Raw genomic sequence first — 144,179 nt, 5'->3', positions numbered from 1 at the left:
ATATACTCGGATTAAAATTAAATTATCTCGGATTACATTAAATAATCTCGGATTAAATTAAATAATCCTGGGCCTTACAATAATAATGTGTACAAGTATACAAAAGAATTAAACAACTAATTTTTTTTTCAAAGGCAAGTGTCTCGCTCGAGCGCGCCTACATGCGCTTGAGCAAGAGTTGCTCTGACCGAACACATGCACACAGAATTTGGAAAAATGCTCAACATAAAAGTTGTAGATCTCTGTCTTGTCTTTTTAATTCCGCCAACCTCACTCTATCGGAATTTTCAGTAAAAATTTGTGCTCATTCTACCAATATGGGTTGGTGTAGAAATTTACAAAAATTACCAAAGATTACAACAAAGTTCAAAGTTACTAGGATGTTAAATAGAGCTGTCCCGTGCATTTCTGATGTGTACCAATATTTAAGCATCTCAAATCCATTCTAAAATGATCTAAACACATGATTCAAGGTAGAACATGAAGCTGAAAGTACAAAATCTCATACATGTTTCCAAGGTGCAATACAATAAACTCAAGTTTAAGTTTTCAGATCTCAAACTAATCTAACACCTTCTAAACAGGGGCGGACCCATTTAGGGTCGCCCCCCCTCAATTTTTTTTTAAAAATTATTAGTGTATACTTATATTAATTTTTTAATAAAATAAAATATGGTACATGTTAATTTTAAATAATATTGATGTATTATATTCCAAAGAAAATATGTTTAATAACTCATCAAATAATTGTATAATGAATTATTATGAATTGATTATAATGTTTTAACTTTTTGGTCGTCTTTTAGTTGATATAAAATGCACATTCATGATTGTTTTATGAATTGTATCCAATAACGGAGCCAGATTTTTATCTCTATCCAAACTAAAATTTTCTAAGCTCTCTATTTTTTATGTGTTGAGATTTTATCTTTTTATTATTAAAATTGTTCACGGGGATATTGACAAAGTTGACTAAATTTAATGTATAAAAAATAGGAAAAAAAATTAGGTCGCCCAACTGACCACCCGGGCGGAACAACACATAGCTCCGTCCGTAATTGTGCCCCCCTGACCAAATTTTCTGGGTTCGCCACTGCTTTTAAACATGCATTTGACAGCAACTTATAAACATCTCTAGCTCTTAACCCGAAATCTCCACGTCTAATCTTTCAATCTCGAGCTATCCCTATCAAGTCTGACCAGCTCTTGCCCAACCTAATGCAATGCACACATACAAACAAAGCAATAGCTGGATAACTCCGGTGAGAATAAATATCAGTATGAACGACATGCATATACATCATTTAAGCATAATTATTCTATATGTCATAATAATATTATTTCACAAACATGTAAGGACATGTAAATCATCAAAGAATATTCGATTCTTAATTTTTAAAGTATAAATGTTCATCCACAGCAATCTCACATACTAATCATATAAACACATTCACATCTTGAATGGAATACAATAACATGCTAGCATTTAAAAACGCATATTCTAAACCACAAAAATCTCTAGGTTAATGCATAAATGCAATGCATGTTTCAAGGAATAGGCTATCACATATGATAAAAATAAATCTTAGTTCTTGAGATCCCGGGAAAATAAAATCTTTAACAGACCACCGACTCTCCCAATCGAGGTGGCGTCAAATAACTTAATTGCCCTAACTTTGGTGCAACTATAGTGAGTCATCTAGCTCTGAAAGTGAATCTACAATCCATGCCACTCAACTATAGCTCTCCAAACGTCATTTTGCAATCTAGGCCAATCAGCCCTCTATGCTTTTCAAGGTAGGGTTCAAGATGAATGCAACATAATCTTGATGCATCAAACCATACAAATACTTTAAAACATCTTGAACACATTATTCAATAATCATTCAAGGCAACAATATCAATTAAATCATATAAAAGCTCATAAACATTTAAGTATGTGATTTTAGGAAACTCGATACTCATAACTGATCTCGAGTTATTATTCTCATCTTATTTAATGTATATTCATACCTTTATTCTGATTCAAATATCTGAACTCGTGAAGTCTTGATCAGTCACAAGCTATCAAAATTCTGCTCTTCACAATCTTGATAACTCGCTCTTTGTTGCTCTCATTTCTGATTCAATATTCAAATGGCTCGAACTCAACAAATCAAATTCTATAACTTCAATTTCCAACTGAAATGAAGTGTACAACATTCATAATATCATTATCAAATTTGCTATGCATTGCTAAGTTCACTCTATATCTGAAATCGGATTAAAATGCAAACCGACGGCATAATAGTTCAAAGTCGGTAATTTCAAATGGTTAAAAATCAATAATACTATCATTTAACCATTATATCATCACCAATTCATAAAGTCATACAGGTGATCAACAGCCCACATTTTCAGAATTGCATAAAATCTTCAAAAATCCGAAAACATGTCCAAACGACGATCTTTTCTCGATCCGTCTTAGATATGCTATCGTCGTATTTACTAGAACATGTTTAAACAATTAAATCTTAATTTTATCATCATCTCAAAATTCAAATATGGTAGAAATTCATAAAACTTACGTCAAAACGTAGCACTCGAATCAGGGATCGCAAATATACGATCAATTGGAAATTCTACCGGGCGGATAACGAATAACGAAGCTTGGAATAAACGAAATCATCCTTGGGGTCCTTTATTCCTCCCTTTCTCGATGCCTAACATATATATATATATATGTGTGATTCCACTTGCCAAGGGAAATTGCACTTTGCCCCCTGAACTTTGGCATAATTGCAAATTAATCTTTGGACAAGCGATTTAATTCAATTTCAATCCTAAAAAATTTAAGAATATTAGAATTTAATTTTAAACTCTAAAAATTTTCAAATTAAATATTCTCGAATTGAATTTAAATAATCTCGGACTTTACCCCTGAAACTTCGATAATTGCAATTGGATTCCTACGCAAGTTTCACCTTCTAATTAAATCTTCTTTAATTTCCGAAACTCTGAATTTAAATATTAAATCCCATAAATAATCAATTCAAATATTCTAATCTTTTAATTTAAAAATTGATATTAAAATCTTAAAATCCGAAAATCCTCAAATTAAATATTTTTGACCCAAAATTTAATTATCTAATTCCATAAATTCTCAAATTCATATTTTCTCATATTAGGAATTTAAATCTTAAATTCCATAATTATTTAGTAAATATTTTCGGGCCTTACATCAAACATCACCTAACATACTCTAAAAGTCTTAACTAAACTATTGCCTACTCCTTAATTACTATAAGGAGCCAGAACCATATTTTCGTCCGTCGTCATCCCGCTGATGTCGCATGCCCCAGAGCTTGGGCACAACCTTGCTACGACTCCTGGACACCTCGCTAGAACTCCACCGACTGGCCACTATTACAGACACTGTCGGTAATATATATAAAAAAATATTATTTCCTACTCCAACTCTTAAAGAAAGAGTATTGAAGCCCTTAGAATAGAGTCATAACGGGAGAAGAGAGGATCTGAATGATTTCAAAATGAGCCATCCTCAGCCCTATTTATAGGCTTCAATTGGATGCTCCGATCCGTGCATGAGTGCCACGTTCTGATCTGGTAAGATCAGACGCTCCAATCTCACTTCGGAGGCTCTGATTCCTTTTCGTGCAGCTACATGTGCAAGCCTTATGGCCACGTGCATGGCATTGAGTTCGGATGCTCCGATATACGTTTAGATGCTCCAATATGCCCCGTAGCTTCCGAACTCCATCGGTGGCTCTGATCCTGTTCGGACCCTCCGAACTTCTCGAGCCCAAATAATCCTATTTATCATTTTTCAGGCATTTTGGACCCAATTCCTTGGTACGTTAGATTATATTAAAATTACTTAATTTGTTTTATTAATTCTAAACATAATTAGCAACTTAATCTTATAAAATAGAACCTGGCTACTACATTCTCCCCCATTTAAGATAATTTTGTCCTTGAAATAAATATTAAGTACCGATATGGATAAGAACAACAAGTTTCTTTGTTCTCTCACATCATTTTACAAGATCCTTTCAAGTTATCTGAAATCATCATGGTCTTTCCACACATGTCAGATCTGTATCCATTGTCCCTTAGAATTAATGTATGATGTAAAACTCATCTATCACAAATTATCTTAACAGTGATACAAAAATCACATTGTGGATTCTCGACCCTATAACAGTAATACTAGTCTGAATATATCTCATGTATTGTCCAATATAACAATTAGACTAATAAATTCCATAGTTATCTTTCCTGATAAATCAATTATATTGACACCCTGTTGACTTAACTCTTGGTTTCTCAGCCTGTTGTTTCCCAAATTCTCCTCAGAACACTGGATTACAACATCATTGTTTGTACAACTTCTCAAATGATGCCATTCCATTATTGTTGTAATAATTTGTATTATACACCCCCTCAATAATTGAAACCTGATCTTGTCAAGCTGACCAAAATTCATAGAACAAGTTCGTAGCATATTCTCAACATTACAAGTAACCTGTTCTGACTGATCACCATTCTCCGAATGATCGACTGTACTCTTATTGAGAATAATCCCTAATATACGCTGAGAACTCCCCCAGAATCTGGAGAAAATTATAAACCCTTAATCATTGTCAAAGCTTACATACAAGACATGAAGATTCACCATCTTCTGAATGTGTAATTAATCACCACTATCAAAAGTGACATCTCTATAACATGAAGAAACATGTTACCTTGGTGAGTCAATACATAACAACCCCTAATGGTATCATAAATTCCTCGGGAATACCGGAAATTGGTTCAAAAATTCATTTTGATAATTCCTATTCCCACTCAAGAATCAATATCCTATGATACAAACCTCTAGATTGTCGATGTTCAGTTTTAATCGGTTGACTTACTCACCATCAAGAAACATTCTAATACTCAAATGCTTCATTCCTTTAACCAGAACCGAGTACTCAAATCCTCGTACACATTGTTGCTTCTTGGATGAATACTCAACTTATAATGGTGAGCCTGAGATAAAATCTCTTTTCTCAAAGTATCATCCTTTGGAGCCCCACCTGACCAGATAACTAAAGAATACCATCTGAATGATAGTAAAATCAAAATGTACTAACATTGGCTAGACGAACCAATTATTGAGTCTTTGGATCAGACATCTGAGCATATCGAATCCGAGAATACAATGCTGACTCAGCTAATTACTATGTCATAATACAAGTGACAATGTCATTGTCCAAAACTCCTAATTCTTCGAACCCTTCAGATTCTCATTGAATTATGACTAACTAATTCTTGAAATCGTAAATCACAAGCAAAGTCACTCAATACTTAAAAATTCCTTCAACTCTGCTCGCAATGATTCTATATAAATTTTATTACTCGATAATCTAGCACATCCAATAGAAAATCTGGAGAATTAGTAACAACAATCATGCCAGACCAAATATGTATATATATATATATATAAGCCTCGGTTGCTGTCTTTCCCTATGTCTAAAACTTGATGCAATCTTGCTTGCTAAATTTCATAGTTACTCAAATATCTCCTCCGATATCCATGTCATTGTTCGCAATAATCATAATAATTCATTCCAGTGTCACCCCACTGATCCAGACACCATTCAGCATCATTGAACATCACTAGGTTACCTCTAATAAAATGCTCATATTCCAAGTCAAATCTCTAAAGATCCGTCCATTGAACTGGTACTCGTATCATCATATCTCATAACTAGAGATATTTCTTAACCATGTTACTAGATTTCAAATACTTGACAACCCAAGTCTATCCATTTATCAGAATAAATTATCCCGATAATCCTGTTGCATCTTAATCATTGTCTCAAAACACATACTTGCTCCACAATATCTGATATCCATCTTGGAATCAATCTCGTTTATCTCTGACTACAGCAGATGATAGTCATGTTTAGTCACGGGGTACTAATCCTTGCACTAGTCTAACTAATCACAATTGTGCTATTCCAATCGAACATGAGCACCTAAGGTTAAACTTGCACAGTCTGAGTGAATTCTCATACTGTCGAATCCTTGCTATAACCTAGTAGGTTCATGACATTTCGTCATCCACTAACTAGATCGATCATCTGGTAAATCCAAAAAACCACTTGGTACAGAATGCTCATAGTTAGGAAACACCTATCCCAACACAATTCTGTCCACCAACAATAAAATCAAGCATTCTGAGATTATATTATACTTTAGCGTAACTGTAGCAATAATCTCTAGACTGGGTAACCTTTCTACAACTCTCTCAAGTACAAAAGACTCCCAGAGCAACATTGGAATCGTACTCTACCATGTCTAGTCCTGATCACAGTCCACATCTCCCAGTATAAGTCATATCGGTGTCCTGATGAAAATTGTCATTACTTGACAACCCAAAAATCATATTCCAATTCTTACAGGGAAATTTACCTAAGTAAATCCATCAACTATAATTCCTAATTCATCAAGTTAATCATGACCCTGATCACTAGCTGTATCTCTGATAAAATCAGACAATAATGGTCAAACCTCTTGGTTCTCTCTCAGTATCACGTGCAAAAATTATCCATCCAGAATATACACTTGTCAAGGAATATCTTTCCAAGACTATTCTATCAATGAAAACTAAAATCTGTATCTCTGACAAAGTCAGACGATAGCTCATCACATCCCTTGACATTAACCCAACATCAAGAATAATCTATATAAGACTCAATTAATAATCTGAATATCCTCTTAGTAGTCATACTCATTGCTATGATTGTGCATACATCGAGACTGAGGTAAGTCTTCCTCTAATGCCAAACTGGAATAGAATAGTATTTCTAGAGTACACCAGCATAAGGTTGCACTTACTATACCATCTCGAAACTCGAAAGTCATTAGCACCTTGGCATAACTCATCCCTGAGTCTCTGAATTCCATCATTACCGAGCTATATTCCTATCCGGACCAAAATCTCATCATTGGTCGAGGAAAACTTTCATAATTTTATAGAAGCATGACTCAAATCCCGAGTTTGCAACATCTGACAACAAACCTGTTGAATTACAAATTCAACTAAAACATTTGGATTTAAATCCCAAACCAAAGACCAAAACTTATCTGCTCAGAATGATTACCTGTCAAGGAAAATCCCTTCCAAGACTGTTCTGACAACAGAAATTCTAGCTATGTATTTCTAAAGACATTAGACGATAACAAATTTTCTTGGATATCAAATCTCTGAATTTTCATGAGATACTTCCAATATCATTATACCTTTACTGTGATTGTTACAAAATACAAAATACTAGACTAAGGTAGCCCCCCCCCCCCCCCCCCCGGAATAACCATCTGGAACATAAGAGATTTCCATAGTAATAAAAGCCTAGGGTCGCGCTCCCTTCTCAGTCAAATTATCTATCCACACAGTCCACAGTACTTAGTATAATTCCTCATTATGCCCCTGATGATACACATCATCTTGGCAATCACTATGACTCACTAGAATATTCTAGATAAAACATCTAGAACTATTCATCTGAAACATACACAATTCAAACTCAATTATACATGTTAAACAATACATTTTAATCAAATATATGATCAATCAATCACTGCCAAACAATCAAGATAGTCCCAAAGATTACAATTACTTGAACCACTAATCCAGGTCTTAATTCAATATTTATTACAATCTGATGTAATACATAACTTAATCAAAAGATTACACTAAAAGATGTATAATACTACAAAATATTAGTACATCAAATAATTTGAAATCTTTTAATACATCTGATTCAACTGCTTACAACTGAAATATTGTTTACATGAAAACTTGATACAATATTTAAATCCTTGCGGAAATTATTTCATTCCATCTACTGATCTTGAACTTGAAGTTTTCCATCTGCCATACACAAAAGCATCGATACGATCATACTCCACGGTATTATTTCTGCCTGATCTCTTGCTATGCCCTGCATCAATGCATGTTAGTAGACCTCTTCTTCCTCTCAAGATCTAAAATAATTTATCCTACAAGATATGCCCAAAGCTTCGTGAGACATTCTCTTGGTAGGATTTTATGGTGTGGATTCCTTGGTCGAAGCAGAATGGATGACTACATGCCATTCATTCCATTTAACCCTGAGAAGCGCCTAGCGTTGAATATTGGAACCTCTCTTCCAGCTCCATCCTACTGGATCCACATAATACAAACTTCTAATGCCAACCTTGGCAATGATGATCTTGGAAAAGCGTAGACATATTGCTATTCCAATTCCTGATACTGATATGGTCATTGAATCCAACTTGTAATCCTACGAAGGATAACCCAAACATCAACACTATGTCCCAAAGAATCTTATTGCATGCTCTGATACAATAAATGTAGTGACCCACACCGTGATCATCTACTAATCAGAAGCTTAGGCATGCAATTAAACAATAATTAAACTTAATCAGAGTAAATGCGGAATACTTAAATAAGCTAATACCAAAAAGTAAATTCTAGTGGTTAACCCTGCCATCCAGCATTGGTCACCACCTAACCTTTTAGTCCTCAGGAGAACTACTTGTATCTACCCCATTGAATTGGGTATCCAGTTAGCAAAAAATAACCGAAAGTGAGTCTGACATGCTCAGTACGAGAGTATGAGTATACACTATTATATGTACATGTATGCAAATGAACTGGGTACCAAGACACTCAGGCCAAGAAACTAGCTCATAAATTGGGCCCAGGATATATAGCATGCTGCGCCGTCGCATCAGGAGGTGGCTCCTATACCCAGTGGATAATGGTGACCTGATACTAGTAAATGTGTCCAACCCTCATGATGACCCGACACAAGACATATGTATCCAACCATACACAAATCATAGGGTGAGCGCCCTACTACAGGATATCTCATGGATATGGGATCAATATGCTCATATATACAACATACAGTGATGACATGTTGTACTGATAAAGCATGTAAAACATGAAATCACATAATACATGCAAACATATAATACATGGATACTCAATCTGGATTTCTCGAATAATACTTTTGTACCTTACTAAGGCGGATCCTAGAAACTCCCCTCTAGGTTTCATGCCTACCATGCGGCACTACAATGCATAATAACCATGCATTGATTACCATGCCAAACATCACCTACCATGGTCTAAAAGTCTTAACTAAACTATAGCCTACTCTTTAATTACTATAAGGAGCCAGAACCAGAGCTTGGGCACAGCCTTGCTACGACTCCTGGACACCTCGCCAGAGCTCCGTTGTCTGGCCACTATACGGACACTGTCCATTATATATAAATAAATATATTATTTTCTACTCCAACTCTTACAGAATGAATCCTGAAGCCCTTAAAATATAAACATAACGGAAGAGGAGAGGACTTGAATGATTTCAAAATGATCCATCCTCGGCCCTATTTATAGGCCTCAATCGGATGCTCTGATCCATGCATGAGTGCCACGTTCCGATCGCGTAAGATCGAACGCTTCGATCCCACTTTGAAGGCTCCGATACCTTTGCATGCAGCTACGTGTGCAAGCCTTATGGCCATGTGCATGGCATTGAGTTTGGACGCTTCCATCTACGCTCGAACGCTCCGATCTGCCCCGTAGCTTCCGAACTTCATTGGTGGCTCCGATCTTGTTCGGACCGTCCGAACTGCCCGAGCCCAAATAAGCCTATTTAGCATTTTTCGGGCATTTTGGACCCAATTCCTTGGTCCGTTAGATTATATTAAATTTCCTTAATTATGTTTTATTAATTCTAAACATGATTAGCAACTTAATCTTATAAAATAGAACCAGTCTACTACAAGAAATGTGAGATGACTATGGGTGTAGACAGCGAGAATGTGATTTTTAATGTGTTGAAGGAGGCTGGAAATCCATCCATGGAGAAAGTGTTCATGATTGAACAAGCAAAGAAGATGAAAAACTGTAGCGAAGTTTTTAATGCAGTAAAATTTCAAAGAGGGACTGATCTACCGGTGCCAAAGAAGAAGAAGAAAAAGAAACCAAAGATCAAGAGGGTCGTTGAATATGTTTGAAGGGTGAAAGAGAAGGAAAAGACCTCCAACAAAGTGGCAACGAGCTAGAATAGGTGATAGTCGGGTTATGGACTATAAACTAAGCGCTTCTTGGGAGGCAACCCAAGTTATTTTTGTGTATTTGCTTTCTTCATATTTCTTTTAGTTATTTTATTTTATTTTATTTTTGTGCAGGAAGAGACTAGACATCAATAATAATTTTAAAATGTGTAGATGAACAATGCGAAGCTGAAAGAGTTTAGACGCCACCCTTGAAGAAGAGTTTTGAATGATTAAGAAGGTGCCGAGTACTAATTTTTGGTGTCCAAAGTGTGTGTCCTTGTTTTTATTTACTTGTACATTAAGGAAAATGCACATATTTAAGTTTGGGGGTGTGTTTAAAAATTTTGATGAGTTAGTTTGAGTTAAAGGCATGATGTTGTAATTGTGTTGGCCTATAATAAAAATAAATTTTTTGTGCTAAAAAGTCACTGTTAGATATATTTAATCTTGAGTTCTCACTCATATGCACAAATGTCATGATTTTTTATACTCCTAGCAATTAGAGAAAAATTATGTGGATTTGTGATGTGGATTAGAGGATTTGATTCTTAACTCTTGTGATTTTTGCTTGAGACTGATGTAGATTTTGTAAACACGAAAGTGATTTAGGCGTCTTTGAATCAATTGAGCCTTGTTAATGATAGCCTTGATTTGGAAAAAAAATTACAAAACTAAATGATAGCTAAAAATTTGATTGAAATCCTAATACACAAAAAAAAAAGGAGAGAAAATAAGGTGAGGGGAAGCCTTTAAAAAAATGGATTTAAATTTGAATCCAAAAATAAGGCCAAAAATAGAGAATGTACGGAGTAGAAGGAAGCCTGGATGGAATTATATTGCATTGAAAATAAATTTTTTTTACAAACTCATACTACTCACTACTGCTAAAATTGAAAATATCAATTCCCTTTGCTTGAATCCTGAGTTTTTGTTTACCATTGATACATATCCAGATACTTATCTCCTATTGAATGTGCTTGAGCCTATTGTTAACCAAAAAAATCCTTTTGATTTGTGCAAATAAAGATTGAACTTGGTTGATTAAATTTTGAAACTTGAGGGCGGAGTTAATAGTTTTTTGAAGCTTATGGATTGCATGATTTAATTGAACGTGTGACGCCTAAGTTCCATAACTTAAATTCATGTCTAATTTAATCTTCATATTTAAATTTTAATTTCTAAAAATTTGATGCTTTAAAATTTCTTTAAGGTTAAATTGCTCAAAATTTAAATTTATTAATTCCAGATACTTGAGTTCAGTGACCTCCGGCTCCAGCACGATGGTGGACTTGGCGGAAAAACCTTGAATTTTATTTAGGAAGCTAAAATTTATGGGAGTTGAGGAAAATAAATTAAATATTTACTTTTAAAAATTTTCAAGTGTCAAAAATCGAGTAGGTGCATTCTTGAGCATAATTTTTAACATTTTTTAAAATTAGCCTTTTTGAACCCGGACTAGTAAATTCTATTCTTATATTCAATTTTATGATTTTAAACTTAGAAATTTAAGATTAGGTGGAAAACTTGTAGAGTAAAAGTTGTAATAGTAAGAATGACACTTTTATAAGTGTAGTAACACTTTTTTAGTACACACCACACACACACCACCTACCTATGTAAGGCCCGGGATTCATTAATATTAATTCAAATTTATTTAATTTTAATCCGAGTATATTTAATTTGGGAATATTTAGAGTTTTGATTTAAATTCTAATATTCTTAAATTATTTAGGATTGAAATTGAATTAAAATAAGGGCCGAGGACCGAATTGCAATTATTGAAGAATTGAGAGACTAAATTGCAATTTATATTGAAGCTATCCGATTTTAGAATTATTACTCAGCATGTGCAACGTGTAAGGATGATATTTTGTTCAGAAACTTTCGAAACCAAGAGCAGAGTCTCGTTCCATTCCTTTTCCTTTGAAACTTTGAGATTCAAAGTCTCGTAACTTTTGAACCGGTTGTTCTATTTCGATTCCGTAAATTGTTCTGAAATCCTTACGACGAGGTCTTCGATCTCGTGTAAGTTTTATGTTATGTTATTTGGATTTCGAAATCAGTATGGACAGATATCAGATGTTGAGTTTTCGATTATGTTTATTGACGTTTATGCAATTCTATATCGAAATTGGTTTGAGAAGTTTGTATTGAATGCATCTAAACATGATTTCCAGCTTATGGTTGTTCATTATAGCTATTGAGATGAAGATTTGAATGATATATCAGCTGGTTATTGATTTGAAATACATGTATGAGTTGGTTAGAAGTTAGAAATGGTTTCGGGATTACGTCGGTTACCGATTTTCAATCGCTATGCCGTTTAATCGAGTTTTTAGACTGTTTTGATATTCGATAGCTAAGCTGAAACACTTATATTGATGATGTGAATGTTTTAGAATTGTATTCTTCAGTTTCAGTTGAGTTTGGAAGGCCAACAACTCGAGACAACGACTTTGAAACGAAGAAAGTGGATTGAGGTTTGAAATGCGATTGATTGACAATCTTATGATGTTTTCGACTCGTTTTTGATACGATAGATTGAAATGAAGTTTGATATATGTGTTATGATTGTATCTTTCAGATTTGAAGAGTTCAGAATCGAGATAAACGAAGGTATAATGACGACATCGCGAAGTAGGGACTTTAAAACTCAACAACGACTAATCTTGAGTTGACCCGCAAAAACCACATACTTGTTTATGTTTTTGATTTGATTGTGATGTTGTCGATCCATCACAGGTAGTGAATCTTTATATTCGAGTTTATATGATGCTATATTGAATTGATTCTATGCCAAGGTTGCTGTTAACCTTATTTGCGAGTCGGTTACGAACTCGTTAGATGGATATCCATGTCAAGATCAGTTATGAATCTTGATGGCTTTGAAGTTATGTGAATCAATTCGTATGTAAAGCGTTTACGTACTCTATTTGTTGAGTCGAGTTTAAATAGAGTCAAGATGATTTATTTAACGCTTTCTATATGTTGGTTATACTGAGAATTGTATCTCACCGGAGTTTATCCAGCTGTTGTCTTGTTTTGTATGTGTGCATGACAACAGATGGGGCAGGAGCTGGTCATCGACGTCATTGACAGCTGGGAGAGAGTCTAGCACGTGAGGACTCGGGTTGTATATGAGGTCTTGAACTTTAGAAGCATGAAACTTTAGTCTAGTTGGTTTTGAACTACATGTATGAAGTATGAAATAATTGATGTCGTTTACCGATCTTTAGCGACTTGTTCGATGTAATAAATGCATGTATAGATGCTTGAGACCTTGGTTATGTTTTATGCATGATTTGGAACTTATATATCATGTTTTGGATCGAGTTTGGTGATTGGATTGGATGACACCAAGTTTTGACAGCAAAATGTGATATGCAGATTTTCTAGAATTTGGAGGCCGCTCGATCCGCAGAAGTTGACGGATCGAGCGAGCCTTGTATTTTGAAAACAGAGGATTTGAGTTTTTGGCTCGCTCGATCCGCAGAAGTTGACGGATCGAGCGAGGCCAAATTATACTTCTATCCGAGAGCTGAGCATCTGTGCTCGCTCGATCGGGTGTTTTTCCTCGATCGAGCGAGACATTGATTTTTTTAAAAAAAAAAAAATTTTTTACTTGGCTCTTGGTTTCTTAATTGATGTTTAATGAATTTTAATAGTTCATTAATTGCCCTAAGATGAGATTAGAAACCCGAGGTTCCCACAACAGGTGGTATCAGAGCATAAGTTTCTTGGACTGAGATTAGATGAGCGGGGTAGATCGAGTCTTCTATTCTGACTTATTTATTGCTTTCATAATTGTATGGTATATGATTAATTGATTACAGATATTAAATTGTCACATGATGCTGTGATAATTTGCGAAGAATATGCTATACAATGGTTTGAATTACATGCTATCTGGTTATTTGATTGAAGTATTAGCATGTATTATGAGGATGAATCGAAACTCGATCTTTTATGAAGGTAATGTGGACTACAACAGACTTGTTGTAATTGAGATTGAACTGTACACTAATCTGTTTGATTATCAGATATGCCTCCCCGACCAGCACCGAGAGTTAGACAGACGTTGGCTACGAATCAGCCTGAACAGACAAATGCTGCACAGGTCCCAGTGACAGTGTCTGAACATGGACAGGATAGTACTTCTACTAATGAGTTCAGTGATGCTAATCCGATGGAGAAACTTCTGAAACGATTCCAGTCATTCCAACCACCGAAGTTGCAAGGAACTGAGAATGCTATAGAGTGCGAGAACTGGTTGGAAGATATTGAGCAGTTATTCGAGTCTATTGATTATTCAGATGATCGTCGTGTGAAACTGGTGATTCATCAACTGCATGGCCTTGCCAAGAGTTGGTGGATAGCAACGAAAAGAGCATTGGAGAACCAAGGTACTGTTATTACCTGGTCTGTATTTAGAACTGCTTTCTATCAGCGTTTCTTTCCTGTGTCTTATCGTAAGAATAAAGGAGCAGAATTTGCAAGTCTGCAACAGGGGCAGTTGAATATCAAAGAATATGTTGCCAAATTCACCAGCTTGTTGAAGTTTGCTCCACATATTGCTGTTAGTGATGAAGCTCAAGCCAATCAATTCATAAATGGCTTGAATCCTGATGTGTTTAAACTTGTGAATTCGGGAAGACCGAACACCTTTGCTGATGCTCTGAATCGAGCAAAGGGTGCAGAAGCAGGGTTACTGAAACAACGAGGAGCACAGTTTGTGCCACAGCCAGTGAGACAGTCCCAAGAGCAGCCTTAGATTCCACCGCCACCTCGATTTGAAGCTGGAGGTAGCAGTAGTGGAAAGAAGAATTTCTTCAAGGGCAAGAGCAAACAGTTCAAGAGATCTGGTGGTAGTAGCTCTTCGAGTTCAGGTAGCTCCCGACAGTCTAGAGCTGGACAGAGGTCTGATGTGTATTGCACCAAGTGTGGTGGTCGCCATACCAATGAACAATGCCGAGGTGTATTTGGAAGCTGCCACATTTGCAATAAGATGGGACACTTTGCAAGGGTGTGTCCACAACGAGGTTCTGAAGGTGCACAGGGTGCGGGATCATCGAGACCGGTAGGTCAATCTACATCTTCTGTTCACTCTTTTCAACCACAGCCTACAACACCGAGTAGAGGAGGAGGTCAGACAGTGAATCAATCTCTGAGGCAACAAGCACGAGTGTTTGCATTGACAGAGAAGCAAACACAAGAAGCACCGGATGATGTGATTGCAGGTAACTATTTTCTTTCTGGTTATCCTGCCTATGTCTTATTTGATACTGGTGCGTCGCATACCTTCATATCTGAACAATTTGTTACGTTGTATTCATTTCCTGTTGAGTCATTAGCTACTGTAGTGTCTATATATTCACCGTTGGGAAAAGGTATAGTATCAGTGAAGTCTGTTAGAAACTGTGTACTACAGTACGAAGGTAATGAAGTTGAGCTTGACTGTATCGTTCTTGGTTTATCTGATTTTGATTGAATAATCGGTATCGATATGCTAACCAAGTACAGAGCAACAGTGGACCGTTTTCAGAAGATTGTGAAGTTCAGACCTGATATGACTGATGAATGGAAATTCTATGGTAAGGGATCACGAGCCAGAATTCCTTTGATATATGTTCTTTCTATGACTGACTTGTTACAGAAAGGGGCGGAAGGATTCCTTATTTATGCAGTCGATATGCTGAAGTCTAGTCCGAAATTGACTGATATACCGGTGGTGAGTGAGTTTGCAGATGTATTCCCTGATGAGATTCCAGGATTGCCACCGTACAGAGAGGTAGATTTCAGTATTGAATTGATGCCAGGTACACAGCCGATATCGAAAGCACCTTACCGAATGGCACCGATTGAACTGAAAGAATTGAAGGACCAACTTGAAGATTTGTTGGCCAAGGGATATATCAGACCGAGTGTATCCCCATGGGGTGCTCCGATATTATTTGTTTGAAAGAAAGACGGATCGATGAGATTGTGTATTGACTACCGGCAATTGAACAAAGCAACGGTAAAGAATCGCTATCCTTTACCTCGTATCGATGATTTATTTGATCAATTGTAGGGATCGTCAGTATATTAGAAGATTGATCTACGATCTGGGTATCATCAACTGAGGGTTAGAGATGAGGACATTCCTAAGACTGCATTTAGAACCAGGTATGGACATTACGAATTCATAGTCATGCCTTTTGGTCTAACGAATGCACCAGCAGTTTTTATGGGATTGATGAATAGAGTATTTCAAAGATATTTAGATGATTTTGTGATTATCGTTATCGATGATATTTTGATATACTCTAAGAATCTGTGTGAACATGCTGATCATCTCCGAACTGTATTGAGAATATTAAGAGAAGAGAAATTGTATGCCAAGTTATCCAAATGTGAGTTTTGGTTGCAGCGAGTTGTTTTTCTTGGTCATGTAATTTCAAGAGATGACATTTCAGTGGATTCGAGTAAGGTTGAAGCTGCGATCAGTTGGCAGAGACCGACATCTGTGCCAGAAATTCTAAGTTTTATGGGCTTGGCAGGTTATTACCGTCGTTTTATTCGAGATTTTTCATCTATAGCAAAGCCTATTATACAGTATACACAGAAGAATGCACCATTTGTTTGGTCTGAGGCTTGTGAAAGGAGTTTTATCGAGCTAAAGAAGAGATTGACTACAACGCCTGTTTTAATAATCCCTACAGGTACTGGTGATTTTGTTGTTTATTGTGATGCTTCTCACCAGGGTTTGGGATTTATTTTAATGCAGAAAGGAAATGTTGTCGCTTATGCTTCTCGAAAACTGAAACCACATGAAGTCAGATATCCGATTCATGATCTTGAATTGGCTGCAATCGTTTTTGCATTGAAAATATGGAGACATTACTTATATGGCGAGAAGTTTGAAATCTTTTCTGATCACAAAAGTCTGAAGTATCTGTTTTCACAATCTGAATTGAACATGAGACAACGACGATGACTTGATTTACTGAAGGATTTTGATTGTGACATCAAATACTATCCGGGAAAATCTAATGCAGCAGCAGATGCCCTGAGTAGAAAAGTATATGCTCTATCTTTATCTACTGTAGGTGTATCTAATTTGATTGAGAATTGTTGTGTTTCTGGGTATGTATTTGAGACAAATAGAAGATCGATGAGAGTGTATGCAATTAGTGCTGAGCCAGAATTGCTGATTCGTATCAAAGAAGCACAGAAAGCTGATCAGAATGTGCAGAAATCGATTGAAATGATCAGATCAAGACATCAGTCTGAGTACAAGGTTAGTGATGATGATATCTTGTATGTGAATAACCGAATAGTTGTTCCCAATATTGCAGACTTGAGACAGAATATTTTGAAAGAGTCCCATTGCAGTCGTTTCAGTGTTCACCCTGGAGGCAGAAAGATGTACAACGACTTGAAGAGTCAGTACTGGTGGAAACAAATGAAGTCTGATGTGACAGAACTTGTGTCAAAATATTTGAATTGCCAACAGGTGAAGGCTGAAATAAAGAAACCGGGTGGCTTATTACAAAGTTTATCGATTCCTGAATGGAAATGGGATCACATTTCCATGGACTTTGTAATGAAGTTGCCATGATCATCTCGAGGATGCGATGCTGTTTGGGTGATCATCGACAGATTGACGAAATCTGCATGCTTTATTCCTTACCGAATGACTTATCGTCATGATCAAATGGCGGATCTCTATATTCGTGAAGTGGTAAGACTACACGGTGTGCCAAATTTGATTGTATCTGACCGAGATCCGAGGTTTACTTCGCACTTTTGGCATAGCCTACAGGAAGCTCTAGGTACGCGTTTACATTTGAGTACCGCTTATCATCCTCAAACTGACGGTCAATCTGAATGAACTATTCAGACGCTTGAGGATATGCTGAGAGCTGTAGTACTTGATTTTGGTGTTACATGGCAAAATTCTATACCACTCGTGGAATTTTCTTATAACAACAGTTATCGGATGTGTATAGAGATGACACATTCGAAGCATTATATGGGAAGAAGTGTCGATCGCCTTTGTATTGGGATGATGTTTCTGAGGTACCTGAGTTAGGGCCAGATATGATCCGACAGATGACTGAAAAAGTAAAATTGATACAGCATAGAATGAGAACAGCACAACACAGACAGACCAGATATGCGAATGTACGACGATGACCGTTATCTTTTGATCAGGGAGATAGAGTGTTTCTGAAGATTTCACCGTTCAGGGGCACAGTTCGATTTGGCAAATGAGGAAAATTATCTCCGAGGTATATTGGGCCGTATGAGATTCTCGAGAAGATAGGCAATCTTGCTTATCGACTCGCTCTTCCTATGTCTTTATCTGGAATACATGATGTCTTTCATGTATCGATGCTGAGGAAATATATATCTGATGAATCTCATGTGATTCGATCTGATGAAACTAAGTTGGATGATACTCTTTGCTACTTTGAGCAACCTATTCAGGTTCTCGATAGAAAGACAAAGCAACTCCGAACGAAGACCATTTCATTGGTGAAGATTCAATGGAATCGACACGGAGTTGAAGAAGGGACTTGGGAAGTCGAAGAAGATATGAAGCAACGATTTCCTTATCTATTTCACTGATGTGAGTTCTTATTCAGTTTTCAGTTATTCTTTATTCTTATGAGCATGCGGACTGCATATCTATACTGTTTATGAATTCGAGGACGAACTCATGTCTTAGTGGGGGAGAAATGTAAGGCCCGTGATTCATTAATATTAATCCAAATTTATTTAATTTTAATCCGAGTATATTTAATTTGGAAATATTTAGAGTTTTGATTTAAATTCTAATATTTTTAAATTATTTAGGATTGAAATTGAATTAAAATAAGGGCCGAGGATCGAATTGAAATTATTGAAGAATTGAGGGACTAAATTGCAATTTCTATTGAAGCTATCCAATTTTAGAATTATTACTCAGCATGTGCAACGTGTAAGGATGATATTTTGTTCAGAAACTTTCGAAACCAAGAGCAGAGTCTCGTTCCATTCCTTTTCCTTTGAAACTTTGAGATTCAAAGTCTCGTAGCTTTTGAACCGGTTGTCCGATTTCGATTCCGTAAATTGTTCTGAAATTCTTACGATGAGGGCTTCGATCTCGTGTAAGTTTTATGTTATGTTATTTGGATTTCAAAATCAGTATGGACAGATATCAGATGTTGAGTTTTCGATTATGTTTATTGACGTTTATGCGATTCTATATCGAAACCGGTTTGAGAAGTTTGTATTGAATGCATCTAAACATGATTTCCAGCTTATGGTTGTTGATTATAGCTATTGAGATGAAGATTTGAATGATATATCAGCTGGTTATTGATTTGAAATACATGTATGAGTTGGTTAGAAGTTAGAAATGGTTTCGGGATTATGCCGGTTACCGATTTTCAATCGCTACGCCGTTTAATCGAGTTTTTGGACTGTTTTCATATTCGATAGCTAAGCTGAAACACTTATCTTGATGATGTGAATGTTATAGAATTTTATTCTTCAGTTTCAGTTGAGTTTGGAAGGCCAACAACTCGAGACAACGACTTTGAACCGAAGAAAGTGGATTGAGGTTTGAAATGCGATTGATTGACGATCTTATGATGTCTTCGACTCGTTTTTGATACGATAGATTGAAATGAAGTTTGATATATGTGTTATGATTATATCTTTTAGATTTGAAGAGTTCAGAATCGAGATAAACGAAGGTATAATGATGACATCGCGAAGTAGGGACTTTGAAACTCAAGAACGACTAATCTTGAGTTGGCCTGCAAAAACCACATACTTGTTTATGTTTTTGATTTGATTGTGATGTTGTCGATCCATCACAGGTAGTGGATCTTTATATTCGAGTTGATATGATGCTATATTGAATTGATTCTATGCCAAAGTTGCTGTTAACCTTATTTGCGAGTCGGTTACGAACTCGTTAGATGGATATCCATGTCAAGATCAGTTATGAATCTTGATGGCTTTGAAGTTATGTGAATCAATTCGTATGTAAAGAGTTTACGTACTCTATTTGTTGAGTCGAGTTTAAATAGAGTCAAGATGATTTATTTAACGCTTTCTATATGTTGGTTATACTGAGAATTGTATCTCACCGGAGTTTATCCAGCTGTTGTCTTGTTTTGTATGTGTGCATGACAACAGATGGGGCAGGAGCTGGTCATCGACGTCATTGACAGCTGGGAGAGAGTCTAGCACGTGAGGACTCGGGTTGTAGATGAGGTCTTGAACTTTAGAAGCATGAAACTTTAGTCTAGTTGGTTTTGAACTACATGTATGAAGTATGAAATAATTGATGTCGTTTACCGATCTTTAGCGACTTGTTCGATGTAATAAATGCATGTATAGATGTTTGAGACCTTGGTTATGTTTATATGCATGATTTGGAACTTATATATCATGTTTTGGATCGAGTTTGGTGATTGGATTGGATGACACCAAGTTTTGACAGCAAAATGTGATCTGCAGATTTTTTGGAATTTGGAGGCCGCTCGATCCGCAGAAGTTGACGGATCGAGCGAGCCCTGTATTTTGCAAACAGAGGATTTGAGTTTTTGGCTCGCTCGATCCGCAGAAGTTGACGGATCGAGCGAGGCCAAATTATACTTCCATCCGAGAGCTGAGCAATTGTGCTCGCTCGATCGGGTGTTTTTCCCCGATCGAGCGAGACATTGATTTTAAAAAAATATATTTTTTTTTACTTGGCTCTTGGTTTCTTAATTGATGTTTAATGAATTTTAATTATTCATTAATTGTCCTAAGATGAGATTAGCAACTCGAGATCCCCACAACCTATACATACACACACTAATACATATACATACAATACACCTAGAATATTCCACACCATTCAAAATCAGACCCTTTCCCAAACCATAGCCCCCAATCTCACGCCCCTCACTCTCTTCTTCACTCCTAGCCGTCAGCCATCATCCATCCTTCACCTCCGGCCACCGGTGATCGCCTCCCATCACCGTGCCGCCTTGGAGCTGCCCCTAGGAAGTCTCTTCAGCTCCTGAACATGAAGAAACATCAGCCCCATGCCCTTCCTTTCCTTGTTCTATTCTAAGTTGAGGCAAGATCTTTGTACTTCTTTGACCACCAAGTATAGGATACTATTTTCTTTGCTCAAATCATGATTAATTTTGAATTTTTCATCAATATATGTGTATGGGAAGATTATTTTGGTGAAAAATCAGTAGGCATGATTTGTATTTTCAAAAATTTGATTTCCTTGTTGCTAGAATGTGTTGTGGATTGAATTGAGCTAGAATCTTGCATAGTATTGAAGCTTTTCGAAAATTTGAATAAAAATCAGATTGTTCATGTGTTATATTTGATCCATTTGCATGTTTTTTTGGTTGGATATGAGTTATGTATCATGTTATGGTATGCCCTTGAGGTTATATATTGAAAAGTTACAAAATCGACATGACATTGTCGGCAATTGAACTTGAATTTTGAAGTAATAGATGAATGTGTGAAGGGGCTGCCCAGGTTCATTTATAAAGCTGTAAATGTGGTCTTGTTAGTGTATTTGATGGATTTTAAGGGCTGGAGTTGGAGGAATTTAGGATAGGAGCTTGGTTGTGGAGATTGGATTGATCGGGTGAAGCTTGTCGGGTTAAAATCTTGACTTGAGCTAACACCGGGCATGTAGTTAGTTCAAGGACACTTTCTGGTTACTAGGGAGGTTTTAGATGGTTTCGTAATGGTTGTATTATGGAGTAGTCATTGGTGAAAGGGTTTTAAAGGTTTTAAGTAATGAAGGGCTAGAGCAGATTTTTCATGTTTCATGCGGTTTTCCTTTAGAAATGGTTTCATATTTTGACTCTTTAGAGACCTGTAAAGGGTTTGTCTTGACCCTACTAAATTTGTATGATGTTGGGGTCATGTCGGTTCAAATTGGGCTTAATTCAGGTAAGTTTCAGGTAGGAATAGGGTGGACTAATTTGAAGTGAAAAGAGCAGTTTTCCGGGAAGTTTAGGGGCTGTCCGGGAACCTAAATTGAATGGGCTGCTCGGGTTTAGATTAAAGATTAAGGACTGATCCTAGGAGTGATTTAGGATGTGTATGAGATGTTGGTTCAAATGGGAGGTCATTCGGATAAGAATGAGCTAGTTTATGGGTCGTTTATCGACTCATTAAGGAGTCAAGTCTAAGTGGTCTTAAGGATGTCTATATGTTTAGTGGTGGTCACCTACATGTCATTCATCCATTATTCAAAGTTTATATTATCATTTTGGTTCGTGTCTTTAAATTTGATGTCCTTATCCTTCGCGTGTGTAAACTTCAAATTATTCCTGTTCTAGTCCCGAAGTATAAATGATGAAAATGTGAAAGATGAAAAGTTAAATGTGAAAATATTAAATTAAATGTAAAGTAAATGAATGAGGTAATTTGGTTGTGACTTAGACGTGCAATGATGGGACGGGGGATGTCCTGGCTCACTTGCCAAAATTAGACGTGTAGTGTGCGGCTAGGAGACATCTCATCTCTCCTACCAAATCAGACGTGTAGTACGGTGTCGGGAGAAATCTTGGTATTCCTACTAACCAGACGTGTAGTACAGTGTCGGGAGAAATCTCGTCATCCCTACCAATTCATAGGGGCAATGTGGTATCTGGAGATATCTCGATATCCTCGCCAGCAAAGTACTGTAGCCATTGATCGATCAAAAACCATAGTCACAATCGAGAATCTAAATTCACAAGATAATTGAAAATGAATTTTTCATGAATGTCATGTTTTCATTTCATATTATGAATGTTCTACTTCGAGCATGTGTTGTGTTTCGTTCGTATGAGTTCATTGTATACTTAGTATTATTTTTTGTTGGTGCATGTATTTTGAACCCTTATTATTTACAGTGCAAATATTGTTGAGTCTTTAGGCTCACTACTATGTTTGGTGCAGGTGAGTTCGTAGATGAGGCTGAGGGACAGGATCCTCAGAATTTGTAGTGTCTAGCGGCATACCTCTCGACCGTTGCCGCTATTATTTCCATTTTCCGCATTATGTTATTTGTAATAATGAACTTGTGATATTTATGATTCTCAGTATTTAGCAGGATGTGTATTCCCTGCACTTTTATTTATTGGCATGTAAACTTTTAACGTTATACGTTGATTTGTGATGGGCACTGCCTACTTATACCCTATTACCTCCTAATTCCTTTCCTATTTGGGGTATTATATGAATTGCCGAGTTGTGACAAGTGGTTTAATGTTGAAACAAACAAGTCATGTCAATTTTTTTTTTAAAATTCGCATTTTTTTATTAATTTATCGCATTAGAGGTTTGAGTCGTCTCAAAACGTTAGGTGGATAGATGAGATTGAAAAATCACAAACACGAGAACTCTTGAGAAAATTAGCGGATGTGTGGATTGAATTGTAAAATATAAAATACGGAGGCCGATTATATTACACATTATTTTTTTGCTCGGGACTAGCAAAAATATAAGTTTGGAGGGATTTGATAGGTGCATTTTATGCACTTAATTTACATATGACTTGACTTTGGTGATGTATCGAGTGAGTTTTATGCATATTTGTTATTGTTTTTGTGAGATGCAAGGATTAGAAAAAAAAGTACCAAAAAGAAGCGGAAAGATGGATTACGGACAGCAAAATTCATAAAACTACTGGGAATTTTTAAGACAATTAATTCCAATTTTCATTGTTCATAATGAAGTTTAAGATGTTCTAAAGTTGCATTCAAAAATTCAGCTTGATCTGACGGTTAGATTGTGAGATATGATTTTTTGAAAATTATCGCGTAGCTAAAATAATAGCAGAAACACACCTGTTCTTGAGAGTAAAGAGGAGAAGCTGCTCTTCATGACTAGAGCATATGTGCTATTGAGAAAGATAAAGAAAACTTAAAGAACAGTTGTGCCATGATTGAAGCAAATCTACGAGTAATTCCAGAAACATGCAATATTGTGAAGCGCGGCTGCGCTTAAGGAGAAGCAAGTCTGCGCAAAAAGATAGAACTTTGAGATTGAAGAAGCGCATCTTCTCTTACAACGTAGCACATCTGCGCTAATTGATGGATGGTGAGAATTTAAGGTATGCGCATCTGCGCTATTTTAAATATATGGAAAGAACAGAATTTTGAAAAGTTTGGAGTCTAGGATTTAGGGATTGATCGTGAGATTTATGACCACGTATATAAAGAGATTTTATGCACAAGTTGGAGGGCAGCAGCCGCACAACAACAATTCAAAAAAATTCAGAGCATGATCGTGACATTTTGAAGAGGAAATCTAGGCAAGACGTGAAGCTACATCAAAGAACAAAGTCAAAGATCAATCGACCGGACACGACATCGAATATTCGGATTTGTTATTATTCCTTTTAAACTTATTATTATTGAATTGATTTCTAGATTTTTGAATATTCTTTGTTTTTATCAATTTTTTTATTATGACCTAAATTTTATTAGTCTAGAGGATGATGGAACCTGGTAGAAACAACTTTTACAACTGTTAATTTTATTGGATTGAATTCTAGTAGATTAATTGTGTTTTCTAGATTTTATTTTTTTTTCAATTACTTGGTCACTAATTTATTTGTCATATTTATTTGAAATCAATGCTCGGGAGAGGGGATTTTGAATAGAACATTATAAAATACACTATTATTGTTTATAGCTCGGGAGAATATATAATGTTAATGAAGCTTTGAAAGAACATCGTTTTTCACATATATTTAAGACTAGATTTTTAATAGGGATATTGAAATCTAATCTTATTTGATATAATTTATTTGTTGCTCGGGAGAGAGAAATAAAACAATTAAGTGTTCTTGACTATTAATTGAATATAATTCATAAAAATAAGTTAATCAGGAGTAGTTTTTTTGTCGAAATCAGGTGAAATCAAATCCTCTAGACATTGTTCTCTCATTGATAATTTCTTAAGTTGTGTGTGTGCTTTGCTATTTTTATTGCTTAATTAATTTTAAAACTCAAAGTTCTCTTATTTTATTTTCTAGATAAAATTTAGTCTATTTTAATTACAATTACTGAATAATTTTCACATTAATCCTCGTGGGATCGACACTCTACTCACTCTTCATTAAAACTTGACAATTGTGCACTTGCGGGCACAAAATTATGCAACAAAATGGCTTCGATTCTCATGATATACGATCGGAGATGGGTTATAAGGAGGATAATTCATTGTCCTCACCCTCTGAAAACCCTTTCCTCTCGATTGTACCTGCTACTCTCCAACCGGAACAACTGGAGATGGTTGCTCCTGGAGAACCCGGGAATGAGATTGACCTTGAAAATTCTCTTGATTTTTTAGTGTTGAGTCGTTTTTTCCTAAGACAGCCAATTGCGCGGAGGTCCAAATGCCAAGCGGGTTACAATCTCGATTTTACTACCACCAAGAAATTTCGAAGAAAGGGGGAGACTTCTCAACCCATTCTAGATGATCCCGATTTTTCATTTGGAGATGATTCTGTGGATCAAAATTTTGAGGTTGTTGCGAGACCTAAAACCTCTATTGATGCTGCTCCAAAATCGAAGGATGAAGATTCCTCTACTGATGGGGATTCTTCTGATGAGGTTTCTACTGGAAAAAATCCATCTAGTTCTCATGTTTCTGCTGTACAATCAACCAAAGAGACTGCTGCTCAATGTGAGCTTACTTTTTCCGATGAGATGAAGCTTCCCTAGCCACATTCATGGAAAACATTTGGAAATCCAAGGCTAAGAAATCTGCATCCTTACATGCTCCTTCTTATGAAGAACCAGATGCAGAGATGATGCAAGAATACAAGGATAATAGGCCCCAGAAGTCTGATAGTTCATATTCTTCGAGTTCTGAGGAATAAGATTATGAAGATGTTGCTTCGGATGATTCTTCCAGTACTAAAGAACAAGTTGCTGATGACAGTATTGCCAACACTGAGGACAACACAGATGTTGAATCTTATACTGAGATTGATCCTAACCAGGCGTACAATCTTCAGTTTTATTTAAAGACTACTGCTGATGAATGGAATGTTCTCTCTGGAAAAAAATGCTGGGAAGAAAGAAATATTGATGAAGAGTCATTTGATAAGCATAATTTGGTGACTTTTTTTTAAACAAGAGGATCTATATTCTACTATCACCACCGTCGTTCCATTTTCAAGAAAGGTCGTGCTTGAGTTCTACAACAATCTCACTTTAAGCACTGGGGATGAAATGTCTGCAAAATTTGGATAGGTCTACCTTCGTGGAAAGGTGTATGATTTCACTCCTGTTCTGATCAATGAGCTCTACAATACTTCTGATGTAGAGAATGATGTGGTTACTGAAGATATTGATCAAATCACAAAATTGATAACTGGAGGAATGGTCAACAAACTTCCAATAAATCCGAACAAGTTATCAGTTGAAAATCTTATTTCCTTCTTTTTTGTGCTACACAAGATCACAATAAGGAATTGGACACCATCAACCAACACCACCATGGTTACCATACCACAAGCCCTAGCCTTGTTTGCTATTGGGGCACAAGATCCTCTTGATTTTGGCAAGATGGTCTTTAAGATAATCACTTCATTTCGAGAAGGTGGTTGGAAGGCATCCAAGTCCCCTTTTCCTTCTTTGATTTATGGGATGCTGGAGTCTCAAGGATTTCAGAAGGACGATGCTGAAGATTTTATTGGACGAGATGGACTATCAAGATTGCTCCTGGTTTGCTGAAGGGAAATAGAAAGATTGATATCCCATGGATTGGTGTTGCTCCCAGTGTTGCCAACACTGAGTATGTTCCTCCAACTACCATTCACAATACTTCTCTGCTTTCTTTGAATGCTACTGCAATTAGATCCCAAATGCATCATGCTGAGCAGAAGATTATCCAATCCAAATCTGACATTGAGTACTATGAAGCTTTATTGGCAGAGTATAGGAATAATCTGGAGAAAAAGGTGGAGTAGGGTCAAGTGCTGAAGAAGCTAAAGAAGAAGATGATCAAAGTTAAGCTCTGATCATAGTTGGTTTTAGGGATTTTCTTATCCTTATATTTTGCTATTTTGTTCTGTTTATTTTTTAATGTTTGTGTTTTTGCTCTACGCTCTTAATATATTCTATGCTTCTTAATATGTTTTGATATGCTAATAAACTAATTGCTACTCTGACCCAGTGAGTGTTGCGACTCCGTGTTGCCAACACGACCACAAAACACATAGTTTTGAAATGATCAAATTCAGGGAGAGCTTTAGTTGTATATCCTAGGGGGAGTTATTTCACTTGTATTTGTTTTGTTCAGAAAAGCAAAAATGGAGAGTTTGAAAAACATGTTATAAATGCCTTTTAAATTGTTTCCTAACTGTGATCAAATTCTTTTTTCAAGAGTTTTGCTTTTCTTAGACTTGTTTTAAAATTAATGATAATTATTATCTCTTGTTTCAAATATTTGATTTCTGACAATATCTTGTTTTCATATTTTGTAGGATTCTATTCAGGAAGAATTCCTTAAGAAATTGAATATCTATTTAAAGGAGAGGATATTGGACTGTTCAAAAGATACGCATGTACGCACGCATGAAGAGAGCAAAAACACAAGAGTTTGAACGATGATTACTGCAGGAATTCACACGTTGAAGCTTTGAAGATCTGAAGAATTTTTGGAGTACTCGTATCCATCATACTATGTTGCCGAGTAGTGTTGAAAACACTAAAGAACACGCGAGTGAAGTGTTGTTTTGAAAATGGTTCTTTGGTTTTTGTTTTGTAGCTTATAAGAACTTCCTATTGATTTTTCTAAACTAGTTCTTACTAGTTTTTAGAAAGTTATTTATTTTTTCAATTTGTTGAGAAAAATAGTTTTTCATATATAATTACTAATTGGTTTTGTAAAATGATTTATTTTCTAGTGATTATTTTATTATAAGGAATTGTGCAAGTACTTAGTACTTATGCATAAATATCTTTGACTTTTTTAATTTATTTAATTAATTCACTGCGTAGTGTGTTTTGAAGTGTTGACAACACTAAGAGATAACACTTACTCAAAAATTTATTTGAATTATTTTTGGTATTTCTGTGATTACAAATTGTCCAAACCTTACATGTTCATTAAAAATAATGAACGTATAGTATGAACTATTAATGAGCCGAATTCGAGCCTTTATATATACCAAACGAACTGACCTCGATCCTGATATTTTTTGGATCGACTTATTTACATCTCTATCATTAATAGTATGATTTTTCAGTAACATTCATTAAAAATATCATGATAATATATCTAATTAAATTTTTATTTAATTAAAAATAAAATATCATGATAATATATCTAATTAAATTTTTATTTAATTAAAAATTTGATTTAATTAAAACCATGCATATGCACAACGGTTGACAAAAACCATTGTCATAGTATCAAAATAGCCGCTTATAGACAACGATTTTGACAAACTGTTGTCTTTTTCCTTAAAAAGACAACGATTTTCAAAACCTGTTTTTAAGAAAGCCCAAGGACAATGTTTTTAATAAAAGCCATTGTTATAAGACAAAAGATAATGGTTTTGACAAAAAAACCAATGTCGTTTCAGTGTTATTAATTAACAAGTTTCTTGTTAGGGTCAGTAAGAAGTCATCTTGCTTTATAGAACAGTAAATATATTCCACTATAATATATGTTTTACTTATTTGACTATTTGTATCAATTAAAAAACATATTTTCTGCTGGTTGGATTTTTATTTAACATAGAAATATATATATATATATATATATATATATATATATATATATAGTTTCTTTCATCTGTCCACCTATTATGTCCACTACCATGCCCACCAATGATGTGGCACTATTCTATTGGACCTACAATTTATCACATCTTTATCACATCCAATAGAATAGTGTCACATCATTGGTGGACATGGTGGTGGGCATGGTAGATGGGCAGCTGAAAGAAACTCTCTCTCTATATATATATATATATATATATATATGAGTCTTTTTATGGTGCCCAACACTATATGTCAACTTCATGCCCACCATGTACAATAGATAAGTTGACCGGTACAATAGATGAGTTGACTTGTACATGGTGAGCATGAAGTGCACATATAGTGTTGGGCAGAACTATATATATATATATATATGTTATATTCGCTGGAAAAAAAGATTAAGAACAAATATATATGGATAGATTCTTTTAAAAAATGAAATAGCCCAATGAGAAACAAATTATTATTTAATTTTTCTTCCAACCACATCCGGATCATCATCGGTGCTATATTATGGCAACAAGTATTTTCCAACTCACTTTTATTGAAATTTGCAAGGACCGCGAGCTGCAAAATATTAAAATAAAAATAAAATTATGTCGTCTGGAAAATTCATAATATATATAATATAACTAAAAAAATTGTGTTATTCATGATGCAAATACTATATACGCTAATTTACACAACAGGATTTATAATATACACTAAATCCCATAAATTTTATTAAATTATTCGAATGAAATTCCCAGTTGAGATACTTGTACAAATACCATACATAATTATATACTAATTCGAACAAAAAATTAACATATACTAAATTATAATTTAACCATAAAACTATTCAAATCAAGATTTTGCGAACTTGCATATATTTAAAAAAAATTAACGACATAAAATGTATGCAATATATATATATATATATATATATATATATATATATATATATATATATATATATATATATATATATATATATATATATATAATTCGCACAAAAAATTAACATATACTAAATTATAATTTAACCATAAAACTATTCAAATCAAGATTTTGCGAACTTGCATATATTTAAAAAAAATTAACGACATAAAATGTATGCAATATATATATATATATATACATATACATACATATATATATATATATATGTATATATATATGTATGTATATGTATATATATATATATTATACAATAATAAAATAGGGAAAAAATAATTTTCTTACATGGATTTGATACAAAAAGAGTACCGAGATCCCACCAACAATAACCTGTCTCACGATAGTAGGAATTGAGAACGAATGATGCATGGTAACTCGTGGTGTTTGGATAGTAGCAGAAACCCCCTCGTTTAATCGGCCTACAATCCACGATCGAGGCACATGCGAATTTCATAAATGCTTTCAAATAACTCTCTCTAGCATGTTCAAACGTGATGCACCATATATTTGACTGAAATAAAAATTCAAAATAATTATTCTATCACTACCATATATATATATATATATATATATATATATATATATATACAATATTATATAAAGCATGTACTAGCAGAAAGATAGAAAGAAAGAAAATCATAAAACAAGGTTTTGCTCTTATTTCTTGGCGTTAGAAGAATTTTATAACATGTCTATGAGCTAGTTTCTGGGTTAGATAGATTCAATTTATTGAATTAAGAAATCGTCTTTAAACAATGATAACTTACGTCTTGTGCATAACATCTCTGCACAGCTATTGAGAAAAAGATCGAGACAAAGAGCAAAGAGATATTTTTCTTTGTCATTTTATTTATATACGACTTCGTTGTGCTTAGTATTGCAAGTTACGTTATATAACTTTAAAATTGCTTTAAAATTAACGACTTGAATATTTTCCAATATTTGAATCTGGAATAAATGATATTATATTGTAATGAATAAATTTCTAATTTAAACCAACTATTTGCAAATATATAATTATCATCCGGGAATATATTTGCAAATAGTTAGTTTAAATTAGAAATTTATTCGTTACAATATACTATCATTATTCCGGATTCAAATATTCGAAATATATATATATATATATATATATATATATATATATATATATATATATATGGTAGTGTTATTTACACTCAACTGTTTGTTAAACACACTCCACATTTAAGTTTTGTGCTCAATATTGAAAATGATACCCTTAATTGATTATATTTATTTTTTGGTAAAATTTGTATTTCTTAAATTTGTTACAAAACACATAGTTAAATTTGTAATTGTTTTTCAAATTATAGAAAGATACCCAGATAAATATTAAAAATTAACTTATACTTTTTTTCATCTTAATTTAGGCTTGATTTCCCTTTTTTAAATCTTTTCGTTAAATGTATTCTTAATTTTATTATCATAACTAGCTTCAAAAAAATAATATGACACAAAATATTTGTAGATCGTAAACTCATAAAAAAAATGTAAAATATTGGCACACAAAACATTTTAATTTACCAAAAACTTATTAAAATTTAAAACTTAGAAAAATACAAATTATGTTGCAATTTGAGATTAAAAATAATACTGTATGTATATTATTTTTTAATAATATTTAATGAATCTATCAAGTGATTATCAACATTATATTTATAGCATAATTTATTATTTTAACTCTATATGTAAATAAATAATAATTATTTAATCAAATTATATATATATATATTTTAATGAAGAGTTTTATTTGAAAAATATTTCAATTATAACTTTTATCAATAATATATTATTTTATATTTTATTAGCAATATATTATTTATAAGATATTACGATTATAACATATTAAAACATCAGAATCTAAGCAACATTACTTGTTTCAAATTTTCATAAATAAATAAAATAACATGTTAATTAAAATTTTTTAAAAAACAATAATTAGTTAAGTGAATCATTCTTTTAATTTTTTTTTCATGAATTTTTCTTTTTTTGACGATTTTGTCATGAGTTTTTATTTATTTAAGGAAATATACAAATTACACGATAGTTTTGAATTGTTAATATTTTAGGTAACTTAGTTTAGGAATTAAGACTATTGATTATTTTCTAAAAATGAGAGCAATCAAATAAAGGGTACAACTGTCAACTAATATACAAAAATTGAAAATGGAGTTTATTTAATAAAAAATGGAGTGTGAATAACACTCTCCATATATATATCAATAATTTTTTTTTTACTTATTTAAGCTTGATTTCGGAATCTTATTGACATTTGCACAAATCTTATTAAAATAGTGTTTGTAACCTCTAAAACTAAATAATTGATTATGATTTTTTTTTTTAAACAAACATTATCTAAATAAACTATATCCGATTACATTAAAGGCATGAGTAGTACATTTGGAAATAATAAGATACAGATGTAATCAATTTTGAAATGGAATTAGAATGAAAATGAAAAGGAAAATGAAACGATAGTTATGTTTCATTCTAATGATTGATATTGGAAGAAATGAAAAAAAAATTGAATAAAGTTATTTTTAATAATAAAATCATTTTTAAATATAAATAATAAAATAATATCGTGAGATTTTGCTATAATATCGTGAGATTTTGTATTCAATGTATCATGAAATTTGATATATTTAATTTTTAATGGCGTAAAAATTTTTGTACATATAACATTACTAAATAAAAATTTCTATCTTGAATTTTTTATGGTGTAAAAATTGTTGTGCATTTAGAATACTAATAGTTTTAAAACTAATTTATTTTTTTCAAAATAAAATTATAGTTCAAAGTTTTAAAATCTTAAAATTAAATTTAAAAATAAAAAGGTGCCCTTTGTTGAGGGCCTCGTGGAACCAATCGTAATTTGAATAAAAATAGGTTAGATAATTGGATTGGTGTGCCTCACAAATAAGCGGGTTGGCTAAACCAATGGCAAGTGATCTTGCCAAATTAGACCAAATCCATTACTGATTCCATCACTATATCATCGAGTGTGCGAATCGTTTTTCATATTTGTGCAACTTTTACTATCAATAATAAGGCTACGCACCTTTTTATTCACAAAACATCGAGTGTGAAAAAAATTCTCTCTTTGGCTACTTCCTCCTTATGTTGAGCATTCAAAATCCTCATAGTCACCAACAATTTTTCAACAACCGCACCATATCCCTCAACATCGAAATCCTCCAACGCAGGCATGCCATCATAATTCTCAACATCCTCCTCATTTTCAGATTCAATTTCATCACAAGCATTCACAATCATCAACTTTTTATTTGGGCATTGACTAGAAATATGACCACACCTTGACATCTAAAGCGTTTAATATCTCTAGGACGATTATTAGGATTTTATATTTTTACCTTGCACTTCTTGCTTTGATGTCTCTTGCTTAATGTCAGTTTTTGGTTTGGAAACCGTTTTGTCATCCTCTCATTTTACAACGTTTGGACGCCAAAAAGTTGACGAACGTCAAACTGCAACCAGTCGACCAGCCCTTTTTCTTTTGAGTTGTTGCTTCACTTTCATGTCTGTTTGCACCACTTCAAGGTCAAAACATTGTCAAAAATCCACTCGATCTTGAATCTCCCGATTCAAGACACACAAGAAACGTGACATGGTAGCCTCACCATCTTCTTCAATATTGGTTCGAATCATGGTAGTCTCTAAGGGGGGTGTTCAATCTTGGACTTTTAATTACTTTTATTGAATTTTGTGGAGTTTAAAAGTCTAGTGGTATTCAACCTAGACTTTTATAAACTCCATAAAAATATAGTGATATCCAAATTAGATTTTCATAGACTTTTAAAAAGTCACGGGGTATCCAAAATTTCAATAGATTTTCATATATTCTTTTCAAATTCCTTTGGTACAAAACTTAAAACACTTAGTACAACTTTTAAAAGTAAAAAAACTCATCTGCTGACAGTAGAGATTTCTATAGACTTTTAACCTTCATACGTCTCTGTAGCGACCCAACCCGGATCCCATACCTAATCAGAGTTAAGAGCATAATTAAACATGCATTAAAATAAATCGCTGCGGAAGACTTAAATAAAAGCAGACCGGCAGAATACAACCGATTAAACAAATTCGATTATACAAACCAATCGAATGAATAAGCCTAAAAACCTACAGCTCATCCTGCTGTCATCACTGGTCACTGGCTACTCCAAGCTCCTGGTGCTCAATCCTGCACCTACACCTGCCCCGTGGAATGGGGTGTCCAGATACACAGAAAAGACTGGACGTGAGCTCTAAGCTCAATACGAAAGCACGTGTAAAACATACAAATATGATGCATGCAAATGACAGGGTATCCATATCTGGGATAACTGTATACAACTGCTCAGTAATGGCGCCTAGGACATGAGTGGTACAACCCGGGGAGCAAACCCTGCGTACACTGCTCATTCCTACCGGACGTGGACCGCTAGACATCAACCCTCCAAACAAGGCTAAGCGACCCTACATGGCTCATCTCAAAAGATGGACAGACACAATATGATATGCACATGCTGCATAATAATATGACACACAAATGCAACATATAAGCATGCAAAACCCGCTGGCTATCTCAGTCATTACTTGCGTACCTTATTACAGGCAGTCCTAGCAGTCCCACTCTAGGTTCCAAGCCTATCATCAAATCTACAATGCAATTACTCATGCATCATTAATTAAGCTCTAAAAGCCTTAACTAAGCTATTGCATACTCCTAAATAATTTAAGGAGACCATAGCTATACCTGCGTCCGTCGTCAGCCCTCTGATGGAGACTATCCTGCAACTAGGGGAACACCCCTACTGCAGCTCCACAGCCTCGAGCACGGCTCCACTACACGAGCACTGCTCCGCTACTATGTCAGACACTGTCTGACTATGCTAGAATATATTCCCTACTCCAACTCTAAAATAAGAGTACCCAAAGCCCTAAAATAGAGCCACGTGGGCGAAGGAGAGGATTTCGGAATTTGCACGAATGAGAAGCTCGGACCTCATATTTATAGAACACGTTCGGATCGTCCGAACTAGTCTTCGGATCGTCCGAACCCGATCGGATACTCCAATCTCTTCTTCGGGTCGTCCAAAGCCTGCCACGTGTCAACACTCACACATGCAACCATACACCTGTTCGGGACTACAGATCGGAGCCTCCGTTCTGCACCTTCGGATCGTCCGAACTCTATCCGAATGACGTCACCAATGACATAATATTTTGGGAAAGCTGGCCGCATGGGTTCGGGTCGTCCGAACTCACTTCGGACCATCCGAAGTCTTCAGAGCCTCCAAAGCCTGGCTCCGTCCATGTTCGGATCCTCCGAACTCAAGTTCGGAGCGTCCGAACCTCCCAACCTTATCCACCATTTTTGAGTGATCTGAATCCATTTATGAACTTCGTTAATCCATTTGAAATTTCCTTAATCATGTTTTACTTAATCAAAACACGGATACACGATTAATTACTCATTAACCATTAATTCTGGATACGGGTCACTACATTCTCCCCTCCTTAAAAGATTTCGTCCTCGAAATCTAGGGTATAACCTCGAGAAAGCATTAAAAACTTTTGCTCGAGTGTCTGGTCGAAATAGCTTCCGATGCACTCGGACTCTTGTCGAATACCTTGCAAGATCCATTAATGCTGAACCACATTAACATCCTCCCAACTGAAGATTACTGCGCTGCTACTTGACATTCAAACTTCCTTGGCACTAATGTATCACAACACTGATACGTCTTCCATACTGACCACGATCTCTCTGATCACAAAAGATACGAACACCCACTTGATCGAGATCATCGTCGTAAGGAAAAGTCTTAAACTGACGAAGAACAAGTAAAAATCCGACTGGTTTACTGCATCCGTCGAATCACTAATTGAACCTAACCATCTAATGGTTCCAAAAGTTCTCCGTGCTCAACACCTCTTAGTCAGGAAACACCAATCCCAACACTGTGCTGACACAAAAATTCCCGAATTTCTTCTCAAGAGAATCTTGTTGACCCAAAGCTATACTCCAACATAACTGCTTAACATGATTTCAAACTGGTCATCCATCCCATGCTCCACCGAAGCGAACGAGCTTCCCAATCAATTACTGGGAACTCAGACCATCTAGTCTAGTACCAATCACAGTTCATGTTTCTTAGTATAACTCAACATTGTGCCTTGATGAAAACTATCATCGCTCACCGATAATGACACTAAATCTTCTAACCATCGGCCTGTGAAGTCATGCATACATTGCAATAGAAGTTATCACACCTCTGATGATCTACATCATCTCGACCATAGGTTATTCACCCACGAATTCAATCGATAGACATCCTCCTGATTGTTATACATACTTGCAATCACTGTGCACACATCAAGACTAAGGCAAGCTCTTACCAATCTGCTCGACTGGGACATTCCACAGTACACAGACATATGGAAACTCTTCCTGTTTCGTCTCGAAACTCGACAATTACATGCGCCTGATATAACTGAACTCGGATTATCTGGTGATACCATCATCGCTCGTCCCAACTTCCCAAGGTTGAACATAAAGATCCTAGAAACTAAATCCCAATGGATCCTCCAGAGTCAAATCATTCCTTTTTGCTGAAGGCATCATCCTTAGCGCTGAAAATACTAATTCATCTATTCCCTAGTCACTCCGGGAAAACATTTATGCTCGAAGTAACTTGTCACACAAAACGTCTCTGATTGTCGTTCATTGCTAAAACACAATATCTTTGACAAACAGTCTGCATGGATGTGACTCACTGACTCGAAACAACAAATTCGATCCATCACGATCTTGAGAAATCTTCGATCCCAAAGGCAAACCTCGTTGGCTACTAAGTCGATCCTTGACTATCTCAGTCACTTCAGAGATATCGCACATCACTCGCTGAAAGATTAATGACACCACCTGCTGGATCTCGAGAACTAGATCCCAGCTAATGTCACATCTCATGATCATCCACTGATGTTCATACGAGTACACAATTCTCGTTCGATCTCAAACACAACGGTATACTAAGACATCATCACAAGAACACTGTCCTGGGAACTACCAATTTACTTGCTTGTTTCTCCTGTCAAGTTAACACCTAACTTGACCATACAAGTCAATTGAAATCTTCCGGTATATTCATCTCTGGCAAACCTAGAGACTCTAAATCATCCAAATTTCCGAATGCTCTGAGACTGTACCCAGTACTCATCTCCTAAGTGCTAAGCGACAAAATATTATCCTAAGTATTTCTCGATTGCTCTATCCAAATATCATCACTGATTGGATTTACCCTATCTATCTCATCGAACTACTTCGGCTCACACTCATCCGATCAGACAACCACTGATCATCTAAACCTACATCCCTCAATCAATAACCATGACTCAGATTCCATGAAGAACTATTTTCAAACACTTAGAATACTCAGTTTGCTCTGGTTTCAACACACCCATAATTGATAATCCATACAATAGCTATTAGTAGCCTATCGACACAATCTCGTGCCTTATTACTGACAGCTGCCTCATACACTAAACTTAATCAACCTAACTTCGACAGAGTTAGCCAATAACCACTAGTAGTCATTAGCACAAATCCCGTGCCACCTTAGCACTACCAATCATTGTCTTGTTCACCCAAGTCAAACATCAAGATAAACAAAGCCAATTTCCATCCCATGGAAAATCCTACGCTCAATCTCTGAAAATATCAGACAGTACTTAGCGCAAACACTGGACTCACTATCCTTGCCTCGTTCATCATAATGAACACCACGGCTCGTCAAGTCCTAAAATAATAATAACTAACGAATCCCAAAGATTTCCACAATCTTCGAACACTCTCCTGATTATATCCCTCGCTAAGATTGTACAACAATTCAAGACTAAGGTAGCTTACCATGATAACCCACCTGGACAACCACCAAGGCTTTACGGGTATAGGCCACGCTTCCCTCATATCTCAGATAGCTCTGTACAATTCTTAGCGTCTGACATAATCTATCACAGATGAAGTCAATCATCATGGAGTAGTCCTCGTATTCGAGTCGAAATTTTAAAATAGTATCCCATCCAATTTCTTGGATGACTCCTATCACAGGAAAACTCTAACCACAACTCTGATGAAAACCTCTAGTCATCGCTGGTAGGAATCCGTCCACCTACTAGATCTACACGTCTAGCAGTAACTCAAATGTTAAAACCTATCTGCTTAGAGTACACACTTGTCAAAAAAATCCTCCAAGACTGGTTCTCATAGCAGAATACTCAACCTATCTCTCTGGCAAAATCAGACGATATCTAGCCAATGATATCAAACCTGATATCCAATCCAAGGTCATACCTTGTTGTGACTGCTACCAAATCCCTTGACTGAGTAGCCTTCTCACCGCCAATCCTGAAGCACGAAGGCTCCCAGGTACCCTTTGAAGTACAAGGACTCTCAGAGTAACACTGGCATAGGGTCGCGCTCCATTACGTCTAGTCATGGTCATAGACCACAACTCTCGGCATATACTGGACCTGGCATCTCGATGAAAACCCATCATCACAAGTATCAACCTAACGAAGGTCAGATAGCCTACTGTTCTAAGGAAACAACCTAGAACAAAGCACAATGTTCTAAATCGAACAATACTCTTAATGCCTCTGGATGAGTCCACTCATTGCTGACACTATCTTAGTCCACTGACTAACTAGGTCAATCCTAGGAAAATGCCTAGACTAACCACAAGTCAAACAGTCACAGTCAGCCCACTCAAATCCCATGAGCTGCAATAATTGAACACTAATCAACTAAACCAAATCCAAACTTCCGCACAATCATGCAATCATTCACGAATTGCCGGATAAAAAGTACATGTATCACAATTATGTACAATTCTCTTTATTACAATCTCATGTAATACATATAGTATTCAAAATATAATGAAATGTACAATCGAAATTGAAATGATACAACCAAACTATGATGATTCATTACAACTGAATACTGCTTACAAATTACATCAATACAGTATTTAAATCATCGTACTAGTCTTCGTTTCTTGAGCATGAAGCTTCTAATCGACACACGCATCAATGCAAGCGTACTCCCCTCCAAGTCTCTCTAACTGTCCTCCTACAAAGAACTCTGGAGAAATGGCACGTGATAGCTAACCAGCTATGCTCTGCATCAATGCATGTCAGTCGACCTCTTCTACTCACGATCTACCGTCAGCCTTCTTCTTGTAAACAAATCATGCTTTTGAACATGAAGTTTTCCGTTTTCCTACCGAACACATCGATACAAGAATACCGGCAAAACTATGTTATGCATGAGTTTAAAGACCTTACGCTCGAAACCTGTCATGTCTTAGGCATACGAGGCATTCCTTGGTGAAGGTAAATCTGACAATCTCTCCAACTACGACTGGAGAATCTTCAGAGTAGTGTTATCATGGTAATGACTATATAGACGCAAGCATCAAGTAAGTCCCCACCAATCATCTGCCACTGCCTCTGGCATCTGGTACTCGATCCAAAGCTAGGATCCACGTGAGTAGAAGTTTTGAAAACTCGAACACGATCCATCACTCCTGTCCGCACTTGCTGGAATCTCATAAGTCAAATCTTTAGAATTCCTACCGATGATGATAATCTTCGGGCAATCGTCGCATCATCACCTCTTCAAAGGTCTCATCAATCCTATAAGGATAATCCAAAGTCTCATTACTATATCCCAAGTCTCTTGCATGCATGCGCTCTGATATCAATAAATGTAGCGACCCAACCTAGATCCCCTACCTAATCAGAGTTAAGAGCATAATTAAACATGCATTAAAATAAATCGCTGCGGAAGACTTAAATAAAAGCAGACCGGCAGAATACAACCGGTTAAACAAATTCGATTATACAACCCAATCGAATGAATAAGCCTAAAAACCTACAGCTCATCCTGCTGTCATCACTGGTCACTGGCTACTCCAAGCTCCTGGTGCTCAATCCTGCACCTACACCTGCCCCATCGAATGGGGTGTCCAGATACACAGAAAAGACTGGATGTGAGCTCTAAGTTCAATACGAAAGCACGGATGAAACATACAAATATGATGCATGCAAATGACAAGGTATCCATATCTGGGATAACTGTATACAACTGCTCAGTAATGGCGCCTAGGACATGAGTGGTTGTTGTGAAAAATGCTCGCAAGCGTACGAGTGTCAAGTTTTAATATAGTGATTTAAATCAGATATCGATCCCACAGGGAGTAAAATGAAAATATTTAGTGCTTGTAATTAAAATAGTCCAGACTTTATCTAGAAAATCAAAATCTCAGAATTTTGCAGAAAAATAAAATAGCAATGAAGATTTTATAGCACGCACACAACTTTCAGATAATATCAATCAGAGAAAAATGGTCTAGAGGTATAGATTTTACCTGATTTCAACAACAATCAATCCTAATTAATTAATCTTCATGAATTCCAATCAATTAATAGCCAAGAACACTTACGTGTATTATTTTCCTCTCCCGAGCAACAAATAATGTTTATCAACTACAATTCAATTCCAATATCCCTATTAAGAATTTATCACAGTGATCTATCACAAAACAATGTTCTTTTTAAAAGCTCTGTTAAAATTATACACTCTCCCGAGCTGTATAAATAATTAACAGTGTATTTTCTAATGTCCTATTCAAAATCCTCTCTCCCGAGCAATGATTTCAATTAAATATAACAAATCAATTATTGATCAGATAATTGAAAAGACAATCAACTCTAGAAAAAAACAATTAATCTAGAAGAAACTTAATTCAATAAAATCAAAAATTCATGAAAGTGTCTACACCAGATTAAAACCGACCTCTAGACTCTAAAAAATTTAGTTCATAATAAAATTCTGAATAAAACAAAACATGTTCAGAAAATTCAACATATTCAGAATAAAATAAAAAGATAAGATAAGAATCAAATCCGTCATCGACGCCGTGTCCGGTCTATCGATCTCCGTCTTCGTTCTTTAATTAAAACTCCAGATTCTTCCCAGAAATCTCACGATCAAACTCTCTATCTGATATGTGTGTGTGATTGTGGCGGCTCCTTCTCCGTTCAAGTCAGATGAAAAATTTCCTTTTATATCGCTCAAGAAAAAGCCCACTCAAAAGCCCATTAAAATACTTGCCCGAAATAATTAAAACATTCCAAACAGCGATCGGGGCGGGCGCGCTAAGTAAAGGCGCGGGCGCGCCTTAATCTCGAAATTCCAATCTTCAGAAAAATAGCAGCATCGCGATAGCACTTCTTGAAGCGCTAAAGGGAAGCGCTAATCTCTAGGCCCAATTGTGAAAGCCCAACTCTGTTCCAATTCTTTTCTTCTCTTCTCTGTACGTTTTTTCCCTTATTTTTTTTTTCCTTTCTTTTATTCTTTCCTCTTCTAAATTCCAAATAAATTCAATAATTCTTCTTTTCTCCACAAAATTCCATAATTCATTGTAAACACAAATACAACAAAATACCACATAAATATGCTCGAAACAAATAATTAATAATTAAAATCATATATAAATTAAGTGTATAAAATACACTTATCAAATACCCCCAAACTTAGACTTTTGCTAGTCCCGAGAAAAACTATTCAAAACAATAAATTCTAAAAACTCAATCTATCTAAAACCAACAAAAATAGTCAAGAAATATTATGGAGCAATGGCCTCAGCAATGATTTCAAAGAATTTTCAAATCCAATCATATCACACCCAACTAACACTTGAAAATTTCAGCCAATAACAAAATAACCGCATAAACTCACAATCTCCGCAACTCACGTTTCAAAACACCATTGTCCAAATTCAATTCAAACATTCATAGATCATGAGGACTTTTCAAGGTAGCATAGGATCAAATTATAGGATATTGAATCAAAAACACTCACAATAAGGTAAATGCAACGAATAAGCGTGTGTGCGTGTTTCGATCAAAATTCATAATCATTAAAAGCATCAATCAATAGTCCATAAGCTAAATTCTCGCAACTCTTCTCCACTAGTATATTGGGCAACTGAGACTCGGTCAATAGGACTTAATCAGCTTATAATGTAAGGCCTGACTTATGGCTACAAATGAAGGATAAGAATTCAAATAAGGAGTAATTTATATTTATGCTTAATCTAACTTCAATCTCAACTCATTTTCATTCACAACTTCACACTTTTTTTTTCAATTCACTTCATTGTTTTTTTTCAACTTTTCACTTCTTCTTTCACAAATTTTTTTTCTTTCTTTCACAACTTTTTCAACCACATTTTTCAACTCTTTTTTTTTCTACTACCTCTTTTCATCATTTTCAATTCATCCATCACACCATTCCATTTTTCACAAATAAAACTAGGAGAATATAACATTTTAGCATTCAAATTACTCCTTTAAAGGTAGGAATTAGTGTATAGGCTATTCAGGTAGTCAATGTAGGACCTTGAAAAAATGACGAATGAGAGTTTAATCACACGTTTACACGCATGCCATTTGATTTTCAATAAGCTCAAATAAGGTACTAGGGATAACAAATAATTAGATAGCTTGAAAGGCTCAAACGAATTCAGAAAAATCGCCTAAATCATTCCTAATCACAGTATTGCCCGTATTTCGCCTCGAAGAGTGTTTGAACTAGTTCTAGACAAGTCTCAATCCACAATTAAATCATTCAAATTTCCAATAAGTGCAAAAAAAATAATCATCAGCAGTTAACGATGATTTTCACAAAAAAATCAGATTTTCGCATCTCAATGTACTAATATACGTGTAAGCTCAAATGTGCAACTAGGAATAAATTAATTCAATGAAAATCAGGCCCAAAAAATCCAAACAATGCCTCAATCATATCTATGTCTGTATGTCTCAAAAAATCATATTCAAGTATTAATCACAGAGTATATAGAAAATTATTCATTCAATTGGTTCCATTTTTTCTCAAAAATATTTGTCAGATAGGCAGACAATCATGGATTTCAGTTATAGCACAAAACAAAAAAATTTCATCATTGGCCATGCATCCATTTCTTTCTCAACATCATTTAAAAACTCAACTCACTCACTTAAACAACAAATAAACTCAAACAAAAAATTTTATCTATGAAGCACAATAAAGCTCAACTACTCAACTATCAACCAAACAACTAAATCAAACATTGATTCATCCCCCCAAACTTAATGTAATCATTGTCCCTAATGATTAAAAAAACAATAAAAAGAACAAGGAACTCATACCTTCGACACCGAGCATCAGGACTCGGCGTCATCATCATCATCTCCATGGAAAGAAGGTGCAGCATCAGCAGTATCATCAGGAGACCACTGCGGAGGAGGTGGATAAGGCACAACTGTGGGAGGATAATTCTGGGCGAGAGCGGTAGTGAAGTCATGCATATATGTCATATGTGCTTGCATCATCTTCCACTGCTTCTTCATCTGAGCAAGCACGGCCGTAGACTCATCACGAGTAGAATACTCAGTGGCCGGATGCGTTGGTAGTGACATAGGTCCTTCCAAATGGGAAGGTGCTGGCTCAAAGTATGGTAGTGGCTCAGAGTGCTGCGGTGGTTCAGCTGCCTGTTCAGAAGTACCGGTCGCTTTCTTCTTCTTGTCCCATCTCAGTACACCAGTAATTCTTATAGGACCTCGAATTGGAAGAATCTGCTCCGTATCATCCCACACAACACCAGCTAACCGGCAAAGTTGAGTAATCAAAGACGAGTGGGGTAAACTGATAGTCGAAGAACCCCTAACTGCAGCAATAATAGATTCCTGAATCACCCTCCCAGCATCAACAGATTTTCCAGTGACAATGCAGTACACAAGACCAGCTCTAACCTTAGTCACATCGGATGTATGCCCAGATGGCAACATCCTGGCAGCCACAAACTCATGCCAATTATTCGCTTCTCTTCTAAGAAAGATGGATGGAAATGTAACAGCTTCATCCTTCGCATTCCTATTCCATTCCGCCCTATCCTGACACAAAGTCTGAAGTACTAGATTATCTGGAAATGACTCATTCTTGAATACCTCATACTCATCATCTGCAATGTCCAAATCCGGCATGTCATAGAGACTGTTAATTGTACTCTTATCAGAAGGCACAAATTTTCCTCGAACTCGAACTTTCAGATTCATGTCTTTGACCATCAAATTTTCATAAAACTCATGAATCAATGATATAACAGCATTTGGTGGACTCCTCACAAATGTCTCCCAACCTCTTCTATCAGCTTCAATTAACGCCGGCGCATTACACTCTCTCAAGCTCATTCCCCTTTCTTTGTGCATCCCTCTCTCCATTACATCAAAACAATACTCCTCTGCTGTGGAGTTCCAAAATCTGTGTCTATCATATGGAGCAGCAGAGGACGAAGAAAGTGCTCCCTTTCCTTTGGTTTTCGGTGGCATTATAACACAATAATTCAACTCAAATCAAATGCCTCAAACAATACACTAAACTCTAAACAATTCCAGCAACGTTCAAACACAACTTTAACCCAAGCAATTCAACAAACACGTGGTATGCATGAAGAAAATGATATCGAAATTCACTGCAGCAAACGTACTTTACACCACAGCTCAGACACGGCTCAAATGTAATAGATAAAATTTCAGCTTTTGTACCGTTCAAGAAGACAATTTTCCAAATCCTCCAAACTTTACCTTTCTGGACGAGCGTAGAAGGAGCAAGACAAATTCTGGGAATCTCAGCCTTGACATGAAGATCAAAATCCTAGAGATGGTGATATTTTGTTGAGTGGAAAATTTACAATGATCGTGACAGAATGTGAGATTTAGAGAGGGACTCGAAAGAGGGATCGTGATTTCTGAAGTCTGGGAGGAGCAGACTGTAGTATGGGCTTTTAAATCTCATATGTTGTGCGATAGTGCTAAGTAGTGCGCCGTTGAGATACGCGATAGCGCTCGGGTTTGCGCGGTTGACGTAGCGCGATAGCGCTTGTGGGAGATGCGCGTTAGCGCTTGCTTAGGCGCAGTTGAGAGAGCGCGTTAGCGCTGATGGGCGCGCGTTTGGGGTGCGCGATAGCGCAAGGGATGACGCTCTTTGTTGGCGCGTTAACGCATGGATGGCACAGCTCGGAAGCGCCATAGCGCTTGGTATTGCGCACTTGACGATTGCTGTTGGCGTAGAGAGAGCGCGGATGCTCGAGAGAAGTGGTGCGGGCGCGCCTCTAGTTCGCAAATCAATACCATTTTCTTCCAGGGTATGGCACGGGCGCGCCGCTTGCTCGAATTTAAGATTTTTGGAGCCTGAAAAAAAATAGAAAATTAAGAAAAATTAAGCTCAAAAAATTAAAATAAAAAAATACTTAAAAAAATTAAATAACAAAAATTAAATAACTGAAAATAAAAGCAAATAAAATAAAATAAAATAAAATAAAATGCTCGGGTTGCCTCCCGAGTAGCGCTTGGTTTAGAGTCGTCAGCCCGACTTTCACCGGTGTTAGATTTTTCCTTTCTCTTTTACTCGCCAAATAAATTCCACGAACCGCCTTTTAAATTTTACTTTCTTGTTCTTTGTGGCCTTCTTCGTTGATAAAATTGGCGCTTTACTCTTTGATTCAACCTCAACATTAGCTCTTGGACAGCTCTCCAACTTCACAACCGGTTCAATTAAGCACAATTCTTCAATGGGTGGAGTTGGTGCTTTCGTGAATAAGTTGAAGACCACTCGTTCGTACTCCATACCCATCGATAATTCACCCTTCTTGACATCTATTTTTGCATCAGCAGTAGCCAAAAACGGGCGTCCAAAAATCAGCGGAGCACCATGATCCGCTTCAATATCCAAGATCACGAAATTTTTTGGGAAGATAAATTTATCCACCTTGACTAGAACATTTTCAACAATTCCTAGTGGATATGTAATGCTCCGATCCGCCAATTGCAATGAAATCTTAGTCGATTTCATGTCTCCCAACTCCAAGGCCCTGTAAATAGATAATGACATTAAGTTAATACTATACCCTAAATCACAAAGTGCATTATTAAAATGAGAACCACCAATAGAACAAGGAATAGTAAAACTCCCTGGATCTTTAAGCTTTTATGGCATCTTCTTTTGAAGCACCGCACTATACTCTTCATTCAAATTCATCACCTCGTTCTCTAGCAGTCTCCTTTTCTTGGACATCATCTCCTTGATGAATTTTGCATAATTTGGCATTTGCTCCAAAGCATCAGCAAAGGGGATGTTGATGTGAATTTTCTTGAAAATCTCCAAAAATTTGGAGAACTGCTCATCCAATGTTTTTTTCTTGAACCTCTGCGAGTATGGAAGAGGAGGCTTGTACATCGGTTTTGGCTCAGGTTTAGACTCCTTCTCTTCGACTTTTTCCTCAGATTTCTCCTCTTCAAGAGCAGGTTCTTGGACTCCAACTTCTTTTCCACTTCTCAACTCTATGGCATTGCACTGTTCCTTAGGATTCATGTAACGCCCCGTTTTTATCTTAAATGGTTTATTTGAGTTAATCGGAGATTACAGAGTTCACAAGCCGACTTGTTTTTGATCAGGTTCCTTTTGGCAAATTTTGGAAATTTCAGGGACTAAAACGCAAATATTTAATTTTATATATTATCTACACTTGTATTGACTTTTCAAGCATCCCTCATCTTCCTCCCAACCGAGAAGACTCCATTGAAGCGCCCCTTTTGGGTTTTCAAGCTTTGGGATTTCAGTCCGAGCTCGATCCGTCCGTTGGAAATTATTTCTGAAGGCAGTTTAGCGATCACGGCTGCGAGAGCTTCGTTCTATCGTAAGTTTTTCTACGATCAGATACATTCTAGTTTTTGGATTTTGTTAGAATCGTTTGAGATTCGAGTATGTTGTTCTTGACAGAGTTCTGATCGTTTATTATCTGTCGGTTTTGAATTAGAGCGACGTTCGGATTTGTTATGATTTTTTGAAGCCATTTTCGAAAATGTGGATTTTTAGATTGATGGGTTTTCTTTGTTATTGTTGTTTTGGGCATTGATATGAGTTGATATCGGTATTGAACAGCTGTCTGCATTTCCGGTTTGTTCAGTTTGTAGTCGTTATGCCGTCGTTTGAGTTTTTGGGAATTTCGAACCGTTTCGGGTTGTTGAACTTTGGTTGGTGAGTTGATCGTTGTTGTTGATCATCTCTTGTCTTCGTACAGATTCGTTGGAGTTTGTCGAGCCCTGTATTAGCAGCATTTGGTCGTCGAGTGATGGGACGAAGAACGGTAAAGAGATTTTCTTTGAGCCGTTGATTGTTGTTTAGGTTGTATAGTTGTTGATACAATCTTTTGTTGTAGCTTTTCCATAGTGGGAACTACTGCATTGAAAGGTAAAAGCAGTCATCGTAGCGGGATAGCATACTCGGGACAGTTGGTTCTCGAGTTTCCCTTTCAAATCACATATTGCATCTACACTTGTTCTAGCATGAGGAACTTGTGTCTTGTTGATTGATTTTGCTTTTGACTATGTGGCTTATGTTTTATGTTTCTGTTATGCATTCATCTTGAGCCTACGTTGATTTCAGCAGGCAGAACCGCCCTTTTTGTTTGGACATTTGGGAACTATGATTGAGTGGCCTAGGTCGTAGTCGTATCGCCTAGTGCTAGCATACTCATTATGGTTGCTCAAAGTCTAGAGGAGTGAGATATGTGGCACCACCTCGATTGGGAGAGTCGGTGAGTCGTCACATGATCTCATCCTCGGGATCCCAAAAGCACAGCAGTAATCCCTCGTTTATCAGCTTTGATATCCCGATTTAAAGACATGCATTTCATTATGTTATTATTGATTTCGTTGATGTCTTGAAAGCATGTGTATTGTTGTATTACTTGTTATGTTGTTTTTACTGGGAATATCGTTCTCACCGGTTTATCCGGCTGTTTCTTTGTTTTGTATGTGTACTTGGCAACAGGTGGGGGCAGGAACAAGTCAAAAGAGGCATGGTTAGCTTCGAGGGCAAGAAGTAGAAGTGGGACTCGGTTTAGAAGTCGAATCAGCATGCCAATATAGTTTATGTTTCATAGCATGTTTAGTTTCGAACTCGTTGTTTTGTCGTATCAAATATGCTAGTATCGTGGATTGCTGGTGGTTGTCATATGTATTATGAACCATGTATGTTTGAATGTTGTTTTGGGCATGAATACTTGATGAAAAATGGATTGGTTTCATTACACAGAACTGGTCTCGCTCGAGCGGCAGTTGGTGCTCGCTCGAGCGAGCGTTCTTTTGTGTTGATCCAGAGCGTTGCTCGCTCAAGCGAGGGTGCCTTTCTGCTCGAGCGAGCTTTTTATTGATTGTCGGACAGAAACTTTCTCGCTCGAGCGAGGCCTTTTAAAAAAAAAAATTTATTTGTGTTTGTTGCTTTACTTTCAAGTCTTGGATCTTGTATGCTTATTGTTTTTCAATCCGAGTTTAGTAGATGTTTAGAACTGAGGTCTCACATTAAGTGGGGTAGATCGAGTCTGCGTGTATTGGCTCCTCGCATGTGTTTGAATTATTTAACTGTATACTTAATTCCATGCGAGCATGCTTTATTGTTGAGAGTTATTGAATTACATGGTTTTGTGATTTAATTTATAAAGCATGATCTACTTGAGATATAACTGTTTCTGTTATCGACTGATATCCGGTTTTTCAGGCGGTTGTAAGGCACTGATTGTAGCGATTGAGATATCTCGTGTCCTAACCTTTGATTATCAGATGGGTCCTCGTCGAGTGATAAACAGAAACACACCGCCAGTTATTCCTACAACTGAGCAAGCTAGTACTGAAACAGTTGAGATGGATGCTACAGCGACGCCTATGGAAACCTTGCTGAAGAGGTTTCAGTAGTTCAATCCGCCGTTGTTGATGGGTTCAGAAAATCCAGTTGACTGCGAGAGTTGGTTGGATGATATTGATCAGTTGTTCGATTCCATTGACTACACTGATGACCGCCGAATCAGGTTAGTCATTCATCAGCTTCGTGGGGTTGCTAAGAGCTGGTGGATCATGACGAAGAAAGCAATGGAGAGTAGAGGTATGGAAGTTACTTGGACTCTTTTTAAATCTGAGTTTTATAAGCGTTTTTTCCCTATCTCGTATCGCAAAGATAAGTGAGCAGAGTTTGCCAATCTGAGGCAAGGGAATCTGAACATTGAAGAATACGTGGCTAAGTTTGATAGTCTGTTGCGTTTTGCACCGCTAATTGCCGGAGATGAGGAAGCAAAGGCCGATCAGTTCATCAATGGTTTGAACCCCGACGTCTTCACATTGGTAAACACCAATAGACCTAACAAATTTGCGGATGCCATGAATCACGCAAAGGGAGCAGAAGCAGGCTTGTGGAGGCAAAGAGGTAACCAGGTAGAACCTCAGCAGCAGAGGCAGTATCAGAATCAACCATCTCAGTATCAGAATCCGCACCTCAGCATCAGAACCAGCAGCAGAGATATGAAGGTGGAAGCAGTGGGGGAAACAGAAAGGATCAGTATAAAGCAAGAGGTAAACAGTTCAAGAGGCAGGGGAACAGTTCTTCTAGTTCCAGTGGTTCCAAACAGTTCAGTTCAGGACAGAGTTCTGGATCATCATCTTTGTATTGCAGCAAGTGTGGAGGTACACACTCACCAGATCAGTGTGTGGGAGTCTTTGGGAACTGTAACACCTGTCAGCAACCGGGACACTTCTCTAAGGTGTGCCCTCAGCGTAACAGAGATCGAGCTCAGGGTGGGAGTTCATCTCGACCTGCAGCTCAGCCTGAGAGGTAGTCTTCTGCAGTTCACTCTTTCCAGCCTCAGCAGCAGAACAGAAAGGGAGGTAACTCTAGTGCGAACCGGCCTCCGAGACAGTAGGCAAGAGTCTTTGCATTGACAGAGGATCAGGCTCAGGCAGCACCAGACGATGTTATAGCAGGTAACTGTTTGATTTTTGGTTATTCTGCTCATGTCTTGATAGATACAGGTGCTTCCCATTCCTTTATCTCTGAGAAATTTGTGTTATTGCATGCTTTGTCTACTGAGATGTTGCCTTCGGTAGTAGCTGTTACTTCACCTTTGGGTGGAGGAATTGTTTCTGTCAGATTAGTCAGAAACTGTGAACTGTGTTTTGAAGGAAATCTGTTAAAATTCGACTGTATTATACTTGGACTGTCAGATTTTGATTGCATTGTCGGTATAGATGCTTTAACCAAGTACATGGCAACAGTCGATTGTTTTCAGAAAGTTGTCAGGTTCAGACCTGAAATGGCAGACGAGTGGAAATTCTTTGGTAAGGGTTCTCAATCTAGAATTCCTTTGATTTCAGTGTTATCTATGACTCGTTTGTTACAGAGAGGTGCAAAAGGATTTTTGGTGTATGCAGTTGATGTACTGAAATCTAGCCCAGCTTTGGTAGATTTACCAGTGTTTAGAGATTTTGCTGATGTGTTCCCGGAAGATGTTCCTGGATTGCCACATATTCGAGAAGTCGAATTCAGTATTGACTTAGTGCCAGGAACTAAACCTATTTCAAAAGCTCCTTATCGTATGGCACTTATTGAACTGAGAGAGTTGAAGGAACAACTTGAGGATTTGATTGCCAAGGGATACATCAGACCTAGTGTATCGCCTTGGGGTGCTCCTGTTTTATTTGTGCGGAAGAAGGATGGTTATATGCGGCTCTGTATTGACTACCGTCAACTGAATCAGGCTACAGTTAAGAACAGGTATCCTTTACCCAGAATAGATGACCTTTTTGATCAGCTGCAGGGTTCTTCTGTCTATTCTAAGATTGATTTGAGGTCAGGTTATCACCAGCTGAGAGTGCGAGAGGAAGATGTCCCTAAGACCGCATTCAGAACAAGGTATAGTCATTTTGAGTTTATAGTCATGTCGTTCGGTTTGACTAATACTCCCGCGGTTTTTATGGGTTTGATGAACCGTATCTTTCAGCGTTATTTAGATGAGTTCGTCATTATCTTTATCGATAATATTCTTATCTACTCGAAGAACCGCACTGACCATGCAGAGCACTTGAGGACCGTATTGCAGATTTTGCGAGATGAGCAGTTGTTTGCCAAGTTGTCTAAGTGTGAATTCTGGTTGGATCGAGTTGTCTTTCTCGGTCATATTATTTCAGGAGATGGGATTTCTGTCGATCCCAGCAAGATCGAAGTGGTTATGAATTGGCCTAGATCGACATCAGTACCTGAGATCTGAAGCTTCATGGGTTTAGCTGGTTATTATCGCAGATTCATCGAGGGTTTCTCATCTATTTCCAAGCCAATTACCCAGCTGACTCAGAAGAATGCGCCTTTTGTCTGGACTTCAGATTGTGAGGCTAGCTTTGTTGATCTGAAGAGAAGACTGACCAGTGCTCCGATTCTTTCTATTTCGAAGGGTACTGGAGGTTTCACAGTCTATTGTGATGCTTCTAACCGAGGCTTGGGTTGCGTTCTTATGCAGCATAAGCATGTGATAGCGTATGCATCGAGGCAGCTGAAACCGCACGAGACTCGTTATCCGGTTCATGATCTGAAACTAGCTGCGATTGTATTTGCTCTGAAGATCTGGCGTCACTATCTTTATGGTGAGTCTTTCGAGATCTTTTCTGATCATAAGAGTCTTAAGTACTTTTTTTCTCAGGCAGGGCTGAATATGAGACAGAGAAGATGGTTAGATCTGTTAAAGGATTTCGACTGCGAAATCAAGTACTATCCGGGGAAGTCTAATGCAGTTGCAAATGCCTTGAGCCAAAAGCTATGTTCTTTATCTCTTTCTACTATTGGTGTTTCTCAGTTGATCGATGATTGTTGCACTTCTGGTTTAGAGTTTGAAACGGATAGGGAGACTATCAGAGTGTTTGTTATTCAAGCCGAGCCAAAATTGTTTGTTGCGATCAGAGAAGCACAGAAGTCTGAGCCGAGCATTCAGATTTCAGTAGAGAAAGTCAGATCGGGACATCAGTCTGAATTCCAGGTTAGAGATGATGTTTGTTTGTGAATAATTCGAAGTTGAGACAGCGTATTCTCCGAGAGGCTCATTGCAGTCGGTTTAGTATTCACCCTGGAGGTCGTAAGATGTACAACGACCTGAAGAACCAGTTCTGGTGGAAAAGAATGAAGAGCGACGTAGCGAGTTTTGTATCTCGGTGTTTGAATTGTCAGCAAGTGAAAGCAGAGCGGAAGCGACCAGGTGGTCTATTGCACAGTCTATCTGTTCCTGAATGGAAATGGGATCACATTTCTATGGATTTCGTCACGAAGCTACCATAATCCGTGCGAGGATGCGATGCTATTTGGGTAGTGATCGACCGATTGATGAAGTCTGCGTGTTTTATTCCGTACAGAATGACGTATCGTCATGATCAGATGGCTGAGTTGTATGTTAGCAATGTTGTGAGATTGCATGGTGTGCCGAAGTCGATCGTTTCAGACAGAGACCCTAGATTCACTTCTCACTTTTGGCACAGTCTTCAGGGGGCACTTGGTACTCGATTGCATCTGAGTACAGCTTATCATCCTCAGACAGATGGACAGTCAGAGCGGACTATCCAGACGTTAGAGGATATGCTGCGAGCGGTAGTGCTAGACTTTGGCACTAGTTGGCAGGATTCCTTGCCTCTTGTTGAGTTTTCTTACAACAACAGCTTCCAAGCGAGTATCGATATGGCGCCTTTTGAGGCATTGTACGGTAAGAAATGCCGATCTCCGCTGTCTTGGGATGACTTGTCCGAGTCACCAGATCTGGGACCGGAGATGCTTAGAGATATGGCATAGCAGGTTAAGATCATTCAGACCAGAATGAAGTCAGCTCAAGATAGACAGGCAAAGTATGCGAATGTCAGACGTAGACCTCTGAGTTTCGAGCAGGGAGACCGTGTTTTCCTTAAGATTTCTTCTTTCAGAGGCACTATCAGATTCGGTAAGAGAGGGAAGTTATCTCCGAGATTCATCGGGTCGTACGAGATTCTCGAGAAGATAGGCGATCTTGCCTACAGACTTGCACTTCCTCCGTCTTTATCTGGTATTCACGACGTTTTTCACGTCTCTATGCTGCGAAAGTATCATCCAGATCCTTCTCATATCCTTCAGCCTGACGAAGCCGATTTAGAAGAGTCTCTGAGCTACTTTGAGCGATCGATTCAGATCCTTGATCGGAAGGAGAAACAACTCAGAACCAAGTTGATCCCATTAGTGAAAGTGCAGTGGAGCCGTCACGGAGTCGAGAAAGCGACTTGGGAGATAGAATCTGACATGAGACAGCGATTTTCGGAGTTATTCGGATGACGTGAGTTCTTCTTACTGTCTTTAGTTCTTTATTCTATCTTATGAGTTGTGGTTCTCGTTGATTTCGAGGACGAAATCTCTTCTTAGTGGGGGAGAATTGTAACGCCCCATTTTTATCTTAAATGAGTTTATTTGTGTTAATCGGAGATTACAGAGTTCACAAGCCGACATGTTTTTGATCAGGGTCCTTTTTGCAAATTTTGGAAATTTCAGGGACTAAAACGCAAATATTGGATTTTATATATTATCTACACTTGTATTGACTTTTCAAGCATCCCTCATCTTCATTATTTCTGAAGGCAGTTTAGCGATCACGGCTGCGAGAGCTTCGTTCTATCGTAAGTTTTTCTACGATCAGATACATTCTAGTTTTTGGATGTTGTTAGAATCGTTTGAGATTCGAGTATGTTGTTCTTGACAGAGTTCTGATCGTTTATTATCTGTCGGTTTTGAATGAGAGCGACGTTCGGATTTGTTATGATTTCTGGAAGCCATTTTCGAAAATGTGGATTTTTAGATTGATGGGTTTGCTTAGTTATTGTTGTTTTGGGCATTGATATGAGTTGATATCGGTATTGAACTGCTGTCTGCGTTTCCGGTTTGTTCAGTTTATAGCCGTTATGCCGTCGTTTGAGTTTTTGGGAATTTCGAACCGTTTCGGGTTGTTGAACTTTGGTTGGTGAGTTGATCGTTGTTGTTGATCATCTCTTGTCTTCGTACAGATTCGTTGGAGATTGTTGAGCCCTGTATTAGCAGCATTTGGTCGTCGAGTGATGGGACGAAGAACGGTAAAGAGATTTTCTTTGAGCCGTTGATTGTTGTTTAGGTTGTATAGTTGTTGATACAATCTTTTGTTGTAGCTTTTCCAGAGTGGGAACTATTGCATTGAAAGGTAAAAGCAGTCATCGTAGCGGGATAGCATACTCGGGACAGTTGGTTCTCGAGTTTCCCTTTCAAATCACATATTGCATCTACACTTGTTCTAGCATGAGGAACTTGTGTCTTGTTGATTGATTTTTCTTTTGACTATGTGGCTTATGTTTTATGTTTCTGTTATGCATTCATCTTGAGCCTACGTTGATTTCAGCGGGCAAAACCGCCCTTTTTGTTTGGACATTTGGGAACTATGATTGAGTGGCCTAGGTCTTAGTCGTATCACCTAGTGCTAGAATACTCATTATGGTTGCTAAAAGTCTAGAGGAGTGAGATATGTGGCACCACCTCGATTGGGAGAGTCGGTGAGTCATCACATGATCTCATCCTCGGGATCCCAAAAGCACAGCAGTAATCCCTCGTTTATCAGCTTTGATATCCCGATTTAAAGGCATGCATTTTATTATGTTGTTATTGATTTCGTTGATGTCTTGAATGCATGTGTATTGTTGTATTACTTGTTATGTTGTTTTTACTGGGAATATAGTTCTCACCGGTTTATCCGTTTGTTGCTTTGTTTTGTATGTGTACTTGGCAACAGGTGGGGCAGGAACAAGTCAAAAGAGGCATGGTTAGCTTCGAGGGCAAGAAGTAGAAGTGGGACTCGGTTTAGAAGTCGAATCAGCATGCCAATCTAGTTTATGTTTCATAGCATGTTTAGTTTTGAACTCGTTGTTTTGTCGTATCAAATATGCTAGTATCGTGGATTGCAGGTGGTTGTCATATGTATTATGAACCATGTATGTTTGAATGTTGTTTTGGGCATGAATACTTGATGAAAAATGGATTGGTTTCATTATGTAAAGTTGAAAAAATGCTGGTTTATTTTTGACACAGAACTGGTCTCGCTCGAGCGGCAGTTGGTGCTCGCTCGAGCGAGCGTTCTTTTGTGTGCGAGTCAGAGCGTTGCTCGCTCGAGCGAGGGTGCCTTTCCGCTCAAGCGAGCTTTTTATTGATTGTCGGACAGAAACTTTCTCGCTCGAGCAAGCGTGCCTTGCCGCTCGAGCGAGGCCTTTTAAAAAAAAAATTTATTTGTGTTTGTTGCTTTACTTTTAGGTCTTGGATCTTGTATGCTTATTGTTGTTCAATCCGAGTTTAGTAGATGTTTAGAATTGAGGTCTCACAATTCACCTCAGTATTGCTAGGGAACTGGCCGCGGTTGTTGTCTTTCAGTGCGTTTGACAACTGCCCAATGCTAGTCTCCATGGATTGCCACACCGCGCCCATGTTGGTCATGTGCGTCTCCAAGCTGTCAAGGCGAGACTCAGTTCTGGCCATCCTCTTACATGATTTCTGCACAAAAGTACTAACCACATCCTCCAAAGACGGCTTACCCTCACTCTTATTTGTTATGAACCCCGAAGGATTCAACACATTATTATTGTTAGCATAAGAAAAATTTTCATGATTTCGCAAGCTAGGATGGTAAGTATTAGGGACAGGGTTACCTTTGTAAGCTCCATAACCTCGGTAGCCATTAGGAGTGATATAATTAACTTCCTCTAGGGCGTGTGATCCTTCAACTCCAGTTGAATCTGCAACATTAATCTTATTCAAAGAAGCTACCTGTATAGTGAGTGCAGATAATTGAGCGGTGATGGATGTGAGAGGATCCACTACATACACTACAGCCAGCTTCTTGACTCCCATAAGCTCAGATGGCCATTGAAAACTATTAATCGTCATCTGTTCCAGCATATCGTAGGCCTGTACGGGGTCCTTTGCAAAAATAGTTCCTCCAGAAGTAGAATCTATGTTCATCCTTGTAGGCGCATTCAGTCCGTTGTAAAACCACTCGATCTGTTCCCAATCTGCAAAATTGTGGTTAGGACAATGTCTAAGTAATTCTTTGTACCTTTACCACGCCTCGTATAGCTGTTCAGTGTCCAACTGCCGGAATGTGCTGATCTCTATCTTCAGTTGGGTGGATTTGGCAGGTGGAAAATATTTCGCAAGAAATTTTTTTGCCATTCTCTCCCAAGTAGTGATGCTTCCTAGCGGCAGTGATTGCAACCAACTTCTGGCTTGATCCCTGAGAGAAAAAGGAAACAAGCGTAAGCTATCACAAAACAATGTTCTTTTTAAAAGCTCTGTTAAAATTATACACTCTCCAGAGCTGTATAAATAATTAACAGTGTATTTTCTAATGTCCTATTCAAAATCCCCTCTCCCGAGCAATGATTTCAATTAAATATAACAAATCAATTATTGATCAGATAATTGAAAAGACAATCAATTCTAGAAAAAACAATTAATCTAGAAGAAACTCAATTCAATAAAATCAAAAATTCATGAAAGTGTCTACACCAGGTTCCATCCGACCTCTAGACTCTAAAAATTTAGTTCATAATAAAATTCTGAATAAAACAAAACATGTTCAGAAAATTCAACATATTCAGAATAAAATAAAAAGAAAATATAAGAATCAAATCCGTCGTCGACACCGTGTCCGGTCTATCAATATCCGTCTTCGTTCTTTAAGTAAAACTCCAGATTCTTCCCAGAAATCTCACGATCAAAATCTCTCTCTGATATGTGTGTGTGATTGTGGCGGCTCCTCCTCCCTTCAAGTCAGATGAAAAATTCCCTTTTATATCGCTCAAGAAAAAGCCCACTCAAAAGCCCATTAAAATACTTGCCCAAAATAATTAAAACATTTCAAACAGCGATCGGGGCGGGCACGCTAAGTGAAGGCGCGGGCGCGCCTTAATCTCGAAATTCCAATCTTCAAAAAAATAGCAGCAGCGCGATAGCACTTCTTGAAGCGCTAAAGGGAAGCGCTAATATCTAGGCCCAATTGTGAAAGCCCAACTCTGTTCCTATTCTTTTCTTCTCTTCTCTGTATGTTTCTTTCCTTCTTTTCTTTTTCCTTTCTTTTATTCTTTCCTCTTTTAAATTCCAAATAAATTCAATAATTCTTCTTTTCTCCACAAAATTTCATAATTCACCGTAAACAAAAATACAACAAAATACCTACATAAATCTGCTCGAAACAAACAATTAATAATTAAAATCATATATAAATTAAGTGTATAAAATACACTTATCAGTGGTACAATCCGGGGAGCAAACTCTGCGTACACTGCTCATTCCTACCGAACGTGGACCATGTCCCCTAGATGCTAGTACCAGCCCATACCCATCGGTAGAAAAGCACTAGACATCAACCGTCCAAACAAGGCTGAGCGATCCTACATGGCTCATCTCAAAAGATGTACATGCACAATATGATATGCACATGCTGTATAATAATATGACACACAAATGCAACATATAAGCATGCAAAACCCGCTGGCTATCTCAATCAGTAATTACGTACCTTATTACAGGTAGTCCTAGCAGTCCCACTCTAGGTTCCAAGCCTATCATCAACTTTACAATGCAATTACCCATGCATCATTAATTAAGCTCTAAAAGCCTTAACTAAGCTATTGCATACTCCTAAATAATTTAAGAAGACCATAGCTATACCTGCGTCCGTCGTCAGCACTTTGATGGAGACTATCCTGCAACTAGGGGCACACCCCTGCTGCAGCTCCACAGCCTCGAGCACGGCTCCACTACACGAGCACTGCTCCGCTACTATGTCAGACACTGTCTTACTATGCTAGAATATATTCCCTACTCCAACTCTAAAATAAGAGTACCCAAAGCCCTAAAATAGAGCCACGTGGGCGAAGGAGAGGATTTCAGAATTTGCACGAATGAGGAGCTCGGACCTCATATTTATAGAACATGTTTGGATCGTTCGAACTAGTCTTCGGATCGTCCGAACCCGATCGGCTCCTCCGATCTCTTCTTCGGGCCGTCCGAAGCCTGCCACGTGTCAACAATCACACATGCAACCATACACCTGTCCGGGACTACAGATCAGAGCCTCCGTTCTGCACCTTCGGATCGTCCGAACTCTATTCGGATGATGTCACCAATGACATAATATTTTGGGACAGCTGGCCGCATAGGTTCGGGTCGTCCGAACTCACTTCGGACCATCCGAAGTCTTCAGAGCCTCCGAAGCCTGGCTCTGTCCATGTTCGGATCCTCCGAACTCAAGTTCGGAGCGTCCGAACCTTCCGAACCTTATCCACCATTTTTGAGTGATCTGAATCCATTTATGAACTCCGTTAATCCATTTGAAATTTTTTTAATCATGTTTTACTTAATTAAAACATGAATACATGATTAATTACTCATTAACCGTTAATTATGGATACGGGTCACTACAGTCTCCTTCTTTTCGCAAGCCCAAACGTTTCTCTCCAGAAAAAATAGCACGAGGGTTCTCATTGTTCTCTATTTCAAAGGTATGTTTTTCATTAATTTGAATCCCTTCGTCTCTTTTATGATTTTTTTTCAATATGTTTATTATGTTCTTGTTTTTATATATGTATATGTTTTTATGCAGATGTTTCTTTTTTTTCATAAATTGTTGATTGCTTCATTTTTCATAAATTCTCGTGAACTCGGTGATTATTATTCTCGTGAAGTCGTGATGGGCTATTGGGAGTGAAAAACATGCCTTTTATTTGTTTTACATGTAATCACCGTAATTGAAATAATTTTGGGCATTGAAATTATGTTTAAATGAGGGAAATTAACTGCACACATACGTACATTCAAGCGGTTGTATATATAACATAACTTTTTTAAATAAAAAAAATTTGTGTAGATCAATTTATCTTATATCCTTAAAAAAACTTGTTACTTTAATTTTATCATCTTCTGTGGTCGGTGAATGAAAACTTGTACGAGTTAGTTCTCGTACTCAAGCTGTGTAAATATGCGATGGAACAAAAAGTATTGATGAATTGGTTTCTGGATTAATTGAAATAAAATATTAATAAATTTTTTGCAATTTTGGTTATGTTTCCATACCACCTCATCAGTTTCCAATTGCCATGATATTGCATTGAATATATAGACGGTGTCCGATTGTCGTGCAAGTTGTCGTGATCTGGTTTTAAAGTATTTGGCACCAATCCATAATTTCTAATTTAATTGCAATTGTTGTCGTTTCTTCATCTAATGTCGAAAATTGACAAATGGATATTTATTTGTTATGTTTGATAAGTTTTGGAATTCTCATTAGATAATTTTTCATTTACTTGTGTTCCTAGTTGGTAGAATTTTATGCATGCTTATATATTTCTTATTTTCATCTTATGTATATTTAAGTGATATTATCAATGGGAGAATCGCAAGCTAAATATAATGTATGGACGACTGAAGAGACTAACGAATTGTTAAAACTCATGGTTGAGGCTGCTATCCAAGGATGGCGTGATAGGAGTGGAGTCTTTAGCAAAAAAATCATAGAAACAAAAATATTACCAGCTCTAAACAATAAAATTTTGTGTGAAAAGACATTCACACAATATCAAAGTTGTTTGAAGTGGTTCAAACAGAGATATAGCAGCTATTGTAAGCTTATGCGTCATAACTCTGGTTTTGGATGGGATCCTGAGACGAAGAAATTCACGGCTCCTGAAGAAGTCTGGAATGATTATTTTAAGGTTTGTATTTATTAGTTGAAATAAAGTTTTCATTTATGATTAGAATTATAACTAGTTTTAATATTTTTTGTCTTTATTATTTGCAGTCTCACAAGAAACATGAACATTATCGAACAGATACTTTTGAGGATTATGACTATTTGAGAATTGCAGTTGGCAATGGAATTGCTACTGGGAAATACTCCAAGGGGCTAGGAGAAGACAATGATGCTAGAACATCAGAGCTTGAAGGAAATAAAATTACTAATTTGCTAGATGATTACGTGTTTGATGAAAATACTGGTGAATTCGTGCAAAGTGATAGACAAGAATTTTCAAACGAGCCTTCATTTTTTGAGGATTCTGCTCCACCATTACCGTCTCAACCCAAAATTTCAGAGGTTCCTCCAACCACTAGAAAACGAGATAGGACCGAGCTTGAAGCAAAATCCAGCACATCCAAGAATACCGATGCAGATGTCATGTATAGGCTCTCTCACACTCTTGAGAAAGTGGCTTCTAAAATAGAATCAATAGGGAATGCAGGAGAAGGCAGTTGGGATGCTATCAAAAAAACAAGTCCATGAAAGTCATTAAATCTCTACATTGAATATACCCCCTAACTCTTTGAAATAATCTTCCAACCTTGCTTCAAATTCTACAATCGCCTAAACATCTCACAATAATAGTGATTAGGCACAAATCTCTTTCTCATAACTCGCTTCATCTCATCTCACGTCTCAATAGCTCGCTCACCACATCTCCTCCTAGTGGTAACCAACTGATCTCACTAAATTAAAGCATAATCTACAAACTCCACCACTGCCAACCTTACCTTTTTAAGTTCAGAATAGTGATGGCAATAAAAAAACGAACTCTACTCGCTTCTCCCACTCTAAATATGCCTCCGAATCAGATTTTCCATGAAACGAAGGAATCTTTCTCTTAATACTACTAATGTTTCCATCCTCTCTACCTCCATTAATGTTTCTCCCGCGCATCGCTCCCCTTCTATTTTTTTTCACCCTCTTGACCTCTCCTATTTCCCCAATTTTCACCAAGACTCTTGATAAGTGCAATTTATGCACTTAATTTATATATCATTTGACTTGACTTTTGTGAGGTATTGAGTGGATTTTATGCATACGTGTTGTTGTTTTTTTGAGTTTCAAGGATCGGAAGAAAAGTAGAGAGAAGAAGCGAAAAGACGAATTTCAGACAGCAAAATTCAGAAAATTACTGGGAATGTTTGAGACATCCAAATCCAATCCCACCTTTCATAATCAATTTTAAGATGTTTTAAAGTTTCTGTCAAAATTTCAGATCAATCCGACGGTTATATTGTGAAATATGAATTTTTGAAAACTGTCGCTCATCTGAAAAAAATGAAGTAGCGCAGCTGCGCGAGAAACAAGCGCATCTGTGCAATTTGGATGAGAATGGATTGAGCTCTACACCAATTTGAGCGCATCTGCGCCTAAAATCAGTACTTGTACGTGAAGAGTTCATCCTCTGTGCAAGAATTAAGAGCAGCTGCGCCTGATGGAAGGAAAGAAGAGAAGACGCGCCAAAAGCCTGAAACTTGAAGAAACGTTAAGCGCTTCTACGTTAGGACGAAGAGCAGCTGATCAAAATTCCAGAAACATGAAGAAATCAATGGCGCATCTGCTCTATGAAAGAAAAGCATCTGCGCTTAAGCCTATGCGGAAAAGAATTGAGAACAAGCGCATCTGCGCTTATCTGAGGAGCATCTGCGCTACTTCACAGATTAGGGAAAAAAATCAAATTTTTGAAAATTTTAAACTCTAGATTATTGGGCTTGATCTTGGGCTTTCAAGAAACATATAAAAAAAATTGAGAATATCAAAATTAGGGGGAGCATCTGCCCACAACTTCAGAACAATTGAGAGAGCTTGAACGAGAATTTGAAGGCGAGAGAAATCTGAAGACGTGAAGAACAAAAGGAACAGGGACGAAGATCGATCGACCGGACACAGCATCGAATATTAGGATTTGTTTTCATCCTTTTGAACTTATTATTATTGAATTAATGTCTAGATTTGTGAACATGAATTATTTTTGCAATATTTTGATCATGAACTAAATTTCATTAGTCTAAAGGGACGATGAAACCTGGTGTAGACACTTTTACAAGTTTTTGATTTTATTGGATTGAATTCTCCTAGATTAATTATTTTTTATAGATTTGATTTTCTTTTCAATTAATTGATCACTAATTGATTTGTTATATTTATTTGAAATCATTGCTCGGGAGAGGAGATTTTGAATAGGACCAATAGAAATTAGACTGTTAATTGTTTATATTACTCGGGAGAGTATATAACGTTAACAGAGTTTTTGAAAAGAACATTGTTTTACACATATCACTAAGACTAAATTTTTAATACGGATATTGGGATTGAATCTTAGTTGATAAACATTATTTGTTGCTCGGGAGAGGAAAATAATATAATTAACTGTTTTTGGCTATTAATTGAATGGAATTCATGAAGATAAATTAATTAGGAGTAGTTGTTGTCGAAACCAGGTGAAATCAGAACCTCTAGACCATTTTATCTCATTGATATTTTTATGAAGTTGTGTGCTTGCTTTGCTATAATTTTTTGAATTTATTTTAAGTTGAAAACAAAAAATTCTCATATTTAATTTTCTAGATAAATTTAGACTATTTTAATTAAAAGTACTAAATAATTTTTACATTACTCCTCGTGGGATCGACACTCTACTCACTTTATATTAAAACTTGACACCGTGCACTTGCGGGCACAAAAATACGCAACAAGTATTTGGCGCCGTTGCCGGGGGAGTACATTTTGATTTTATTTTAGTTTTGTTACCAATTAGTCTAGATTTTAATTTAGAGTTTTTTTATTTTATTTTAAGTTACTAATTGAGTTCTTTTTGTTTTTCATTGCAGTTCATGCGAAGATCTCAAAGTGCAAATTCTCTTCTTTTTGATCCTGAGATCGAACAAGCTGTACGTGCTTTGAGGAGAGCAAGGAGAGAAGAATAACAACAGAATATGGCTGAAGAAAATCCGGCTCCCTTGTGCCAATCAGAGATCATTTCAGGCCGACGATCCAAGCTCAATATTCTGGAATCGCTCGAGGGACGATAAATGCCAACAACTCGAATTAAATCCGGCTCTGATCAACATGGTTCAACAGAACAAGTTCAATGGGAGCGCCACAGCTGATCCTCATCTGCACCTACAAACTTTCTTGGAAATCACTGATACGGTAAAGATGAACGGTGTTTCTTAGGATATTATACGTTTACGCTTGTTTCTTTTTTTCTCTCAGGGATCAGGCTAGAAGTTGGCTAAAATCACTGCCGTTGGGAAATATAACTACATGGGAGGACATGAAAGTGAAGTTTCTTGAAAAATATTTTCCACCTACTAAATCCACCCAACTGAAGATTGAAATCATCACCTTCAGGCAGATGGATTCTGAACAGCTCTACGAGGCTTGGGAAAGGTACAAAGATTTACTTAGACGTTTTCATAACCATAATTTTGCATATTGGGAGCAAACTGAGTGGTTCTACAATGGACTGAACGCATCTACAAGGATGTCTGTGGACTCTGCTGCTAGAGGAACCATCTTTGCAAAGGATCCCACTCAGGCCTATGATATGCTGGAACAATGACCATCAACAGTTTTCAATGGCCATCTGAGCGTATGGGAGTCAAGAAACCTGTTGGAGTGTACATCGTTGATCCTCTTACATCTATCACTGCTCAATTATCTGCATTGTCTACGCAAGTAGGTTCTTTGAATAAGGTGAATGTTGCAGATTCAGCTGGAGTTTCAATTGTTATTGAAGGATCCAGTCCCCCAGATGAAGTGAACTATCTCAATCCTAATGGCTACAGAGGTTATGGAGGCTATAGAGGTAATCCTGTTCCCAATACTTATCACCCAGGTTTGCGAAATCATGAAAATATCTCTTATGCTAACAATAAAAATGTGTTGAATCCTCCTCCAAGGCACAATACAAATAAGGGTGAAGGTATAATCCATCTTTGGATGATGTTGTTAGTAATTTTGTGTAGGAATCGAGCAAGAGGATGGCGAGGACTGAGACTAAACTTGACAGCTTGGAGACGCATGTGACCAATATGGTCGTTGTGCTGCAATCTATGGAGACTAGTATTGGGCAACTGGCGAATGCATTGAAAGATAACAACAGAGGTCAGTTCCCAAGCAATACTGAGGTGAATCCCATAGAACACTGCAAAGCCCTATATAGAGGTGAGGAATGAAAAATAAGTTGGAGACCAAGAACCTGCAGTTGAAGAGAAGAAATTTGAAGAGAAGAAAGTTGAGGAGAAGGAGATTGAACCTGAGCCAAACCCGATGTACAAACCAACTACTATATCCGCGGAGATTCAAGAAGAAGACATTGGATGAGCAGTTCTCAAAATTTCTTGAGATCTTCAAGAAACTTCACATCAATATTCCATTCGCCGATGTTTTGCTGCAAATGCCAAATTATGCCAAATTCTTGAGGAAGTGATGTCTAAGAAGCGTAAGTTGGAGGAGTTCAAGACTGTGAACTGGACTGAAGAGTGCAGTGCTATCCTGCAATAGAAGCCACCACAGAAATTAAAATATCAAGGGATTTTTACGATTTCTTGCATTATTGGTTCTTCTAATTTTAATAAAGCACTTTGTGATTTAGAATCTAGCATTCACTTAATGCCTTTTTCTGTTTTCAGGAGTTTAGGACTTGGAGACGTGAAGCCCAAGACGATTGCATTGCAGCTAACTGATAGATTTATCACATATCCACGTGGAATCATCGAGGATGTTCTGGTAAAAATAGATAAATTTATCCTTCCTGTGGATTTTGTTGTGCTAGATATGGAGGAGGATGCAAATATGCCGTTGATTTTGGGAAGACCGTTCTTGGCTACTGCTGAATCCAAGATTGATGTTAAGAAAGGAGAGTTGTCGATGGGAGTTGATGATGAGAAAGTGATTTTTAATGTGTTCAAAGAGGCTAACAATCATCCACGGAGAAGGTGTTCATGATTGAAGAATCAAAGAAGATGGAAAGTTGTCGTTCAGATGTTAGTGCTATAGCTTGTTGACACTCTAGTGATTAGAGAAACTTTGTGATTTTGTGAGTGGATTTGATGATTTGATTCTTAACTTTGGTGATTTTTACTCAAAACCGAGGTATACTTTTACGAGCATAGAAATGATTTAGGCAATAAATTAATAACAACTTCATCCGGGTCATTGAGGAGGAATTGAAATCCCAATTTCGTTGTCCTTGGCTAAGTATGCGGAATAAATGGGGTTGCTAATTTATAAAAAGTAAAAAAAAATTATATTTTTAAAAAATTTTACAACTTCATCCGGGCCTGGAAAGGGATTGAAATTCTAATCACCGATCCATGGCTAAGTATGCGGGATAAAATGGGGTTGATGCTCCATCCGAGCTATAGACGATGAGATTGAAATTCGAATCCTATCTTTAGTAATACTTAATTTTGCGGGTAATTATTGGGGCTAAAATAAAAACGGAGTGCAAAATCCGGTGATTTTAAAAAAAATAATAAAAACTATGATATAACTTGAAAAGTCCTTTTGATCTTAGTGAGTAGAAGTTGAACTTGGTAGAGAGTGTTTTGAAACTAGAGTGCAGAATTGATGAATCTATAAAACAAACTTGTTGCATTAATGTATCGAAAGCGAGGATGATAGAAAAGATTGGCAAATCACACACACACAAGAACTTTTGAGAAAATTAGCTTACACGTAGATTGAATTTTGAAATAGAAAAATTTGGAGGTCGATTATATTACATATTACTGTTTTGCTCGGGACTAGCAAAAGTCTAAGTTTGGTGGGATTTGATAAGTGAAATTTATGCACTTAATTTATATATGATTTGACTTGACTTTTGTGATGTATTGAGTGGATTTTATGCACATGTGTTGTTGTTTTTGTGAGTTGCAAGGGTCGGAAGAAAAGTAGCGAGAAGAAGCAAAAAGATGAATTTCGGACAGAAAACTTCAGAAAATTACTGGGAATGTTTGAGATATCCAAATCCAATCTCCACTATTCATAATAAAGTTTAAGATGTTTTGAAGCTGCTGTCAAAATTTCAGCTCAATCCAATAGATATATTATGAAATATGAATTTTCGAAAACTGTCGCTCATCTGAAAAAATGAAGTAGCGCAGCTGCGCGATAAACACGTGCATCTGCGCAATTTGGACGATAATGGATTGAGCTTTTGCGCAAATTTGAGCGATCTGCGCCTAAAATCAGTACTTGTACATGAAGAGTTCAGCCTCTGCAGAGCAGCTGCCCCTGATGGAAGGAAAGAAGCGCATATGCGCTAAAGAGAAGAGAAGATGCACCAAAAGCCAGAAACTTGAAGAAACGTTAAGCGCTTCTGCGTGAGGACGAAGAGCAGCTGCGCAAAATTCCAAAAACATGAAGAAATCAATGGCGCATCTGCTCTATGAAATAAGAGCATCTGCGCTTAAGCCTATGCGGAAAATAATTGAGAACAGGCGCATCTGCGCTTATCCGAGGATCATCTGCGCTACTTCGCAGATTAGAGAAAAAATCAGATTTTTGGAAATTTTAAAATCTAGATTCTTGTGCTTGATCTTGGGCTTTCAAGAAACATATAAAAGAGATTAAAAATATCAAAATTAGGGGGAGCAGCCGCCCACAACTTCAGAACAATTGAGAGAGCTTGAACGAGAATTTGAATGCGAGAAAAATCTGAAGACGTGAAGAACAAAAGAAACAGAGACGAAGATCGATCGACCGGACACGGCATCGAATATTCGGATTTGTTTTCATCCTTTTGAACTTATTATTATTAAATTAATGTCTAGATTTGTGAACATGAATTATTTTTGCAATATTTTGATCATGAACTAAATTTCATTAGTCTAGAGGGACGATGGAACCTGGTATAGATACTTTTACGAGTTTTTGATTTTATTGGATTGAATTCTCCTAGATTAATTTTTTTTTCTAGATTTGATTGTCTTTTCAATTAATTTATCACTAATTGATTTATTATATTTATTTGAAATCATTTTTCGGGAGAGGGGATTTTGAATAGGATCAATAGAAATTATACTGTTAATTGTTTATATAACTCGGGAGAGTATATAACGTTAACGGAGCTTTTGAAAAGAACATTGTTTTACACATATCACTAAGACTAAATTTTTAATAGGGATATTGGAATTGAATCTTAGTTGATACACATTATTTGTTGCTCGGGAGAGGGAAATAATATAATTAAGTGTTCTTGGCTATTAATTGAATGAAATTCATGAAGATAAATTAATTAGGAGTAATTGTTGTTGAAACCAGGTAAAAATCAGAACCTCTAGACCATTTTATCTCATTGATATTTTTATGAAGTTGTGTGCTTGCTTTGCTATAATTTTTTGAATTTATTTTAAGTTGAAAACCAAAAATTCTCATATTTAATTTTCTAGATAAAGTTTAGACTATTTTAATTACAAGTACTAAATAATTTTCACAATTATCCTCGTGGGATCGACACTCTAATCACTTTATATTAAAACTTGATTCCGTGTACTTGCGGGCACAAAAATACGCAACAACTCTCATCATCTTCAACATCATCATCCTCTTCCTCAAAGATTTTATTTTTATTTTTACCTCCACTAACACTAAATTCAAGCCTACTTATTCTTTCATTCACGGACTACAATTCGGCTCTCATCGCGGCCCTCATCATTCTAGGCAACTCCTCCGCTTGAGTCTTTGAAAATACTTGGCTCGAGCTATCCTCACCTTCTTTACTAGAACTCATTGTACCTGCAAGAAACAGTTAGTAATAAAAAAAATTTCTCACCCAAAATCTTACAAGTCACTCCAAAGAAGATCACTCAACACTTTTTTTACTCAAAATATGTAGAAGGATTATGCTTTGTGAATGAATTATCAAAATCTCAAGTTTAAAAACTTGTAGACCTCTCAAGTTTAAAAACTTGTAGACACTTGAAAATTGATTCACGTACACCACACAAAAACAAGAATAAGAAATTTTAGACAATTTTGAATTTTGACTTGTACCCAAATATTGATCAAAGACAGAAGAATTGACACAAAGGTCATCTTGCTTCTTCTATTTTCTTGAATTTTTAGGTCTTTTCTATTTTTTTTGATCGTTTTCTCTATTTCTTTGAATTTTTGATTTTTTTTTATAACTTGTAGTATAAGAAAAGAAACTTGAGTAACAAGATTGACGCAGAAACGACTCTGAAATTTGAAAAAGAATAAACGCAAACGAAGAACGAAGAACACGAAGAATAGTTAGAAACAAAGATATTGAAAACTTACTTATTCAAATCTTTGCTCTGATACCAACTGATATGATTCTAACTAACTACGAAGAACAAACACGATTATTGTAGGAGTCGGACCCTTAATTCAATAACAAGAAAGAATTCAATGATTATGTCCCGACCTTGAAACAAGTAAAAATAAACAAAGATAATTGAATGTTAACATCTAATTGATGAATAATTAGTAATAAATAATCACAAAATCAATTGAGATTCAAAGTGATTTTTAAATAACTTGTATTTGACAATCTACGATGAAGAACAACCGACAAACGCCACAATGTCTATGAAACTTTGATAAGTTTGATTTGAATAAATCACAAAGCTTCAAATAAAATTTTAGAAAGAATTTTAGATTTGATATTAATAAAAAAAACTGAATTGTATTGTGTATCCAATAATGAATTTATATGTTATATTTATAATACAACTACAAAATAATAAAAGATAATGCAAAATAATGCAAAAGATATTATCTAAAAGTTTTTTAGTAGACTCGGAAGACTCAAAATAGGAAAAATAATATCAAAATATATAAATTCCGCACACACACAAACACAACGAAGTGTGTGTAAGAGAAGGTAGCACGGGCGCGCTCTAGCTACATCTTTCCCATCTTCAGAAACCACTCGATAGATCGGGCGCACTATTCCAGCAGCGCGGGAGCGCGGCTCGTTCGCAGACCATAGCGCAGGCGCGCTGTACGTAGCTTCGACACTGTTGACTTATTTTTGTATTTTCTTCAAGGTTTTCTTCACTTTCTTGATCTTTTTGAACTTTGATGAAGTCGATTTTTTACCTCGGGTTCGGTCTAGCAGAATGGATCCTCCAATTCCTCTATTGAAGCAAGTCGGGTTGGGTCGGGTACCAGTGTTTTCTGCACGAGCAACAACTAGGTCAGGGGGGCGAGGAAGGTGTTTTCGGCATGATCCCACTGATGCCTAAGTCAGTGTCTTGAAGGCAGAGAGTATGATGAATGCGAAACAAAAGAATATCAGTGCGTGAATGTAAAAGTGAGAGTGAGTGTTGATAAATGAATAAAACAATAACAGTACCTATATTTATAGGAATATGAGAAGCAAGTTACCTAATCGAAGTAGAACTAGTCCTGAGGTAGGACTTCTCATTCATTGAACCACCCTTAAAACTTATCCTTATCTCGTGAATATCTGTAAATGATCAAGCTTATCTTATATGCATCTGAGTCCTACTTGCACTAGAAAAGGCCACATGCGGCTCATCAGGCCCAGATCGGGTCGGCCCATGAAGACCAGCCCTGGTTATAACAAAGCCCCAATGTATTTCGGACCGGGCTGTATCTTGACATTTTGGGCCACAACGGGTAGACCCATTATAAACAGGCTCGGGTTGAAATATTTTCTCGGGATAACAATAGTACCTCTCCCTTCTGGTCTAAAAGAAGTATGAAGTTTAGACCATGTGGTCTGGTCAGATCTCGAGCCCATGTAAGAACTCTAAATTAACCAAATGCCCATAATATTCCCGAACCGGATGGTGACCACTTTGGTCTTACGTGAAAACTATGAAGACCGAGCATAAGTAACAATCCTGAACTGTGTGATGATAGGACCATACACTTTCCAACAATAGTCAAACAAGATTATTTTTTGGAGAATTTTGAGACAATTACATCGTGCCGAGATGGTCGGGCTTTTGAGTTTTACCATGAATTGTGTGATATATGTCGAGCTTGGTCGGGCTTTTGAGTTTGACCACGAATTGCGTAGTAGGAGCCGAGCTGGTCGGGCTTTGTATTTGACCACTAAGTGCGTGGTGAGTGCCGAGCTTTGTCTGGCTTTTGAGTGTGATCACGAATTGTGTGATATATGCTAAGCTTGGTCGGGCTTTTGAGAACACCACTGACGTGGATTTATGATGTCACTGATGTGAACTTTTGATGTCACTGATGTGGGCTTTTGAAGTGGACTTTGATTGTCAGACCTGCTTGGGCTTTGGATATAACTGATATGGGCCACTGAAATGGACTTTTGAGTGCCAGATCTGCATGGGCTTTGGATACCACTGAAGTGGACTTTGAGTGCCAGACCTGCCTGGGCTTTGGATACCACTGATGTGGGTCACTGAGGTGGTCTTTGAGTGCCAGACTTGTCTGGGCTTTGGATACCATTGATGTGGGCCACTGAAGTGAACTTTGAGTGTCAGACCTACCTGGACTTTGGATACCACTGATGTGGGCCACTTAAGTAGACTTTGAGTGCCAGACCTGTTTGGGCTTTGGATACTACTGATGTGGGCCACTTAAGTGGACTTTGAGTGTCAGACCTGTCTGGGCTTTGGATACCACTGATGTGGGCCACTGAAGTGAACTTTGAGTGTCAGACCTGTCTGGGCTTTGGATACCACTGATGTGGGCCACTGAAGTGGAATTTGAGTGCCAGACCTATCTGGGCTTTGGATACCACTGATGTGGGCCACTGAAATGAACTTTAAGTGCCAGACCTGCCTGGGTTTTTGAAGTGTTGAACCACAGATTGGGCCTTATTGCATGCCTAATGACGTAAAAAAGGGTCTTACAGCGAGATTGTACGCCCGATATGATAAGGTCTTATTGCGAGATTGCATGCCCGATATAATAGATTAGAGCCTTACTGCGAGATTACATGCCCGATATCTGTAAAAAGACCCAAACAAAAAATACAAGGCAATAGAAGTCCAACAAATCTGATCACAAGAAGACAAGCACATAATTTTGATAGTAGGAAATGCCTCAGAATATTATTTAAAAAATAATAATAAATTTCAAAAATAAAAATTTAATAATTTAATTCCAACATAAAGATAATTGAAATACTTATCTCGTTAATGTGTTGTCGATGACATGTCTTTGGATGTATTGTAAGATAACATCTTCTATTATTTGACCAAAGAACCGACTTGATGTAGCAAGCGAAAATTGATCTCCACTGTCCAGAATGTGTATCAAGATGTTCTGAACTCATGATAAAAATTTCAAATAATTTCAACGGTTAGATTTTTTGGAATGATATTTTCAAGAACACGCCTAAAACATTATGCGAGCAGATTATGTTGCATCTCGGCGGTCCGAGCCACCTTTCCCCAAGCCCCAAAACTTAGATCAAGATCTTCACAGTTGAGATACTTGATAACATGATCATAAATATGCATTCCAAATTTTAACTTTATCCGACGGTTCAATTAATTCCTATGATTTTTGCAAGATTCTGATATGCAAGCCCTGCGAATAACACATAGAAGCTGCGCAAGCGAGCAACGTTTGTTTGGCGGTCTAGATCTGATTCTACAAGTCACCAATCACGATCTCCACTGTTCATATTTTTTATAACATTTATTGAATATGCATACAAACTTTTAACACGATCCGATGGTTCAATTATTTTATATGATTTTTTAAGATTCTGATATGCAAGCTCTGCGAAGAACACATAGAAGCTGTGCGAGCAAGCAACGCCTGTTCGGTGGTCCAGATCTGATTCTACAAATCACCAATCATGATCTCCACCGTTCATATCTTTTATAACATGTTATTGAATATTCATACAAAATTTTAACCCGATCCTACTGTTAAATTAATTTATATGATTTTTTCAAGATTCAGATATGCAAGCCATGCGAAGAACACATAGAAGCTGTGCGAGCGAGCAACGTCTGTTCGGTGATCTAGATCTGATTCTAAAAGCCACCAATCGTAATCTCGACTGTTCAGATCCTAGAAAACATATTAATGAATATTCATACAAAATTTTAACCTGATCCGACGGTTTTATTAATTTATATGATTTTTTCAAGATTCAGATATGCAAGCCATGCGAAGAACACATAGAAGCTGTGTGAGCGAGCAGCGTCTGTTCGGCAGTCTAGATCTGATTCTACAAGCCACCAATCACAATCTCCATTGTTCAGATCCTAGAAAACATATTAATGAATATGCTTACAAAATTTGAACCCGATCCGGCAGTTCAATTAATTTAAATGATCTTCAAGTATTCAAACGCCTTATTGATAATTTATCATCAAATATTAAAGTGTATATTTGAATTTCTTGCTACACCCTCTCGTCATGGGACATCGCGACATCTCTAATAGATCCTTAGCTACTTGATCAATTCATGATTCATCCATGATCACATCATCAGGAAACTTCAACCTAACCGATGCTTAATCAAACTTTTTTAAATATTGGTTTTATCAAAATAATAATCATCTTCAAGTTTGCTTCATAATAGATTTGGTGACGATAATGAGTTTGGTTTGCCAGGATCCAAGATAAAATAGGTAAAATTATTAATAGTCGATAAATAATAATTTAATATTTAAATTATTGTTTAATAATTAAATATTAATCAAAAAAATTATTATAATAATTCATTTAATTTAATATTTATTTATTTAAAATATATTGAATAATAATAATTAATATATGTAAAATAAAAGAAATATTACGAAAATATTCTTTTTAGTGCAAGATTTGGTGTAAATGAGTTGAAGATGAATGTTGTATTTGGTGAAAAAATTGTACTATTTTAGTGTAAAACTTGCACCAAAATGGTGTTTGTGATTGGAGATGGCCTAAAATTTCGGTCATGGGTAGCTTGTTTAGTTGTCTACAATTTTCATTCATGTTATGTTTTGACCAAATTTTAATGAATGAATTAAAAGGTATAAAAGGAGATATAAATTCTCTCTCTTCGCTCTCGAGCTCGAGTTTTGAGATGTGAGTTGACATATATAAACATAAAACCAGATACAAAGCAAAACAAAGGAGGAAGGGAACCAACTTAACCCATATCTGTATATATAAACATAAAAACAGATACAAAACAACCCAAAAGAGGAAAGAAACTAGACCAAGATCTTTCCAAAGTATATATAAACATAAAACCAGATACAAAGCAAATCAAAAGAGGAAAGAAACTAGACCAAGACCTCTCTAAAATCAACAAAATACACATAAATACATAAAGCATAAACAACTGAAAAACATAAAATAAAATAAAAAAAAAAAAAAAACAACAACAACAACAACAGAGATTGCTCGGATTTTTGTTGTGAGATATTTACTAATGAAATAAATGGTGGTATTATTTTTATTTGGTATTTGAAAGTTGAATATATAGTTTTGGGATGTTCAATTACTGAGTTTATATTTTTTAGTTGCTAGGTTTTTCGTTTTTATTATTTATGAAATAAATCATTCATCTGGATTAATTTATAGATATTCATATATTGTATGATTTAATTCATTATATCTTTAACAAGCTCGAATAAAACCTAAACTCGAATTCGGATGTATGTTTGATGAGCTCGTTTAAATGTTTACTGGGCATGCTTAATGAGTTTTTGAGCTTGCTTAATGATCCGACTCCTGAGCTCGAGTTATGTTCATTAAAAAATATAAACGAACTTTTAATGAACCGAATTCGAGCCTTTAAATATATCAAAAGAGTTGAGCTCGATCCTGATATCGTTTGGCTTGAATTTTTACATCTCTATCAGAAACAGTACGGCTTTCTGGTAGCATTCATTAAAAATGTCATGATAATATACCTAATTAAATTTTTATTTAATTAAAAATTTGATTTATTTAAAAACATGCTCATGCACAATGATTGACAAAAACCATTGTCGTAGTCCTAAAATAGCGGCTTATAGACAAAGATTTTGAAGAACTGTTTTTAAGAAAGCGCTCAAGGACAACAGATTTAATTAAAACCACTTTTATAAGGTAAAAATAATGTTTTTTTTTTAAAAAAAAAAACATTGTAATTTCAGTGTTGTTAATGAACAAATTTCTTCTTGTGGTCAGTAAGAAGTCCTCTTGCTTTATATAATGGTAAATATATTCCACTATCATATATGTTTACTCGATCGGTTGACTATTTGTATCAATTAAAAACAAAAACCTTGATTCACATTTTCTGCTGGTTGGATTTTTTATTTAACATAGAAATATATAAATATATATATATATATATGATATATTCGGTGGAAAAAAAAAGATTAAGAACAAATATATATGGATAGATTCTTACAAAAAAAAAAAGAAAAAAAAAAGAAATGGAGAAACAAATTATTATTTAATTGCTCTTCCAACCACATTCCGATCATCATCGGTGCTATATTATGGCAGCAACTATTTTCCATCTCACTTTTATGGATAATTAATGCAACCGCGAGCTGCAAAATATAAAAATTAAAAAAAAAATTAGGTTATCTGAAAATTAATTCATAATATATATATATATATATATATATATATATATATATATAATATAACTAAAAAAATTTGTGTTATTCATGATCCAAATACTAATACGCTAATTTACACAAAAGAATTTAATATACACTAAATCTCATATTTGTCTCTCGATTTTTCTTGGGTTTCTTGCATTCTGAAGCCTTGTGACCTGGACCGCCAAAATTATAACATTTTCCAAAGAATTTTCTCTTGAAAGTATCTTTCTTAGGTCCTAACTTGGAACCTCTTCCAAATGGTCCAATATTTTTCTTGGTCTTCGAGCTCTGACCATGCTCGATCACATTTGGTTTAGCCACATCAAGATTAAAAAATATTTTCTCAGAACCCTTGTTGTCTTCTTCAATACGTAGCCTAACAACAAGTTCCTCCACATTCATTTCTTTTCGTTTGTGTTTCAAATAATTTTTAAAATCTTTCCAACCCGGAGGCAGTTTTTCAATAATAGCTGCAACTTGGAAAGATTCACTTAGCACCATACCTTCGGCATGAATCTCGTGCAAAATAACTTGGAGCTCTTGAACTTGACTGATCACAGTCTTGGAGTCCACCATCTTATAATCCAAGAACCGACCAACAATAAATTTCTTGGCTCCGGCATCCTTGGATTTATATTTTTGGTCCAAAGACTCCCATAACTCCTTAGCTGTCTTTTTATCTTTATAGACATTATACAGCGAGTCAGCCAAACCATTCATTATATAATTTCTACACAAAAAATCAGAATGGTGTCATGCATCAACCGCACTAACAGCCTGCATATCTCCTTCACCCTCAGCTGATTTGGGAGATCCTCAGTCAAAAACCTTGCCAAACTCAAGGTGGTGAGATAAAAGAACATCTTTTACTGTCACCTCTTAAAATTCGATCCATCGAATTTTTCCGATTTATCATCATGGTTAATCGGCACTGTAGAAGCATGAACATTAACTGGTGTTGGTGACACCTTGGAAACAGGGGGACTCACCTTTGGTACCGATACAATTGAATCAGTGTCCATGTATGAAAACACAACACAAACGATCAAATGTTTGGGAAAAAATATTTTTTAAGATTGTTAGTTGGATATGAAAGGAGGAACAAATATATTAGAAATAATATATTTAATTTCAACAATTAAATAAAATTATATATTTAACTTCATAAATATAAAATAATAAGAAGAACAAGAAATGTGGTAGGCTCTAGCGAATTAAACAAATAGGTGACCGAGGCCTGTGAAGAATACAGTTATTTTAAAACAGATTCGCCTCCTCACCGATGGTTTTTTGAGGATCGTATAGACGTCTGTCTCTCAGGATACAACGATAGTACCAGTATCAAATAAACACAAACTTGCTACTCCGATGAACATAAAGTATACCTGATTGTAATCACCTTTTGACACAAAATAAAGGAAACAATATACTGAAATATATAACTTTTGTTTGTCTATATGTTTTTTTTCTTTAACATCAAAATGAGTATAAATAGACATGTGGCCCTTCATGCCTACTTTCATCCCATTTACGCATGTGCTAGGTTGAAGTCTACCCCATTTTCATGATTTCAAAAGTTGAACAAATGAATGCATTTAGTTTAATTAATGAAGCAAGTTAATGAATCAACTTCATTAATATGTGTATCAGTTTTAATTCAAAACGTAAGAATATTCTAACATTACGTTTCTTCCAACAAAATTTTATATTCGATGTATCATAAGATTTGATAAATTGAATTTTTGTATAGAAATTTTTAATGGCGTAAGAATTGTTGTATATATAGCATTCTCAATAAAAATTTTATAAAAATTATTGTATTGTACTTGTAGAATACTAATAGTTTTAAAATTAATTTATTTTTTCAAATAAAAATATAGTTCAAAGTTTTAAAGTCTTAAAATTAAATTTAAAAATAAAAAGGTGTCCCTTGTTGAGGGCCTCGTGAAACCTTTCATAATTTGAATCAAATTTTGTTAAGTAAAACTGTCAAAATAGAACTTGTCAAATTAGATAATTGGATTGGTGTGCCTCACAAATAAGCGGGTTGGCTCAACCAAGGGTAACCGATCCTGCCAAATTAGACCAAATCCATCTTTATATCATCGAGTCCTCTCCCACTGACCATGAGTCATGCTAAACTATACACAAATTCAATGTATAGGTCTGTGGGGGAATTGTTGCTGATTAAAGTTCGCAGATTGGAAAAATCAGTGCCGTGTAGCGCTTGTTCACTACCTTTCGGATCACCGCCATTATTCAAAAGGGGCCTTGAAAAATCCAATCTTTGCATGTGATTAGTGCCGTATAACTTTCATCATCATTATTAGAAAGATCCCAGAAGAAGCAGAGGAAGGTGGTATGGAGACACTGAAGGAAGAGGAAGAGTACAACTGGAAAGAAGTGGTTCTGCCATTGTTGATACCGATTGTTCCTGAGCCGGAGCTGGAGAGGGAAAGCGGAGAGCGTAGAAGGGGGCGAGATATAATAATCGCCGTTGATCATGGTCCAAATAGCAAGCACGCCTTTGATTGGGCAATCACCCATTTTTGCCGCCTCTCCGATACAATACACCTCGTGCACGCCATCTCCAGTATGCTTCGGTTCTTGTTTTCCTTAGAAATTGTTTGAATTTCAGTGTATTGTAGTATTCATTTCGGTGAGATGCTGTAGGTGTTTAATTTTTTATTTTATTTTTTTTTGCCTGTGGCTTAATGGGTTCCTTTATTTCGATTTGTTTTGAGTAAGGTTTTAAGAACCAGATGGTATATGAGATGACGCAGAACCTAATGGAGAAACTTGCATTGGAGGCACTCGAGGTGGCTATGGTGAGTTTTTTTTTTTTTGCCTGGTTCTCAATGTTTTGATTTCTTGATATTTGAGAGGCATATATATATGGGTTTCAAGGGAATAGATGGTTTAGCTGATAAAGGTTTGGGCTTATTGAAATTTGACTGGAGAATGGAGATTTGTAATTTGTGGTTGATTAGTCTGTGGTGGATAGGAAACACGAAGATATATAGTTGATTATTTTCGTTTATCAAAGCTTGCCGTGCTTGTGTTTCTATTTCCCCTTCTCTGTTTTGGTAGTTTCTTGGTTGATTCTTAAAATGGATAGAGGGATAAAATTCTAAACAAAGTATCATATTAATTTTAGTTAATGGAAACGTTACTGGACGAAACTTGTGTTCATTTATTGTGCATTTGCAATCTTTATTCTTAATAGCCTGATTGATTCTGTATAATGGTAACTTGCTGAAATTGAATTTTAAACAAGAAACACCATGAATTTGCTGAAATGAATGACATTTAGATATTGGTTTATCTATGTGACAAGCCAATGGTTTTAAAATTTTTGGTTGAATAGGTTAAAACGAAAGCTAGGATAGTAGAAGGAGATGCAGGAAAGATTATATGCAAGGAAGCGGAAAGGTTGAAGCCTGCTGCCGTGGTGATAGGCACCAGGGGCCGAAGTTTGATTCAAAGGTCTTTCTCAGCCACTGCTTCTCATCACTTGCAAAATCACATGCTTATCATATATAATATACATGACCAAATTCTTGTTGTTTCCTTCATCTTGTTCTTTGCAGCGTGCTGCAGGGTAGCGTTAGTGAATATTGCTTCCATAATTGTAAAATAGCGCCAATCATTGTTGTCCCTGGGAAAGGTAAAATCCTGCAACCATTTTTGGGTTCTTTTTTTATTGTCGCTGATGTAGTAGTCGTAAATGTAAAAGTTTATTTGATAAACAGAGGCAGGGGAAGAATCTGCATTATGATAGGAGATGGCAAAGGCAGAAGGATGGACATTTCAACAATTAGTCGTGACCGAATAGGATGATGCATTTCTTGAAGTAACCCCTGATTTCTTTGAATTAGATGTGAATTAAATATTCTTCATGTTTTATCGTTAAGAGTGGTGGATTTAATAAATTGCCTTGTTTGTTGTCACCCCATGTTTGCTTGCACTGCAATCTATGGTTTTATCCAAGGTTCTTAAAAACATGGAATGCATTTAAGCGTGGAAACCGAGCTTTTTAATTAAACTATAATTTTAGTTATCTTCAACAAACTAATGGAGTGAATAATGCATATAATTATCTTCAACAAACTAATTTTAAGTGTAATAGGGATTGGTCGAGTTTAGTGCTAAACCTGCCCCGACGGGCAGGTTTAGGACCTAGCCAGATAGTTTCACAAGCGAGTTTTTTTCTTATATTAAATAATTAATACATTATCTATAATTTGAGTTTGTATATTTTTGGATTAAAATCATTTTATTTTATTATGATGTGTTAATAGGAAAATATAATTTATATTTTTTATTAATTATTAATTGAATACAAGTTGATAAATTTTAATTTATTTTCATGATTTGTTACTTTTTAAAATTTTAAACTTTTTTCTTTAATAAATTTAAAATTATATAATTCTGACTGCCGGTCCAATTTGGATTGGATCCTCCGAGTCTTGGGTTTGGTCAAACTCATCTCATTGTCATCCCTATACACACAAATAACGGGCAACCACTAATTAAACATAGCAGTAGCACCGAGTGAAAAAAATATTTAGAATGACCACTATATGGGAATAAACCAAAACTTCTGTAAGTTATATAACCATTATTAATTGTAATATTCCTGCATGAACATGGTAACATAAAATTACAAGAAAAAGTTGAGAACCCAGCCATTTCTAAAGACTAACAATGCATCAACATATTACGTATATATAGTAGCACACAAGAACCTGAGAAGATGTCTGTAGTGTGCTACTCATGTGAGAAACTTTTTTCCCTCCAACATGTCGACTACATCGGACATCGTCGGTCGTTCATGTGCTTCTCGAGTACACAGAATGCCGACTTGGATGCAACGCAGTGCTTCGTCCACGTCAACGTGGATCGATTTATCAGCCAAATCCAATATTTTCCCGTCCTCCCACGGCCTCCATCCCTGTACAAAAAATGTCCATTAGACTCAACTTCTAGGCTTCTTTGTTAGATATCTTACTCAAAACTGGCTTTAAGCAGCCTATGATCTGATTTTTGGGGAGGAACAATTATTATTCTGCTGCATAGGAAATTCTATATAATGTCTTAAATAACCCGATGCACGATACAAAAAAAAAAAAAGCAAAAAACAAAATCTGATGCTTACAAAGCCAAACATAGGTGTGTCCTCTCCATCTTGACGACGAAGATCACGGTTTCGCTTGCCGCTCACAATCTCCAAGACAGCAATTCCAAAGGTATACACGTCTGTTCTAGTTGAGAATTTACTATCCATGTACTCTGGGGCAATGTAACCACTGCATATTTATAACGCACATCACAAAAAAGCCCAAACAAACTTTAAGCAGTGTTTGAGAAAGTTTTTAAGAAGTATTTCTCAGCTTTTCCATCACAAAATTTCACAAATTTAGCGATGAGAAAGTTGAGAAATGCTTCTTAGAAGCTCTCACAAATATTGCCTTAATATTGATACCATGGTTTGACCGACGGAAACATGGTAGAAAGTGGGGAGGGGGTGTTGGATGAAGTATTAGATTACATTGTCCCAGCTATCATCGTTGTCAAATAGGATTGATCTTCTTCCAAAGATCTAGCCATGCCAAAGTCGGAAATTTTAGGATTCATCTGGCTGTCTAGCAAAATATTGGGTGGCTTGGGATCTCTATGGATTATCTGTGATCCTAAATCTTGATGAAGATACAGAAGTCCTCGAGCAATTCCCACGATGATCTTGAACCTGTGATTCCAGTGAAGTTGGATTCGTCGTGCTTCATCTGTACATGCGTAGAAATCATTTCAAAACAGAGTGGATCATACCAAAGAGAGTACTGAATGGCCAAAAGGAACATGAGATCACCAACCAAAAATAAAATTATCCAGCCCACCATTTTCCATGAACTCATATACCAAAATCCTCTCTTCACCATCTTGGCAATATCCAAGAAGTTTAATAATGTTACGGTGATTGAGATTATGAAGTAAATGAATCTCATTTTCGAATTCATCGTGGCCCCGTGCAGAATAGTTTGAAAGCCTTTTAACTGCAACTGTCTCTCCTGAAAGCAGTACAGCCTACAAATGCATGGCAATAACTATGAAGCTCAGTAGAAACATTCAGAAATTTTACTTAACCTGAAAAATGGAGCAAAAACAATTAGATGGCTTGTCTAGAAATGATCACCTTGTAAACTGAACCGAATCCACCTTCTCCGATCTTAGACGATGGGGCGAACTGATTGGTTGCAGCTGCGATGGTGCTCCAATCAAAAATTTGCAGTCCGGCTCCGCCTATCACTAAATAAATCTAATTAGTATGAATGAGCAGAATCACCGGCAATGTTTATCATGGTTTGGGTGTATAGTGAGTCTGAGCTATGCTCCATTCACACTCAACCTTGTGTTCCTTTAAAGCCATTCTCAAATATATATTTCACATAAAGAATGAACGCTTTCAACTATCAGAATGTTAGGGGCAAGTAATAAATCATGAGCATTTTTTATTCTTTTCTAATTTACTGCTTCATAGTGTACCTGTTATTGGCAATTTTTTTTTCTTCGGGGACTTAAATTTGTTCATAAATGCATTCCACGACCGACGAATGGATGGCCTATATGCCGGGGTGTTCCTCTGGTTTTCTTCCGATGAATGGTAACCGTTATCCATGTTACGGGACCGGGTAGATAGGGCTGTTGAAGGAGGTATGGATACTGTACCTGGGGAGGACCATGTTGGTTGCCTACTGCGTAAGACATTTGGTTCATCATTGTGGGTAGTTCGTACTCTTCCACGAGACTTCATAGTTTGCTCACTAGAGGAGGTCGATGTTTGTGGCCCACTGGCTAATACATTGGCTCTATCATTGCCGCGAGTTTGTTCTCTGGGATGAGAAGTTATAGTTTGCCTATCAGAGGAGTACGATGTTCGTTGCCCACTAACTAATATGTTGGCTTCGCCATTATGAGTAGAAACACTTGTTATCTCATTCGATGTCACAGATCTTGGGTTCTCCTGCTGCTCAAGTGCCAACTCTAGTTGCGCCACAACTTGAGCTATTGTCGGCCGCTTCTTTGGCTCATCATCCAAGCATCTTTCAACAACCTGCACAAACGTTTTCAAGCTATCTGGTAAAATTTCGCCCCTCAGACTTGAAGCTACAATCAGATAAACTTCTCCTTTACTGATCTTGTGTCGAGCCCACTTTGTTAGATTATGCTCATCCATTGAAACACTATGGTCTATTGCTGGTCGCCCACACAATACTTCCAATAACACCACACCAAAGGCATATACATCACTTTTTCTTGTAAGCTTACCCGTGCTAAAGTAACTCGGGTCAAGATATCCAAATGTCCCCTTAACTTTCGTGCTAGCATGGCTCTTTACATTGCTTTTGTCTTCATGTTTGACCAAACCCAAATCTGAAATCTTAGCCGTGAAGTTGCCATCCAGCAAAATGTTTGAAACCTTGACATCACGGTGTATGATTGCGTGTCCGGTGTGAAGATAATCTAGTCCTCGACCAGTTCCAATGCATATGTCAAGACGTTGCTTCCAGGTAAGAGAAGAAGAGTTATTTCCAATTCTTTTAAGCTTGTAGAGGTGGTCTGCCAAATTTCCATGGGGCATATAGCTGTAAACTAGAATCATTTCCCCGTGATCGGTGCAGTAGCCAATCAAAGAGACCACATTAACATGTCGGAGCTCAGAAAGTGTTTCGACCTCTGCCAAAAACTCATGTGCCCCTTGCCTGGAGTTTGATTTTAACCGCTTTATGGCGACAGTGTCTCTCCCACCATCGATCAGGCATTTGTAAACTTTCCCGTATCCACCCTTTCCAATTACAAGTGCATCACTGAAATTGTTGGTACCCAACTGTATCTCGTCCAATGAAAAACAACGACAACTTCGTCTGCCCAGGTCTGATGGCTTGTTTTCCTCCTTCGTGTTGTTAGATTGCAAAATTCTTCTCAGCTTATGAGAAGTGATATTTGCCAAAAAAACCAGAGCTATTATAACAGTTGGAATAATACTTATAGGAGCAATGATTGCGAGCAAAGATTGGATAGTCCAGGATGGTGAGACCCTTGCAAAAGGCAGGGGATTTGGGCAATCAAGACTATTATCGAGGTTGCTCAGTTTGAATATTTCGAATCCCGTAAAGGATCCACTCCCATCAAAGGATTCATCATATGATTGGAGGGAGATATCGCGTTTACCTTCTTCTTTTCGTCCTCTCATTATAACTATAAAGTCCCTATGATCATACTTGAGGAAAGCTATGTTATCCGTTTCTTGGAATATGTCAATATTCGTGCAAGCAACTATTTCATTGATGAGTACTTTGAAATTCAGTTTGCTACTCTCAATCATCTCGAGTCCTCCTCCTTTGTAGAATTGAAGCCTGACCAAATACCTGAATCCCACATGTACTGGTATTTTCCAGTTCAGAACTCTGGCCTTTTCTTTCAGAACCGTCCCAAATACTTCGCTGAAATCGTAATCTTCCGGTGAGAAAGAATCCCCGCTGACCCTTTCTCGGTGAACCATTTCTAGTGCAGTGCCATTATCAATATAAAACAGCTGAGACTCGTGCCCAAGCACTCGTGCTCCGGTACCCCCACCATGAAAGTAAGATTGCTCCGGAGTGACTGGGATTATCTCAATCCCATTAACGAAAGCATAAGCATTTCGCAACAGAGTCGTGGCAGGGGAGAAACTAATGTTCAGCAGTTGATTTTCTTCAACGTTTAAAAAATATTCCTTAGTAAAGTAACTCAGGCCAAGAGCATCACTGGTCAGCGAAGCACTGAAGTTACCAAGTAAGACGAAAGGTCCGGCTACGACGTGGAACAAGTCCGCCGCCGCCCGTGTTTCGAACCCTTTATACGCGGTGGGATTAAAGTGAAGGCGGATAAACTTGTGACCTGGGCTGAGAAGAAACGCGTAGGAGAAAGGTGAAGCGGAGATTCTTGCGGTTTCATACGGAGATCGATGATCGGAAATCGAGTCACTTGAGATGGTCGATGTGCCCTTTAAATGCAGGGAGGAGCTGAACTTGGGGTGCATATCTCCTATCCATTTCCTGCCATTAATAGGGGTGGCGGAAACGCCGTTGGAGCCACAGTTTATCGAAACATCACCCTTGATGTACACCGCTGCTGCCGGATCATCGATACACTCCGTGGAACCGATGAACAAGTGCATAAACAGCAGCAGGTAAATACAACAAAAACGGACATTATTCATGTTTTGGTTTATGTTTAGGAATCTGCAAAATGAGTGACAATTAAACCAACTTCATTATAATGTTCTCGCATTGGTTATTCGTCTTATTTGGGTAATTTCATCTCATTTTCGGGTCAAGCGTTGACCTGTTGAAAAGGCCACGCGATTTATGTTTGTGAATCCTTGAAAATTAATTATGAGAATTTCGGAATAAAATATGAACAAACTTTGATCGATAACTTTCCATTGTTTACTTCCCCACACGCTTTTGTATAAAAATACTAATAATAGGTTGGAGGTGGTGTTGGAGTTAATGGAGCATCGTGTAGGTGAGTGTTTTAATAATGGTTAGGAGCTAGCTTCATTTTCCTTACCGACAATTTTTTGAGTGAGCTTTCGTACCAAGTTTTTCCGACACGGATTATCTAACTAGCGTGATTTGAAAAAAAATTGACAACTCAAAAATTGTGTTACATATTTATTGTAATTATTTCAATTGTCATAATATTTTTCTAAATATAATTTTTATAATATTGACTAATGACGTATATGGATTTGGTTTTTTATCCTAAAAATATATTGCTGCGAATTTTGTCAAAAATAACCAATCCGTTGAAATATTTTAGAATTATTGATGCTGCAATTATTATGTTCTTTTATTGCTACTTTTTAATTTAGAATAACCAAAAATTAAATAATTATAAGATTGTTATTTTCTTCATTCCCTACATTAGCTAACTAGAAATCTAATCCTCTAAAAAAATTTCCAACAAAGAATTATATTCCAATTATTAAGTTATTTTTTAACCCATATCTAGCAGAAATTTAGTACAATATAGAGGTGAGCAAAATTTTCGTTTGAACCGAAATAAGCAAACGAATTGAGTTAATTTGAAAACTGATTCGTGTTTATTCGAAATTTTGGTTTTAAAATATCGATTATTTCAGTTCAGTTTCGGTTTTTAACATAAAACTTTAATTTGGTTAACCGATAAATCGAACTTTTATTTTAAAAAAATTTGATATTATTTAATAAAGTTTATTACGATATAAATATTATGATTTTTGATAAAATTTTATTTGACAATAGATCTAGACTAAAAAATATATTATTTTAAAAAAATAAAATTTAAAGTTATTTAGTTCAGTTTTTATATTAATTTTGTTAGTTAAACTTGATTTTTTTAAAAAAAAAATTCTATAAGTTCGGTTTTCGACTCCAATATTTCGGTTTTTTCGTTCCGTTTTGTAGTAAAATTCGGTGTATTCGGTTTAATTTGTTTAGATTTCACTAAGTTAATTTAAAGTTAGTATAATATACAATTTTTAAATGAATAGCAAGCTAGTAATAGTATAAATATATATACAAATAACTTCCTAATAAAAGTTTGGATTCAATTTATAATTAAATAAGTATATTTCTGAAAAATATGGTTTTCAAAGGGACTAGAATAATTAAATTATCATAATATATATTACTAGTTTTAGTGGGACTCTTATTGTAACGCGTCTTCAAGACATAAAACAAAAAGTCCACAATGGAAATCATTGCACTTGAACTTCGAGGAACGTGCATAATATACCCCATATAAATAAAATACATACAAAGCAAGTATAAAAAAAAAGGTCAAGCGTATCAAAGCGTGGGAATCGAGATATAAGCTTTTTAAGTTTAAGCAATATTAATACGAGTTTAAGCATAAAAAATCGTTTTTAATTTAAATAATAATTTTAGTTATCTTAAACAAATTAATGGAGTAAATAATTCACAAAATAATAAGTTCAAGTGTACTACATTAATTTTTTGTGAGATTTTAATTCAATTTATTTCCTCATTTATTTCATCTCCCGTGTCATCAAACACAAAATAAATTAACTAATTTACTTTATAACATTAGTTTTAATATCTCTCATTATGTACTATATTCTCATCATCGTTACATTTAACCATCCAAGATTATACATTTCTAAGATTGATAACATCATATACTAGTAAAATCGCTAATTTGTGCTCCTTTTTTGTATTATTAATCAATTTTATTTTATAAAAATCACATTTAAGCGTATTAAATGAGACTTAATATGGCTATCTTATGTTTAACCGTTTGTGTTACCGCTTTAGGTCGAAGAGAAGCGTTTTGAAGAAGCTTCAAACTTAAAAGAAATTAAACATCAAGCTTTTTGAACACTGCATACAAGGTGCGAAAACGAAGTTCGTAAAATAATATTACATACCAAAGAATATAAATAAATATTTTTGTAATTGACATGAACACAAAAAATATAGTATTTCTTATATTTACAATCTAACAAAAAGTTTCTTATAAAAAAAATTAATATTGTGGTTTTAAAATAAGTTATCATAAAATTGAGAGTAGCGTCGTACAAAGGCAAAGTTCTCAATCTTTTTGTTTGATGATGATGAAATTCGCAGTCACTAGCTTTTGAATTTTGATATGCATTAGGTAAACATTTGGCGTAATACAATAATAGTGTTCGAACTACAATAACTAGGTAAACCACACTGAAATAACCTTGTGTGAAATGCTCGTCCGATAAAGTTTTTGTTGGATCGGGTTTGGTGGAAAAATACAGAAGTTTAAAAAATATTTTGAGCTACAATAGTTCGATTCTTGAAATATTGAGCACCGATGAATTAAATCGAGTTTGATTTTCAAACCAAGCGAATAAACTCAAAATAATATTTCGTAGAAACCGATTTACATTTTGTAAATCATTTGAAAAATATGCAACTTGAAATAATGAAAACAGTTTGCTTGAAGCATTTTATCAAACAAGTTTAATGTATAATATTTTATATGAAGAACACATAAAATTCTTCAACAATGCATCTTAAAAACAGTAGCAAAAGTAAAGTAAATACGATAAATAAATAGACACGAATTTGTTTATGGATGTTCGGAGCTCAATCTCCTACGTCACCCCTTCTTCCTCCTTGGAAGGATAGCACTAGAAGACTTTGATTTATACAACGCATTTGTACAAACCCACTCCAAGACAAGGACTTACCCACTGCCTATCTTAGAACTCCTAGCCACTCGATTGCAGGTCGCTTAAGTTAGCTGATAATCAGCTTAGTTGCCCTCTGCCTTTGAATTCCCCTTCAGAAGCTTGTACTTGATATTCAAGATCTTGTATTTATAGGCTCCAAATGTGATATAGCTGATAGAGACAGAAACAGAGCCGTTGGAGACTTTTTTATACTGTTGGAACTAAACTGATCTTGGAGCTCAACTGAACTTTAGTACGAAACTGGTACTGTAGTAGTTGAGCAACTCAGTTTTGTAGAAATTGAGCAAGCTTCATTTAGGTAGGAGTTTAGCAAACTTCACTTTGGATATGTGGATCCGTTGATATATGGGTAAAGTGATGAACATGAAAGTTGTAGCCCTTTGTTTTGTATTTCCAACGCGTCAAGAATCACTCCATTTGGATTTCATATGAGAGATTTAATCTCTAACGAATGCTGAATCATTCCATTTGGATAACCGAGATGCAAGATATGACCAAAATACCAGAACTGCTCGAGGTCAACTACTTCTGTTTTCTTGCTCGATTGATCCAATTCAGTTTGGTCTTGAGACGCCAGTTTGATCTAGATAACGTAACATCCGTTTTTCCCCACAGACGTGAAATACAATATGTACGAAATTGAGTCTTCTATGCAGTCATCTTGACGAATAATCATTTTCATCATTCAGATGTGAGATATAATCAAAAAAACTAGAGCTCGCCAGAAATTCAGTTTGGCCAAATTTTAATTTTGGCTTCCATCTTGAGCTTAACAACTTCACACTTGAGTAAATATATTAGAAACACAATAACAATTTTTGTTGAATTTAAAATCAAGATTGATTGTGTTTCACAGCCCAACAGTTTTGGTGTGGGAAATCAAACTCTGATCATTTGTCAAACGCTTGCTTCACCAACTCGGACATCCTTAGGAACAAAATTATCCATATTTCACACACTATGTTTAATAATATTTAAGTTTTAAAAAACAAAAAATAATATTTTAGTCATACAATTCGATTAGTTATGTATATATATATATATATATATATATAGTTTCTTTCAAGTGCCCACCTACCATGCCCACCAATGATGTGGTACTATTCTATTGGATGTGATAAAGATGTGATAAATTGTAGGTCCAATAGAATAGTGCGACATCATTGGTGGGCATGGTGGTGGGCATTATAGGTGGGCACTTGAAAGAAACTCTATATATATATTTTTTATTTTCATTTTCGATCACCGCCTGTTGTGGCGGGGGTTAGGCAGACCCCTACCCGTTTATTGCATAAAAAAGGAAATACAAGAGAGAGGGGCAAGACCAAACCTCTCAAATAACAAGAGCTCAAAAAAAATAATTAAGGCAAAAACCGAAAATTACAACCATTAAAATTTAGAATTAACTCTAATATAAGGCAATCCTGATCTCTCTAGCATGTAGATCCCTCTGAGGTGGTGATGAAAGTCTTCAGGATATAAAACAGCTGCTCCCTTGATCACTCCCAAGTTAGCCAAAAAATCTGCTGCAGAATTAGCTTCTCTATAAATATGCGGCATCCTGACATTACTCGAATAGATGATCCGTTTAATTTGAGTTTGAATAACCGTGAATTTCTAACTCGTATGTTCCGCCTTAATAAATGATATAGCTACCATGGAATCTACTTCCAACCACAAAGGGAACAAATTAAACTGCACACATAACTGCAAGCCCTTCAGAATGGCACAGAGTCGGGCTTGTTGTTAGTAGCAACACCAATCGCATCATGGTAAGCTAGAATAGGACAGCCCAAATGATCCCGAATGATGCCCCCAATCCCTGAATCACCATTCCCTTTCGAGCAACCACCTGAATTTAATTTGAATTGCCAAACAGCTGGGCGCACCTACCTAATGACCCGAATTTGAACAGACTTGTATCTTTGACATTGGAAACCCAACGATTCAACCACTTCCTCACAACCCCTCCAATTCCTGTGTTTCAGCAATCCAGCTCGACCAAGGCCTTTAATAAAATCGTGAATACACCCAATTATTCTAGTCGATTGGATACGAGCACCCCTGTGTTTATGATCGTTCCTTGCTTTACAAAGGAACCAGATAATCAAAAACGGCAGTAGTTCTTTAATATGACCTTGATGACACCAATATTCAAACACCTTCCAACTCAAAAAATTATGGCAATTCTGAACGTCAATCAGTAGCAGAAAATTTTCAAACACTCATCGCAATGTTACTAGAGAAGAATATATGCTCAAAAGTTTTTCGATCGTGGCAGCACTGACACAAGGAAGCCAAGGAAATTCCTCTAGACTGAAAAATATCATCAACTGACAGACTCTTGAAATACCATCTCCAACAAAAAATGGACATAGATGTTCGAAGAAGCCTAGACCAACATCCTTGAAACCAACCAATTACATTGTGTCTGTTCTGCACCAACTCCCAGGCCGATTTAACAGAGAACCCTGCCCGTAATCGATAATTTCCAAATAGCAAAATATTTCGATGATGGGTGGATAGGCACCTCCAAAATGCGCAAAGCTACTTCTTGCAAAACCACCAAGAGTAAACGATCCAAGTTCCAGGCACGATCAGTCAAGTACCAACTAAATAATTTGGACGATTGGCCCTGAACCTGTAATGAGGCGGATAGGGGGCCATCCAGGACCCAAGAATCAAACCAGAAACTGACATTACCATCCCCAATACGCCACCCAATCTCCGGTTCAGCCCTACTCCTAACCTTCAACATTCTCCACCAAAAAGATGACATGTTCTTCACAAGTTTTACCGCTGCAGGAAAGTCTGTCCAGCAATATTTCAAGAGCAGGAAGTCCCTACAAAGAGAATCCACCATGCAAAATTGAACCCAAAGTTTAATTGAGAAAGAAGTAACCATATCTTTGAATCTCTGAATCCTCAAACCTCCTTCAGTAGTCGGAAGACAAATCTTCGCCCAAGATATCCAATGAATGGAACGTCTCCCTAGATTCGAGCCCCATAAAAAATTATCACACAACATTTCAAATCGATGAAGAATTGTTCCTGGGGGTTGCAGCACCTGGAATAAAAATATTGGCATAGAACACAGGACACTTTTGATTAACACCAGCCAACTACCAAAATAGAGAGATTTTGACTGCCACCCTTGAAGCTTCCTAGAATCGTTTGCAAAAATGTGATTGAAATATGAACTCTTTCGATGCCCCACAAACATTGTAGCTCCCAGATATCGAAAATGCAGCACACCTTCTCCAAAACCAGTAATATAATAATATCTCCCTTTATTTTCCTGCGAACACTCTTTGATGTAAAGATGAAACTCTTGGCATTACTAATGAGTTGACCGGAACACTGCTAATAGTGATAAAAAAATCTTGAATAAGTCGTATGCCAGGAATCGAGCCATTGGAGAATAGAATAATTTCATCAGCATAACCCAGATGAGACAATCTAAAAGGTCTTCCTGTTCGAAACTGAAGGCTCTTGTTCCGCTCAAATAACGAGTCCAACCCCCTGGAAAGATATTCTACAGCAATAATAAACAACAAAGGAGATAAAGGGTCTTTTTTTCTAATCCCTCTCTGAGACTGGAAATACCTAAAAGAGAGCCATTGATATTGATAGAGAACCAACAGTTATTCACACATCTTAAGACAATATGACAGAACAACTATGAGAAACCAAAAGCCCTAAGCATTTGGAATAAGAAGTCTCACTGCACTCGATCATACGCATTGTCCATATCCAGCTTCATAATGACATTACCCCCTCTTATCGGATGGTCTAGGTGGTGAACCATTTCTTGAGCTAGCAATATGTTATCCGAGATGAGCCTGCCTGCAACAAAACCACTCTGAGAAGAAGAAATAATCCTTGAAAGAACCCGCCGAATCCGATTAGTGATAAGCTTTGTGATAATCTTATTGACCACATTACATAAGCTGATAGGTCTAAAGTCAGACCACCTGTAATGGACTGGGTGCATCCCTCTGCTTCTGGCTCATCTGGCCTTCTGCTCTGGGGGCCCAGGCCCATTTCTCATGGTCTTCTCCCCACCTGGAAAGGGGAGTTTTTGCCCTCCCAAGGATTCGAACTTGCACCACCAGGCTTTAAGTGCAAACTCTTCTGAATCCTGATACCATTGAGCAGGATTCAGAAGATTTTGCACTTAAAGCCTGGTGGTACAAGTTCGAATCCTGGGGAGGGCTCAATGGTACCAGGATTCAGAAGAGTTTGCACTTAAAGCCTGGTGGTGCAAGTTCGAATCTTGGGGAGGGAAAAAACTCCCCTTTCCAGGTTGGGAGAAGACCATGAGAAATGGTCCTGGGCCCCCAGAGCAGAAGGCCAGATGGGCCAGAAGCAGAGGGACGCACCCAGTCCATTACATAAAAGGGCGCCCTTTTATGTAATGGACTGGGTGCGTCCCTCTGCTTCTGGCCCATCTGGCCTTCTGCTCTGGGGGCCCAGGCCCATTTCTCATGGTCTTCTCCCCACCTAGAAAGGGGAGTTTTACCAGGCTTTAAGTGCAAACTCTTCTGAATCCTGGTACCATTGAGAATGGTACCAGGATTCAGAAGAGTTTGCATTTAAAGCCTGGTGGTGCAAGTTCGAATCATGGGGAGGGCAAAAACTCCCCTTTCCAGGTGGGAAGAAGACCATGAGAAATGGGCCTGGGCCCCCAGAGCAGAAGGCCAGATGGGCCAGAAGCAGATGGACGCACCCAGTCCATTACACCACCGTTGAGCATAATCTATCTTAGGAATCAAGATAATAGTTGTAGCAGTGACACTCCTGGGAAGAGAGTAACCCGACCAAAAGTCACTAACAGCAGCAACGAGAACGACTTTAATAATATCCCAACATCTCCTAGAAAACCCCGCAGAGAAACCATCCAGGCCAGCAGCACTTTCCTCATTTAAGGAGACCACTCTCTCATAAACCTCTTTCTTTGAAATAGGCTCCTCCAACATCAAGTTATCTGCATCCGCTAACAATCCAGGGATATGATCAAAATTTGCTCTATTAAAAGCAATAGGCTTTCCAATCAACAATTGCTAAAAAAAATGAACTCCAGAGTCTTGTATAAGCTCGAGCGATTCAATTGCCATGCTATCCTCCCAAATCCGATATATATTATTATGAGTACTCCGCCGATTCACCATATTGTGGAAAAATCTAGTATATTTTTTCACCATCAACACACCACTTATCCGAAGCTTTCTGTTTCCAAAACGCTTCTTTCATAGACAGAAAAAAAGCCAGATTAGCTTGAGCCAAAGATAAAGCCAATCGGTTCTCCTCCGAGGGGTTCAAATCAAATATCTCCTCAGCCTGGGTAACCGCTGCATCCACCACCTGAACTGTATCAAGGATATTACCAAACACCTCCTTGTTCCACCATTTGAGGTGCCCTTTTAACCTCTTTATCTTGACAATAAGACGAGATAAACCTCTCTCAAAACAAGGATTATTCTAGTTTAATCGCACTGTCTACAAAAAATTAGGGTGGAGTACCACATACTTTGAAACCTGAAAGATCCCTTAGGTTTAGGCAAAAAAGGCGCCGAGATAAGAAGTGGGCAGTGGTCAGAGGATCCTCTGTGCAGATGCTCCACCTTAAGAGAATTCTAATAATTAGCCCAGGAAGGAGAAATCAGAACTCTATCGAGGTGCTTCCAGATTCTTTTTTTTTTTTCAGGTGAATCTGGACCCAACAAAACCTGCATCAACCAAACCCGCCGCAACAATAAACTCGGAGAACTCATGCATGCCACCCGGTTGATTAAAAAAACCAAAAATTCCAACGGATCCTCAATAATATTAAAATCACCCCCAACCATAAAAGGTCAATCGTCCGGAGGTTTAACCAGTAGAACTTTATCAGTAGAACAAAAACAACATAACACAAATTCATCAGAACCAGTAGAACAGAACTGGTAGACAAGCAAGGTTCAGTACAACGTATATTAAATAGTCATTTTGATATGATAAGACATCGCATTTAATGCATCGTACTGAGCATTTATTGTACATCTCTTTTAGAACACATAAATCTGATACATGTATTCTGTGTTTCACGGGCAATCATAAAAGAGTAAATAGAGCAGTTTATGGACGTTGGAACCAACAGCTATATAAAGCTGATCGGCCACTTCGAGATGAAGAGAGAGAGATGAAGAGAAAAATTCATCAAAAGAACCCTACTGCTTTCAAGCCAAACATTCAAGTACCCATTCAAAATATACTATTGCACACACGCATCGATATATCAGATCTTTAAAGATAAATATTGTGCGTTAATATTTGTTATTGTTTGTTGAGTATCAAGTACTGAGATTTGTAAACTTTTGAACGAAGTCGTTTCAAAAGTTAGATTGTGAGAATACTAGGAGTTTCAGTAGGCAGTAGATAAGCCCTATTGAAATGGGTTTGTACTAGAGAGTGTACCAATCAAAACTTCTAATGAATACCTTTTAAAAACAGAAAAAGAAGAGACGTAGAAGGTTTTATCCTTCGAAATTTCCATAAACAAATTTGGTGTCACCGTTCTTTTCGTTGAGCTTCAGTAGACGTCCAGTAGTCTGTTTCTGTACTAATTTAGTAGGATGATGCTTCTACTTCAACCGACAAGATGAGCTTGAATTGTTGCTAACTCCAGCTCCCTGCAAAATAGAATATATTTTTGGAGTGTTCATTCACCCCTTTTTTTTCTAAACACTCCATCGATCCTAACATCATTGATACAAAAAAATTAATTGAAATTGAAAAATAGTGATATCCGATCAAATTGCCAATCAAAATTGATACATTAACATATATATCAATTATGAAAATTTTTATATCACAAAAAATTAACGAAAATTAAGAAGCAGTGATAACATTCTATCAAATTTCAAATTTTGAAACAAAAATTTGATACATTATAATATAACATTTATGAAAATTTTCATACATACATTGATAAACTAAACAAAAATATTAAATAAAACTAAAAAGTATTGATACTATCCTATAAATTTCAAATTTGAACAAAAAATTGGTACAGTATCGTATATAGAATTTTTAAATTTTTAACATATATATATATACACAAAAATTTAACTGAAATTAAAAATTAGCGATAACATTCGATCAAATTTTTAATTTTAAATCGAAAATTGGTATATTGTCATATATATTATTTTTCAAGATTTACACATATACATCAACGAAAAAAATTAGCGAAATTAAAAATTATCATTATCATCCAATCAAATTTAAAAATTTAAACCAAAAAATTGGCAAATTATTATTTATTATTTGAAGAAATTTTTACATATATGGACAAAAAAAATTAATTGAAATTAAAAAATACTGATAACATCTAGTTAATTTCAATATTTGAACCGAAAATTGGTATATTATCATATATAAAATTTATAAAAAATTTCACATATATATAAATAAATATGTACACAAAAAAATTAACTAAAATCTAAGAATATTGATCACATTAGATATATATTGACACAACAAATTAACTGAAATTAAAAAATTAGTGATATATCAATTAAATTTTAAATTTGAACCGAAAATTGATATATTATCATATATAATATTTATGAAAATTCCACACACACACATATATAACACAATAAAGTAACTGAAATTAAAATTTAGTGATAATATCCAATCAAATTTTAAATTTTAAACCATATATTGGTACATTATCATTTATAACATTATTTACTATTTTCTATTTAGCATTAATTTTATAAAGGAACCTACTATATATAGTTCACAACTTTGATTTTATATAAACTAGTTTTTCACCCGTGCGATGCACGGTGTGTTATTTTATATATTTAACGATTAAATATATTGGTAATAAGTATAATCGTTTGAATATCTTTAAAAATATTGATAAAATATAATGAATATATTTAAAATTTAATAATATCATATATTTATAACTTTTAAAAAATATAAAGTTTTTTTTGTATAAAGTTGAATATATATACCGATCAATACGTATCGAAATCTCTGTATATCATAAAATTTTGGTATAATCGTTATGATAATTATATGTATCAAAATTTTCGGTACACCGATTTCGGTATATATCAAAATTTTTGGTGCGGTATCGGTACAAAATATTTTTATTCAATATTTTTCGATATGACATATATTTTTTGTACGATACGGTTTGTTGTCCTTAAGTATATATAGATCATTTTGGCGACCAAATTATGGTATCTTCAATATAATTTTGGATTTTTTATTTCTCTCTAGTATTATTATATACTACAACTCTTTAGGATTTTAAAACGTAATGTCCCACAAAATCTTATAATTCTAAAAAATATTGTTTCATACTTTAATTAACCCATTTTTAACAATGTATAAAAGGAAACTATTTAAATTTATTTTTTAATAGACCAAAATAACAATATACAAATCATATTTAAAATTTTTTATTATTTTAATTTAATATAGTGGGTAAAATTTTCATATAGATAAATTTATTTAATTTGGTAAGATTATAAAAATTGTTAAGTGTATATACACAAAAACCAAATATAAAAGTTTTTTAACAATAACCTTTTTGCAAAAAAAAAAAATAAAATTACAATTTGTTCGGAGTTTAAAAATTATAAATGGTTTAAAATTATAAATTTTAACTAATAAGATAGAATATTATACTTTTCTTCAAATTTAAAGACCAAAAATATGTTCATTAATAAATTATCTTTGTTTAATCTATCATATTTTTCTTTTATATGTGTTTTTAATTGCAAATATTTTTTATTATATTTGTTTTTAGTTTTCTTAAAGAGCGAAATTAGATAATTGATAGGAAAAAATTTTATAATGAATATTAAAATTAAAAAAAATAATTATCTTGTTAAAAAAATCTATGGTAAAAAATTATGGACTATATTTTATTATTTTTTTTTTAGTGTTTTGTGTAGTTATCTTTCAAAAGTATATACTCTCATAAAACCAGATAAATATTATTTCTATTATAATAAAAAATAATGTAAATTTATTTTTAAGTTTTCTTCTTCTATTATTTTTATTTTCAATGCAGACAAAATTAAAAATATTTTCTTTTACCATAAAAAAACTAATAAGAAAACAAATGTATTTTATGTGTGTTATATAAATATTTTTAATTTAATAAATTATTTGATGAAATATTTTTTAAAAGCTAAATTACAACATGCGACTTCTCTTGTTGAAAAAAGCTAAATTACAATATATGATCTACATCGTATATTTTTATGTGTATATAAATATTTTTAAATTTATGTGATTGATCACCAATTATTTTCAATACAGGATCATCACCAATTGTAATAAAAAAAATATCATCATTTTATCCATAAAATTTTCCCACAAAGTGCATGCTAACTTGTGGTGCCTAAAAAATTATAAATATATATGGAATATATAAGAATTAAAATTCATAATCACCACAAAAATAAGATATTAAAATAACAATATTTACCCCAATCACATCTAGAAAAATAAAGTGATAAATTAACACAAATTAAAATATAATAATAAATGCATGCTAAGATCATTTAATTACACGACACTTCAAGATTAAACATGACAAAAAATTTTGATTCGTCGATGACTTCTGCGTTCGTCAAATATTTAAATTTCTTGAATTCAAATATATTTGATGGAAAATTATGATTTTTTTTATTTCGAAAACATTTGTTTTATAAAATATTACATTTTCAGAATTTTTAAAAGAGCGTCGTCTATAATATTTGGTATATTGACTTTCCATAAATCTATATTGTATCTTAATTAGAACCTTGATATAAATTTACTTAACATATTCTAAAAAATAATTATCATTTTTAATCAAATTTATTAATCGACAAAAAATTTGAATTTTTTGAAAAATATTTATTTTTAAAAATTCTGATAGAAAAATAATATATGATTTTTTATAATATCTTTTTATATTATTTCTATTAATAAGAGTTATATCAACCAAGATAAAGAATTTAATGTAATCACACAAAATTGGTATGTCCATTTAAAGATTATCTCAAATGATATAAGTATTTCTCATAAATATGGTAAATATTTTAAAACGAATTAAATTTTTCTGCGAATAATATTATCTTCTGTATTCTAACATAAACTTTTTTAAAAAGAAAAATGAACCTCCTTATTTCTGTAAAATTTCTAAATTTTAATTCTAAATTAGGTAAATTGTATTATTTATGGAACATTTTATATGTAATTGAGAAATATTCTAAATTCGTTGTATTATTATAGAAATTTAGAATTTATTAAAATTTCACATATATGCGGTAATTTGTTTCAAAATTTGATTTGGTAATTTGTTTCAAAATTTGATTTGAAGCAAATTTTCAAACGAATTTTGACCCATATAAATTTTAATTCTAAATTACAAAAATTTTATCATTTATTGAAAATTTTATATATAATTGGGAAGTCTGCAAAATTTTGTTGTATTATTATTATTATTATTATTATTATTATTATTATTATTATTATTATTATTATTATTATTATTATTATTATTGTTATTGTTGTTGTTGTTGTTGTTATTGTTATTATTATATAATATATATATATAGCATTTATTGAAGATTTCATATATATATGATAATTGTTTGAAAAGTTTGTTCGTTGGCATTGGAAGCATGTTTTCAGATGAATTTAGTTCCGTATAAAATTGTTTATGAAGCAAATTCGAAATACTAAATGAAATAAATTGTTATATAATACATTTGTACATTATTATTTATAGTATTGTAAGATATTTTGAAATATATATGGACTCAAATAATTAATTATTTTTTATAAAGTGATTAAGAAAATTTTAAATTGAAAATTGATTTATTATTATATTTATAGTATTAATTAATATCTACCAATTTAAGCGTAAGTTTTTGGCAAATAAAATTATTATAAAGTAAGTTAATTTGAATCAATTATATTTGTGCATTATATATATAGATATATATGAAAATGACAACTATTTCTAAGTAATATTTAAAATAAATTTCGGTGCATAAAACATATAAATAGAATTAAATAAAGTTTGTTTCCTATTTTAGCTTAAAGTTTTTGGCGGGATTTTACTATATTTGGCAAAAACTCAGTTATTATATATATATAGATTTGAAGCCGAAAGTATTAAAACATTCAATCAAATTTTAAAATTTGAAATATCCAATCAAATATGATATTTTGAACCAAATTATCATATATATGCCATTAATGAAAATTTTCACATACACATATATATATATATAATTAACTGAAATTAAATTAATAATATTTTAAATAATTATTTTAAATTTTATTTATAATATTTATTTATTTATTTAATTATTAAAATTCGTAACAATTAATCTAATTATGTATTACATATTTTGTTATTATTTGTTCAAATTTATATTCTTTATTATATATATATAGTTGATAATTATCTATTCATAGTATTTATTATGTTGATCACGTGTGCAAATATATTAATATTATTATTTTTAATATTATTTCAAAATCAATATATTCACATAAATATATGATAAATAATTATGTATGTTATTATTTTTAAAAATATCAATTATTGATAAATAATAAGGAGACAATTGATAATTAACAAAAAATAAAAAAAATGTAATGAAATGTCAGAATCGATTCAGATATTTTAAGTTATTTTATATTATTAAGATTCATAATTTAAATTTTAATATGATTTTGAAAAGTTTTGAATTTAATTTTAGAATTGGTAGATGGATATAATTAATGTGCACATGTTTTATATGTTTTGACGGGAACTGCTATTTCTTGCAAAAAAAAGAATCTGTTTATATATAGATTGTTCATTATTCACTGAGCAATCTACTGATTTGTTGTTGGGCCGGGAATAAAACATATTGAGCTTCTTGAGGACCTCAGATAAGTTGGGGCTATAAGTAATATTAAAAAATGTGGTACGGATAAAAGGAAAATAGGCACACCGCACACTTTAATTAATTTAAACGAGTTTAAAATTGATTAGATCAATTACAAAAATAACGCCGATTAATTAATTTCTAGATTTGTATTTTTTCTTTTAATTTTCTTAAATTATAAGCTTCCCATTTGCGAAAATTCTATAGTCCTACGTGCGGGAATATTATGATTATTTTTTTTAATAACATCGGGAGATCATACTTGAGATGAAAAATTTCAGAAAGCATCCTATAAAGTGGTTTAAATGTGGTTTCGATATTCTTATTAGTCAAAATCTAGTCTTAGAGCAATAAGTTGTTGTTTTTTTCACTTTTCATTTTACGCTAAAATAATGATATCACGTAGATATTTACTCATATAATTCTTAATATTGTTTGATGTTTGTTTGTTTGTTTTTTTTTTTTTTTTTGAATAAATTGTTTGGTGTTTGTTGCTATGTCATCAATCCGACCAAAAGAAAAAAAATAAATATAAAAGGAAAAACAAATTTATTACTCCATTTGTCCCATTAATTTATGTTATTATTTTTTTTCATCTGTCTCAATTATATTACTACTTTCCACATTTAAGGTTATATTTCCTAATTTTTTTAAATCAATTTACCCATATTAAATTAACATCATTAAATATTTATATAATTATTTTATTCTATTAAAATATTCCTTAAATAAGAGTAAAATGATAAATTACTTTACAAAATTTACTTTTTCAAACAATTTCTACATTTGTGTGAAAATACCCGTAACCCTAAATTAGTAAAACAGATGGAGTAATATCCAAATACTTGAGTAACTGTAGGACCAAAAATATATATATGATGATGATATTTCGAATTTTTCCCAAGTTTTACGAATGAAAGAACCATGGGTACAACAAGTTACAAATTAAACATTAACAAAACCACATTGAATCTTTAATATTTTTTTTTTAAAAAAAAAATCTAAGTTGAATGACATTATAAAATGTGATAAACCCTAAAACCAATGATTGGGAAGATGATTCTATTTGCATGGCTTGGAGAACACTTACGTATATCGACTTATCCTCGAACGTGCGACATTCGTTTTTTCCCTTTTGTTCACATTAAATTAATCCGAATAATCCGACGAATTTGTTCTTTTAAAATCGGGAGGGACCAATTACGAGTGGGTCGGATTCCAAAAGGTCCAAATCTCGAGTTATTGCCCAATAACAAGTGATCAAGTGATTCAAAAATCTTGGGGCTTGATTCTTGAAAACGAGACCTTATCATCGTAATTAATGATCTTTTTTTTTTGCTTATAAATTTGTGCAATGAATTTCGTTCATTGAATCATTAGATGATTTTGATTTGGACCACAAGTGTTCGATCGATTTGTATCATGAATTGTTAGTTGAAGAAACATTTGAGACGTGTTCTTTAATTGCTTCTAGTACGATTTTAAATTCCATTTTTAATTATTAATACAGATGATATATTTTAGTAAAACAACGGCCATTCTGGATTTGTACATATAACAACTACGAAAATAATGTGGTAATTATTCACATTTTGTATGATAAAAATATCTCTTCCTTTCATCGTCACTTCTACATGTTGGATACCCACTCATTTACGTATTTTTTCCACTCAGAATCGAACTTGGTCTTTTTCCAATTTTTCCACATTCCAAACTCCAAATATTTTTAGGGTAAACTGCATTCGTAATCCTCGTCAAAAAGTAATAAATCATTTTACACAGTCATTCAGTAATTTCTTTTCTGAAACGGTTTCACAAATCTTTATCCGAAAGACGAATCAATCATGTTCATATTTACAATAAATAATAATATTTTTAGCATCAAAATTACTTTATCATGAGTAACTCAATTACAAGATCTGTATTACAAAATTTATTTATGAGACCGTTTCATATGAGATTTTGTGAATATATAAATGGAGCCAATTTCAAAATTAACTTGTTGATTTTATACAGAAGATTTAGGTGCTCATTTGACATTGACTTCTCTAAAAGTTGTAAATGCAATTTGTGTAGTCTTATTTTAGAGTAGGTCTTTTATGAGATTGTTTCGCAATTATATTTCTGTGAAACAGATATATATCCGGTTTATTTACATCCAATAAAAATATTTATATTTCATATAAAAAATCATACTTTTTATTGGTTGGATCGAGTCGGATATCTGTTTCTTAAAATTAATCAATGACAAAATCTCACATGAGTTTCCGCCATATTTTTACTATTAAATACCTTTTTGAAAATATATATTGTACAATTACAAGATCTGTATTACAAAATTTATTTATGAGACCGTTTCATATGAGATTTTGTGAATATATAAATGGAGCCAATTTCAAAATTAACTTGTTGATTTTATACAGAAGATTTAGGTGCTCATTTGACATTGACTTCTCTAAAAGTTGTAAATGCAATTTGTGTAGTCTTATTTTAAAGTAGGTCTTTTATGAGATGGTTTCGCAATTATATTTCTGTGAAACAGATATATATCCGGTTTATTTACATCCAATAAAAATATAATATTTGATATAAAAAATCATACTTTTTATTGGTTGGATCGAGTCGGATATCTGTTTTTTAAAATTAATCAATGACACAATCTCACATGAGTTTCCGCCATATTTTTACTATTAAATACCTTTTTGAAAATATATATTGTAATGATGGGCATAAAGTGGGCATATAGTGTTGGGCACCATAAAAGAACTCATATATATATATATATATATATATATATATATATATATATATATGACTCTCATCTATACTATCTACATTATTATATACTTAGGGCCCGTTTGGTAGGTGTGATAGGATAAGTAAAGAACATGATATGTGGTGGATTATGAAGCCAAGTTGTATAGATAATTATATATGATGATAAAAATTAAATATGTTTGATAGGTTTTTTATTTGATGGATAAAAAAGTGTGTATGTTATGAAATGACAAAAATACCCCTGCCTTCAATTAAAAAATATAACGTGAAATACCTTCTTCCTACTTTCAGATCTCTATCCTCATTCGTATGCTGTAGCTTCTTCCTTGTGCTGGTCTAGGTGAAATCGTTGATCCGAGAGAGGTAATACGTTTCTTGTAACTAATTATTTTCTTTGCCAGATCTGATATGGGTTCCCTCCTTCACTTTTTGTTAATTTGCTGGAACCAATTACAGTATTTTGGTAATGTAATCTTCAAATTCTTGAATTGATTTTTCGTTTACTCTTCAGCCCTTCAACTTCAGAATACAAGTGCCGTTCAAATTTCGTTGTCCGACGCGAAGTGAAATTTCCATTTCAAAGGCGCACGATAAGTTTCACACTCCGTTATGGTGAAGTATTCCCATTTTTTTTATGCCTTGAAAATATGATATTTGGTTTTTCGGAATTTGACTATGCATTTGGTATAATTTGATATAATTTAGATCAAAAAACATGTGAATTAAAATAATTGCTCGTATGAAAATATTCATTTAGGCAGTCAATTATAAATGGAAAAAGGGTTCTCTTCAATCATGTTATTCATTATTCTGTTGATCACAAAGTAATATATTTGGAAATGTAGCCTAAAGCATATGTTGTTTTCGCGGGACTGAAACCGGGAGTGTACGAAAAATGGTCCGATGCAAGTGCACAAGTTACTGGCGTCCCGTTCTCTTGTCACAAATGACACGACAGTAATAGAGAGACGGAGGCTGCGTTTGCCTCTTTTCGCAAGCTTCAGGTTGATGATCCTCCTCCTCAACAACATCAAAGTTTCACGTCGACTACATCTGCAGTTTCTACTCATGAAGTGCTCAGAAGTAGGAAATTAGCTCAATTACTTCCGGAGCAATCTGATCTAGCTCGAGTAATTGCAAGTAACTCATTCAAAATGGAGAAGTTATGCGCCGAGATAAGAGCAATATTGCAAGAAATGCAGGAAACTTATACGAATTATATTCCTGCAGTGCTTGGCTCTTGTTATATTGTATTTTTCACTTTCTAAGTATTAGTTTCGTATGTCATGTATCATGTCAAGCACAATGTAAGAATATCATCTTTTATATATTTATTCCGCGTGTTATTACCAAATTAAGTATCAACTCTTTTATAATGGTCATTTTAGTGAGCTTAAGTTTGCAGGTTGCGATTCGTGCTTCCGTCTTAGTATACTGAAAATTGTTTCCTCGAGCAAGTTCATGCCCGATGTTATGACGAGGGGTATTACTGGAGAAGGTGAAGTTTACAGGTTAAGGTAATTCAAAATTATATCCCATTTTTTATGTACAATATTTTCACGGTGACAAAGAATGTTTATTTGTTTGTTATTATTATAATTTAGATTCATTCAATTCCTTACAACCACCACCTTTAGTACGTGTCTGAGTCAAAGTAGATTTACATATCTTATTTACCTGCTCATCCTGCTCAATTTATTTTTGGACACTGTTTGAAAGACTTGTATTAAATGTTAGTAGTTGGGCTGTAAAAAATTAGTATTTAATCGTCTATAAAAACTCTGTGCTTCTAGCCAACCGTGTGCTTCTAATTATTCTTCAGGTTTCATTAACATGTCTGTGAGTTTGAAGATGGGTTCGGAAGAAACTGTCACAAGCCAATATCATGTACCAGTAGTTGATCTTTGCTCCGATGATGAAGTCGAGGTGCTTGAAGTTGCTGGAAACTCCAGCAAACAAGTCTTCTCTGTAAGCATGTTGAAATCTCCATCAAGCGAACAAAAATGTGTTAAGAAACTTAAACTTGCTCATCCTAACAAGCCTGCGTCTGACAAAGTGAAGAAAGGGATTATCAGTTGCAAACGCAGACTTGAATGTGATGGAATGGAGAAGCCAGTGAAGCAGGAGAGTGGTGAAGATTCATCATTGACTGTGATTTTGCTTGACAGTAGCAAAGAAAATAGTGGCTAACTGTTATTATTGTTATGCATGAAATACTCTTGCCCCACCCTTTTGCACTTGTCAGTATACTAGTCATGACACAAACTATTTGGATATATTAGGTGGGGAGGAGTTGTGTGTTCGTACTTACGTCCTGAAAATGTGTACGAATCTGTTATGTGTCTGTATGTACAAGTTATGTGTGAGTGTGTAAAAAATGATGTGTTATGAAAATGGTGATGTTATAAAAAGTTATGAGTTTGTTTTACTAAATGTGCAAGGCAAAGTATGTGTTATTAATATATCATCTAGTATTTTCAAATATGTGTGCATGTAGAAGCTGTTATAGCATTTACTACCAAAGAAATTTGTGGCAAAAGAAAAATATATCAATCCACATAGCTCTTTGATCAGAAGAAGTATCAGATTTTGTATATAATTGAATACCACTCAAACCACTGATTATGTATGAGAAGTAATAACACGTTAATGAAAGAGGAATAAAACTCCATGATTGGTATTTCAAGTATGAAATACAGTGCTTGAGGTCGCAAAATGTTCGACTCACTTGCAACTCTAGCATCAATATTATGGTGTGCCACATGTTTCTCATCAACATGAAGGTACGCACACTTGCGTCACTGTCCATCATTATTATTGTGTGGTTCTCATCACATTGAAAAAAACTCGATTGTACATGACCTTCACTCACACCTTCGTGAGTACCCATACATCTCAACTTAAAACACAAACATACAAGGCTTGAAGTGTACTAACATGAATAAGACAACAATAATAGTGCTACAGCTGGCTTCATTATATTAACAAGCATTCATTTAGCATTGCATTGTCATGCAATTACAGACCATTTGTAAATACAAGTCGCAAAAGTACTTACAAGATATTTGCACCAATATCATTGCAAAATAGGACAAAATACAATGGGTGCAACTCCTATATGCATCAAGTAACCTGGAGCCAACAAAGTAGAGTTGACATATGCCTTTCAAAAAACACCTCCTGACACTTGCTTGTACACGAGCAGGCAGTACAAAAAAACATCACGTGTAACCATTATTCCAAACGCCTACTCGCCCCCTAGCAAGCGTTTCAGTAAACATATCCTACCTTTCTCTCCTAGACGCTTGAATAGCGCCAAGTCGTCGTGACTGTGGAACAAAAGTTGTGCAGCCCGCACTTGCTCGTCATCCGACAATTCTGAAATTTGTTGAATACTTTCCAATACCACGTCTTGTGCATCCGATATCTTGTCCTCGGCTGCCATTTGCTTCACCAAGTCTGCCATTGTGATCTTCGTAACATGAGCCAAGTTGTTGATTGCTCCAACAATAGAGTCGTCAAGTTCTTCTACTTTCTTTCTTTTTTTGGTCTTAGAGGATGCACCTGGAAATGTTTTAGATGATGGAGTATGAGTATCGGAGATCGATTCCGATGCAGCTTCTACTCCTGGAAATGTGGGAGTGTGGACTTCGTAATTGAACGAATCCAAAGGTGAGCTGTTGTCAAGGTTGAGGACATCTTGCAGCACGTCTCTGAAATTATTTGTCTTCACCCCGGCTGCCCGATCGTTGCCAAATATCTCACACCAATCGTTGTAATGCGTCCATTGTTTGTGTCTCATGGACCGTACACTTGCATCACCCTACAATTATAAGTACATGTCCCCATTTAGTTTCTGGTTCAAGATCTCTAAAGCTGTTATTCACAAAAAAAACGCCTGCCTAAAACAATTAAACAAGAAACAGTAGCCATCTTTTATCATTTTATTTGAATCAAAATCACGACCATGGTAATACCTTAATGAGTGCATCCCATGTCTCATCTGTTGCCTCGATCGTCTTAGTAATATCATTCCAACCAGTACCACTTTTGCTCAAAATAGTGACCAAACAGCTATAAGTTTTCTTCCACACATGTACTTTCGAGTTAATATGGGGATTCCCGCGTAAATCACAACCTGGAAGTGCTTCCTTCATTGAAGATTCCAACAAATTCAAATACCCAGATTTGAATCCATTTTCACTTCTCCATCCCTTAGTAATCACGTCTTTAAGCGAGTGGATTAGAACTTCCTCCTCACGTGCGGTCCAACTTCTTCTACTTTTATCTGCCTTTTTTGACTTACCAATAAAACTCCCAGAAGTTGCGCCACTTTCCATGTTATGCAACACCTGCACTCATTATCAAGAAAACAGGTGAATAATGACAGAATAATGTACTATCATTAATAGGATATGAAATTATAATATGATTCACGTGGAATGAAGTACTTAAAAAGAACATTCGCATAAACATGCACATAAATAATATTAAAGGTTCAAAATACAGACAGTAAACGACAAATACGAATCAAAGTGTCAAACAAAGAAAGCCCTAAAACAAGTGCCACCGTACAAGATTGAAAACTGAAATACAAAGAAATAATATTCATCCATTTGTGTTCCACATGTTCAAGGCAAACTCGTCTCTCCAAGCATCCCACACGTCGGACGACTCAAAACTACTTATGAAATCAATTTCCTGGTTCTCCCCTGGGCTGATCACATCTTGTTCTATGTCTTCAACTGGATCGTCTGGCATTTGCGAGCGAATAAAATTATGAAGTAGTATACAACCTAGTATGATCCTGTTCTGGACTTCTATCGGGTAAAACGAGGGACTTCGAAGGATTGCCCATCTCTTTTTTAGCAATCCAAAGGCTCGTTCGATGACGTTTCGAGCTTGAGAGTGCCTCCAATTGAATAGCTCCTTGTAATTTTCAGGACGTGTAGCACGATTTCCCCAGGCATCCCTGTGGTACCTTACTCTGCGATAAGGAGTCAAGAAACCTTCTATATTTGCATATCCATTGTCGCATATGTAATAACATCCTGAAAAATATCTAGAAATTGTTATTATCAAACAATCTGGTGATGCAATTGTGAGATAAATACATTGAAAATAAACGACTGAGCGAAAAGCTAACCTCTAGGAACCCTGAAAGAGTCATCTCGGGTCAATGCATCTCTTAACACGCGTGCATCTGCTGCTGATCCCTCCCACCCAGTTAGAGCATATATGAAGTTCATTTCTCGGTCACATACAGCCAGTACGTTAACTGCAACAGTTCCCTTTCTAGTTCGGTATCTCGCCCTGTCTCGAGCAGGGACGTGTACTGATATATGTGTTCCATCTAACGCCCCTAGACAACCCTGATATGCTCATACAAAATATGTCAGTTATGATGAAGAAATAGTAAAATTTGAACATACTACGCAAAGAAAAAATTCAATTATGCTAATGTTCAAATAAAATTACAGTACCTTGAACGATTTCCAATTCTCATTTGTGCAACTCTCATCAACAGGGGAAGGTTTAACTAGTAGTAACGGATGTAACTTCAAAAGTGCTCGCATAACTTCATGGAAATGTGCGCTAATGGTCTGCCCACTACGAATGTAGTCATGTCCAGCGACACGGTTCTTTTTATGATGAGCCAAAATTGACAAGAACATTGCCACTTTCTCTTCTACCCGTACATATCTCGAATCAACTAGCCCTCCTACGTTAACTAGAAGATAACACAATCGTCCAAATGCATTGCGGTTCATTCGTAAGTTAACCACACATTTAATATCTCCTGCGTCAATTATCCTATGCAGGTGGTTGAGTTGGGCATTTAATCTCCCGGTCATAGTGTACGCTGAAGCTGCTCGACGAGGGAAACGTCGCGGATTCTCGAGTAATCTCATACGTTGTCGTATTAAAAGACTTACCATAACGAAATTTCGCAACAACATTTGGTACACCATGAGAACGAGGATAATTTTTTTATGTTTTTTGTCCATCTTTCTAAAAAAAAATATATGAAATGAATTAAAGTATGCTCTTAGACTAAGAATTAGGCCAGATTGCAAAATAAACTTTGCCTAGTTACTACTGTGATTGCATTTCATTAAACACATTCTAAAAGATTCAAAATTTTCAGAACACCATTCCATAAAAATCCAATCTTTGAGTAACTTTCATTAAAGTAAGAAAAACCCACGTCATAGCAACAATGAATTAAAAGATTTGACATACAAATACGAAAACAAACATGCTTAAAATGCAAACAAAGATCCATAAACATATAAATTGAAAGAGGACTTGGCATAAATTACCCAGAAAACTACAACAAAATCAAATAATTCATCTTGGTATTGAATTGGACCTTTTTTAAATTAGTGTGGACAAGAAAACCACGCCGCTGTAAGGTACTAGACTCCATTAGAATGACACTATTTTCAACCTTCATAAAGGTGTCTAATATATTGAAAACTCAATGAAATACATAGATGGGTGTAGAACACTACATTGTATCATATCCATCTTCATTATTACTTTGGAAAGTAGTCATAAATGTTACCCACGAGAAGACAATAAAATGTGAAATAATGAAGAATCGAGTGTTCGATCATGAATCGTGTACATACTCAAGGAAAGAACGAACGACAGTAAATCCAGAAAGCTTTTCATGTTTCATTCCAGAAAAAATCGATTGCTCGAGATCATTGATTGTATAGAAATTAGGGATGAAGCAAAAATCACCGAATCTGTAAATAATTTGTGAAGTTGCAACAGTTTTGTCGAACTTAGAACAATCGTCGTAAATCAGCCTGTTTAACACTCGATTTACCTTACAAGAGATGAAAATATCAGGCCAGATTTGAAGTAGGAGATCACGTACTACGTTCTTCGTTCGTCGCCGCACATATTCTTCTTGTATTTTGGCGGTGAGAATCGAGAACCTCATGCATTAGGGCAAGGGACAAATCGGTAAAAACTCTTTCTTTTCCCATCTACTGTAGCATTTGGGCTTCACAATACCTGCTCTCACTTGGGTTACTTTATCCAACTTTTTCCAGCGATTTCTCCAAAATATTCCCGGGCCCGTTGTTATCCTCCCATTTGCTAAAAACCAGACAAACAAAAGATTGAATGCCTAATGCTTAGGATATCCGGCACACCAAACACAGCCTTACTATATTTTACAGTAAGAAATTCTTAGACTAACTACATTCGATGTTTTTGGAGTAACATATCTTATCCACATTTAAAAAAAATTGAATTTATAAAATTATTTATTTATATTTATCTATCATCTATATCATTAAATTTTTAGATATCATTCATGAATATTAAAAAAATATTCAAAAATAAATTATAATTATTCCATATATATATATTTAATTGTGTGTAAAAACATATCGCGTGTAATATTGGACATTAGTTTTAATAAACGCCCAACATTTTTCATATTTTACATGTACATAAATACCCATATTTGATTTATTTAAAGTTTGACCACAAGAATTACATGAACCTCATAAACTTATATATGGTAGTTTGTGTAGACAAGAAGAGAGTTTGAAAACCATATGAATTTGGGCCAACATTCTACTTTATTTCCTTTGATCTTTTTCAACTTTATGAAGCTTTATCATGATTTAATTGGACCACTTCAACTTGAAGTGCAATTATATACCATTTGAAATCTTTTATATATATTCACCAAATATTGATGGCATGGATTAAAGGCATTTTTGAAAACCACGTACAACTCTTAATACTCATCACATGTTGATAATGTATTCAAGAAGAAACTGAATAAAATCTTCATATATCAAAGTTGGCTTATTTAGTGCATGTTTTGGTAATCTAGTTATTGAAAATTTTGTTTTTAGTTTTTTTTTCTTCATTTTTTCCGGTTTGATTAAAATATTGGAATTTAAATCGCATGTAAACAAAGTATTTTTTTGTCACTGAAAGACATACTTAAACTACTCAACGGACCAAATCGAAACGATTGCATAAAGATTCTTGTGAATTTCCCATAAGCCGAGCATGAAAATCACAACTATTTATAGCCTCATAAGTTATATATAAGCAATATCCTCCGTCTATATAAACAAAAATAGAATCATGAGTGCGGTTTATTTGTGTAGTGTGGTCTGCAAGTGCGGTTATTTGAGTAGCGTCTATATTGTATTAATCCGATGTTTGCCCACTACATATCGAAAGATAGCAGTTGTAATGACTCGTCCCGAATCACCAACTAAGCAGAAGTTAATGACATGCAATTAATTAAATAAAACATAAATAGATAACAGGGAAAACTAAAAAATAATACAACCTCATCGAGATTGAAACCGTAAATAACCAAATTTTATACAACCAGGTCGAAATCAGTGTACCCAAACCCAAATAAGTCATAAACTTGAAAAGTCACTCCTGACACCGTCACTCCTTCCAGCTCATCAACGTACGTAGCGTGGTTTGCAAGTGCGGTTATTTGAGTTGCGTCTGTATTAGTCCGATGTTTACCCACTACACTACAAAAGGCAACGGCTGAAGCTTTCATATATCTTCATAAAATAAATCAAATCAGTTGCAATGACTCATCCCGAATCATCAGCTAAGCAGAACTTAATGACATGCAATTAATTAAATAAATAAATAGATAACAACAAAAACTAAAACATAATACAACCTCATCTAGATTGAAACTGTAAATAACCAAATGTTATACAACCAGGTTGAAATCAGTGTACTCAAAGCCAAATAAATCATAAACTAGGAAAGTCACTCCTGACACCGCCACTCCTTCCAGCTCAACAACCGCTCCTGCCAGGTCCATCCAATATAAGGTCTGTCCAGTGAAATAGGGTGTCCAAGAAATAAAACTGAGGAAGTGAGCAATAATAGAGCCCTGTACGAGAGTATGAGCATACATGTTTTATATGGTGCATGTATGCAAATGTACTAGACACCAGGATAAAGATATATTCAACATGCTTAGTCAAGAGGTGTATTGGTGTTTAGCACTTTGTGTCATCGCATCAGGAGGTGCCTCCCACACTGAGTCTAAATCATAGCTCACTAGTAGAAAAGTCGCAAAAGACTTCGGTTATTAACTGAAGTCGTAGATAGATAATTACCGAAGTAGTGTCACGTGAAGTAATAGGTATTGTTTTACTTCGCGTTATAACTGAAGTCGTAGCTCTGAAATTACCGAAGTCTTTGGTTGGTTCATGGAGCCAAAACCGGTTCAGGATTGGGCCGATTCCGAAGTAAAAACATATCTTTTACTTCGGCAATTTCATTAATTAACGAAGTAAAAGAAAGTCGTTTACTTCGTTAATTTCATAAATTTTCGAAGTAAAACATATGCTTGTACTTCGTCGATTAATGAAATTGCCGAAGTAAAAGATATGCTTATACTTCGGCAATGATAGTAATTGATGAAGTAGAAAAAAGTCTTTTACTTCGACAATTTAACTAATCGACGAAGCAAAATAATGTCTTATACTTCGGCAATTTCACTAATTGACGAAGTAAAAAACATTATTTTGCTTCATCGATTAGTGAAATTGTCGTTCCACTACATTAAAATTTAGATACAATAATTACACAATATAAATATATTTTTAAAACTTAAAATAGACTAATAAGGTTCATAAATTATTCATCTCAAAACAACAAACATCCATAAATTCACAAGTATATCCACCAAAATAACTCAAAAATATGCATGTATCCACAAGTATTTCCGCAAAACTAAAAGTGCATCTATAAAAAATAATCAAATTCTAACTTTATAAACACTATGGAAAAAAAAACTATACATTAATACATCTTTCAACATAGGATCTATCATATTTGCAGGAAGTGTAGTTAGCAGTTTCCAAATGCACTATGGCATGTGACATTTGATTTCAGATTTAATTTCTGGACGATGCAATATACATGATTTCTTTGCTAATCCGTACCCTTGCCAACGATAGTTATGACATGCTGGACTGGTAGCTTCTAACAAGTTATCCTGTATGTGATCAATTTACAAATAATTTAACTAAAACCAGTACCAAACCAGAGTCAATAAGTGGAAACGCCGGGATGAAAATAAAACACACACAGACAATAATTGAAAATGCTAGCAAGCTATAACTCATAAAACATTGTTCCAGTCTCAAAATTAAAGAAAAAAATCCTTATGAAAATGGCGTAAATTTCTCTAAAACTCGTGGAGGCAGTGGCAAAAACAAGTCGAAAAAGCTTAGGAAGTGGCGTAAATTTCTCTAAAACTCAAACCCAAGATAGTTACAACCAAGAGAAAACCCAATATAGTTACAACCATAAAACACCAATATTAACCGAGAAACTGATGGAAAACCACAAATAACTCCAATTCACACGTGTCCACTCTGTTTTTTTTAAAGGATCAGACACTTTTTTCATCACTATTTGAAAAAAGACCGATCGACAGAAACTTGATGTTAAAAAAAGATATTTGAAAGGTAAATGCCTCCAACATGCATAGATTAGAAACATAAATAAAATTTATTATGCAAAAGAAATAAAAACCAGGTTGTCACTAATGTTTCATACTTGTACGCATAAATTCAACTCTTGCAAAATAATTTTACTCACAGTTGGAATTTTGATGCAGTTAGACGATGCCAAATGTACCTACAATGACACAAAGCTGAGATTATTCAAAACGATGTAGATTCCCATGACGTATATAGTAAAATCAAGAAAATAAATGTTGCAAGTTCAGAAACTAAAAATATGGGGTTTGAAAATTTTAAAATGCAATGACATGTTGAATGATTTCCAAAACTGAACAAAGTCGGTATAAACTACCAACTCTATCGAAGAAACAACAATTCCAATTTATTTTCCTCTGCCTTCGCAGCAATACGTGCCCTTAGAGTTTAAAATAACACAGGCAATAGAGAAAATAAAAGTGCTACTATTTTGAAGAATAACATAAATTTTCAGTATACATACAGATAATATCAAGATTAACATCGAAACAGGTCTATTTTCTGGTTTTCTGCAATTTTCTCACGCTCTTGCTGCCTCAACTTTTCACTTTCTTCACGTGCTCGTTGTTCAACCTACATAAACACGTGATATTTCAAGTTAAGTGGCATGGAAAGAATGACGATCGTGGAAGCAGCTTATGGAACTAAAAATAGCAAAGGAAAAGGTTGTGTTGGGATAAAAGTTAAAGGAAGAAACAATGATTTACTTGATTTTTTATGAGATGAAAAAAAAATACATTTTAAATTTAAATATATTATCGAATATATTTTATGCCCAATTTTCACTTTTTCAATATGCATGCGCTAAAAACAATTATTGGCCAATTTATTTATTTAAAAAAATACATGAAAATAAGAGGATGCACAAAATTTTGAGCTGCAAATTTTTCTCAATTAATTATAAGCAAATTGTTATTAACTCTATTCAATTTATAAAAATAATCATGAAATGCTATTTTTATGAAAGGAATTTTTTTTTGTAAGTAATTGTATCACTTTCAGAAGATATTATTATTAATGTGGTATTGTCTATTAAGACATAATAAATACATACTATTTTTTATCCCTGTGTACCGCATTTACAAAAATAAAGATTTTGTTCCATTTTTTGCTTTAATTTATGGAACATATTATATAGCCTCTGTGAAAAAGAGGGAGAACTCAAAAAACTCACTGACGAAAAACAGAAAATCTGAACGAAAAACCGATAGCGTTCAGGCAACCCCGAGAAGCAGTACAATGTTCGGCAGTCAATGATGGTAACAAATAAAAGAAAATCAACAGCAACCACATCACAAGTGAGTGCAGGAAAGCACGTAAAAGAATCTGGGCAGCACTATGAATAAAAAATGAAACATAACAAGTGAATGTACCCACTCGAAGCTTTCCAATCCCTTGCAGAAGCAACACCTTGCAAAACGATCAAGAGGCCAATAAATTGTGAACAGCTGAGACCTAACATGCAGAGACAACACAACAGAGGAAAAATCAAGCAAAAACGCTTACAACTGATCGGACAAACATTAAAGAAATCAGCAAATTCACAACAAAGATTTCCAGATCTATGCAAAGCCAATGACACCCACAATTTACTACAACACATATCTAAGTGCACACACCTATCAAAACAGTCTTGCAGCCTCTGTACAAGAAGCATATGAATCAGAAACCCATAGGCGAGACATTCAAGATATATCCAATAACAACAAGAACAACGATTTACTAGAACTAGAGTCTAAGTAAAACCAATAAATTTACAACCGTTATCAAAAAATCTTAGAACCTCTGTCAGTCTATGCAAAGCCAGCGGGAAGCGACACCCACAATTTACTACAGCACATATCTAAAAACAACTGACTATAAACAACCATCACAATAAGGAATATTAACACAATGAAGGATATGAATTGAAAGCCAACTTACATTTCTCCGTACAACAGTTTCTCGTATTCGCCGAACAAGACCACTGATGGGATCATTGAAGATTTTTGTCTCTAGATTCCCTTCCACATACAAGGTAGAACTACAATGGGTAAAACTCAAATAAAATAATAGAAAAATAAGTTGAGAAATATTATAGTGCTCAAGTTGATCCAGGGGTTCCCAGCGTCATGTGTTCAATCATTTCAAATAAATAAAAAAACCAATTAATTAGAGTAAAACTCATCTGAGAAAAAAAGACAAATTGAGTATGTCAGATGTCAAACAACCAAAATCTATGAGATCAAATTGCGCTCATTAATCATGGAGTTGAGAGTCAATAACCTCAAATCAATAATAAAGTGATTATGTAGGCTCAATAAAAAATCTCAAACAATGTAGGGTGTACAGTACATGAACTTCGTGATTATAATATATTATTCAACAGGAAATTAGAACATAAAATAGATTAATTTCAGTTGACACCATCGAGTAATTAATAAGAAACTGATGTGAAATTCTATGTTGTAAGTGAGATATGAACTTGAATTAAAACTCTTTTAGTAATTTAAGATGATTTTAAAACATGAGTAGAGGTGATTGAGTAAACTTCTAAAAAAAATATGATGTCGGTCAATAAGAAGACAAAAAAATGAACATTCGTTAGGCCGCCATCAAATTATATTATGCAGTTCGTACACAAAAGCACTTGGTATTAGAAGAGGATATATTAATGCAGGGTACAATAAGTGCTTCTCTGGAAGAAAAAGAAACACCATCTTTTGTTGACAAAAGTATTGGTCAGATTAGAAGCTTTTAGAAAAAGAACTTGATGAACAAGATAGAAAACACTTTTTTTAAGTAGGAAATTCGACATCCAAATAAATTTAACAGAGGTAAATAGTCTTGGCAGCTAGAGAAATATATTACTCCGGACAATTCTAATCATTTCATAAGTTTCAAAAGACCATAATTTTGTGTGAATTACATTACTCGGGAAACTCTAAAATTCAAAACAAAGATGTAGAATTCACAATTTTAAGAAAATATACACACGTTCTCAACACTTTTTTTTAAATTTAAAACAACTTAGCTCGATTTTTTTGAGAAAAAGAAATTGTGAAAAATTTTCATTCCGTATATGTAGTCTCAAGAATAGAAATTATATTTATGTTGGAAAATAATATTAAAAAAAAACAAACTCTAAATCTTACAACTACAATTTAAGCAATGACCAAACATCTATATCAACTATTGATGAGGCCACAAACGAACCACGTAAAACACATCGAGAGGAGGCCACAAACGCCGCCTTGTCCTGGTCGTTTCGGAAACCCTAAACTAGTATTTGGGAGAGGATGAGGAAACCCTAAATGGATTTGCACTCTGGCCGCATCACACCAATGGACGCAACCCAACACCGCTCTTCGTCGTGTCATACGTGGTTCACGTTCCTGCAGGGAGAGAGTTGAAATAATCAAAACAAAAGTTTAGATCTGAAAAAATTCAAGGGATCGGGAAGCTTAAAAGAAGGGGAAAAGATGGGCAAACCCATCAAATTTGGAAGGATCTCGAGGCTTGAGGCTTTTGGATCTCAGAACCATCGAGAAACAGAATTGAGATTTTGAGAAATCTGAGGAGATCGAGAGAAAGTGAGTGACAAAGATCGTAAGTTAATAGAGAAAATAGACACCTATTACTTCACCAGACAGAAATTAAAAATTTTATTTTAACCTTTCTACTTCATCAAATTAAATTTGACGAAGTAAAAGGTCACTTAAAAATTTAAGTGAAGCCCGTTTTTTAAAATAATGAAGTCTAAAGTTCATTTTACTTCGTTAGTTTTATAGCCGCAGTAAATAACTATGTATTACTTCGATAATAGTGATCGCCGAAGTAAAAAATAGCGAAGTAAAATGCAGATTTTCTACTAGTGTATAGGCAAGAAACTCCTGGCCTCTGTAGTCAACGATAGCAGCTCCTGGAGTCTAATCATAAGGAGAGGGCTGGGCGACTCTCACTAACTGTGTATCTCAAGGATATAGGTTCAATTAGTACGTGAAATATATGGATCATAAAGGTCATGACATAAAATATGCACGTTAGATCCCTTAGTTTTAGAGATAACAAAAAATATTTCATTTTTATAGATCTAGTTGTCTTGCTTTGTAATAAGGTACTCGATTGCTCTCTTTGAATACTTTATAAGACCCCTCGCCTAGTGTCAAGCAGTAAACTACTCACCTCTTCTTGCTAGGCAAAGAATTCACCCGGTATCTCAAAATATAGCAGTCACCCGATTACAAGCAGTCGACTAGTCAAAGTTTACCAGAAGATCTACTCACCCGATTTCATGACAGACATTACTCGATCGTTAACTCTACCAAGAATATTTGAAAATGATCTTAAGGAATATCTTATGATTCAAGCGTCACAACTTAAAAAGTGTCCAATACACTCTATCAGAAAACTTGGTTGTCAAGACATGCACAACCAACAAAGCATCAGAAGTTGAGAATTTTTTCCCGAAATTCTTCTGCAACATTTGTGCACAGGAGTTGTCTGCGACTGTTGTCTCCTATATTTGGAAAGATCCAAAACTCTCATTTATTGAAGTGAACTTTATATAAAGAAACGACGACAACAACAGTGTTTTTGCATTAATGAGCTTACCATTGAATGTTGACTTGTCCCATGCAAAAGTAACTATAAATAGAAATTGCTTGAAGAGAGAAGATAACAAGAGATCTTATCATCATGAAACTTGATCAATTTCTGAATTCAAACTCTCACTTACAAGACTACAATCTCATCCTTTTAGCGCTCAAGAAATCTTTATCTTAATATGCTCAAATCAACCCTCACTCATTTTGAAATACATCATATCTTCAAGGATCAATCAAGGTTTTATAAAAAATTCTCGACCGCTTCAGACGAAAGGCTTTGAAGTATTATCTTTGTAGTGTATCACGAGTTCCGAATGAGGCAATGTATAAGTCCTAAGTTTGGAGTGGGTTGTTACAAAGAAGTTGTAAAACCAAATTTTTATAGTAAATTCCTTTCTTTATTTCTTTAAGGAAGAAGGGGCGACGTAGAATGATATTATCTTAGAACTTCCATATCTCTTGTGTTATTTGCTTTTTGCACCTTATTTTATCTTGTTGATATCCACTTGAGTTGAGTATAGATCTTCCTCGAAAACTATCGAGTTGTTTCTACACTTTTTGTTTTTTGAGTATTTTCAAAAGTTGAGATTTTAGGTCACGCTGATTAACACTAGAGGTGTCAAAACTCAACCCAACCTATCAACCCGACACGAATCGAATTGATTCGAATTCTAACTCGAAAAAATTAATCGGATTTGGGTTGGGTAGTTGACCCGAAATGACCCAAAACTTTTATTTATTATTATTTTATCTAAAATTAAGATAGATTTACTACATTTTTATACGTTGTATGTTTGAAAAAAAAAATTATATATTAATATAATATTTTTTTTTCATTTAATGTTTATTTTGTACAATTTTTATTTTTTAAAATATTTTTTTTATTTTTTTTAATAAGTATACTTTAAATTTTCTATAGCTAAAAGTTCAAATTTAAATTATATATAAGCTTAGATTTTATTATTATGTGATTAAATTAAATATTATTATTATTATTGTGTGTTTTGAATTTTTATTTAATAATTTTTTTAAAAAATAAAAAAATAAAGGGTTGGTTCGGGTTGATCGGGTTAGCCGGGTTTGAGTTAGGGTTGAGCATTTTCGGGTTGATTCGGTTTCGGGTCGGGTTCGGGTTGAAAAAAATTTTAGAATTATTTTCGTCAACCCGACCCAAACTCACGTGACTCACCCGAATTGACACCCCTAATTAACACCTACTCGACCAGTAAAGTCATTTTTTATTTTAAAAAAATTTGTATGTATTCACCTTCTCCTCTACACACATCTTCGATCTAAAAAATGCACATAAAAATATTTCATGTAAATGCAACTCATATAAAATGCATACTCAACCAGAATATCTCAGATAATAATTTCGTACCTCTACGTAGCAATCCTAGAAGCACCGAGTATATAAGGTCCAAGCCTATAAACCAAGCGAACATCATATCACTATTACTTGTCTAAAAATTTTAAAAAGCTAATAACTACACCCAATAGCTACTAAGAATTCATGGTTATACTTTCATCCGACGAAAGCCCTTTGTCCTTTGATATAAAAAATCCACCACTTGAGCACAACTCCGCTACAGCTCCAGCAGTAACTTGCTAATGTTCGGTCCATGATAATACATTTAGAATCACTCAAAATATATATTGGACTCAAGTGGAACACCCAAAACACATATGAGTATGAGAAATCTCAATGTCTATTTATAGGCATAGATTGGAAGATCCGATCATCAGTTCAAATTGTCTGAACTATGCATGTTGTGACGTGTCAACAACGTACTGACACTTTAATAGAAACTAAATTTGAAATTTCAAATGTCCTATGTATCCGTGGATTTTTGACACCTCGTTGATATGACTGATCGTGCAACCAACCGAAGGTTCGATTTAGTCTGGTGCTTCTAAACCCAACTTCGGTGGATCCGAGCACTTCGGATGGTCAAAAATTTCATCCCTTGGTTTCGAACTATTTAATAACTTGATTTGCATAAGTAATGACTTTTTTTTTTTGAACATTTAAGCACGTGAAATGGAATTGGGGTCATTACATCAGTTTTATCTAAATAGTTTTAAAAAAAAATGTGTTTCATGTAGAATTTCAAAATTCTAGTATAAATATCTACACGAGGGATTTTGTACCGAGGCTCGAGTAAGATCATGTCAATCATTTGGTCCCAATTTCATAATTAATTTTGAGAATGAGAGCTTGTTTGATCAAAATTCAAATTTCTGGATCACGTACAATACTTGTTTTCGGGGATAACGATCACGTTGCACAAATTAATGAATGGTGGAAAAATACACTATTTATTAATGCGAAGCCTAGGTCCATCTCACGGGCCAAACGAAGCAAAATGCTTCCGAGTCGAGGGGTCTTTAGCCTGACTATTTATGACCACAATTATATATCTAAGGTGTAAATACTGCTCCTGAAGCGGCCGATTAGGTGCAGCAAATTGCTCAAAATTTGATATTTAAGGTGGAACTATCATTTAATACTTCTACGGTATTTCTTATTAAATGAAAAAAAAAAGAAGAAAAGAAAATGCCTACGTTTTAAATTGATGAGTGTACTTTTGTAAAATTCATCTTGTTACCGCTTTAAAACTTTCGAGTAGTACTATAAAAGTTCATCACAGCCGTTAAAATGGGTCAAACTCGTCGGGCCAACCCGCCATAAAAATTAGTGGGTTGGATTATGTTTTACTAGTCTATTTGGAGGCAAATCTAACGGATCATGGGTTGAGGCGGGGCGAGACAGGCCAGCCCAGCCCGCTAGTTTTTTTTTTTTAAAAGTAAATTTTTTATTTTTTAAAAAATAATTTAAAACTAGTATTTGATGTATTTTTAATATCTTATATTATTATTTTTTATGGTTAAATTTCTATTCATATTATTTGAGAGTGATTTTTTATTCAAAATATAATAGTTAACATTAAAATTTTATTTGACTTTGTTTGATTGTGATATTTATTATTTGTTATTGTATAACATTAATTATTGATATATTTTTTTCAATCTCAAATACAATTTTTTTTTGAACTTTTTATTATTTTTATTTTAAAAAAAAAATTGACGGGCTGGTCTGCCTAGTTCGCAACCTGCGGCGAGACAGGTTGGGATTTTTATGGCCCGTTTGAAGGAGGGCCTAAACGGGCCACTGAGCGGACCGGTCTGTTTGACAGCTTTAGAATTCATTTAATGATGGACATTTATCAATATACTTAGGATAAATTGAATTTTCAACGAACCTCACATCTATTATTACTCAACAACTATTAGATGGATATATATTATCCTAAAGGTAACTATACGGATGAAATATTTCGGATCCTAGTGAATGGGGTTGGATTAATGTTTTCTAAGGAAGGAAAAAGAGTCCAAAACTTCAATTCCAATGATATGAACCCCAACAAAAGCCTACCTACATTCAACTTGGTTACGTTATTTCTTTTAAAACATGCAAAAAACAAAATTTGTTTGCCAAAAATAGGAATTGTGATTTCAGGAAAATTCAGTTCAATGAAGCCATGAATACAGACATGATAAATAGGATTAGGATGTGATCGATGAAACCTGGCTCAAACTCATGCATACCCCCTAGGAAACCTGCAGGCATCCACGAACTCCCGTCTTTTACTAATTAATGTATAATAATACTATATATGTTTTTTCAAAGCTCAAAATCTTTATGAAAATAATAATAATTAATTCGATCTCATGCACCCAAATTCATCTTTCATGTTTGAATAAAAACACAAAAGTTCCTATAAGACGATCAATTTAAGATAGATTTTCTATTTGACTCGACCCATAAAAAGGTATTTTTAAGTATTACTTTTCGTTATGGATATGGATCGAGTTGGATCGTTTCGTCTTATAGATATAAATCAGTGTGAAACCATCTCACAAGATACCTACTCAACCTGAAACAGCCAAACAGGTTTTCAAAATTTTCATTCTCTGTTCAATGTATTTTCCTTCTCGTCTTTGAGGAGTTTGAAATGGCAAGCATGCCAACTACATATCTATAATAAGATCCAAATAATTAGGTACTATTATCAAGCAGGAAAAATGGTTTTTCTGTCACTATATTTGAGGATTTGAGATTTTGGTCCGCTTTTATATTAGAATTGAGTTTTAGTCTCGAATTTGTCAAAGTTTTGTTTTCATTTGGTAAGTTTGGATTTTTTTTGTTTTGATCATTTTATCCCGCAACCACTAAATCCACCGAATATTACTTATTTGATATTAATGTTTGCACAGCTGATGTGACAAGAATAAAGCATACATTACACACATTAAAATCTACATAAAACAAAAATAAAAGAAAACAACAAATTTTTCCCCTCATTTCTAAGTATTGAGAGTCGTTTTGCTTCTTTTTTTTTTGATTAAATGAATTTTAACGTGTATAATATAAAATTATTCTCATAACATGCATGTATCACATAAGAGAGCATCAATGGCAAATAAACCATATTTGATGGATTTAGGTAGTGTCTGGAGGAAGCTCTTCTAGATTTTCCTTAAATAAATTTGTGTATGAACTTAGTTAGTGTGTGGAAGAGCTTCTAAGAAGCACGTCTCAGCTTTTTTTAACAAAATGCACAAGTTTTGTTAAATAAAAGCTTAGAAATGCTTCCTAGAAGCTCTCCCAAATACTACCTTAGTGATTTCGGGCAAAAAGGACCAAAAACAAAAAATCCAAGTTATTGGATGAAAAGCAAACTTTGACAAATTAGAGGACTAAAAACTAAAACATGCCAAATTACATGATTAAAATCCCAATTTTCGGAAAAAAAAAAAAGAGAAAAAAAAAAGAAAAAAAAAAAAGAAGCAAACATAATCAAATAAAAACTTTGATTCGAAAATCAAAATCACATAGACAAACACAAAAGATTAAATATAGAATTCCCCTCGTCAAATATAATAAAATCCCAACATTTATTAACTTTCGAAAACAAAATATAAGTTTTCCCCCATCGAAATGTAGCGAAACACTCGATCCACTAAGTTAATTAATTAGCTAGGTGTCTTGCAATTAAGTCTTTGTCCCCATTCACCTTGTGGTTGTAGTGCAGACGAGTCACTCATTCCAACTTTAGCCAAATATAGAGATTCCGCGCCCACCACCTCCCCCACCCCACCCCACCCCCCAGCATTATATATATATAAGGGCACCCCATGCAAAATTTTATACAATCATCCCAACTCAAAACACACACATATATATATATCGATCAGTTTGGTTTTCTTGGATACCATGGCCTCAAGTTCACTGAGTTCGACCCGGTGGACGCCCCAAGAAAACAAACTGTTCGAGAAGGCGTTGGCTCGCTTCGACAAGGAGACCCCCGACCGCTGGCACAACATAGCCCGGGCCATGGGCGGCGGCAAGTCCGCCGAGGAGGTGAAAAGGCATTTCGACATTCTCATGGAGGATCTCCGCCGTATCGAGTCCGGCTACGTGCCGTTTCCCACCTATAGATGATAATTTTTAAGGGTACGTACGTATATTGTTATTTATTAATTAGCTTTATTTTTTTCAAGGATAATATTGCTCTCTTTTTGTTTTGATATGATTTATTTATTGACTTTATTTCTGGTCCATCATTCTTTTTAATTTCCTTTCTTTTGGGTCTTTTTTCACTCATGCATGCAAGGGAATATCCCATTATATATTGTCCCTGCAGTACTTATCAAAATATCCCACTCTTTTTCGCTCTTCAAAAAATTATACATATTTTTCATAATTATTTTGGGAAACTGCTAATTAAAGAAACAACAAATATCGTGTACAACGACATTATAACAATAATTTATATCCTTATATTTTGTTATTTTATCGTGAGATTTTGATAAATTAAATTCTTGTATTGATTTTTTTGTATCGTAAGATTTGGTGTACAAATTTCTTTGTACCCGTAGCATCACTCATTTTTTTGAGACACATGTATTGATATTTTTAAAATCTTTAATCCAATCATTTAAACAAATTTATTAATTAAAATTTTGGTAGATGACTTCAATATTTAATTTAACTTTTAAAAAAAAAAAAAAACTTTTACTATGGGATAGGAATTAGGACTATGTGATTAGATGCCTTCTTCATTTTAAATTTTGTATCACATTTAGAACTATGTTAAATCCGAAAAACAAATCAAGAAAGTAAAGAACTAAAAAGGAAATCGAAAAAAAAATATTGGATGGGGTCAAATATTTATCTAACTAATTTCAGACTATATATTTGTGATTATTGGCTTCTAATAACATATATTTCTTGTTTAATGGACAGGACTCCATAATATTTTCGGAAGATGGAAGTGCATTTCAAGAATCATCAGCTATTTACTCGTATATTATAAGAGGAGCATACTGATGACGACTTCCCCTTTTTTCTTTAGTATTTCTAATAATTTCGAATTTTATATAAGAATCTATATTGTAATCTTCTTTCAGATGTAATTTTTTGTATGCATCTTCCTAATTAATCAAAAGAAATATTATTAAGCAAAGTATGTACGAATCCATATATAATCACCGATTAATTAAATTTACTCGGTTTATATTATAATCACGCACAGTTACAACCGTTCGCAAATAGATTCCACAGTGTAACAAGTAATTAATTAAGCTTATATATATACATATATATATATATATATATATATATGAGTTTTGATCCCACGCACCCTAGGGTGCGTGGGTTTCACGTGTACCCATGCCCAAAACAAATCCGATTGCTTTAAAATTTTCACGGTAGGATCGCTCGAAAATGCGAATCCAACGATATATTATATGATATAAATTTCAATCTAGGTGTTCGAAAATAGGAAGATGACCGAAAATTGCTTATTTCACCTAATTTTCGGTCATCTTTCCATTTCCGACTACCGAGATTGAAATTTGTATGATATGATATATCATTGGATTCACATTTTCGAGACGATCCTACCATAAAAATTTCAAAGGAATCGAAGTTGTTTTGGGCACGAGTACACGTGGAACCATGAAAACTATATAGAAATATTTTTTATCTTAACTTTAAAATTATTGTAATGTATAATGGAATAGGATTAAATGATAATAAAAAAATTTTACTGTGAAAGTGGAAGTTTTTCTATTGGAGAAATTAATTTCGAAATAAATTTTAATTTTTGGAGCAATGAAGCCTCTCATTTCCCGTGTTCTCGTCTTGAAAAATTCTCAAAATTTCTATTATGATACGCCTATCCAACATACGTACGTACGTAGGAAATTAAAAAATATATCTGAAATAGTTCATTGATAATTTTTGTTAAACATAGGGTCCTCGACAACCTGATGCGAAACAATGTGGGTTTTATGTGATGAAATTTATGAGAGAGATTGTTGAAGAAAATGCCACCAGCGAGAAGGATTCACTTTTATCAATGGTAATATTTAACATATTCTGAATTTTCTCAAATAATTTTTTATTGCATTTGCTTCTTAATTACTGATTTTTACTACCTAATATAATTTGGGTTTGTTAACAGTTCAACAAAACAATTTACTCTAAAGAAGAAATTGATGAAGTGCGATCCGAATGGGCAGAATGCGTACTAGACTACATTCATGACTAGGTATTTGGCTCTCCTTCATCGACTTCATAAGCTTCTGTGAATTGCAAAGTCTGTGAATAAGCTTCAGTGAATTGAAAAATCTGTGAATAAGCTTTTGTGAATCTGTTTTTTTTGTTTTTTTTTCAATCTCACTCACATGAAGGTGAATTATGGTTGTAAAGTTTGGAGTACTTGTATTATACAGAAGAGAAAGTAAAGAACACATCTTGATCCTTTCTCTGATTTGATAACAATCGATTTTGATTTGTTTGGTTCCCTCACGATACATTGGGTTTAAAGCAACGGTTTTATACCTCTTTGAAAGTGCAGCAGCGTCTTTGAACTCAACTCACATGTCATTTAGTATACCTCTTACCCAGATGATATCACAATTTGTTACTTTCAGATATTTTTTTGGTTTAGTGTTTGAGGAGTGGGTTGAAACAACTCTTGCCAAGTTTAATGTTCATGTTGCTCATTGATAAGCAATTGCATTATCCCTTCACTGCTGAAATCAATATTCTGCTGGTGTGTATGTTAATGTATTTAGAGTTCACTGGTTGAGCATCAACTAGCATTTGTTTGCACTGGGGAACTGGGAGATTGTTGGTCATGCAGATTTTGATAAACAGTGATGTCATATTCTTGTATGAGTAATTCTTGTAAACATATAATTTATTACCGATAAGATTTATTCGATCTTTTCGATGTGTTCTCTTGTAGGTACATAACTCAAGGGCAATATTCTTGAGGATTTGGTTCTTTTGGTGCAACGAGTGAGCTTTTGAACAGAATTTCTCGATGACATGTTATTTATGGTTTGATGCTACTAAGTTTGATAGGATGAGTACAAACTCTTGTTGTGTATTTTTAGCTGGCATATTTTGGATTTTGATTACACCGCTATTATGTTTCTCTCATTTTGATGTGTAGTAAATTATAAAAATTTGAAGCATACAATAGTAATTAGTTGCTTTATATTTAATGTAGATTGGTTGTTTTTTTATGCAATATGACAACGGTTAGAAACGTTGTAAAAAATAAGAAACCACAACGGAGTTTCCTTCAAAAAGAAAAACGACAACGGTTTTAATATGATGTAAAAAATATTTACGACAACGGTTTTATATAACCACAATGGTTTAAATATGTTGTAAAAATTACCATACCATAACGGTTTTATATATAAAAGGTATTTAAAACAACGGATAAAATCTCTTGTCAAAATTATCTACCACAACGGTTTATATCTGTTGTCAAAAGTATCTCTACCACAACGGTTTTAATACGTTGCGTAATATGGTAAATTCGAGTCTACGACAACGGATATAAACGGTTATCGTATGTAAAAGACAACCGAAAAAAACCCGTTGTCGTAGGAAATGCCTTTGACAATGCTACATTTACAACGAAAATAACCGTTGTGGTATTCATAAAAGACAACATATTAAAAACCGTTGTCGTAGGCCAATGCTTTTGATAATGCTGACAATGCTGATAGTTACAACGGTTTTCTACCCTTTATTCGTTGTCGTTTGCCGTTTTTCTTGTATTGATTGCAGGTTCATTATTTTGTAAAGTGAGGACTTAAATACAAAGATGTAAAGGTACATTGTGAATTCGCGCGTTTGCACGAAATTGAGCTCAGGACGTGACATCTAGCTAGAATAGTTCTAAATTCTTATCAATACTTTGACGACTACACAAAATTATACGATACATTAAGTTTAATTTTAATAATAAATAATAGTAAATATGATAGTGTAAGGAAGATAATTTTTATGATTATTGTAGATTTATATAAAGGGTGTTTCTACATATGTATGTGTATTATACTATTATCAATGTTACACCATAATTAGGGATCGATCATCCGTTCAGAACAAATAACAAGTCCAATTCATTTCTGAATTTTCTATTATCTTTTTCATTCGATTTATAACAAAAATAATTTATTAATTAGGATTAAAAAATCCATGCACACGGTGGCCAATTCGTCATCATGAAAATTGAAATTCATGTGAGACGATATACGCACGTCGGTCACATGTCCATTTTATGAAACATATCTACAACTTGACCTGAATAATAAAAAATATTAATTTTTATGTCAAATTTATTAATTTTCACTATTGACGTGGATTGAATCAATCCATCTTAAAATATAAATGTATCGTATGTGAGACCTATTCATTGACAAATATTAGGGGTGGAATAGGGTCGGGACCCGTCCCGTAAACCCCCTACCCAACTCCCGTCCCGAAAAGAATTGAAAAACTTTTTTTTCTCCCGATCCCGTACCCGAAAATTTCGGGACCGAACTATTCGGGATTCCGAATATTCGGGATCCCATCGGGCAGGGAGATAAAATCCCGAATTATAAAAAAAAAAGTGTGATTATTTTATTAAATATACTATTTAGAAACTTATATTTATAAATAAAAATAAATATTTAACTTAAATCATATAATATTAAAATATTTTGGATAATGTTTCAAGGTTTTGTTAAGAGAAAAAATGTATCGGATAATTATTAATAAAATGTTTGGATACAATTACTAAATAGATTTGGTTAAATAGATTGTCAAATTAATCTTTTGAGCCTTGTTCTACATATTTGTTCTAATTAGATAATTATAAATATTAATTAATTAAATTATTAATTTATTTTTAAAAAAAATACACAAAAATAAAATTTCATTTCGTGATTTTACAATTTTATCGTTCTAACAATAAAAATTATGCGAATTAAGTGTTATATGAGTTAAAACCTAATAATATTTAGTTTATTATATTAATAAAGTTATTAATAAAATATATTATTATATTATTTCTGGACGGGTCGGAAATCCCGTCGGAATGGGATGGGAAAAATTCCGAAAGTTCGGGTCGGAAAAATTTCGGGTTGGGATTTTTTCGGGACGGGAATGGGATGGGATTCGGAAAGGATCGGAATTTCGGGAATTTTTGCCACCCCTATTGACAATATGTCCAAGATGATTCTAATAAAAGGATCTACATGTCAATTACATATATTAAAAAATAATAAATAAATAAATATAAATAAAAAATTGGGCCAGAATCCACAGATCGAATCCGCAGATTGTTATATTTTCCAAGATCCGTCTATTAGTTCTAGTTGCAAGATAATAAATTAAATAATACCAATTCAAGTATAAAAATTCATATGTACCTATTCATTTATGATAAGATCAAATCTCTAGCTTGTGCATGCAACATTTTACGGACATATATAATTGAGTTGATATTTGGTGAGACGATTTCACGGATTTTTATTCGTAAGACTTGTCAAATCCACTGGCAATAAAGAGTTATATTTTTATTATAAAAATTAATGACAAAAATTCCAATAAAACGATCTTGCAAGTCAATTTTGTGAAACGAATCTTCTATTTGTCTATGAAAAAATATTATTGTTTATGTCGAAAGTATTACTTTTAGTTGTAAATATGGATAGGGTTGACTTATCTTACGGATAAAGATTCGTGAAATCGTCTTACAAGAGACCGTCTCGCAAGAATTTTTGTGTACATGAGATAGAATGACTCGGTTTATACTTGCAGTGAAAACTGAAAATAATATTTTGACATAAAACGTAATACTTTTCACTCAAGTAATATTATAAGCATATATTACACAATATATTTTTTTTATAAGAAGTAATATACACGTATATTACATAATATTTTTTCATGGCATAACTAACAACAAATGATAATGTTGCGGTGAAAAATAATATTTTTGATATGAAGAGTAATATTATTAACGAGTGAAGTTAGATCAAATATTTGTCTCATAAAATTAACGTGTGAAATGATCCGACAGAAGATTTGGCAAGATACGAATTAATTTGGATTGTATCAAATTTTGTTATACATAAAATTTGGATTTCATGCTAAATTATAATAAGTTGGAAACTCAATTCAAACAAAACTTCACCGAAACTAAAATTAAATTCACCGAAAACATTAAAAAATTTAGAAATAAAATATCGAAAGAATAATAATGCATAGAGGGAGGCCCATTCTATATATCAGCCGAGAGTGAATATATTACCTAGCAAGAAGAAATAACCACCACGTTTCTTTATCAATTTCAACGGTGGTCCTTCTAAATATTTACTGCCGAATCCTTTCGACATTCAACTAACGATTTGAAGTACGCAAAACAAGTAGAACTGTAGAAGTAGTGTAGTAGTCCCTATATTTTCAAAGAATATGTATAAAAAAACAAAAACAAAAGAAAAGTAATAAGTGTTGTGTTCAATAGTACAACGAGTAATAAAATCAAGTCACGTGTTCGGTTATTAAAATAAAAAAAGTTGTAAGTTGCCAACTATTATTGTAAGCTTGTTAATCTTTGTTCGAAGAGTACTGAAAAAGACATGAATGGTGTCTGAACTGCAATATGACTTAAAAATTTTGAATTGTTCCATGCTCATTGACATTATCGATGGATGTTCGTCTTACAAAATTTTTAGGTTCAAGTCTTTTTAAAACCATAAATTCATCCCAAAACCATAAATTCATCTCTACCCCAGAAAACAAAGTCAATTGGTATAATTAATTTGTTAAACAAACAAAAATTATATTTTACTTGATATACACGTAATACTTCCGCATAATTTTAGTTGTAATTAATTCTAATCCACACTTTTTGGCATAAATCGCTGAATTAAAGCCATGAAATCGGGGGATTATATTGATATACGGGATTTTCTACATTGACCAACTTTTGACACCGACGCAAATATTTTACGACAAAAAAGTTGTTAAAAACTTTTTGTTAGGAAAAAAATGCATCGTAATGAGATTTTATAAACTAATAATGATGGCAGAAGGATCCTTCACGTAAGTGCGCCATTAATTATTGGGTGATGCTACATGTACATGGAGGGTTAATTGGGTTACACGTTGCATTTGAAATTACATAAATATCATTAATTTATTTTGGAAATTTTTTTTCAAATTAAGTGGAGGGATAATATTGTAATTTCATGTGCATTGTGTAACCCAACGTGTAACCCTCTATGTACATGTAGTATTTTCCTTAATTAATTATGAGTAATACTCGTGTGAGACAGTTTCATTCATGAGACGGGTTAATCCTACCCATATTTATAATAATAAATAATATTGTTGTCATAAATAATATTTTTTAATGGATAACTCATATAAGAGATCCGTCTAAAAAAAATGACCCTTGAGACTAGGGGTGTAATCGAGTCGAGCCGAGTCGAGTAGCACACTACTCGAGCTCGAGCTCGACTCATATTTAACTACTCGAGCTCGAGCTCGACTCATATTTAACTACTCGAGCTCGATCGAGTAGTTAATTTTGTACTCGAGCTCGAGCTCATTTATATCTCGAGCTACTCGAGCTCGTCTATATCTCGAGCTACTCGAACTCGATCTTGAGCTACTCGAGCTCGATTTCAAGCTCGAAAACTATATATAATTATATATAAATATATATAAATAAATAATTATATGAATAATTAAATAAATAAAATATTATATACATTATATTTATATATATATATATATTTATATTATATTTCATATTTATATGTGTTATCTACTCGAACACATATATTTCGAGCTCGATTGTATGTTCTCGAGTTCGAGCTCGAGCTCGGTCAAATCGAGCTCAAGTCGAGTTTTGATTTATGAGCTACTCACGAGTAGCTCGGCTCGTTTACGGGGAGTTTTTGACATTAATTATAAGACTCGAGATTTTAATAAATTTAATAAATTTATTTATTTTTTAAAATCCAAATATATTAGAATTTTGAAATACATGTTACAAATATTTGAATGCATATTTTAGAAAACAACTAATAATGTTACTCTGAAGAGTCGATCGTATGAATTTAATTAATTTCTTTTCCCTTAAATAAAGGCATACTTGACGATATAAGAATTATGTAACAATAAAATTATCACAAAAAATGGTCTCACGAGTCAATTTATGATACATATCTTCTATTTGGTTCACCCATAAAAATATGGCAAAAACTCCTATGAGACGGTCTCAAGTGTCATTTTTATGAGACGGATCTCTTGTATGGGTTATCCATTAAAAAGTATTACAATTTATGCCAAAAGTATTACTTATTATTATAAATATGGGTAGGGTTGATCCGTCTCACGGATGAGACAGTCTCACAGGAGTGTTACTCTAAAAATATTACCTTAATTTTATGTCAAAATTAATTTTTTTTCATTATAAATGTGGATAAAAATAGTTCATCGATCTCACGGATAAAAATCCATGAGATATGTCTTGCAAGAGACATACTCGGCTACTCTAACGTTATATAATACAATAAATGCAAATTAAAGGAACACAAATATGAATGTTGGAAATCATTAGAATTCTTTTGCAAACTGGTCGCAAAATCTAAACGTGATATATATGTCTGGAATGTCTTATTCATGGAGTAAAAAAGATTACAGACTGGGAGTCTTCCTATAATCCTATTATTAATTGATGATAGAATTTTGTTAAATTAAATATAATTATGGAAGAATCATCATTTTATAATAATTTATGATATGATTCTTCTATACAACACCTAAATTTATAATTTAATTAATACTTAATAGTAATTAATAGACTCTTAATATTTTTTATCTGAAAATGACAAATCGATGAATCTTCGATATTACGGTGTTTCACGATTCACCGCATGTTCACGATCCTCATCCTGCACGGGAATATAGTATTTGCAATTAATTATCCATAAAAATATCAAATTGTCAATTGAGAAATTTGCAATATATATATAGGTATTATATTCCCGTGCGCGTTTGTTGTTACACATCATGTGTACGTCGCGGGATGTTCATGACATCAATTGTCTGCTCATACATCTTTTTGGATCTTGAGAAACATGTTGTATTACATATTTCCATGATATTCATACGAACATCTTGTGACCCATAGCGTGCCCAACCACAGAAATCAGGATGCCAAATTATATGTATGTGTGTGTGAAGCGAGCGATACGACTTTTAAAAATATTGAAAATGCCATAAATCAAAATATTTAAAATTGGAGAAATAATATATATGTAACCGACCTTTGTGCTTCCCCGTTGGTGGTCCTGTATTTAGGAAACGGCACTCTACCACTCTCAATATACTTGACATCTTCCACGAGTATTTCGTAGTGCCTCTTCACTTCATCGGGGGTTCGCCCTCCGACGGTCTTCGCCACGTTGGCCCAACGGTCCGGTGTGTCCTTGTCGAACACGGCCAACGCCTTCTCGAAGGCCTTGTTCTCCATGGCAGTCCATGAGCTGCCTGAGGAACGGGTCATCGAGGTCGAAGCCATCGATAAAACTCGAGAGTGAGACAAGGTAGATGAGGAAGGAACTGTTAAAAAAAAATGAGTGAAGCGAAGCTAAGCTCACCTCAAGTTGGTACTCGAGAATGAAGTAAACTAGAGGAGTTTGGATGTGTGAAAAGAGTTTGGAATTGTTGCATATTTATAAGCTGGCTACACGATGACGTCACCATAAAATATTTCAAATTATGTGTTTTTTTTCTTATAAATGTATTTTCCATATATATATATATATATATATCACACAAATTAAGAAAATTATCAGAAGAGCAAGTTTTTAACATAAAATTTTCCATGTTACCCTTATTTAATAAGTGTTTTAATGATATAAAAAATTTGTTGGAAATAATTCATGTATTTAATAAATAGTGATATATTGGTAAAATAATAGTAATATATATTGTATTTATATATTTGGGACCGTGAGAATTTTTTTTATTGAATGAATAATAAATCATGAAGTCTTTAAAAGTGGGTCGTGCCAATTGATAAACCTCTAAATTTACAAAATGTGGAGAGATTTGAGTGATCTTGTCTCCTCAATAACCACAATTGAGTACGTAAACCGGACGTATGTCATTTACTTGGTAAAAATTCATAACCGAACTGCTTTCTTAAAATATCGAAAAATCTCGATCGATTACGTCAATTTTTTTGTGAAATTTCCTAATTAAATGTCTGATATTAGAGATATAATCCAGGCATGCAATATGAATTTTGGCACGTTAATCTCTCTTTGCCCGCTAAAGTCTCATTTTATGACTATCGATATATGACCAATATTTTGATAAATTGTTTGAATGGGTGCCATTGAATAAAACTGAAAATTTTGATAAATGAAATATTCTACTTCTTTTGTAGTATTTATTTTCTAAAAACCAATTCCTGTAAATAAAAAAATTAATTGTTAAAGTGGGAATATATGAAGAATGAAGATCCATTGTTGTTCCACGTAAGAAAAGTAAGGCTTTAAGTCTTTACTTTCAGATAACTATATCTATACGTAGTACCCCTCATAGTTTTGCCATATATATATATATGCTTTAATTTCCAGCATAATACAACTGTATAATATTCGTACATTCTTCTCCTTATTTTTATTTAGTTTACAAATTAACAAAGTTTTTTGTTAGAATTCTTTTGGTTTGTTTCTACCCAGAGAAATTAGTCATTGCATCTCGAGAGGTGATTATCAAATTCTATTATCATCCTCATTTGTTAAACAAATTCGAATTAAAATGAAAGATATACAAGTACTCTTGCATTGACTTTGCCCAATTTACCGTTATATCATCATTCAACCAATTACATAATATTATAGCTAGGGTTTTATACTATTCAAGAAAGTTGTAGGGAGAATTTTTTTAAATTATAATTAATCATGTAAATTAGCTGATATACATTTTTGGTTCTCCTATTAAGGTTGATCTCTAATTAAGGTTAGGCACGCACGTATTCTTATTCATGAGTCACCACCTCTATGATTAAATAACTAATCATATGTGTAGAATAGGTGAGCACTTGGCTAGAGATCGGGAGTTCGATTCTATCTACCAACACATTCTTGCACTAGCTAACATGTCGTACAGGGTTATTTGTCTAGTGCGGGTTAGCGACCGCAGATTCTCACTTATTAATAATAATAATAATAATAATAATAATAATAATAATAATAATCATCATCATCATCATCATCATCTGCATTGAATATTCATTATCATTAAAATTTGGTCTTTCGTTCAATAAGTTGATTTAAAAAAAAAAAAGATTTTATTTTTTTTTTGGTCGGAGTATTGATATGTGGTGCTTACTATACTACATGATATTGCTGACAAAGAAATTTATATTAATGCGGGCATGTTGCTTATATATCCAACACCATGTGAAGACTCCGGTCATGAATAAAAACGAAAAGTACATGCTAATGAACTTATGGCACTAAAAAAAATTTAATTACTGAAATGATAAAAACCAAAAGAGACAAACGTAACTTATGTAAAAAGTTTTATTATTTTTCTTATTTAATTTGCAAATTACCAGATGACTTTCTACAAGGACAAGCATGCATGCCTCTTGACAAAATATCTACTCGCACCACCAGAGTTACAAGATTTGCTTGTAGCATGCGCATAAAAGTTTGAAGGATATAAATTATTTGGTACTCCGTTCACCACTATATATATACTTGCACTAGCTCTGAATATCATAGGACAACTTAAATTTTTTGTCCTTACTAAAGTCGAGGTTCCGAACGTTGATAATCATGGATGGGCGATGAAAAATGATGGTCGACAACAAATAACATCAATATGAGAGATGATGAACGGAGTGAAGATTGAAAAAATAGGTCTGAACAACAAATTTTTTGTAGGATGTGCATAAGTATTCTTTGATTTTATTTTGTTTTATAATAGTTATAATTAAATATAATATTTTTTTAATAATTAATTTAACCGTACTAATATATTATAATTTTTAAAAATTTGGAGTCCCACCATGGGTGGGGTTTTGGGCAGGGACGCCCCTTGTATCAATGAGATTGGTTGACTAGCTCTTGCATATCTGAAATCAAAATTAATATTTTTGATAAATAAAATTAATATTTTTGCAATAATCAAATTGGATAGGAGATTACAAAATTGATGCTTGGGACAATCTCATAAAAATTTATGTTTTTTTAACAATAAGATGATGTGTAACTTGGGAAGTAATAATTATCGTGCGCTGCATGTGTTGATTGAAATTTGGTGGCTAAAATATTTTTATGATTTAAAGATCCATTAGCACTAACAATAGTTTTTAATAAATAAAATGCTTTCGATCGTAAAAGATTTGAATTTTTAAAATTTGAGTTATTCTCACTGTATATTCTTTTGATAAAAACCCATTTCACCAAAGTTTTATTTGGCATCATATGCCCATAATATATATATATATATATATATATATATATATATATATATATATTAATGTGTGTGTGTGTTTGTCTTTTTTTTTTTTCATGGTCCATGGTATACGATGATATGCTATTCTTGTTGATAGCACCGGAACATGAACAAAAAAACATCGGCAGTTGAAACAATTGTGTGCCAGAACTTTTAATATATGCTTTCTAGATTACAAGAAGATTGGATTTCTGAAGTTCGGATTCAATCTACGCTTGACTCCATTTGTTCTTGGGATGGAATATTGGTAAAAATATCAGACACGATAAGATGTTCCGTTTTTTCTTTGTTTAATTTAATTTAAACAAAAATTATGTCTCGCGGTCAATTTTGTGAGATATATCTCTTACTTTACTCATTCATGAAAAAAATATTAAATTTATCTCAAAATATTAATTTTTATTGTGGATATGAACGGTGAATCGACCCGTATCTCAAAAGTATTAATTTTTAATCGATTCGGTTTCGGTTTTTCTTTACATTCTCGAAAAGAATACAAGAGTATATTATATATATATATATATATATGTGTGTGTGTGTGTGTGAATATATATATATATATATATATTATATGTATTAGCAGAGTTTTGCTATCCTGCCCACCCATCGTGCCCACCTAATGTGCCCACCATGAGGTGTCACTCAACTATTGGACGCACAATTCATCACATCCAATAGTTGAGTGTCATCTCATGGTGGGCACATTAGGTGGGCACGATGAGTGGGCAAGATAGCAAAATTGTGTATTAGTATATGTGATAAATAAATTAAATATCTGGAGGCAGTCAAAAGGGCAATAATTTTGTGATATATATAAATATTCTTTTTGCAAGTGGGCTGGGCCGGGTAGCCCATGTACATGGTCCAAAGTCGGCTGAAATATATGCTTTGGTACTCATTGCAATACATATCAAGAAAACTACTTCTTGAGTTCAAAGATAAATTGTGGTTTCAAGAATCTTACGATATAGAGAAAATATTTTATATCAAATATAAAATCATTATGAGAGATAATCTGTATCTAACTAATTCTAAACCTAATGGATAACGAGTTATCATATATATTAAGGTATCGCTTGATTCGTGAGATGAGATGATAAATAATTTAAAATTTAAGATATATGCACAGACTCTGTAATCTTTCTGATAGTTTGCTTCAAGACACAATTATGCGAACTTTATGCTAAATGCATTCACTTTGATGAATAAAAACTTTATGAAGTTGTATATATATGATATTCATTTTTGAAAAATATAATTTTCTCAATTTTTATTTAAAAAGAAAAAGGTAGTTCGTAATTTTAATATTTGTTGAGGGGACTTGAATCAGTCATGTATTAATCACACTCCTCCAATGATTAGTTGAAAGTTACATCTACATGTCTTACTCTTAGCTAGGAGAACCTATACTTACAACAACAAAAAGTAAGGCTATTTCAAAAGATTCAAGATGCCTACAAAATTCAATTCACACACACATATAAAAGTTCATTTTGCATAAAATACAAAATGCATTATAGAGGTCGGATTGAGACAATAGTAACTTCAATTTAATTTTTTCATGGAATTTTATATATGTATTATATATTAATCAAAGAATATCATTTTGTATATTTATATTTTTATATAAAAAAGTTGATATCTTTATGTGTCATATTTTAACCATTATATAATATCACTGGGGATATTAAATCTGTTACTTTTTGTTTATGCTTGTTGTATGGTTTCATTTTATCAATCACACTCACAATGTGTAGGCTGGTCCTTTTCTTTTTTTAGGAGGTGCGGGACCTTAGTTTTTGTACCCCTATATGCATTATTTTATTCTTCAATATCATACCACATTCGAAATTAATTTTTGCAAGGACTTGAAATTTTATTCAGTACTAATAAAAAAATAAGATTCCTATAAGAAAATTAAACACCTCAGTGAAAAATGAATGGAGAAAAAAAACATCATGTATGTGTGGTTAAAGACACTAAGAAAACTCCGAAAATCATATTGTAAATTTGTTTAAATAGGGTTTTCATGTTAAATAAAACTTTATAATCTTAATTCAATAACTTGGTATTTGTTTTTATACGTTATGTTTGACAATTGATAGAATATTGATACGATGTCGTACGAACTAGTAATATTTAATACCACGTTGAAGTCATGTTAGTAGTGTCCAGCGTCATTTCATACTCCTACGAAAATCGTATTAAATGTACATGAAAGATTAATATTTGTTTATACTGAAATCAAAATTTGACAAATCAAAGGACGAAACGTCATAAGTCAATTTATAGAAACAATTTTGGAATTTTCCCCAAGTGTATAACTACTAATTTCTAAATAAATAAATAATATAAACGAAGGGACCTAAATCAGTAAATCATATCATATTCCAAAAAGAGTACTGCTACATATACTGATATACACGGAATATATCAAAATGTGCGAGAATAAATGTAAGATAAGCCGTAATAACAGTGAAATTTTAATATTCTAAACCATAAATAGGGCAATGTCACTGGACCTGGGCTGAGCCTTTAAACAAAGCTATGCCGCATTTGGGCTGGTATCACTTAGAGGGTGAACAAAAGGAAAACTTTATTTTTTTTGTAAAAAATAAAATCAGTAGAAACGTTTACTGTTTCCATTATATCAAAATTTTACATTCGCTTCAAAAAAAAAAAAATTACATAATTTTTTTCTATAAAAAAAAACATAAAATTAATTTACATGAAATTAATCTCAAAAAATGTTTACATAAAATTGTTTTAAAAAAGTATGTGATCCGAAAATATTTCTGTGTATCAAAGAAAACATATGAGATGACTCGCCCGGAGACGAAGCCAATAGAAAAATTAAGAAAATTGTAAGGATAAAAAATATATGTGAAAAACGTGTAAAAGACATGTGTGAGATATGTAAGAAAAGGGTTACCTTAATAAGAGTTAGAGACCCCTATTTATAGGAAGACAGTCTCAGTCCATGTAGAATTTTAATGTATAATTCAACTAAAATTATGGATATCTATACAATATTCTGATATATCAATAAAATATAAATAAAGATATGATAGGATTTTTATCATATCATCACAATCAATAAATTGATTACAATATTAAAAATGATATAATTAATAATAGTGAAATTTTAATATAATTCTATACTATAGAGATCAGTTATCATAGATTCATATTAATCGCTTACTAATCTTATGGGCAATTCATGTGAACGTGGATTGGGTATATGATCTTGAATTTTATTTTAATTTTATAATTAAATATTTATCAAGAACAAAAAACTATATATGATTCATCTCAACAATAAAATTTAAATATTTAAATTATACAATATCGTAAGTATCAGATTTCAATCGAAATGTCACTATGTACGTTAATCTCTTGTTTCCCAATATTTAAATTCTGGTAAGATGTTTTATAAGTTACAATAACAATCTACGTATGATATAGAGATGTTTGATTTCTAATATGGAAAAAATATATATATAATAATAACATTTTTTGTTTTAGAAAACTGTGAAGGATAACCACAATTTTATGTTTTTTTTTTTAGTAAAATTTGTAGTATTATTAAAGAGACATAAGATCCTGGATTACAAACTTCACTAACCAATTAGAAAAAGGTTCAAACAATCATGGGCGTAGTCAGAAAAAAATTTCACCATGTGCTGATCAATTCGATAAATATATATATATATATATAAATTAAATATTTAAAATTTAAAATATAACAAAGACATATATATATAAATATATATATAAATTAAATATTTAAAATTTAAAATATAACAAAGACTAATTTATAATTAATGCAACATATTTAATGGTAACTACAAATATTATATAGTGACGCAAAAAAAATATAATAAACTGCCAAAGATGTGATCGATGTTTCAAATGAGTTGACTTTGAAAAAATTTTGATGGTTATAAAAAAATTAAGTTTCACAATATAATATATTAAATCTTCTCCTTAATTGATATCCTTACAATATTCTCAAAATAAAAAAATATGATGTTTCAAGTAATATAGTACATCATGAAAAAAATTTTAACGTGGACCACTCAAAAATATCTCATTTATGATAATAAAAAAAATTAAGGAACTTTAAAAACAAAAATTTCCATTTTCATTTTCTATATAAAATCAACAAAATTTATAAATCCTACAAATAAATCACTTGAAAATAAAGATCATTTTCATTTTTCAATTAAGAAAATAAAAAAAATGACATAGAAAATCATAGAAACGGAATGAAATTAAATCATTTCAAAAAGTCCATTTCATAATTATTTACAAGAAACCGACAATTGCACATATTAATAATATCAAGGAGTTAAAAAACAACAAAATCTAATTTTAGGAAATATAAAATCTTGATAAAAATTGAATTTTTAAAGCAGGTGGGAAGAAACATGAATGAGAAAATGACTTGAATAAGAGTTGGTTTCTTCTTCTTTGATTTTTTTTAAATATAAATCAAATCAAACAAGTCTCACAAATATATTTTAGAAAATAAATTGGATCGAGTATTTGAATAATTAAAAAAATTAACTTGAGCTAAGATTACATATAGACTATAATTTTTAATTTTAATTTTTTAAAAATCAACCCTTTACGCTGGAGCCCACCCCAGTCTTTGGGGTGGCTCCGTCCATGCAAACAACTAGGTATAAAGCGATGAATATTACATGAAATTAAATTTGTATAAGATCGTTTTATTGAATCTGATTCATAAAAAAATATTATTTTGTATGTTTAAATATTAATTTTTTTATAGTAATATGTATTAAGTCGATCAGTCACACATATAGACATAGTAAAAATAATATTGTTATTATCTAGCTAAGCTTTTAATTTATGATTGATTATCTGCATGAGTTTATAAACTATTATATTCCTTAAGCATATAAATTATCAAATAAACAAATAAATATAAAAATACTTATAATATTAATTATGTATATCATGTGGTTCATGATCCAAGATTTAAATTAATTAATTGATAAATCATTTTCTCATTTCTTTTCACTTTTTCAGCCAGCATAGGACAAAATTTGGTATGATCATACCGTTAACACTATTATTTATTTAATGTCTTATTATATTAAAATATCAAATAATGATAATCTATTCTGATAAAACTGACAATCACCAGTTCGAGATGGGGCGAAAAAAATAAAAAACTTAAACAATTCAAAATAGCACCACAAAAAACGAAATTCACAAAATATGTATGTAAGTTTGCCTATATAAAATTTTCCTTTTAATTGGTCAAAATTTAATTTTATTGCAACAAATTGGTATTTTAGTTAGTCCAATTTTCATCTATGCGCGGACTTCATGTTGGGAAGTTGTGATGTGAGGTTGATGTGTAAGTTCGGAAGTCGGAACAAAAGAAATTGATATGTTTTTTTTTTAAAAAAAAAAAAATAAAACAAAACAAAACAAACTAAATTATATTATGTTTATTTTTGTTGCAATTGAGTCTCAAACACAATTTACATTGGTCAATTGTAACGTCCCAGATTCAACAAATTTTTTCATCATGTCAAGACGGGTTTTTCAACTTGCTTATGTCTTCACTTACACGCATTCTAAGAAACTTGTGTAGAAACCGATGAAATAATATTGTTTTGATATATTCCCAAGAATGAATACAAGACTAGTTTATATACAACTAGAAAACCTAAGAGATAAAAGGAAAATACAAAATACAAAATATACAGAAGATAATATAGAATATATTCCAAGATATAGAATATATTCCAATAGCCCCCCTCAAGATGGTGAGCTCATAGAGACACCAATCTTGGAACATAGGAGACGCAGACGAGCACTGGGAAGCGGCTTTGTCAGAGCATCAGCCAGCTTATCAGACGACGATACATGAGAAACTCGAATTTGTTTACTCTGAACCAGCTCGCGAACAAAGTGATAATCCAGAGCAATATGTTTCATGCGAGAATGAAAAACAGGATTAGCACAGAAATAAGTGGCCCCAATGTTGTCATAGTAGATGGAGACTGGAGAGAGGCTAGCAGCAACCCCAAGTTCAACAAGAAGTGATCGAACCCATTGTATTTCAGCAGCTGTAGATGCAGTGGCACGATATTCGGCCTCAGTATACGAGCGAGCAACAGTCCCCTGCTTTTTGGAGCTCCACGAAGTTGGAGTTGAACCTAAGAACACAATATAGGCACCAGTGGAGGTGCGATCATTAGGATCACCAGCCCAATCCGCATCACAGTAGGCATGCAAGGTCGGAAAAGAATGCCTTTGAAGAAGAATACCATAGGAGCGTGTACCATTTAAGTAGCGCAGGAGACGTTTGACTGCACCCCAGTGCAGGGAAGAAGGAGAGTGCATGAACTGAGATAATTTGTTAACAGCAAAGGCAATGTCAGGCCGAGTAAAAGACAGATATTGCACGATACAGGGTGGCATCAGCAGGAAAAGAGCCATCCTGCAGGTGCAGAGCTGCAGTCGTGACAAGCGGAGTTTGAACTGGTTTGGAGTCAGTCATGTTCGTCCGGGTGAGAACATCAAGAAGATATTTTTTCTGCGATAGACAAAGGCCCCCTGCATATTAAGCAACCTCCATACCTAAAAAATACGATAAAGAAACCAGATCTTTGACAGAAAAACGACGGCTTAGGCGATCGATGAAGCCCTGGAGAGCACCAGAATTATTTCCTGTGAGAATGAGATCATCAACATAGACAAGGAGATACATAGTAATATCGCCAGAACGATAAATAAATAGAGACGTGTCAGCGAGAGAGCAAGTAAAGCCAACACTGATGACAAACTGATGAAGCGCAGTATACCAAGCGCGCGGTGCCTGTTTGAGACCATAGATTGCCTTGTTCAGTTTACAAACATAGGAGGGTAGCGAATCATCAACAAAACCAGGAGGTTGAGCCATATAGACACAGTCATCCAATTGACCTTGCAGGAAAGCATTATTCACATCCATTTGACGAAGAGACCACCCATTAGAGACAGCCAGAGACAACAAAATGCGAACAGTAGTGGGCTTCGCCACAGGACTGAAAGTATCAGAGTAATCAAGACCTAGACGCTGATGAAATCCCTTCGCAACAAGGCGAGCCTTGTAGCGATCAACAGAGCCATCCGGTTTTCGTTTAAGCCGAAACACCTATTTGCAGCCAACCACATTCTGAGAGACATCAGAGGGAACACGATCCCATGTGTGATTACGAAGAAGAGCATCAAACTCCTCAGACATGGCTGGACGCCAGCGAGGGTCCTTGTGAGCGGAAGTATGTGTGGTTGGTTCAGATGTAGTGAAGTCAGGAACAACGGTGAGGCCAAAACGAGGGTTGGGTTTGAAGATATTGTTTCTGGAGCGAGTAACCATAGGATGGGTGCTGGATGGTTGGGTAGGGGGGACGGCCGTTTGGTTGGGTGGAGGTGGAGGTGAATTTTTGGTCGTGATAGGTGGCAGGTTCAGGGGTGGTGTAGCAGAGGTGCAGGTGTTTGGCACAGGACACGGCTCAAGTGGACAAGGTAGTGAAGGAGCAGCAGCTAGGGGTGTTCATCGGTCGGTTCGGTCCGGTTTTCGGTTTTTTATTTTGGTTTTTCCGGTTTTCGATTTTAGAAATATATAATCCGATATCCGAACCGTTTTAATTCGGTTCGGTTCGGTTTTTTACTAAATCGGTTTGGTTATTTCGGTCGGTTATTTCGGTTTTGATATAATTATTTTAATTAATATTATAAATATATTTTAAAATATAATATGTTATCTTTTAAATGATTTTTTTGTAAAATATTTAAATTCAAAGTCTAAATGACTTAAATAAACAACAATCAACTAAAAATTATTTAAAATGATTTTTTATTCATTAGGTATCATCTCATAAAATATATAATATAAACAATTATATAAATAAAATTATTAATTTAATAAAATTTCGGTTTTTTCGGTCGGTTCGGTTTTGAGATATATAATCCGAAACTGAACAAAATAAATTTCGGTTTTAACATTTATATCCGAATTTCAAATTTCGGTTTTCGGTTCGGTGTTTGGTTTTTCCGATTTGGATTTCCGGTTTTTTTGGTTTTATCCGAAGTTTGAACACCCCTAGCAGCAGCCAGGGAATCCTCCATCGGCACATCAGACGGCACTCCCAGAGATGAACCTGCACCAGAACCACCACTGGAAAAGGGAAATTCAGACTCGACAAAGACAACATGACGCGAGACGAAGATTTTGCCAGATGATAACTCAAAAGACAGGTAGGCACTCTGTGTGAGGGAGTAACCAAGGAAGACACAAGGTGATGAGCATTGGGTAAGCTTGTGGGAAGAATATGGGCGAAGCCAGGGGTAGCAAAGGCAACCAAAGATACGAAGTTTAGAGAGATTTGGGGGGACACCGAGCAAGCGTTCGAAGGACGACATGTAGGACAAATTGAGTTTAGGAAGTCTATTGATGAGGTAAACTGCTGTGGCAAAGGCAAAAGGCCAAAACTTGGTAGGGACAGACGCATGATGGAGAAGCGCTAGACCAGTTTCAACAACATGACGATGACGACGTTCAGCGAAGCCATTGTGTTCAGGAGTATGGGGAGGAGTGGTCAGATGAGAAATCTCATGCAGACTAAGAAAGTCTTTGAGAGCAAGAAATTCACCAGTATTATCAGTGTATATGGTGAGAACGAGACGACCAAAACGTTTTTCCACAAGTGACTTGAAACACCGAAAAACAGGGAGAACGTCCGACTTATGTTTTAAAGGATAAAGCCAAATATATTTGCTATAGTGATCAACAAAGATAACATAATATTTATAGCCATCACTAGAAAGAACAGGGGAGGTCCAGACATCAGAAAAAATAAGTTCAAAAGGAAATTGAGAGGATAATGAAGAATCATGAAAAGGTAATTTATGAATTTATTGCACTGGCAAGAGTTACAATTAAAACGATGCAACGGAGAATTAAAGGACAACAACGACTTAGAAACTACTAATTGACGTAGGACTCGATCAGATGGATGACCTAGACGATGATGCCAGACGGGCTGAGACACAAAAGAGGAGGTAAATGCCAGTGGTGAAGACGGTGTGGGCGCAGACCAGGAGTAGACACCATCTTTAAGTGGATCCTGATGGAGAATTGCCCCGGTGCGACGGTCCTTCACCTGAAAAGCAGAGGAAGAGAAAACAACCAGGACGTCATTAGATTTACACAGTTGTAAAACTGATAAAAGATTCTTCTAAATTGAGGGCACACACAAGACATGAGGAAATTGAAGAGAAGCAGAAGTAATGGGTGATGAGAGACAACCTGTGTGGGTGATGGGAAGACCAGTGTCATCACCAACAATTACACCATCAGAACCCACATAAGGGTCATGCATTGAGAAATTGGCAAGATCAGATGCCACATGAGTGGCGCCAGAGTCAAGAATCCAGTCAGACGGAGAAAACGGTGCAAGCGAGTAAGCCGCTGGGGAAGCAGAAGGACCAGAGGCGGAATAAGACTGCCCAGAAGCTGCCGTAGGAGCTGGAAGATACTGAAAATTCGGGCAGTGTTTGGCAGAATGCCCCTGATGACCGCAGAGCTGACAACGCCCAAGATAGGGTCGAGGGACACGCTGTCCTTTTGCTGACGGAGATGATTGCTGCGGCTGCCGCGAAGCCCAGCCGCCAGGGTGGCGAATGGGTTGGTGGTGCGCGACGGGGGCGTTAGTTGCGACGGGCAGTGAATGGCGAAAGCCCCCAGTCGATCTGGCAGACGGATTGGCGGTGACCGGAAGTGTGATCTGGGTGTCCCTGCGAGCAGCCAAATGAGCTTCATGATTTAGGAGTTTATCATGTAACTCCTCAAACGATATTGCAGAATCACGGGCTTGAATAGCATGAGCAAGTTCTTTATAATCATCATTCAGACCATGAAGAACTTTGATGGTGAGA

The 144,179-nt window shown here is 34.7% G+C and overlaps 6 protein-coding genes across 7 annotated transcripts; 2 read left to right on the top strand and 4 right to left on the bottom strand.

Moving 5' to 3' along the window:
- The first annotated feature begins 76,248 nt into the window (after nucleotides 1-76,248).
- On the top strand, nucleotides 76,249-78,200 carry LOC140860087 (universal stress protein PHOS32). The gene is made up of 5 exons (XM_073262853.1): nucleotides 76,249-76,789; nucleotides 76,945-77,024; nucleotides 77,564-77,682; nucleotides 77,787-77,863; nucleotides 77,949-78,200. The coding sequence occupies exons 1-5, from the start codon at nucleotides 76,558-76,560 to the stop codon at nucleotides 77,972-77,974; spliced, it is 534 nt and encodes a 177-aa protein (XP_073118954.1). The 5' UTR covers nucleotides 76,249-76,557; the 3' UTR covers nucleotides 77,975-78,200.
- Nucleotides 78,201-78,786: 586 nt separating this feature from the next.
- On the bottom strand, nucleotides 78,787-83,550 carry LOC140860086 (putative receptor-like protein kinase At5g39000). 2 transcript variants are annotated; one of them, XM_073262852.1, is made up of 6 exons: nucleotides 80,740-83,550; nucleotides 80,390-80,496; nucleotides 80,070-80,280; nucleotides 79,748-79,982; nucleotides 79,355-79,505; nucleotides 78,787-79,150 (listed from the first exon to the last, which is right to left on the bottom strand). In XM_073262852.1, the coding sequence occupies exons 1-6, from the start codon at nucleotides 83,453-83,455 to the stop codon at nucleotides 78,971-78,973; spliced, it is 3,600 nt and encodes a 1,199-aa protein (XP_073118953.1). In that variant the 5' UTR covers nucleotides 83,456-83,550; the 3' UTR covers nucleotides 78,787-78,970. The 2 variants fall into 2 exon arrangements, with proteins under 2 accessions (XP_073118953.1, XP_073118952.1); XM_073262851.1 differs by having other exon boundaries at nucleotides 80,390-80,502; nucleotides 80,740-83,548.
- Nucleotides 83,551-88,925: 5,375 nt separating this feature from the next.
- LOC140862649 (uncharacterized) lies at nucleotides 88,926-90,511 on the bottom strand. The gene is made up of 4 exons (XM_073265681.1): nucleotides 90,413-90,511; nucleotides 90,193-90,329; nucleotides 89,821-90,073; nucleotides 88,926-89,534 (listed from the first exon to the last, which is right to left on the bottom strand). Exons 1-4 carry the CDS (start codon nucleotides 90,509-90,511, stop codon nucleotides 88,926-88,928), a joined length of 1,098 nt encoding a protein of 365 aa, XP_073121782.1.
- Nucleotides 90,512-104,434: 13,923 nt separating this feature from the next.
- On the bottom strand, nucleotides 104,435-107,099 carry LOC140862647 (uncharacterized). The gene is made up of 6 exons (XM_073265680.1): nucleotides 106,671-107,099; nucleotides 106,334-106,559; nucleotides 105,830-106,238; nucleotides 105,695-105,773; nucleotides 105,165-105,539; nucleotides 104,435-105,010 (listed from the first exon to the last, which is right to left on the bottom strand). Exons 1-6 carry the CDS (start codon nucleotides 107,097-107,099, stop codon nucleotides 104,435-104,437), a joined length of 2,094 nt encoding a protein of 697 aa, XP_073121781.1.
- Nucleotides 107,100-121,540: 14,441 nt separating this feature from the next.
- On the top strand, nucleotides 121,541-122,791 carry LOC140866148 (protein RADIALIS-like 3). Its single transcript, XM_073271054.1, has 2 exons — nucleotides 121,541-121,823; nucleotides 122,616-122,791. Exon 1 carries the CDS (start codon nucleotides 121,584-121,586, stop codon nucleotides 121,809-121,811), a length of 228 nt encoding a protein of 75 aa, XP_073127155.1. The 5' UTR covers nucleotides 121,541-121,583; the 3' UTR covers nucleotides 121,812-121,823; nucleotides 122,616-122,791.
- Nucleotides 122,792-130,367: 7,576 nt separating this feature from the next.
- On the bottom strand, nucleotides 130,368-131,365 carry LOC140865867 (transcription factor RADIALIS-like). The gene is made up of 2 exons (XM_073270696.1): nucleotides 131,009-131,365; nucleotides 130,368-130,633 (listed from the first exon to the last, which is right to left on the bottom strand). The coding sequence occupies exons 1-2, from the start codon at nucleotides 131,260-131,262 to the stop codon at nucleotides 130,609-130,611; spliced, it is 279 nt and encodes a 92-aa protein (XP_073126797.1). The 5' UTR covers nucleotides 131,263-131,365; the 3' UTR covers nucleotides 130,368-130,608.
- Between the last annotated feature and the right edge of the window lie 12,814 nt (nucleotides 131,366-144,179).

This window comes from Henckelia pumila, chromosome 4 (assembly GCF_033568475.1).
Source record: "Henckelia pumila isolate YLH828 chromosome 4, ASM3356847v2, whole genome shotgun sequence".
Lineage (NCBI taxonomy): Eukaryota > Viridiplantae > Streptophyta > Magnoliopsida > Lamiales > Gesneriaceae > Henckelia > Henckelia pumila.
Note: the sequence above shows the minus strand (reverse complement) of the source record. Positions and strands in the feature narration are given on the sequence as shown.

Excerpts from the sequence above, each read along its gene's own strand:
- LOC140860087 (XM_073262853.1), top strand. The coding sequence starts at position 76,558 with ATGGAGACACTGAAGGAAGAGGAAGAGTACAACTGGAAAGAAGTGGTT. Across the intron at positions 77,683-77,786 it reads GGCCGAAGTTTGATTCAAAG|CGTGCTGCAGGGTAGCGTTA; the intron begins GTCTTTCTCAGC and ends TGTTCTTTGCAG. Across the intron at positions 77,864-77,948 it reads CATTGTTGTCCCTGGGAAAG|AGGCAGGGGAAGAATCTGCA; the intron begins GTAAAATCCTGC and ends TTTGATAAACAG.
- LOC140860086 (XM_073262851.1), bottom strand. The coding sequence starts at position 83,455 with ATGAATAATGTCCGTTTTTGTTGTATTTACCTGCTGCTGTTTATGCAC. Across the intron at positions 80,281-80,389 it reads GATTCGGTTCAGTTTACAAG|GCTGTACTGCTTTCAGGAGA; the intron begins GTGATCATTTCT and ends ATGCATTTGTAG. Across the intron at positions 79,151-79,354 it reads ACACACCTATGTTTGGCTTT|GGATGGAGGCCGTGGGAGGA; the intron begins GTAAGCATCAGA and ends TTTTTTGTACAG.
- LOC140862647 (XM_073265680.1), bottom strand. The coding sequence starts at position 107,099 with ATGAGATTACTCGAGAATCCGCGACGTTTCCCTCGTCGAGCAGCTTCA. Across the intron at positions 106,239-106,333 it reads CTCTTTCAGGGTTCCTAGAG|GATGTTATTACATATGCGAC; the intron begins GTTAGCTTTTCG and ends GATATTTTTCAG. Across the intron at positions 105,011-105,164 it reads CATGGGATGCACTCATTAAG|GGTGATGCAAGTGTACGGTC; the intron begins GTATTACCATGG and ends TTATAATTGTAG.
- LOC140866148 (XM_073271054.1), top strand. The coding sequence starts at position 121,584 with ATGGCCTCAAGTTCACTGAGTTCGACCCGGTGGACGCCCCAAGAAAAC.
- LOC140865867 (XM_073270696.1), bottom strand. The coding sequence starts at position 131,262 with ATGGCTTCGACCTCGATGACCCGTTCCTCAGGCAGCTCATGGACTGCC. Across the intron at positions 130,634-131,008 it reads ACCAACGGGGAAGCACAAAG|GATGAGGATCGTGAACATGC; the intron begins GTCGGTTACATA and ends ATTCCCGTGCAG.
- LOC140862649 (XM_073265681.1), bottom strand. The coding sequence starts at position 90,511 with ATGGGCCTGGGCCCCCAGAGCAGAAGGCCAGATGAGCCAGAAGCAGAG. Across the intron at positions 90,074-90,192 it reads AATGCGTATGATCGAGTGCA|GTATTTCCAGTCTCAGAGAG; the intron begins GTGAGACTTCTT and ends GCTCTCTTTTAG. Across the intron at positions 89,535-89,820 it reads TCACTATTAGCAGTGTTCCG|GTGCTGCAACCCCCAGGAAC; the intron begins GTCAACTCATTA and ends TTTTTATTCCAG.